At 39.3% G+C, this 128,668-nt stretch overlaps 2 protein-coding genes and 1 pseudogene across 4 annotated transcripts; 2 read left to right on the top strand and 1 right to left on the bottom strand.

The window, feature by feature from the left end:
* Positions 1-7,464: 7,464 nt before the first annotated feature.
* Stam (signal transducing adaptor molecule) lies at positions 7,465-71,338 on the bottom strand. Of its 2 annotated transcripts, XM_041630627.1 has the most exons (16): positions 71,109-71,338; positions 56,301-56,385; positions 44,256-44,331; positions 44,079-44,174; positions 42,014-42,160; positions 37,086-37,176; positions 36,530-36,722; positions 35,077-35,171; positions 32,301-32,389; positions 26,970-27,057; positions 26,499-26,553; positions 25,608-25,761; positions 22,213-22,388; positions 19,499-19,658; positions 15,373-15,437; positions 7,465-7,489 (listed from the first exon to the last, which is right to left on the bottom strand). In XM_041630627.1, exons 1-16 carry the CDS (start codon positions 71,146-71,148, stop codon positions 7,480-7,482), a joined length of 1,620 nt encoding a protein of 539 aa, XP_041486561.1. In that variant the 5' UTR covers positions 71,149-71,338; the 3' UTR covers positions 7,465-7,479. The 2 variants fall into 2 exon arrangements, with proteins under 2 accessions (XP_041486561.1, XP_041486560.1); XM_041630626.1 differs by lacking the exons at positions 7,465-7,489; positions 15,373-15,437 and having other exon boundaries at positions 18,342-19,658; positions 71,109-71,335.
* A 22,781-nt stretch (positions 71,339-94,119) lies between these two features.
* Hacd1 (3-hydroxyacyl-CoA dehydratase 1) lies at positions 94,120-118,047 on the top strand. Of its 2 annotated transcripts, none has more exons than XM_041630747.1 (7): positions 94,120-94,497; positions 105,898-106,015; positions 106,180-106,198; positions 106,275-106,363; positions 110,217-110,338; positions 115,126-115,304; positions 117,873-118,047. In XM_041630747.1, exons 1-7 carry the CDS (start codon positions 94,361-94,363, stop codon positions 117,953-117,955), a joined length of 747 nt encoding a protein of 248 aa, XP_041486681.1. In that variant the 5' UTR covers positions 94,120-94,360; the 3' UTR covers positions 117,956-118,047. The 2 variants fall into 2 exon arrangements, with proteins under 2 accessions (XP_041486681.1, XP_041486680.1); XM_041630746.1 differs by lacking the exon at positions 117,873-118,047 and adding an exon at positions 116,941-117,042 and having other exon boundaries at positions 94,219-94,497.
* Positions 111,561-111,632, top strand: LOC121432760 (annotated as a pseudogene).
* Positions 118,048-128,668: the final 10,621 nt, after the last annotated feature.

Here is a 128,668-nt window from a genome sequence, read left to right as displayed (position 1 = left end):
CTATAGCAGAAGACAACGTTGTCTTTGGGCCATGGGAAAGGAAAGGGAAGATAAAGGATGACTAAGATGAGGGAGAGATGTTGGTGACACTTCAGACAGAAAACCACCGAGGGAGCAGCAATGGTCAGCAAGAGCCGGCCGTGTAGAGCAGGGGTAGCAGAAGGTGACATTAGAATACTCCACTGAGTCCCGACAGAAATAGATATCCCGTAAGCGTAGAGCAGTGACATGGAACTTATTTTTAAAAAAATCCATGTTTTCTTTTTTAACTTCTCTCTCTCTCTCTCTCTCTCTCTCTCTCTCTCTCTCTCTCTCTGTGTGTGTGTGTGTGTGTGTGTGTGCTGGAACACAGGCAATACAGGCCATCTGATGAGGGTTCTGGGAGCTGAACTAGAGTTCTCTGTAAGAGCAGTATTCCTAACCACTGAGCCATATCTTCAGCTGTCATTCTTGCTCTCTGCCCACAGAGTGCCTAATACCATGGGAATAAGTGTTAACTATATTGGTATCCACTGAATATTTAATGCATGCAAATAAATCACTGCAGTCCCTGTGGGAGATGATACAAATGCGTAGTAAAACCTGGAAATCCTTCTAGAAGATGCTGAACAGATCAGGGATGGGAAGAGTCAGGGTGTCCAAGTCCTCCACCCTTCTCCAGTCCTATCTGCCTGAACAAAGGGCACTGAATCACGGAACATTCAGCAATCTACCGAAGACCTGAAGTCCGCTGGGCTCATCAGATTCTTTCCGTCAGGAAAGTGAACTAAGGAACATGGGGAGTGATCTAGCTTGTTTCTGTTGCTTTGATTAAACACTAACAAAACCAACTTGTGGGAAGGAGTCTCTCATCTTACAGCTTGCAATCCATCAGAGGGAAGTCAGGGAAAGGACTCCAGACCAGCAGCCTGGAAGAAGGACCTGGAGCAGGGGTCATGGAAGAGTGCCATTCATTGGCTTCAGCTCCAAGCTCATATTCAGCTACTCTTTCTTAGGGTTCTCAAGACCACTTGCCCCAGGGTACAGTGAACCAGACCTTTCCCTACCAATCATGAAAGAAAAAAATGCCCCAATGGACTTGTCTACCTGTGGAGAGTAAAGAAAGCCCTGAGCGTGTAAAGGCCTGAGTGAACACGTCATTGGCGTGGTCATGTCAAGGACCATAGCCTCGGGTCCATGCACAAATGCAAAGTCTTCCCCCACAGCATGAGGCTCAAAGGATGACTAAGCACATCTGGTCCAGGTGTGGAGGCTGACAGTGTGTGTAGAGAATGTCCACCACAGCTTTCTCTCCAGGACCCACCCTGGATGTTTACAACCTGAAGATTGCTCCCCTAAAGAGACTGCTCCTACCCTTATTCAGCTGGATGCCATAACCCTGTCTTCCTGCCCAACTGTATATATTAAACACGCTGTGTGGTTTTTCCTTCAGAGGTCCCAGCCTTCTGTGTCCTTGAGTCCACGTGTCTACCATTGTTTCTTTCTTTTGCTGTCCCAGTCACGTCAGTCCCTGGAAGCCAGGCAATGTCTCAGCCCCGAGAGGCAAACCAGATGAAAGTATTTTCAGAGTTGAGGTTCCCTTCTTCCCAGGTGACCCAGTTTGTCTAAAGTTGAAACTGAAAAAACCAAACCAAACCTGTTGTTGGAGTAGTGTGGCCTTGGTGGAGGAAATGTGTCACTGAGGGGGGACTTTAGAGTTTCAAATGACCAAGTCTTTGGGCTTTCTCGCTCTTTCTGCTTCCTCTGATCCAGATATAGAACTCATGGCTCCTTCTCCAGCATCATGTCTGCCTGAGCATCACAATGCTTCCAGCCATGACAATAATAGACTAAACCTCTAAAACCACAAGCCAGCCCCAATAAAATGTCTTTCTTTATAAGAGTTGCAGTGGTCATGGTGTCTCATCACAGCAATAGAAATCCTAACGAAGACAAATATCTCAATTAGGCTGAACGAGGTGGGAAGACTCGCCTGTTGTGTGTAGCTCCATCCAGGGTGCCGGACTAAACACAAAGGAGAAAGCCAGCTGACCACAATAATCTCTCTCTGCTTCCTGATTGTGAACGGACTGTGACAGCTGTCCCAAGCTCCTTCTGCCATGACTTCCCCTCTATGATGGACCATACCCTTAATCTGCGAGCCAAAATAAACCCTTTCTCCCTTAAGTTGCTTTGGCCAGTGTATTTTCTCACAGCAACAGAAAAATTAACTAAGACAGTAGCTATGTGATAAATGAATAAATAAGCAGAAGCCAGATGCAGAGGTGGCAGAAGACTCAGTAGGAGGATGATGTTAGTCCAGAGAGGGAAATGACCGAGACTAAGAAGAAGCAAGCACACCAGGAAACATCCACTCTAGGGATGCCTCAACTGTCCATACAAAAGGGAGCCATTGTTCTTTGCATGTATGTTCACATGCATGTGCATGCACACATTCACACAAACACACACACAAAACTTACTGTAAATATTAAGAAAAAGAAAAGGTTTAGTTACAAGGGTTAAATATATCCGGACGTGCAAAAGCTGACAACTCAGAAAGCATGACTGGGAAAAGTGTAGAGAGCAGAGGACGATCCTCAAAGCTGAGTATGGACCTCGTCCACTCTTCTTTGTACTCAAAGAAATATCTACTTATCGCTGGAGCATTTTTTCTACACGGGGAAATTAAAAAGCCTCCCCTTTGAAAACTGTTGTTAACTGTTCATGTTCTACTAACAGAGCTGAAGAGGAGAAGGGAGAAACAAGTTGCAGAGACTATGATTTACACTCTCAGTGAAATAACTTCATTTTTGCTTTAAAATATTGTAGTTACAGATAGTGACATACATTGCAAACTCAGAAGGACACACATCAAATTAGCAGTATTGTACCTGGGAAATGGGGAGAGCAGTGTAAGAAGAACTTTTTCTCAACTCATTTCATTAATATTGCCATCACTGAAATATTTCAAGAACCTAGGAGATTAGAAGATAATTTTAGACTAAGCAAATGTATTTTAAAGTCCTTGCAATTGGGGTGGAAGATGGCCCAACAGTTACTACACTTGCTCTTCGGATAATTCAGATTTGGTTCTCAGCACTCACGTGATGACTCATAGTTAACTCCAGTGTCAGGGGATCTGACCCCTCATCCGGCCCCCAGGGACATAGGGTCTGCCTGCGGTGCACATGCATCCGTGCAGCCAAACACTCACACCCATAAAATAAATAACAACTTTAAAATAACTGCAATTAAAAAAAGGTTGCCCTGTATTTTGTAACTCTTTAATTTGCCAGTTTACTTCCCTCGCTTTTCCTTGGGTAGAAGCCAAATAAACGAATTTCACTTCCACTTAACCTCTGAATGGAAGAACTAAGAAGAAGGAAACAGCCACGAAGCTAACATGAAGCAGGAGAAAGCCATGGAAAACCATTTCTTGGCTAGAACTGAGTTGCTGCCTCCTGTTTTGCAGACTAGTGGAGAAGCGTGGCCTCCATTCTTGGGCGCTCACCTTTCTCCTGGCCAGCCTTTCTCCGGTCACTTTCTCCAAGTGGGATGACACACTTCCCCCTTTGTGCCACACTCATGTCTATCTATATCCTGGCCTGCAGGCTGCAGCTCCACCAAGCACACACACTCCTTGAAAGCAGGAAACATCTGCCCTCATCTTTGTGTCATCATTTCTCAGCACAGAATCCAGCAGAGAACGGGCTGAGGCACAGGTTAATGGAAGGGATGAATGGAGACAGAAAGGGAAGCCCAGAGCAGCTGCAGAAGGCGCATCCTTCAGCCACAGCTAACTGCTCTTCTATCCTAGGGAATGATGCTCTTCCCTACACTGCCTTTCAGGAGAAACCGAGACAGCCATCTGCCCCCTGGTAATTCACTCATTCGACGCACATGATCAATATATTTGCTTGGTCATACTTACACCTACTCTGTCTCCTTCCTCTATCACATGGTTCTTTGGGGTCCTAGGGTCAGAGAGGGAAGACAAAGTCTAGGGGATTACACAAGTAATTTCATAACTAATATTAGGCAATGATTCTGGCCCTTTCCAGACAAAGGCACCACAGTATCTTTCCCAAATCTTCCCAGCTTGTGCACCCTCCCAACCATTGCACGGCGGATCTGAGCACTAACAACAGTGACTAGAAAAGAACTGCCCGGGGTTTGTCTCGTCCAAGGCACGACCTTTAGAGATGTCGGTCTTGGCTTCTCGTTGTCTCATTTGCCTGAATTGTAACTAATAGACTGCCAGGCAGGGAAGATAACATCTGAACGAGTGACAAAGCAACTAGCTCGCCTGGCAAAGGAAAAGAAAGCCATCATGCTAACACTAAGCTATGAAGAAGAAACAACGTCAGGACCAGACTTGGAGACAAAGACAAAGCAAGATGCAAGAGGGCTTCAAAAGTCACCTACCCTCCAGTGGGGAACGGAACTCCAGTCCTGCTGCCTTCCCCCCTAATTTCCCTGACCAATCTGTCATGCAACTGCACTTCCACAACCAGGAGGTGTGCAAGGGCCCTTTTCAAACACCCCGAATGCTGTACGTGAAAGAGTTCAACACTGAGTTGAGAGGCCTGGGCCTTGTCCTGCCCTTGCCTGGCTGGGTTTCAGAACTTCCTGATAGAAAACACATTTGGTTTCTGATGCTGGATGTGTGGTGGAGAAACCGACTCCTGTGGTTTGAGTTCACTTCCATGTAGGAGTGTTGAGGAAGGGCTTTTTATTTTAGTAAGCAGAAGATTCCATTCCATCCAGAGGAACACCTGTTGTCCACACTGCCAACTGTCATTTCCTTCCTGCAGGCAGGAAGTCAAAAATTGAAAGTCTCTAAAATTGTTAGCGAGAGCGTTTGTAATCTCAAGGTTCATTCATTGTTTTCAGCAGGCCCGTGAAACAAAATGTACAAACTGCCAAGAATGTTCTGGCACGTCTGCAGTTTGTTTCCTGTGCTGGCTGGTGCGCGGTGTCGAAGTGCATAGAGTCAGGGGCTGGTAACAGTGATACTGCTCTTGGGGTCAAGCTGGATCTGCAAAGAGACTGGGGTGGAGGTGGACCCATGTTCCTGGCCTGGTTTACAATTGGTAAAGCTTGCTGAGCCTCCTAAGCAGGTGGGACCGAATGAATCACTGGAAGTCATCTTGATAAGCTTATGACGCCTTGTCTGTGCCCCTCCACCGAGGTTACAATCGCATAGTATAACTGTACTAAATTCAATGCGTGATCATGCATGACTTCATCCCTCCAGGTATTAAATTATTTAAGCTACTGTGGAAGAACCAGAGCAATACAAATTCATTTAGGACACCCTTTTGAAACTTACTCTTCCTAAGGCCCTTGGTTTTTTTTGTTGTTGTTGTTGGGTTGTTTGTTTGTTTAATTGCAATACTGTTTGGCCAATAGCTTAAGCATATTTTTGGCTAACTCTTATATCTTTAATTAACCCATTTTTATTAATCTGTGTATCGCCATGTGACTATGGCTTACCAGCAAGATTCCAATGTGTCTGTCTTCTGCAGACAGTTATATGTCTTCTCCTTGACTCTGGCAGGACCTTGTCTTTTAAATAATCTCCTTTCACACTGGCCAGATTTCCAAGGGGAACTCTAAAACAATGCCTTCACATCCCACTACATAATCCACACCACTGCAGAGAAGGGTAGCCAGAGATCATGAAATATGGAAAGAAAGAGAGAAAGAAAGAAAGAAAGAAAGAAAGAAAGAGAAAGAAGTTACTCTGTACAATGACCCTTAAATTCTGCTTTTTAAGCTAGGAAAATGACCTAATTTGCCTTTTAGAACTTCAGTGTAATGAATTTACACAATCAAAACGTATCCAAATGTGCATGCATCCCTAATGAATTAACATAAATTCACTCCCAAACACATAAAGATGTTTGTGCCTAAATGTTCCAAATCCCCACTGCAGAGGACTTAATTGATTCAATTTTTGTTTAAGTTAAAAATCTTGAAAGCACTTGGCAGGATTGCCCACAGACTTCAAAGACATGCTGCTAATTTGACCAATGTAGTTGAAACAACTTCCTGGCAGTTTGCCTATAAAGCACTGCTCCTTAACACCACTAGGGGGCACTTATGTTGTATAATGCGCAATTTCTTGAGTTTAGTATAACTGCCCAGCACACTACAAAGACCCTTGAAAGGCCTGGGGCTTTACTTGCAAATGAAAGCTTTGTTCTTCAAATGGTGATGGATGATGAAGACACACAGTAGCCTGTAGTGATGAGGTTAGCAGGTCTGCTTTTCATCCCGCCTGGCTCCTGCATGGCTAGCTTTATACCCAAAATAACAACACACAAATTGTATTCTTTTAAACACTGCCTGGTCCATTATATCTAGCCTCTTCTTGGCTAACTCTCACATCTTGACTAAACCATTTCTAATAATCTGTGTAGCACCACCAAGTGGTGGCTTAGCGAGAAAGATTCAGCATGTCTGACCTGGCACCTGGCTCCATGGCATCTGACCCCATGGCGGCTACCTCACTGCCTTCTACCCAGCATCCTGTTCTATTTACTCCACCCACCTATGTTCTGACCTATCAGGCCAAGCAGTTTCTTTATTAATTAATGAATGAAAGCAACAGATTGACAGATGACCCTCCTCAATCAGTAGCCAGAACATTGGCATCTTCTTCTGGGCACAGAAAACTAGGAGGGCCAGGCAGCACATGCACATGCAATGGGCTGCAGAACAAGAGAGGGACCTGAGTTTAGAGATCCCAGTCCTTTTATGTCAGCAAACCTGCCTACCTCTGGCTCTTCGCAGAAACACTAACCACATCTTCCAAAACTGCAAGAGAGTTTGTTCTTTGTTGCTAAAGTAGTGCCTCTACCTGCAAGATATTCAGACACACAACCTCCTAACAAATTTTATCTTTCCATTTAGGTTTTGTCAACTTTTCCCATGAGTAGCCAATCCATGTAAAGCTCCTATAAAAGGGCCTTCCCTATAAAAGGCCCAGAGTTCCTTTCCCAGCATGAACTAACAAACAAAAAGCAAACAAATGCCCCAAACCAGAACATTAGTCACATGATTCTATTTTCTAGCAGCCATATCAGAAAACATTAAGAACACACAGCACCTATGCTAGTTTATGTGGTACAGTGACAACAGTGACATCGAGTCCTGTCAAACAGCAAGTGACCCATATTAATTTTTCAATTATAAATCCAAGTTAAGTCCTTTAGTCTACATTAATTTTCTAAACTTTCTAAATTCAAGTTAAGGTTTAAGTTCAGTTCCATAATAACTGGAAATCATTAAAAATGTTCAATGGTTGAACTGTGCACTGCAGCTTTGGATCCAAGCTCCCATAAGCAGGAATTACAGCTGTTTAGCATGGGGCAACATAGATGAGATGGAGAACAAGCTGTCCCTGATCACTCTTCAGGTAGATGTCCTGAACCCTCCTCTCCATGGGTCATCGACCTTGTCCAAATCCTTGCTGGCCCGCATAGGCCAGTTTTAAAGATTCCTGTGGGAGCAGGAGAGATAGTTCAATGATTAGGAGCACTTACTGCTCTTGCTACAGACCCAGGTTCAGCTCCCAACACCCGCACGGCCACTCATACCTGCCTATAACTCTAGTTGCAGGGAATTCAACACCCTCTCATAGTATTCATGAGTACTGGGCATGAAGGTGGTACACATACATGCAGGCAGGCCAACATTCATACACACTTTAAAAACACAACAAAGAAATCAATAAATAAAAGTATGATTCCTGCTGAGCTGGTTTAGAGATGATCCCCCTTGCCCTTGGGAACTGACCACCCCAGCCTGGATGCCCCAGAACTTGGTAACTTCTCATCCACTACTTCCCATCCCACCCATCTGCTATATCCTACAGATCAGGTCTGCACCTACTGTAGGGATTTCTACATAACATCTATCTTCCCACTTCAGATAATGTTGGTGTTGGTTGGAATGCCCAAGGCCTCAGTGGTTGGACGTAGGAAACATAGAATCATGGTGTTAGATGTGAGTTTTCAAGAGACCAGATCCCAGGGGCTGGAGGCATGGCTCTACAGGTAGAGCACCTGATTTACTTCCCATGCCAGGTCAAGGGGTGTGTACTCACTTTTAACTCCTTTTGTGTACTCAATGCTTCTGGTGTCCACAGACTCCTCTACTCTCTTATGTACAAATACCCAGACACGTAATAAATCTTAAACAAAAAAAAAAAACCCCACTAACCCTGTTTTTCAGAAAAAAAAAATACCTAGTTATAAAATTAACTTTCTGCAGGCCAAATATATCAGGCTGGACCTCTCAACTTTCAATGTGTTTCAAGTTGCCTTTCTTCTGTGGTGGCAATACTAGAGATGGGACCTAGGGCCTCAAACATGCCAGGCACATGTTCCTATCACTGGGCCCCACAGTGCCTGTGTTTTCACTATAGTTCATCTGTACTCGATAGCAGCTTGGCAAAGGGAAATTTTCGGTCCTAAGCTCAGGAGAGTGACATCACTTCAAGTCTGTGGACTAGCCCTAGTCAGGGACAGGCTCCCCGGACAAGAGCTTCTCTTGTCTTAGGCTGTGAGGGGTTTTTCTATCACTCTATTGAAAGACAACTCCATTTGCTTTCTCAAAGGCAGTATGAGAAAGAAGCAGAGCAAGAGATGTATTTTATCATCTTATTTTCTTCTTGGACTCTTCATGTCAATAATAGGCATGTTTCTCTAGCAAAATTTTCACTTTTGAGGGTATATCTATATTTCCTCCAAATCTGAGTTTAAAAAAGGGCAGAGGTTGGAGCTAGCTCACTATGGTGCTTCCAAGCCACATGCCAATTCCAAAAGTTATCCTGAGTAGCTCCATTATAAACATAAATGCACAGGTACACCAACTGTGTGCCAACTTGAGTCTTCTGGGCATAGAGCCAGGAATGGAAGAGTTGGACCAAATGGTATTGCTATTTTTAATTTATTGAGGAACTTCCATACTGATTTTCATAGTTCCTGGATCAATTTATGTCCCCCAAGAAATGTATAAAGGGTCCTTCTGCCACACACTATTAATACTTAATATTGTTTTTGTTTTGTTTTTCGATAGTCATTCTGACTGGGTCGAGACAGAACCAAGTCACTGTTCACAATAACCAAGTAAGCTATGGAATCAGCTCAAGTGTCCATAGGCCCAGTGGTCTGTCACATGAATGGACAAATACTATATAGAGAGGTCTGTTCAGCTACAGTTAAGAATATAAATATATTGTTTGCAGGAAAACAAGCTTCTGGAGAGTATGTTAAAGGAAAACAAGCTACACTCAGACAAACATCACAGTTTAGCATATGTGTGTAGAGACTGCCAAGGCTTCTTTGGTTCAACCGTGGTACTCCCAGGATGTCAAATAGGATTGGCTTCTCTGAGAAAGAAACTGAGATCATTCACAATCATCAAATGGATCAAGTAACAAGAAAGTGTGATCTGAAGCTGCATAAAACCAAAAACAAAACCCACCACTACCAACAACAACAACAAAACATAGGCAGACTGATCTCTGAGACTCAGAGGAGACAGCAGGCTAGCCTAGATTGTACTTAGTATTGGATATTAGAGACAGGGGCATCATGGAACTGCTGATCAGCACTAGGAGATGGACTGTTAGCAAGCCAGTTCGGACTAGAAATGTCTTTTCATAAAACACTTACGGCATATACATTCCCAACACTGTAGGTGGAGACTGCTTGTTCGTTTCTCGGCCACCCAGACCCAAATAATAACACAGGAACTATACTAATTACCACACTGCTTGGCTAATAGCTTAGGCATATTTCTAGCTAACGCTTAAATTAACCCATTTCTATTACTCTGTGTATTTCTATGAGGCTGTGGCCAACGGTTCTGCTGGTGTCTGGCATCTTTCTCCTTCTGCCAGCTACATGGCATCTCCCTAACTCTGCCTACTCTCTATATGTTTGGATTTCTCACCTGTCTTTATTCTACTAAGTCATTGGCTCAATTTCTTTAATGACCAATGGCAATAAAACATATTCATAGCATAAAAGGAGGGGAATCCCACATGGCAACACCATTGAAACAAGGCTACACTTTGCATAAAGCCTGGATTAAACAGTGCAAACTGCAGTCTGGGATCTTCATCTGTAAATTCAGCATCTCTATTTGGTAATTTGCCTCCCTGTTGTGAATAAATTCCTGACTAGAAATAACTTGTGGGAAACTGGGAAAGGTTTTATTATTTTGTTTCACAGTTTGAGAGGACATAGTCCCTCGTGGTGGGAAGAACTGCTGGTAGGTGGATGGAGAGGTGGTACAGGAGCACTAGGAAGCTGCTTATTACATGACACCATCAAGGAGTAGAGCTGTCCAGAACGAAGGGTAGAGTTATACCTGAGTGCCAACCCCCGGAACCTCACTTCCTCTAACTAGCCCTGATCTCTGAAAGTATGATAACTTCCCCAAATAGCCACTAGAGAGGGCCATTTATTCAAACATATGAACTTGCAATTTTTTCACACTTAAATCATACCAACATCATTCTTAATCATCCATAATTATATTAAAAATGAGCTCGGGAACACCAGGTTCAGGGCCTTTTGAAAGACTTGAGAGTGTACTACGTAACTGATTTGGGGCAGAATTCACTCAGTACTCACGTTCTACTAATATCAAAATGAGCTTTTGACATGATTAAACTGCCCAGTCTGCAGGCAGACATGCAATGATGAAACAAAATTCTTAGAGCAGTTAATGAATCTTGAAAATCCTGTGCTTATTCTAGTTAATCAAATAAGAACAAGCAGCTGCAAAATTAAAATAACAACTAACTATAAGGGTCATACTTGCTTAGGTAAGGAAAAAATTAAATCCTAAATTTTTCGACTTTCTTCTGTTCCACCCTTTTTTGAATGAGAGGGTAGTTAGTACTGGAGAGTATTATTTCAAGACTATACTTGGAGAAAACATAAAATAATTCTTAATTGTTCAGATGTTTTAATGGGAGCTTTTCTTATTAAGAGGAAAGAACATTTTGGATTCTAGATGTTATCTACAGTTCTTACCCATTACTTAAACAGATAAAGGATATCTTCCTAAAATAGAAAAAAAGTAGTATTGAGCCACTCCTTCTGGCCCAACATGACCTTTAGAGTCTTGATACTGTATTTTCATAAAAACAGAAGTTTGATCCAAGAAGCAGACATATGGTAGAAGAGTATGAACAAAATGCAAACTTGCATTTGCTTATGCATGACTTCACCCAGAAAAAAAAAGAAAAAGGTGCAATGTGGGAAACCATTAGCCATCATTGGAATACATAAAACACTCATGCAAACACGTTAAACCATAGGCAGCAACTTCAGGTCCAGGGGGGTTTAGTCACACTTACCCACAGCTGGGTTACTTCTCCCACAGCTCCACATAAGCACGGGCTGTCACCCTTGCTAGGCCCTCTCCCATGGACACACTTCTGCTTTTTGCTGAGGTGAGGTGCCAAATTTATTGTCATGCTCACATATTTCCATGTGAGTCATTTAACGTGTGTGACAGACACTGTGCTGGATTTACAAGTTCCCATATTTATTCACTGTTGAGGTTTCTGAAAGCTGTGTTTCTAGCCAAATTTCCCCATAAATCCGAAGGCATTTTTATTACATAATTTTTCCCAGCTCAGCCATTTTTAAGACACAATGTGCAAATTATAGCAGGACTTAATGTATCATCAGCAGGTCAACACAAGTTAAGAGTTAAAAGACAATCTACAGAATCTTGGCTGGAAGCATTTTGGAGAGCACTGTACATTTCTCAAGACAGCTCTTGGAATTCACAGAAAGAAACTAAGGAGTAATAAATAGCACTTGATTTGTAAGTCACAGGTAAGTAAAGGGAATACTTAGAAATAACACTTTAAGGAGACACCAAATACAATAGATTAAGTTATTCAGCTTTAATAGAGTGATGCTTGACATAGCGAAAGATGGGCATGAGTGCTTGCCATCATTTCATCCCCGAGGATGTCCACTTCTGACAGAACTCATCCCACATCTGAACACAGCTTCTTTCACTCATCAACCTCTCCCTGTCATCTTTGGTGGGGGGGGGGGGTCAAACAATTTTCTTAGCCATTTAAATAAAACAAACATTTAACATGAACTAAGTAATTTAAGATTTCCCACAGACAAAATCAAATTTCATTATTTTTTTAGAAACCTTTTTAAGATGGTATTTTTGTGTGTTCCAAATGTACAAATCAGGGTAGATTGATCGCTATAAACTCTGGATGAACATCTGAAACAAAATTTTCTCCCATTGTGTTAATAATTTTGAGAAAATAACATATGAAAGTCATGAATAATAATAAAACTCTGTACTTGTCCATTTTATCTATCCTCAGTACAGGAAAACTTGGAACTACTGCCTAGCAAGGTCTGTCCATTCCACAGTCCTCTGCCTCAAAAGTGAACTTGAGAATCCACAGGACTCCTCTCCACTAGAACTAACACTTGACGGCTACACAAACAAAAGGTGGCCTGACGTTCACTTTGATGTTAAAATACCTCACCAAGTTCTATTAGAGTATAAGTTGTTTGTAAAGAAAGAAAAAAACAGCAAAGGTAAAGTCTGCGTTTACTGTGGCACACGAGTATTCTGCCACTGAAGGAATAAACTCCGTGAGTATTTCATTCATACTAGGACCACTTCTGAAAGAATTTACAATGAGACAGAGAAAAAGAAAAAAGCAAAGAAAGGAAAAAGGGCTGGCTAGGCATGTTGGCACACCAGGGATAATGAGGCCGGAGTTCAAGGCCAGCCTGGGTTACAGACTCAAAAAAACAAAAACCAAACCAAACCAAGAAATCTAAAACTTCAATCATCTGCTTATCAATAGGAAATACATGTTTATCTGTACTTTGAAATCAGCCATTATATCTTTATTGGCCTCCATTATAACAAAAAATAACTGAAAAAATTTAAATATCAACAAGGTATCTAATCTCCTAAAGTCAAGGAGGTAAATTAAACACCAATATACTTTATCCTTGAAAATATTTTCATGTAGCTGCAAAAAAAAAAAAAAAAAAGACATGAACATAGGAAAACTACCAGGGGGGTAGTGGGCGTGGACAGGTAATAGAGAATGAGTATGAGCATAGTACAAACATACAAATATGAAAATGTCACAACAAAACCCTAGTATTTTCTAAAATTATTGTGTGAGACACAAGTACAATAAAAAGGTTCACTGAAACAATATAACAGCCAACATTTAATTTTGCATTGGTAACTTGGGACTTAATAGTATGTAGTCACATTTTTCTTGACTAGTTATTTAAGATGCTGATCTCGGGCTTCATCTGGAATGTTTTCAATGCATTCTTAACTAGCACCAAGGACAGAAACAATAATGTCCCAGTATTAAGAGTATCTGAGCTTGCTTGTCAACCAGAAGACCTGAAGGAAGTGAAGAACTGCACTACTTTCACTTTATCTGAGGACCAAGAATACCACACTGCACACTAGGACACAAGAATAAAATATCAACCTTATGCTACCTTTCTTCCGTGATTTAAGTATACAAATACTCTCTATGCCCCTACACTGCAATGATGATTATGACTACAGCCAGTGCAGAACCAATAAAACAGGGCTACTGTAAAAAGAAAGCCCTCTGTCAGAGAGCGTATGTTCTGGCAGGAGTCTCATGGAAAAAGGCTCACTGGCTTGCCTAGAGCATCAGTATCACCAAAGGCTGTTCAGAAAGCAAGTTTTCCACAGCTATGCTAGAATATGCAATCCCAGTGCTGCCGTACCTGGTACCACCACACATGCTCTGTCATCTACGTTAGCACAGGTTAACTGGCCTGAGTAGGTTACTCAGGACAGATAGCTGGATATTTCAGACAGACGTAGAAGACTGGAAGCAGAGACTACAATTGATTCTGTAGGTACACAAGCACTGTAAATTCCAAGTAGAAGGCAGGTCTTGGAGGAATCACATAGCTGTGCAAGGTCATTCTCTTGAGAAAAGCTGTAACTCTGTTAAAGTACAGTCCTCTGAATTTCTAGGGCAAAAACTGAAATTTCCACTTAATAGAGGAATGGACGTGTGTGCACATTTGTGATATATATGTAAATATATCTACTCTTATGTCTAATGCAAAGTACTATCACTACCATCAAGCACTTCCCTTCCAAGAGCTCTTTATGACACAGGAACCGTGACACACTTGCAGGGAGTTGATGCCACTATCTTACCTTGTGTCATCATGAATGGACTTGTTACCAGGAAGCCCCTTAAAAGTGAATTTATCTGTATCTTTGTTTACTTCTTCAGTTTTAGCAACCCCTTTGAATATGTATTCATTAGTTTTTCAGTAATTTTGGTTTAGACAAAAAGTAACCTATATGTTTTCTATTAATTTTCCACTTTAGATCTGCCCTACCTAGCAGATATTCTATACTATGAATTCAACCAAAAACCTTTTCAACTATCATATTTCTCTTTAAGATACACAATCATTTATAATGAATACATCCAAGAAACAGTAATTAGTTGTATTTTTTAATCCATCAACTGAACTAGGACTTAACCTCAAATCCTAACAATCTAATGGTACTCATTATTACATCTTGCACATGTCTGCAACTTCACTATGCTTTCCTCAACCTGACTCCAACTTGGTAAACAACTGGAGGAAATGAAAACTTCTGATTTTTAAAAAAAGGGAGAACTTCCTTGCCCTTTCAACATCCTGGTATTGGCATTAGGTTAAGGGGAAATCTTTTACAGGCAAACCAAATATATGTATTTGAAAATACAGTCCTTATATATATTATAGCACTTATGAAGTTACCCCAAAGCCATCCACTTGAGTCCACTGGGTGCGTGAATCACTGAGAAAAGCTCACTTTGGTGAGAATGGGGGAATCGAGCCATTGCTTCTAGTACAATATTTTTCAGTTCTGAATGCTACTGAAAACGAAAACAGAGCTGCTCTCTTTGGCCTCAGCGACCTAAGTTTAGTCAGTTATACACAGCAGAAACAGCACGGTTAACCACGGTTATTTATATGTGGTTTCTGAAATGAACATGAGAATTCATTCCTCTGCCTTCCTGCACATGTATGTGTGGTCTATGTGTAGTTTATGCACACGCAGGGAAGCCAGAGGACACCAGCCTACTGCTCTCTCCCACTCACTCACTGCCTTACTCCCTCAAGACCAGGTCTCACACTGAAACCAGAGCTAAGCTGACAACCAGAGAGGCCTAGTGACATTACTGAGGCCGGCCAACTCTCACAGTACTCAAATGCAAACACAACTACATCTAGTTCTTTATATGCATTCTGGGGATTTGACCTCAGGTCTTCAAACTTGTGTGGCAAATGTTCTTACCTGCTGAGACATCTCCCAGTCTGTAGCTTCATTACGTCATGTAGGTTGTGATTAATCAATACATCCTTTAGGAATAAGAGTAACTTTAATGAGAACGGATTTTCAGATTTGGGTGGTAGATAAGTGCACAAAAATATATTTGATATTAAAAGTATAAAACCCAATATGAAGCTCCAGTTTCCATTTGGAATACCTATTTTAACTATACAGAGCTAATTTGGCTGTGTGATCTTTTGGTATGGATAACCTTGGTGTTTTTATTTACAATGCTTTTATAATAAAGCATAAAAATTAAACAAAATAATAAAAATTTCCATTGGACATTTAAAAATTAAGTTAAAGGATATTACAAAGAAACAAAAAATCTAGAATGAGGATGATTCTATGACACACTGTGGATCTTAAAAGTCAACACGAGTACAGAAAGATGACAATGGGTATTATCCAGATTAATCCCCGTTAATTAATTAACAGAGTAAAGGGACATTTATATAGGTGACATATATTCCTGGAATGGATACTAGGCTGAAGAATGAAGCACATATATATATGACATGACATGGTCATGGAGAGTAACTATAGGAATATCTTAAGAATCACTGTCTGTTTTCCTGAACATGAGAGTGGTTTACATTATATGGGAGGCTGTCCTTATTCTTATAGGAAACATGAAGTAGTCATGCATACAGCTTCCATTTGTAGCATTTTTATGCATTCAATAAAGTAGGTGTGTGTACACACATGTACATCTACATACAAATACACATGTACATAAATACACACAAGGACATAGAGCAAATGGCAGCAATAGTAAATGTAGAAGAAGGATGTTTGGGTAGTCAACATTTTACTCTTTCCGTCTTTGGTGCAGAAGCCTCTCTGTAGGACTGAAACTTCTCTGTGCAGACAGCTGCTGGGTAAAGCACCACTCACAGCACCACCAATACAGTAGATATCAGAAAGATAACTGAAAACACCACTTTAGATAGTTTCTTCTAGATATTCTTCACAATAAGAGATACAGGCGGTTATTAACCCCCAGCAAACCAAAGAAACAAAAATTAAAAACCTAACAAAATCATTGGAAAACAACAAATGAATCAAAATTTCAAACTTAAGTTTTGTTATGTTAAAAGCTTTAACAGGTAGCTATTATTATTATAATTGGTAAGTAAAATGAGGTAACAGGCAAGAAAAACAAAACTGGTTTTAATGTATTTTGGGTGAAAAGTTGACCAATTATACCAATAAACCTCATATTAGAAAAAAAATTCTAAAATTTATTAGAGTTGCACAGTTTACTATGTAGGGCATTAATCTAACACAAACTTAAGCACTGGACAAATGATATTTTCAAATTTAATGAGGCAGATGTCACACAAGTAAGTCCTCTATATTAGAAATGAATGATGCTGATTTATTTAGCAAGTAATTAAAGCAAGGAGGAAAGAAAAAATATTTCAGAAGTAATTAATAAGGGCATCTCTGGGCACATATTAGAAAAATGTTCATCCCCAAGTAGGGGGTGACAGGTAACAGTGACAGAAGATAAAAGGTCAGGAATGTCTATAAAATCATCAGTGCATGGCACAAGGCACACTGACATGATCACATTCACTGCTGCACAGGGCAGGGCCTGCAGCAGCACAGGACAGGGCTACACTTTGCTCATTTAGCTGTCCCTTTCATAGAAACACTTCCCAAACTTAAAAAGAATAAACCAAAAAGTTTCTTCACAGACATTTACTCTACAGATACTCTGACTTAAAATTTTTCATTGACAGCTATCCATATTTTGATACCACTACAAACAGCTGTCAATGAAAATTTTGTTGTTGTTGTTGTTGTTTGGTTTTTCAGACAAGGTCTCATCATGTAGCCTGGGTGGCATGGAACTCACTTTTTCAACTAGGCTGGCCTCAAACTCACAGAGCGATCTACCTGTCTCTACCTCTGAGTGCTAGACTTCGTGTATAATTTATCACACACAGTAAAGATTATCTTGAAATGCAACTTGCATGGGATTTAAAAAACAAAACTATTTGTGATCCCAATTAGCCCATCTACCCTTGTCGTGCCACTTGAAGGTGAAAGGCCAGTGCTTCATTTTCACTGGAACTTTTCTACCAAGTATATGCACGCTTAGCCAAGTAAAGTCACTTAGACAAAGTCAATCACTCATTCAACTCTTTATACACTCTACTACATGATAAAAAATATATATGCACTGCAAAATTGGTAACTTTTTTCATTTTGCCACTAATGAACTTATAGAAGCATACTAAAAAATATTTTGTTGATGTTTTAACACAAAGATATCAAAAATTAAAGTGGGAATATAGCTGTAAATAGGAACTTATTAAAATGAAAATATACAATATGACTTAGAGGAAAGTATATCACTTAAACCATATTTAAATTAGAACAAAAGATTATAGTCTAACTGCTAGCAAGGTTTTATTTAAAAATATCTAAAATGTGACACGTAAATTAAAAACTTAACTTTACTATTTGATGATGACATACTTAAACTCAAGTAAAATTAAGGGTGAAAAAGAGCTTTAAATATGAACCTGTGAATTAATCACTCTTAAGATTATCTGCCAAAGATGGAAGTCATTTGTCAAAAAGGAAATAGACAAGTCTTGGAAATGAAAATGTAATTTGCATTCACAAGAGGCAAATTTAGTTCTATTAATTAAATATGGTACCAAAATTTTAGATTATTTAAGTACTGGTATAGTACAACCAGGGAAATTATAAATATTTATGACTAAAATATCAGTGGAAAACCTATTTGTATTGATTAAAATAATTCATTAAAATTACTCCTAAATAAGAAGCAAAAACAATGTCAATAGAACTACAAATGAGACAGAGACAGAAAGAGGGAAAAACTTAAAACTCCAGTTTGAAACTTAATAATAAATATATAAACTATTAAAAAAAAAAGTCAGGAATATAAATTACTTTCAAACACCTACTTATAGCCATTTTAATGAGAATTGAAAGATACAATGTGTCAAAGACATATCTTAAAAAACTCGTGGGGTAAGACAAGTGAATCAAATTTTGTTTTGATCTTACAAATTACAAGAGACTCTGAAAACGTAGTGTTAGTTCATTTTTTTCCCAGTTGAAAACTTTCTATGCATTGCTTCTATCTTTGGTGTCACTGCTACCAAAAAACCAGAATACCGCTTTAAAACCTAATCACCACATTCAACTAGGGAAAAGTAAAATCAATATTACTTCTTTAAAAATAATATATAAAGACTAATTTTTGTCTCATGGTCCACAATACCTGGAACACCATGCCAAAATACAAAAGTTTAAAGGGAACATTATTCTCCTCTAACTGCACCAAAAATGTGGCTACTGTATGCTGGTGTGATGACAGCCAGTAGTGGGCAGAAGCTACAGAAAGACATAACATACATAGGTTTTGCTCACAATTAGTAAAGAAAGGTTCAATTTAATGTGACACTACAACAGGACAACAATGCCTTCGGGTCAATGTGCTACAACTTGATTCTCTTGCAGCTTAAAGAGATAGTGTACTTAAATTTACAAAAAACATTAGCAAACATGGTAGTTGTTCATGATTAAAATAAAACAGCAATGTAAATTAACACAGTGTTAAATATATTCACATGATCACCATTGTAATTCAAATGGTCACTAATGAAGTTACATGTCAATATATGTACATAACATTTGCCAAGCAGTTTTTGAACTTTTGAGTGTTGCAGACCAGGTAATTTTACAAGACAATAATCTTGTAACGATTCTTCATATTATGAAAGGAAATAAATGTTGTAAGTAGTTTCATTCCTCTGGGGGAGGGGCGGACCTCTAAAAAGTCAGTGCAAATTGAAGATAGTTCTAACTTCTTGAGTATTTGAACTTGTTGACCAAGACAGATTCCTATGAGCTGAGGAAAAACAAATCTTAGGATGTTAATGAATCTCCTAACATTGTCAATGGCATTCAGCAGAAAACATGCCACCAAGAGGAACAAGTCCTATAGCAGAGCCTTCTGAGAATATGCTTGCTGTGGCTGAGGTGGCTGTTGGCTTCCTCCTCCTTGAGGCAGGGCTGATGATGTTAAAGTATAGTTTGGCACCTGGGATATGTTAGGTCCTGCGTTCTGGTATATGGTGACATCAGCAGGCACAGGTACAGCAGCAGGAATAGGTACAGGTACAGCAGCAGCAGCAGCAGCAGGACTATATACTGAAGCCTGACTGGGATACGAGTTTCCTTGAACAGAACTAACCATTGCACTGTGGAGGGAGGAAAACAATTAGCTAAACTAAATAATGAATTGTATACCCATTCAGATATAAACATGAAAACTATTAAACATCCACTTACATACATTTGATAATTTATTAAAGTGTCACACACTGTTATGTAAGCACTGGGATACTATGAAGGAAGAAAAGTTTCTATTAAAGAACTTGTATTTTGGTAGGAGAAAGAAAAGACAATAAATTTATAGTATGTCAATGGTTATAGTCACAGTGAAGAAACCAGAGCATGGTAAATAGTACCAGTGGTACCTGGGACAAATGATTCTTATTTATGTAGGGTGCAAGGGGGGAAGCCTTTCAGACTAAGGTGTCATTTAAGGAAAGATCTTAGGAAAGCACAGGAACCATTAGCAGCAGTCTAGAAAAGAACACATTAGGCTAAGGAAAAGAAGCCTTTGAGGTTCTAGAATGCGCTATGTTCAAGACATAGAAAGGAGGCCAATGCAACTGTAGCAGATGAGCAAACAGCACAGAGATTAAGTGGCAGGGGAGAGAAGGGGCTGCAGAAGATTCAGTGAGTACCTTAGAAGTCACAGAGCGAAGCTTGTGAGTGAAGGGAAACACACACTTGGTGTTTTTTGAGGAGAATGAGATATGACTTGTATTTTGACAGGCTCATGGGAGTGGGAACAGATGTGAGAATGGCAGGTGTCCAGAGTCACAGTGGAGACAGAAGAGAAGAGTCACACCCTACTCTGAAGAAAGTGCCATTGAAATCTGACAATGGACCAAGTAGTCTAGAATGTCTGGTTTTATAATTGATAAAAAATAATTGCAATGGCAACTTACTAAAAGGAGAAAACGACACCTTGGACTATAGCTGACTGGAACAAGAGAAGCATGGGCAAGAAGAAAGAATGGTTTGGACACCAAGATGTCTAAAAGACACAAGAAAACAGTCTGTAGTCCCAGGGGAGAGCAGGAGTCAAAACAGACACCAAGAGTCCTCATTCAGAGGACCTTTAGGAAATGGCTGAGCAGAACAGAGCAGTCCATATAATGGGCGGGCTCAAGACTTCTTGATATAAAGGTGCATTTGGCAAGGGCAAATGAGGAGCAGGAAGCAAAAAGGAAACCAAGTGACAATGGACTGAAACACATTAAAAATACGGAAGGGAATGTGTAAAGCAGCGTAGGAGACTTGCAAAATGATCACAGAATCTGGCAACATGGACATCAGCAGCATCTTGACAGAACAGTTTTAATGTTCCCTAAAAGTAGAACAGCCTAAGGGCACCCCCCCCCCAACAGCAATTACCAGCACATCTACCTGTGACCGTATCTGATGAGCATCTACATCCTTATGTGCCTGACCTTACATGCAGTGAAACATTAATGCTGCCGCTGAAGGAACGTATGTGCACTCTACAGGTGCTTTCTGTAGGGCATGCTCTTTAAATGTTTGCGCTTCTTGTTCTCTAGTTAGTTCTTAGCTTGGATTCATTTTCTCTACAACATTTTTGCCTTCCTTCATCGCTATCTGTTGCTCCTCGGTGTCATTAGATCCTGCTTGCACATCTGTCATTGTTTTGTGGATGACAGGATCAGAGAGAGATTACACTGGAAAAAATGATGAGGACTACAGAATGAATGGACCAGTCTTCATGGATGAGCAACTCATTTTTATGTAGTAATGGACAGACTGATTCATAATGAACAAAAAGCTGTGCAGCCATGATGATAAGGTAAGAAATTATTAGTATCCAAGGATAACATCAAGATATTAATGGATTTATTTTGGAGATTAGTAAATAGTTATATATTAATTGTCAAGATAAACAGAGGAGAAATAAGAAAACAGAGCTTGTATAAACTGCAGGGTTTAGCCTTGGCTATCAGGTAAACAGTGGAACTGTGAACTGAGAAGAGTATAATATAAAGGGAGAAAGCAAGTGTTTACAGGACATTTAGTACATTCCCAGAGCATATTAATGACATACTACACTGTGAGAAAGAATTTCAGTATGCAGGCAATGTGGCAATTTCTGGAGCCAGAATGCCTGGTTTTGGATCTTAGCTATGTGGAACCTTAGTCCACATCTCAGTTTCCCATTAACAAAATGGAGGGGCCAATGTATAGGTTATTTTAAGGAGTAAGTCAGTCAATAGTGTTAAATATAAAGCATGGAACTGGATCTTCACCATACCCTGAGTTCTAGGCTTCATTACCTTAACGTCACTTTAGCACCCTAAACATGAAAACCTGTTTTAAAGCTCACGACTCTGTGGAAGGGTGCTACAACAGTGAGGTGCATATAGAAGCATTTGCAGACACTACTGCTTTCTATAAAGTGTGCCTGTGCTACCTAGAAACACTGTGCTAGTGAACTCTTAAAATCTAGCTTTTCTTGCTGTAAGGAAAAGAATTAGGCTGGCTTCTTACAAAACCCACTGTACACTACAGACGGGGAAGTCTGAACAACAATGCCAGCCTCCAGTTTTTCTTATCTCAGTTGTGATTATAGACAATGGGAGCCAATTAAAGAATTTTAACATGAACCCCAATAACCAATAATCAAATTACTTTGGGTAAGAAGCATGGGTTTGCTGACTAGGAAGAGCAGAGTTTGCAGAGGGTGGAACTGCTCCCTGGCTGATGGAAGAGAGTTGCTCTGGGGGCAGACTGTAGCTCTGGAGATGGCTCATCTGTGCACTCCCCGTAACCAGGTAGGTACCACTTTGAGCAGGTCCCGGATATACCTACAAAAGGTAATAAGGAAACATTCCATTACACAATTTTAATGCCTATTCCAAACTTATTCAGCAGAGGCATTCAAATACAAAAATAGCAAACATTACTCCTTTAGAACTTCTTTTAAATGTTATTGTACCAGTTGGAATTTTATAAAAAACAGTTTTTGGTAGACTGATGATTTTTAATCTTATTAAAAGTATATGTATGTTTTCTGGAATGTGTGTGTATGTATGAGTAGGTGGGAGCATGAGGAGGCAGGCTGATGTCAGAAGCCTTCCTGAACATTTTCCACCTTCTAACAGCCAGGGTCTCTCATTTGAACACAAAGATCACCTAATTGGGTACTACAGCTAGACAGCTTGCTCTGTAGATCCCTTCTATATGTCCACATGCTGGGATTACAGGCGGGCTACTATGTCCAGTTGACATTTACAAGAGAGTTGGGAATCATCCAGTCTGGCAAACACTTTACCCACTGAACCAACTTCCTATTACAAATTTTTACTTTTAAGTATTACATGAACAGATTTTAATTTCACATAGAAGCAGTAAAGAAATACATCTTATACTAAAATAACCTCTATATTAAATTAGTGATATAGTTTCCATGTTGGTCTTTCAAAAGGTCTTTTTAATTTCTTTTCTGGTTTGTTTGTTTTTTTGTCTGTTTTTTGGAAGGTGGGAGTTGGGGGGAGTATGGAGGTGGGAGGATCTAGGGAAGAAAAAAACATGATCAGAACTGCATGAAAAAGTTTTAATATATGAGAATCACAACACTTTGGAAGTATACTTGAATCCATTGTTTTAGAACCCCAGACTGTATTTACAACTCACATTTTAGAAACTAATTTAATGAATAGAGAACATACTAACTTCTGAAGATATGGGTTAAGAAATGCTCTTATAAGGTCCAGAGAGTCTGGTGTAGTATTCAAATCTATAGGTTTAGAATGAAGCCACAAAGCAAAAATAAATGTCTGTGAGACAAATGGAGGGGCTGTGTCTAGACAAAAACAGGCAGCAGGCTAGGCTTGTTTGCCAATTCTTATATCTAAAAGCTGTTCTTTTTGTTGTTGTTGTATTTAAATGTAAAGAGACAGAAGTTCCATTTTTTTTTTTTTCCTGAAGAAGGTTGGTTGCAATCCTGACTGGCTTGGTACAGCCAATGTGGTACAGGCTGGCCTTAGACATGCAGCAACCTCCTGCCTCTGCCTCATCCTGTATGTTGGGATTATAGTTATGCACTGTCACATGCTCAGCCAACCTTTTTAGCAATTAGCTTACCAGTATGAGCCACCAAGGCTGATTGAAATCTTAAACTGTCCGTCTTCAAACATTCTTTTAGTTACTGTTAAAGTCTGTTTATATATTTGAAAAGACATTCTACTGTATACATTGTATAAAAATTCTCATGTGCTAAGAAATTAACACAATCACCATGAAACCAATCACCCTCTATTTCACTAAATGTAACAGATGCACATCAGAATCCCAAAGGTCTCCATTATAAGCACAGCTAAACAAGTTCTCACGGCTACATTTTATTATTCTTTGAAAATTCAATGTGAAACCAGTGACAGACACTATTGAACAGGTGCCACTCAAGCTCCTGATTCTCCACTTGAGGGTGGAGAATTCATCCTCCAGAAGATTGTAGTTTCTTGTTTCATGGGGTCATAAAAGAAAATCTGAGCTAAGTTTTGGCTGCTCTAAGTGGACAAAACAGACTAATTATACCTAAAACTTGATCAACTGATGGCCCAGGGGGCTCTTAAACAGTCTTGGGTGGAAAGAGGAAAAGGCGTTCCATGTTTAACACATGTAGGATAATGGAAGCAGGAGCAGTTTCCCCATGAAAGCCGCTCTGAGTGTACACATAAATATTCTATTTTGTAGGTGTTCAACAGTTTCTCATTTTTCTCACGCATTTAGGTCCTCCTTTTACAGGTAAGTAAACATTCACTTTTTGTTTAAAACAATTTTTTTAGTCACTGGAAATGGTACATTTTACTTTGGGGGCTTTTTATCACAGAGTACTAAAACATGACTGACATACAAAGGGCTGCATATATTTAGTGAATCCAACTTAATGAGCTAGAGATAAATATATAACACCCTTAAAAACGTAATTATAATCTATGTCATAAACATATCCATAACTCAAGGTTGACTCTCACCCTCTTCAATAAGCATACTTAACCAGGGCTGGAGAGATGGCTCAATGGTTAAGAGTATTGGCTGTTCTTTTAGAGAATCCAGGTTCAATTCCCAGCACCCACATGACAGCTCACAACGGTCTGTAATCCAACTCTAAGTGATTCAACACCTTCATACAAAATGTAAATGCAGGCAAAACACTAATGCACACAAAGTAAAAATAAATCTTAACCAAAAATAACACTTAACCTAAGTAGTTCAGTGTAAAAAACTGTAGACACTCAGAAGAATATTAGATTTTTTTAAAAAAAATTATAGAAGATCTGAAGGTTTATTTTATTTTTTTTCTGAAGGTTTATTTTTAATAATTTATTTATTTAATTTTATTTTATGTGCATTTGTGCTTTATCTGGATGTTGAATCTCCTGGAGTTGGTGTTACAGACAGTTGTGAGCTGCCATATGGGTGCTGGAAATTGAACTATCTTTTGGAAGAACAACGAGTGATCTTTAACCACTAAGCCTGAAACTTTATAATATGAACCTAAACTTTAAAGGCTTTGATACTACAGGTCTAGGATAGGATCAAAATACCTTTACTAAAAGAAAAAGCGTTGAGGGGAAACTACTTAGTGGGTAATTTTGCTACTTATACCTGTACAAGGAAAAATTAAAAATGCATATATATATATACTAGTATATTCAGTATTATATATTTGCAAATTTAAAAATTCTATTAACTTTTTTATTGTAAACATTATGCTGAAGAAATTACACATTTGAGGCTGGAGAGATGGCTCAGTGGCTCAGCGGTTAAAAGCACATCCTGCTTCTAGGGAACTCAAGTTCAGTTCCCAGCACCCACATTAGACAACTCAAAATCAGCTGTATATCCAGCTACAGGGTAAACAACACCCTTTTCTGGCAAACAAGGGGCCCAGAGCATACATGTGGTATACACACACAAACACACACACACAATCATGCATTTTACACAAACGGACATTCTAAACCATCTCAAGTATATTCAAGAATTTGAATAACACACCTGGGCTTTACAAAACATACCTGGGAACCAGAAACACCAGATGGCTGCATATAATACTGCTGATTCTGTAATTTTGCATACATAGAATACATTGGATCTTCATTCATTAATTTCGTATACAATGAGAGAGCTTCCATCACCTTCACATTTAGTTCTGAGAGTTCTGAATGTTTTCTGAAACATTACACAATAATTTGATTGCTAAATGACACAATGCTCTTAATAGTGACTCTAAATACCAACAGATGGGACAAAAAGACCCTTCTCCCTTGGCTCTTGGGCAACAGAAACATGTTTTTAGGTTAGATCTCATGCTGGACTGTCCCTGCAACTATTTAGATTCCTTCATTTATCAACAGATGTAGCCTGTGGGCTCTGGTAATGCCGGTTTAGTAAGCACAATGATATAAAAAAAAAAAAGGAAGATGGAGAAGCCTTGCTTTTCAAGAAAGGGCAAATGAGTCTAAATCCTCACATCAAGGTACGAACAGTGAATAAAGAATGGTTCTTTAAAGTACTGTCTCTGTGTGTGGTGTATATCACAGCTGTATGCACACACAGAAGCCTGAGACACATTGGGTTATCTTCTCTATGGCTCTCTACCTTTAGTTCTGAGTCAGGATCTCTTACTCAACTTGAAGCTCATCGATGCACCTGGGCTGGGCAGGGGTCCTCAGGGATCTGCCTATCTGCCTATCTTCCTTCCTCTCCCCACCCTCACTGCCCTGGCTGGATTTATAGGCATGCACCACCATGTCCTGCTTTTTTACATGGGCTTCAAGGACCAAACTGGGGTCCTTGTGGTTATGTGGCAGGCAGTTTACCATGTGAGCACCTTTATAAAATGGCAGTTTACTGAAATGGTTTCAGAGAGAAAGATACACAACTTAAATACAGTACAAGTTCTTTACCTATCAATATCTTCCAGTTTTTCATCAATGAGAGGTCCCATCTGGTGACACATCGCTAAGATGGCAATTTTTGGAGAAATAAGAAAAGACAAGAAAAGAAAGTAAACTTCTGAAAAATGCTCATTAAAGAAATGAAAAGTTTAATGTGAAGTAATAAAAATATTAATTATCTCTGGTCAATAGAACCCAAAATTCATTTTCTCAAAGTATAATGGTGACAGTTTAAAAATACTGATTTCAAGGGTTTTTTTTCTTCCTAAGACTTTAAAGTGCTGAATAAAATAATCTGAATAGCAAGGTTTGTGATTTCAACCCCTACTCAGGATTTAAACAGCACATGAAAGGTGAGACAGGTACAGGAAGAAGGTGTAATGCTTGTTTCTAAGATGACTCTCAAAAGCCATCCAGGAGCAATATTATAAGATCTCTGGGTATTCTTTGCTTGCAAGGTAGGTAGAAAATGAGGTTTACCTTCCAGATGAAGTAGCTCTGGTAAGTCTGGCTGATTATCACTGGGATCTGTACTTTGCAACATCTGTAACAACTGGTCCATTTTATCCTAAAGAAATTAAATAGCTATTGTCAAAAGCAACCAATCTCCATGAAACATTATGTTCTTACTTTGATAACTTAATCACAGATAGAAAATTTTTATTTTATTTTATTTTTTTTTCCAAGACAGGGTTTCTCTGGCTGTCCTGGAACTCACTTTGTAGACCAGGATGGCCTCAAACTCAGAGATCCACCTGCCTCTGCCTCCAGAGTGCTGGGATTAAAGGCATGCGCCACCACCACCCACCTTCAGATAGAAATTCTTACAGTTCATAGTTAGGAATGTTAATTTCCTTTTCTGTGTTTAGCATCTTATGTATTCCCTTTAGCACCCGCAAAACCAGACCCTTGTATGCTATTAGTAGGCACTTTTTAAAATGTTCAAATGAGAACAGGACCATCCATTTAAACTTACTGGATATAATTTTTCCAATCTCTTATACATATCATGTTAAAGAATTTCTCTTTGTTTTGGAGCAGCTGTGGCTTAGGAACACAACAGTTGGAGCACCCTCTCAAGACAGTCTGCTGTGACTAACACTCAGTCATTCCGTCTCGCCAGCAGGGAGTAGGACAGCTGCTCCACAGGCAGAGCCCAGGCCTTTCACAGCTGTTCCTCTAAGTGGAGCTCTAAAATTTAATCTGTTCTCTTCCTATCAACTTTCAGTTTGTCATAAAAGAAGAAAAGAAGCTTGTAGCTTATTCTTGTTTGTGTGTGGGAAAAGATGGATAATATCCCAAACCACTTACTTGGCTCTATTTCAGAATCCTTTAATACTTAGGACTAAAGAAACTAAAAAAAAGGCAGCTGCATAAATAGACCCATGCATTATACAAGAGACATTTTTTAAATTTACCAAATTCTATGGAAACTATTACAAACTCTTTTCACTCAAATTCTATATAGTGATGTTATTACACGTAGGTACACACAGCTAATAATTTAAAGACTACAAGTTCTAAGTAAAATTATTACTCAAGCACAGACTCTCGACTGTTTGAGAGATGAATGGTTAGACTGGAAGTAGAGGAAAGCTCCTGTTAAGTCAAGTGAATTCTGTATTTAAAATGGGTATCCTTTCAAGGTAAAAGACTCATGTTCATCTCCTATTAATACAATGTGGTTTCTATATGAGCCACAACTGAGTACTCAGACATTCTTTCTGTAATGCGATCTGGCCAAGCAGAATTTTCCTTGACCCAGTTGGACTCCTCAGTACTTAGCACTCATCCACACTCTTGTTTCTCTTAAAGAGAAAGTAGCAGCACCACCATTTAGACCAGGCTGGAGATGGGGCTCACTAGATTACTTGCCAGTCATGTACAAGACTGGCTTCTGGCCCCCCAGGATCATAAAGACAAACAATTGTTTTTAAAACAGTAATTCCAAATTGATCATTTTTCCTTAACTCACTACCTCCTACAAAATTTTATCTAATAATATCTAGAAAACTATATAAAACTTCTTTAAAATAAAAGTATGTACATAAACTGGCAATACTCTGTGAAATTCATCTATAAGCATTAATGATTTATACTAGTATATAATGGGCTAAAGTTCAAATTTAAAATAATCAAATGAGCCAGGATTCAAGGTCATTCATATATTTAGATTGTTACAGGTGAAAATAATGGGAAGAGTACCACTGAGTTATTGCTATCATTTCTGAGTGCTATAACAGGAATGCTAAGTAGTTTATTAAAAACTATTTTTAGGGGCTGAAGAGAAGATTCAACATTTGAAAACACTAGCTGCTCTTTCAGAGGACGCACATTTGATTCTCAGCACCCAAATGGCAGATTGCAACTAGCTATTATTCCAGTTCCAGGGAAACCCAATGCCTCCTTCTGGCCTCTGTGGGCACCAGACATCTAAGTGGTTGGTGCAAAGACATAAATCTGGGCAAAATACCCACACATGTGAAGTAAAATAAAATTTTAAAAATTGCATTTAATAATCTATTAGCTAGTAATTCACTGTGTTCTGCTCATCATTTTTGTTGTTGTTGGATAAATGTGTGAAACCATTTGAATCGTCATTACCACCACCAATATTTGGAAATGCTGCTAGAAATTAATGCACCACAGTAAGGCTCAACAAGGGCACAGGATGAGGCTTTCATCTGTATAGCGGAGAAAGAAACTTTAAAAGAAGAGAAAGAAAATGGAAAATGATGGCAGGAAGTGGTCTCAAGCACATCAACCTCTAATACAAGAAACTAACACAAGAAAATGAAGTTCTGAAGAGTGTTCTACACTGATCTATACCAGGAGCCAGATAGTAAACATGAGGACTCTACGATCTCTTCAGTAACTTTAGTACAAAGGCAGTAAGAAAATACACATGTAGGTATGTATGTAATACAACTACATAAGAATGTCATTATATTTCAAATTTGGCCTGCTGGGGACAGCATCTTGTATGGCTTACTAATTCCATCATTTAATACCATTTCCTAAGTTAATTCAATACAATGTTGATATTACTATTCAAAACAAGTAATACTATTAATAACTTGGAATATAAAAATATAACAGCACAGGCTGAAAAGATGGCTCAGTGACAGGGAACGGTTGCTTTTCCAGGGGACCAGAATTCAATTCCCAGCACTCACATGGCAGCTGACAACTATCTGTAACTCCTGTTCTAAGGAGACAGAAATTGTCTTCTGGTCTTCACAGGCCCATGGTGCTCAGATTTACATACAAGCAAAAAACATCCATACATATAAAAATGATAAATTTAAAAAATATACAGCTGCAAACATGATTCATGATAAAAATGTAGTAATAGCAAAGATTTCTATGCAGCTTAGGGAATTATGACATATTAATTGAATTCCGAAGACGCCAAGTTTGGGTTGGAGACACAGCCCAGTAGTAGAGGGCTGGCCTTACAAGCACAAAGTTCTAGGCTCAATTCCAGCACTATAAAACAAACACACACACCAACAAGTTAACCTAACTCCAAACACTACTGTTAGAGTTAAAACGAAGTGTATTTTCAAATACAACCACTGAAAATAATTAGTTTCAGATTAACAATGACATATGGACAGATTTAAAGTAAAATTAATATAAGCTTTTCCCAAAGACTCAAATGTGTTCAATTCAAAGAAGAAGCAAAACTTATTTCATTGATCTGGTTTATGTAGTACTAATTTAAAGGCAGCTTCATTTGAAAACCAGCAAGTTTGTTTTATTCTTTCAACAGACAATAAGTGTTCCATAGTCTGTAATGTACAAGCAATTTTAATGACTGTTTTTTGAGTATCTGAAAAAGCAGATATTCTCTTTCAAAAACAGACATCATATTCAGTAAAACATGTATTTGTCTTCTTAAGTAAAATGCTGACCAGAAGTGGTACACTAACCAGAGCAGGTGACCAAGATCAATTATATTTCAGAGCTGTAAAGAATGTTTGATTATTTCCATTTTTTATAAAAGTCTGAAAACTGAAGAAAATAATTTATAAATTTAGTAGTTGAACCTGACTTCAAACTCAGGAAATCTTGTTTCACAGGCATTTCCTTAAGGTAGGATTTTAATTTTATAGCATTTATTTATTATAATTTGATTTGAGTTAATTATGCGTATTGTTTAGTAACATTTCCTCAGATGTGGTTTACAACTCTTCAAACTTTGTAGATTTCCTCTTCTTTCTATCAAATGGTTGTTTTGAAATACAGAAATTCTAAACATTATTTTGAGTGAGGTAACCTAGACACAGAAAGACAATTATCTCATATACTCATTCATTGGTGGTTTTTAAACATAAAGCAAAGAAAACAAGCCTACAAACCACAATCCCAGAGAAACCAGACAACAATGAGGACATTAAGAGAGATTTACATAGATCTAATCTACACGGCAGGGGAAGTAGAAAGTAGAAAAAGACAAGGTCTCCTGAGTAAATAGGGATCTTGGGAGAGGGTTGAAGGGGGAGGGGAGAGGCAGGGAGAGGAGCAGAGAAAAATGTAGAGCTCAATAAAAAGGAAAAAAAAAGACATCTATCAAACAAAAATAGTATTGTAACTGTGGTATGCTTTTAACTTTCTCGTTAAAAATAACAAATGTAAACAAAGCTTGTACCTACATGATGACTCAGAACTATAATCCCAGCAACTGGGAGGCTGAGCCAGGAAGACTGCTTTGAGATCAAGGGTAGCCTGGACTACACAATGAGTTCCAGAGAAACCTGAATTACAGAGTTGTTCTATCTCAAAAAAAAAAAAAAGGAATTTAAATATATGTGTAGCTGCATGTTAAATTTTAAAATGTGTACCCAAAATACTTTAATTGTTAAAAGATCTGATTCTTTAAAGTAAGGTAATATAATTTAGTTTTCCCACATTTGGGTTTACTTGCTTCCTTGGAAATAATTCAAATAAACTCTGAAAACTCCCTTTACAAATGATCTAATAAAAGAAAATTGCCAACTTAAAAAAAAAAGATACAGAAATTCTAGTGTTTAGTATGATCCTATGTGCTTATTTTTGCTGCTATTGTCCATGTTTTGGGCATCATATCTAGAAAAACAAATCATCATCATCCAGGCTAAAATCAAGATCAACTTTCCCGTGCTTTCTTCTGGGACTTTTAATTTCAGATCTTACACTGAAGTTTTTTTATTCATTATAAGCTAAGTTTTTAATAAAGTATAAGGTAAAGCTTAGTTTCAATAAAATGATAATAAAAACATAAAATAAAAAAAGCAGGTATTCTCACAAAGCATCAACAAAACTGTAAATCTCCCTTCTGTTCAACAATTTCACAGTACCTATTAACATGAAAAACACATAGATCCTTCAGTTTCGAAGTTCCACTCCTGGATATCTAAGCTAAGAAAAGCAAATTAAATGTTAACAACAAAACAAAAATCACTATAATACTGTTTGTGATAGCAATTAAAATTGGAAACTGCCTACATTTCCAACAATCAAATACATCAATATAGATCCAATCTATAAAATACTAGACAGAAATCTGCATTCAACCTTACATTATTCCCTCTCTATAGCACCGAGATCAATTCAGAGTTTCACACAAGCTACATTAATGTTCAACTATTGAACTGTATCATCAACCCTTAGGAGGATAAATAACAAGATCTTAGGAAGGTAAAAATAGAACTAAAAAAGTTATAACAACATTATACACTTTGTCTCTACTATTAACATTTTCATAACAAGAAAACAATCCAGCTTCTATACAAAGAGTTCATCCCTGTTAACAGGAAAATCACTCACCTCATCGATAAAGGCCGGTTCTGGTTCTGGCTCTATTGTCTCTACCTGAACATCATCACTGAATTGTACTGTCTTCTTCTCTGTTTTGACTTGAAAAAAAAAAAAAAAAAGTTATATTCTCCTTAAAATAAATCTAAAAGTTTAAGTCCTAATAGAGAACATGGACTTTAGAGACTCAATATAAGGCAGAGTTGAACGGAAGCTGTCCTAGAACACGACAGAACACTACTTGATAAAATTGTCTAAATTTTCTATTTTTTTCTTGCAAAGATCTTTGTTTCCTATAAGCAATCTTACTAAAAATAAGTTATGCTTCTGAAATAAAAAATACCTACTTCAGGATTCAATAAATTTCTACAAAAATAAAGCTTAATACTGGCATAAATAAATTCTGTAATCTAAAACAATTCTTTTTTTTTAAAGATTTATTTTATTATGTATACAATGTTCCTTTTGCATGTACACCTCTATGCCAGAAGAGGGCACCAGACCTCATTACAGATGGTTATGGGCCATTCTGTGGTTGCTGGGAATTGAACTCAGGACCTCTGGAAGAACAGCTAGTGTTCTTAACCTCTAAGCCATCTCTCCAGCCCAACAATTCTTTTAAAATGACCTGACAATTCAAAAGAAAAATTTTTTTTGATAGCAACACCACATTACTAAAATAATGAACTGGAAAATCATGTATGTCCTGTGGCATATCACTAGGCTATCTGCCCAGAGAGTAAGCGGTCTCAGCAGGAATTTGCACAGGCCAGCACATAAGCCTGATATTCTACATTCACTGTACTCAAAAGAGAAACATGGTAAGATTCGGCAAACAACTGGCCTTAACAGATTTCTCTTCCTCACCAAAAAAATCTTCAACTTCAAATAACACCAAAAAGTATAGACAGTTCTAGAGAATGATTATCTTTTCTGGACTTTTGGTCCTTGCATCGATTAGGTCAATAAAACATGAAAATGTCAGTAATAAAAATGAAAAGGGAGATGTCACAGTAGGAGAAACTATGGACAGAAATAATTATTCATTACACGACTCAAAGTGCTTGATGGAGTATTAATTTGCTCTGATTAATTTGAATTTCCAAACCAATCCTATATGGTATACTTATTATAATAAAGTGGTTTAAAAAGATTAAAATCTCTTGCACAAAAGAAAACAATCAATTGGACAGGCTGGACTTGAATGTCAATTGGTCTTGTCTTTTAACTTCCTACTGTAATCTGGCTTGTTACTCGACTGTGAAAAGTTGTTGTTGTCATGTGTTACAGGCTTTGGTATTGCCTGTTTAATTGGAAATATAAGGAACATGCTCATTCCATTCAAGTCACCATAAAGCCACATTCTACACATCAAAAAAACAGAACACAAGTGGCTGACTCATTGTCCCATGAGGAAAGAGACATCTGTTATAGACATTCTGCTTGTTATTATGCACTATTATCAAGTAGAAAGCTGGGACAACTCTGCATTCATTGGCTCTTACCCAAAAGAAAACACATGACAGACTTCACAGAACTGATAATGCATAAGTTTGCAGTCCCTTTTCTCATAGGAACTGATACCAAATATATATGATATACAAAATATGAATATGCTATTTACATATACAATGGCATATTTTCAAAATAACTCTGTCTCCAAAATAAAATGAGAATCTATGTGACAGATAAAGTGAATTTGGCTTCTACTTCCTATAAAAGACTGATACTACAGGGATCCTAGCATGTTTTCTAAATCTAAGGTCTATTATTACATTACATAGATTCCTATCCTCCTGTTTCTCTTACATTGTCCAAAGTGAAACATGCAAGAATTAGAAAATTCACACTACAGTTGCATCGTTATATGAAAGATAAAGATGAAATAGCTACATAGCAAGCATGAGTGAGATCTAGGCTCTCATTCTGAACACACACACACACACACACACACACACACACACACACACCAAAACCCAACGAATACCTACAGCTGATCAGACTATTAAAAAAGAGAACATACCACGCAAGGCCATTCAAATAGGCTTACATGGGCTTTTTAATGCTTTTTTTTTTTAAGTTATATAGACATGCCTGTCTGTGTTTTAGATTATGTGCATGTAACTGCAGGTACTTGAGAAGGGCAGAAGCTTTGGAACCCCTGGAGCTCAAAGTTAAAGGTAGTTTTAAGTCACTCAGTGTGAGTTCTGGGAAATGAACTTGGATCCCCCCAGCCATCTCTCCAGTCCCCAAGTTTATGCATTTCTTGAGTTCCAATAATTATTTTAGCTCTAGCAAGTGTGTTAAAAGAATATCAAGATCTGACTCTACAAAAGTAAAAAGAAAAGTCAGTAGCTATGAGAGAAAACCATTTCATTAAAGATCTATAATTTCTGACTTGCTGTTAAAGACTTTTCTTCATTCCTAACACATATATCTGCCATGTAGTTTATGACAAATACATAGAACAAAAAAACTGGCAGAAATAGTGCTTTAATTCTTAGAATGTTTCTGATAAGGATTTTATCTTATTTATTTGCTCTTAGAGACAAGGTGTCATGTAGCTCAGGATGGCCTTTACTTCATTGTGTAGCAGTTACTCCTCCACATACTGGGACTGCAGGAGAACTGAGACTACAAGCATGCACCACCACCATACATAGCTTGGAATTTTATTATTTAAAACACTTAGAGGCAAGAATGTTTAAGAATTGCCTATAAAGCTTATTTTACTCAACTTTCATCAAGAAGACTAAGGATTACCATCAACAGACCAACAAGTACTTACTCATTTCTGGTTCAGCAGTGAGATCTGCAGTCACAAAATTAGAAGGGAAAAGCCCTATGCCTTGATGGGTTTCACCTTTCCACCAGTTGGGATCACTAAGACAAACAAAAAAAAGAATGCTTTACCAGGAGACCTATTTCTGTAAGACTTTACTGTTCATAGTATTTAACTTGCATTATCACCAGAATGGAATCCAACTCAATCATCAATCTAATAAAGGAAATAGCAGTCTATATTCACAAACAGGAAGCAAACAGTTTCAATGGCATCATCAATTAGTGTGAGGTTCTGATACAAAGAGAAAATGAATTCCACCAACAAAACAAAAGTTTTTGAAGCCACAGTTCTTTTCCTCAGAAGGTCAATAAATTCTCTGAGAAGCTAATAAAAACTATGAACTCTCCCCCTTTGGGTAAAAAAGATGTCATTAGGCTTAAGATCATCAGTGTCAGGTGGTGCCTTGGGCTTCAACATAAGAGCTCTTTCTAGTAAGATGTGGACGTGGACTCTTGGACCACATTTCCATCCCTACACCACTACTCTTCCGTGCATACACTAATAGGGACTGGTTTCTTCTTCCACCCTGACACATACGACAGATGATGCCACGTGCAGTACAAAACCTGAAACAGAACTGTCTCCAGTGCTCACTATACAGAAAGTCAGCAAGTATGTAATAAATCCTTTTCCCAAAAAATGAATGATGCAACTCCAGCTAAACAGCTCTAAATTTACCTTATTTTGGCTTCTTCATGAAAATATTAAAATATACGGAATGTCTGTCTTCCTAAAATTCACATGCTGAAATCAGAAGGGGTATCTTTGAAAAGTGATTAATTCTGTAACCTTATAAAAAAAGATTTCCAATTGTTTCTTTGCTTGTTCTGCCACATACGATACCAAAGTGAACACACAGCTATGTCTGAACCTGAAAGGGCCCAAACCATGTGCCAAATCTGACAGATCTTGGACTTTTCAATCTCAGAACTCTGTTGTTTAATGGTATTTGGCAACACTAAAGACTAAAGCAATAAAAACTTGAAAAACTTCTGCTGTGCAGCTCTTCCCCCATGACACCATAAGCATGAAACTATTATATTTACATGATCTATGGTTCTGTATGGATACTATCAATAGATCATGTACTTCCTTCAAATCAATCCACCATACTTTCTGAAACTTTAACCTTTTACAAGATTTAATAATTACTAAATGGAACAAAAAATAAACAGAAAATAACAGATTTCCCAAACAATTTAAGTAACATAAATGAGGCAAAAATTAGACTAAAAAAATGAATCAATATAGTAGTATGAGGCAAGCCTGCTAACCATCATCTAAAACATCTAGTCAATACTTTGTTTGGTAAATAATTATACTCAATAAAATATTATTAAAATAAAGGTTTATAGAATATATTTTCTCAAGTATTTAATGTATAAGTAACCATTACCTGTCATCAAGAACTGTAATAAGTTCTCCAGCTTTAAAAGTAAGTTCATTATCCTCAGCAGCTTCAAAGTCATATATAGCACGAACTTTTCTACCTTCATGTTGGTGGTTAGTTAAGAGATTAGATGTGCTTGGATACAAAGAGGAAAGGGTAGCTGATTGCTGTCTTTGCTCTTTGAGAGACAACTCAATTGCTGTAAAACAATGAGATTTTAAAGACCTCAAATATGAATACAGCCAATAAAACAGTGAAAGTATCATTTTTCAATAATGAACAGGAGACTAGTGCATATCCTCATACAATAACAAATCATTAGACACTATATACATTTACCCATCACTGAAAGAATAAAAATAACTTCAAAATTTTGACATTTTTTATTGAAAAATTGCAATTTAAATTATTCTGAGTAATAAAAAGACAAACTTCATTTAAAAAATAAAGCAGCTCTGCTTCATCTGAAGCCATTTCCTTAATCTATAAATTGCTAGGAAATTCTATTCAACCAGATACCTATCTTCTTCACTCCCTTCCAGGACTTACAAACTACACTCACCTTTTGCTAAATCTTCTTCTTCCTTTTTGTTAGCCACAGTGCCAGGGTCTTTGGCTACCAGAGCTGGGCTTGCTTTCGCTTGTTCGGCAGCCTAACATACATGTAAAAGTAAAGACAAGGAGTGAGAGTCATTCTCAATGAGTCTATGGATACCTAACCTAAAACCTTGTAAGACCCGCTTCATTAGTCTACTACAGACTTCTCAAGGAGACAGACAACCAGTCTGGAAGGCCTTCCACTTGAAAGAGGAATGAACATCAGAAATGGGAAAATGAAAAGCAACTGGACAGCTTGATAGACAATCTGCATTTTCTCAGATTAATATAAAGACGATAAACTAAAAAACAATGTGTGGGTCAGAAAAGAAATAAAAACAGTATTTTATAATTTTAGAAGAATTTCAGAACTAGAAGAGAGGTCAGTCAGGAAAGGAAAGTAAGGGAATATTTTAAAAACAAACACTCCGGAGAATTCTGTAATTGTACTTTACTGTTTCCTTTCAGGTGAAAAGGCAGAAAGTAATGTATAAATGAACTCATATTTATAAAAACAACTGAGAGTGTCCCCCTCCCCCGAAATAGGGTTTCTCTGTGTAGCCTTGGCTGTTCTGGAACAAACTGTAGAGCAGACTTGTTTGAACTCACAGAGATCCTCTTGCCTTTGCCTCCTAAATGCTGTGATTAAATGTGTGTGCAACCATGGCCCAGACAAATAAAATCTTAAAACGGCATTTTATAAGCAAGAATACAAGCAACTTCGATAGAGTGTCATGTTGACAATTATATCATAAACAAGGCAATGTTTAGATAGAAATATGCGCTAATTCACATGTCTGGAATTAGAAGCTTCTAAGCTTCATGGCCTTTTAGGCTATCCATTCACTCAATGCAGATCAGAATGTAGCCTATTTTGCAAGTTTCCAGAACTTAGTGGTTCCTGAGCAGACTACACACAGCAACTTCTACACCCATGGTTCATATTGGCTTCTATTTATAATGTTCCCCTTGGTTCACTGTGCTCCACCACTGTTTTTTGTCCCTACTAAGTTCCAACTCGATAGTAAGTAGCTAATGAATCACTTTCTCAAAGAAAAAAAATCCTAAACCCTTGGTTAAACATTCTTTGTGACCTCTGGTACTTAAACACGGTTTTGGAACAAGCTAATATAAAATGGGTGATACAAGCTGAATGCTGGGTGTGGTAGCACATGCTTTTAGTCCCAACACTCAGGAGGCAGAGGCAGGTGAGTCTCTGTGAGTTCAAGGCCAGCCTGATCTACAGAGCTAGTTCCAGGACAGTCAAGGTTACCCTGTAAAACCTTGCCTCGAAAAACAAACAAACAAACAAACAAATAAATAATCACAAGTTGAAGAATCAGGCAAATGTAAGATTGACATCTACCATACTTTCTAGTCACATGAGTTAGCTCTGCAATAAAGTAAGGATATAAGAATATCTGCTTCTCATGGGTGCATTACAACAAATTTAGAGGCCCAGGTTAGCATGTATAGCTTCTAAAATCAGTTGAGAGAAGGTTCAATCTGAGTTCAAAGCAGAAGTATGACATTTATATAGAGGGGTTCACCATAATGTATATAGAGGTGATTCATATGAAAACTACAAGAGATGTTGAGACAGGGAGTAAATGAAATAGCAAATGATATAGCACTAACTTGATTACAAATCAATAAAGAAATCATTGCAATTAATTAAGAAAAGTGGAATAAGAATTTTTCACATTATCACATGTACAGTACTCAGAACAATAGCTGACACACAGCAAGGGGCAGTAAATCTCAGTTTCTAGTGTAACTGAGTTTTCTGCCTCTTCCACCAGACTATAGTCCAGGGAATGTGTCTCACTCTTTCTTGTATAATACAAGGCAAACAGTCAACATAACAACAAAACATAGCTGTAGATTTGTCACACTGTATTGTACACTATCAGATGCCTAAGCAGTTTTTCCTAGTTCCATATATTCATTTAAACACAACTTTTGCCACTCTTAATTCTGACCCATATCACCTACGTAGAATCTTAGATTCTGTCGTGACTAGTATACATGTCTACAAGTTAGAAGTGTACTTGGTCCAACAGTCTTTATCATTTATATAATTTTCTTTTCATTATTTGCTGACTTAAAACACACAAGCTGCAATTTTATACTCTTCGATGAAACCATCTACCAACTCTGAGGGAAGTACAGAAAGAAGTCATATGAAGAACCACGTTTCTAAACTGTGTGCTCTGCAGCTATCAAGAGGGACATTAACCACCTGAGATACTCATCATTAACTAGCCAGCATGGCAGCAGTTCTAGTGCTCTACTACTATGTCAAGACCTAACAGGCCTGTGCAGCATGAGTCAGGTGTGAAATACGATTTCCACAACATGTTTACATCATTTTCTTCTGTCTTTGAATAAAAAAAACAAATAAATCTTTATATATTCAGAGGCTTTTATTAAGTCTGCTGATAAAAATCTAGCCTCATGAAACTGCAGCAAGACCTTTAGTAGCTAAGTAGCTTTAAAGTCTAGAGCAGACTCTGCACTTGGACCTGTATCATTTGCTTTTCATTAAAACGAGTTTTATAATTTCTAAGGACAAGCTTTTCAGAAACAATTTACTTTCTATGCAATTTTCTGTAGATGAAAGATAATTAGAATAAAAATGTTTTTGCATATATCTATATAAAAAGTTTTAAGTATCAAGTCTTCTATATCTGAAATAATGTGAACAAGAGAATAATGTAATTTCTATACCAATCATTAATAAATGCTCTTGAGAGCTGGGCGGTGGTGGCGCACGCCTTTAATCCCAGCACTTGGGAGGCAGAGGCAGGCGGATCTCTGTGAGTTCGAGACCAGCCTGGTCTACAAGGGCTAGTTCCAGGATAGGCTCCAAAACCAGAGAAACCTTGTCTCGAAAAACCAATAAATAAATAAATAAATAAATAAATAAATAAATAAATAAATGCTCTTGGCAGTGACCACTACACTTCTTGCTCCATGAAGCCTGATCTAAACAGAAGTGCATCTAGTAAATGCTATCAGAAAGCAGGCAAGAGCAGGTAGTGTAAAAAAAGACAATGAACTGAATTATCTAGTGGTGTCTTTCCTGCAGCCACTCTCAGAATCAGTTCTCTCATGTGTAAACAAAGGGATTACATAACAGGACCCCTGAAGCTGCTCCCGCAACTATCTAACATTCTAGACTAATGAACGAGGCTCCTCGTGAAATACATCACTACCGTTTCCTTCTTTTACAAGGAAAATTCCATCTATGGAATCAGAAGTGTTTGCATTTGCACTGAAGGCTGTGGTCTGGAGTAGTGCTTCTCATCTCCATGTGCACAATGAAAAGCACCCAGGGATCTTACTAAATGGATACAATGAGTCCACAGGTGTGGAGGGACACCTCAGAGGCTGGAGTCCTGATAATCTCCCAAGAGATCGTGATGATGATGGTCAATGAATCACATTTGGAACAACAAGCTCATGAGGAGGGATAGAAAATGCAATTTTACTAAGTTGTAGTGATATTTTATTTCTATTTTAATAAATAAAGTTTGCATGAAGATCAGAAAGTTAAAAAATAGCCACACTGGTCGGCCATGTATACCAGTCAGTGGTGGCACACACCTTTATTCCCAATAGTCACACTAGTTAGCTATAAAGCCAGGTGGGGGTGGTGTAATCACAGCACTAGAGAGGAATATAAGACAGGAGAAGAAAGGTCTCAGCTCAGTTTCATTCTGAAGATTCCTCGAGGTAGGATGGCCATTTCAGTCTGAGGTAGAGGTAAGAGCCAGTGGCTGGCTGCTTTGTTTCTCTGGTTGAACCCCAATATCTTTCTCTGGGTTTTTATTAATTGTATTACATTAAGTCAGCTCTCTATCTCTCCAGTGCATCTACTTTTTGATAGACATTGTTTCTACTGCCAAGGAATTCATAGTACCTTGGATTGTTTTGTACAAAAATCATTAATTTAAAAATTTCAAGATTATTAATAAAATCCAGCTATCAATTATGAATGAATATTAAGACATATCAACATAAACTTAATTTAAAAAACTAGTTTATTAAGCAAAAAGAAATTAATCCACTTGCTTCTTTTCTCTCCTGGATATTTTTCTTGGTCTTCACATCTAAAGAGCACTCAAATAAAATGAAAATGCCTTGTGAAGAAAATCTAGATAGCTCTAGACAAAAGTATACAATTGACTCCTGAATGTGGTCAACAGTCAGAAGGTAAGCTCTTCAAAGAAAGAATTGTTTGCTTTATGGCTTCACATAATTTGTCAGAATTTGTTCCAATCCATACAGCAGGAAAAGAGAATATACAAAATTACTATGCATACACCCTTAAGGACTGGCTACCTAGACTAGAAAAGACATATAAAAGATGTCCCTTGACTTTTTTACCGTATGACACAAATCAGAAATTCATTGCATTACACAGAAAGTTGTGTGTGCCAAAGGAAATCTACCCCTGCGCCAATGATATCTTTTACAGGGAAAGCAGGACTCAGGATCTACCTAGCTCTTGTCTCATTTGATTCTTGTCCCATTGGCCTCTCCTATCTCCTAATTTAAATAAAGGTATTAATAAATTCCTTAATAAAAAGATATTCTAATTTTTAAGCTATCATTCTTTGTAGATAACAGTATTAAGAGCATTTAACAAGACTGTCCATTGTTACCTAATCTAATTTGTTGTAGTAAAACTAAATAAAGAATTTAAATTACAAAACATTAAACCAACTCATTTTTGAAGGAGAGGCATTGGGAAAAAAGAGCCTAAAGCATACTAATATTCTACTATAAACCACTCTACAGCAGTCAACTTTAACTATAAATGAAAACTAGAGAAAAATTAAGACAAAGCTACTTTAGAAGAAAAAAATGAACAGCAGCACAAAATACCTGGGAGCCAATAGCTGGGAATGTAACACCTTGTTCCTTAAGGTTCTTAATCATTGCCGATATCAGACTAAGCTGTGGATCATTCTTAAATTCATCTGTCCATTCAACCATGAGAGCCTTTAATTTTTCACATACTTTAGGATGACCCTAAGGAACAGGAAAAAAAAAAAGAAGAAAAAATATAAAACTTCTAAAGTGTTACAGATCGATCTCTTTTAAAATCACAAATTGTCCTTCTATAAGAGATGCCCTTTTAAATATAAATATATACATTTCCTAAAGCAATAGACTACCCTTATGAAAATAAGAAAACAGTTAACATCTATAAATCAACAACATTACTTTCATACCATGAAAAACAATAAAAGATACCTACATCTCACTCCAAAACTGAAACACTGAATGTGTAATAAACTTACTTTGGAGTTGGAAGGGCACGTCTTTTCAGTGTAACTTACAACTTTGTATGCTTTATACACCAGCACAACAAAGAAAAATAACTTATTTTGAAACATTGCTATTTATATTTAAAAAAACTGCAAGGAGAGAATAAACTTTATTCCTTTCAGTTCTCCCATGACTCTTAGCTGAGGTCTGGGTGAAGCACACTACGTACTAATTATCTTAGGAGCTCCCTTTCTTCCAAAGTGCACCTCCCTTGAAGAAGAGCTAAACACATTTAAAGTTCTCTCTATATATGTTTCTGTCTTTCCAGACAGCTGTTTATAATGCTCTGTAATTTTTTCCTGCATCTTAATTAAAATTACAGAAAATATGATAGCAAACTATCTTCTTAAACAATCATTCCTTTTACTGGACATTCAGAACACTGAAAAGCGTGTTCATCCATTAGTTAAAAAACAACAATTGTGATTCACTACAACAGCAAAGGGAATCATGATTGAGACCTATAAAATTTTTATTTCCTTTCACATTTCTGTGCAAGTTTTTTTTTCCTACTAAAACTCAGAAGCATTCATACTTCACAATGGCCTGAAGAATTACCCTATAAACATTAAAGCCTTTTTCTCGACATACAATACCAAATAGTTTAAGCCAGAAATAATTACTTCTAGAATTATTTTTACTAGAAAGACTGTTACTTTTCTAATTTTAGACTCCTTGAATTATGCACTGAATTTTTTCTGATATGCAGTTTTATAGTTCACAGCTCTCTTGCTTTCTTTGTCCAGATAAAAACATACATATACCTATATGACCAGAACAGCTACATGTTTTCCTTTATAGACTTGAAAATAAGCCAGACTTGTTTAAATTCTTGGCTGAAATACTAAGGATCAAATATGTGGTTAAACACACAGAATCCACCCTGGCCTTGAGCAATTTCTTCAAGTCCATAGTGTGATCATCCTATAATTTTCTAACCAGGCACCTTCATTATAGACATATCTGAAGAGATTATCTCTTTTCTACCATGTCCATCACGAGGACTCTGCTGTTCTTAGTATCTAAGTTCCACTAACAAGTGCTATGTGCTGACACTCCTGGAATTGAGTGCTTCTTAGTTTGGAATCACAATGGGCCCAGTCTTGGCTTAGGGTCAATCCCTAGTAAGAACTTCTCTATCTACAGGTCTGGCCCAACAGAACAGTCATTTAATAGGAAAACCCTGTGATGGTCAGTCAGGTAGTGTCCCTGTTCACATAAGACGAACATTCAACAGGACTTTAAATTCTGGCAGTTTCTTCTGAAGGATTCTATATTTTGTGTAAAAAAAAAAAATGGTACCAAAAAAGTGCTTAAAGTAGATTGGTAGTATTTCATTAAATATATAGGAATGAATGTTTTCTTCTTAGATGAAAGGATAGGACACTGAATCTATTTTAATGTGGTTTGCAAAAGAACCAACACTAAAATTTATGTGGATTTGTAGTCTTTTCAAGGAAACAGACATACAGAAACACAGCTCTTATTTATAATCTAGAAACACATACACACATATACATAGACACACAAATTCTTTGGAATTTAAAATGGGAAGAACTTAACAATAAAATATACTAAAAAGAAGGCTTCCTTGATTTCTGGACATAACGTCCCTTACCTTATTTAATACGTTGCTTACTTCACTAGCAAAATCTCTTGAACATACTTCTAAGTGAAAAATTTTGCCACAGTTTGATACACATGCTCCTAGAAGCTATAAGCATAAAGTTAAAATTAAAAGGGTTCAATGATGAAAGACAATTAAGCAGTGCTTACTTAAAATGAACCGACTTACAGTTAGAGCTTGCATAGCAACATGGGGGTCTTTATGGTTCACTCTTCTCATAACAGAACGAAGACAGTCTTTAGGTCTAAAAAATGAGAAATTTAACAATTAATAATAAATCTAGCTCTCTCCACTTAAGTGTATAAAAGGGGAAATACTATAAAAGAGTTAGATTATTAATGACATCTGAAAACTATATTCTAGTTCCTTTAAAATTTCCAAGGTATCATCATGTTCTCTTGCTTAGTAGATACAGATGAGGCATTTCAAGCTAATTCTGCATTAAAAATTGTGGGTAACAATATTAATCTGAACAAACTGAACCTGATAGAAGAGAAAGTGGGAAGTAGTCTACAACACATGGGCACAGAAGAGTACTTCCTACGTATAACCCCAGTAGCACAGACAATGAGAGCAACATTGAATAAATGGGGCCTCCTAAAACTGAGAAGCTTCTGTAAAACAAAGGACACAGTCATTAAGACAAAAAGGCAACCTACTGATTGGGAGAAGATCTTCACCAACCCCGTAACAGGCAAAGGTCTGATCTCCAAAATATATAAAGAACTCAAGAAACTAGACTTTAAAATGCTAATTAACCCAATTAAAAAATGGGGCACTGAACTGAACAGAGAATTCTCAACAGAAGAAGTTCAAATGGGACACTTAAGGTCATGCTCAACCTCCTTAGCAATCAGGAAAATGCAACTCAAGACAACTTTGAGATACCATCTTACACCTGTCAGAATGGCTAAAATCAAAAACACCAATGATAGCCTATGCTGGAGAGGTTGTGGAGTAAGGGGAACACTCATCCATTGCTGGTGGGAATGCAAACTTGTGCAACTATTTTGGAAATCAGTGTGGAGGTTTCTCAGGAAACTGGGAATCAACCTACCTCAGGATCCAGCAAGTCCACTCTTGGGAATATACCCAAGAAATGCCCAATCATACCACAAAAGCATTTGTTCAACTATGCTCATAGCAGCACTATTTGTAATAGCCAGAACCTGGAAACAACCTAGGTGCCCCTCAATAGAAGAATGGATAAAGCAGGTGTGGCATATATATACTTTAGAGTTCTACTCAGCAGTAAAAAAACAATGATATCTTGAACTTTGCATGCAAATGGATGGAAATAGAAAACACTTTACTGAATTGAGATAACCCAGACCCAAAAAGATGAATATGGTATGTACTCACTCATAAGCAGATTCTAGCCATAAACAAAGGACATTGAGCTATAGTTTGTGATCCTAGAGAAGCTAAATAAGAAGGTGAACCCAAAGAAAAAAACATATATTTATCCTCCTGGATATTGGAAGTTGACAAGATCGTCGGGCAAAAGTTGGGAGCAGGGGGATGGGGGGGACTGGGGGGGAGGGGAGATGGGGAGAGAGAAGGGAGAAGGGGAGGATTGTGAAGAGCTTGGGGGAATGGGATAATTGAGATGGAGGAAGGGTGAATATGGGAGCAGGGAAGAAGTTATCCTAATCAAGGAAGCCATTTTAGAGTTGGCTACAGTCTTGCCTCTAGAGGGGTTCTCAGGTGTCCAAGGGGATTTCCCCAACTAGTTCTGTGGGCAGCAGAGGAGAGGGTGCCTGTACTGGCCTTATCCTATAGCCACACTGATGAATATCTTGCATATCACCATAGAACCTTCATCCGGCGATGGAGGGAGATAGACAGAGACCCACATCGGAGCACTGGACTGAGCTCCCAAGGTCCAAATGAGGAGCAGGATGGAGAACATGAGCAAGGAAGTCAGGGCCACGAGGGGTGCGTCCACCCACTGAGACAATGGGACTGATCTAATGGGAGCTCACCATGGCCAGCTGGACTGGGACTGATGGAGCATGTGATCAAACTGGACTCTCTGAATGTGGCTAACAATGAGGGCTGATTGAGAAGCCAAGGACAATGGCATTAAGTTTTGATTCTACTGCATGGACTGGCCTTTTGGGAGACTAGTCTGTTAGGATGCTCACCTTCTTAGACCTGGATAGGGGGGAGGACCTTGGACTTCCCACAGGGCAGGGAACCCTGACTGCTCTTAGGACTGGAGAGGGAGAGGGAGTGGGGGGAGTGGGAGGGAAATGGAAGGAGGTGGACATTTTTAATAATAAATAAAAATATGGGTAAAAATGGAAGGTTATAGAGGTATATTATTTGTAATTAAATAATTAAATAAATCTTGCCTGAAGACCAGAGACAAAGCTAAAGCCACTAGAGGTCAAGTAATGGTGACACACACCTTTAATCCCAGGATTTGGGAGACAGAGTCAGATGGATCTCTGTGAGATCAAGACTACCCTGGGCAACACAAGATCAATGCAGAAACAAACCAGATGGTGGAGGTTCACACCTTTAATCCCAGTCTTAGGGAGTCACGCCTTTAATCCTAGAACTAGAGGGAATATAAAATGAGAGGAGAGAGAGGTTTACTCTGCTTAGTTTGTGGTCGCCTAGCCTTGGTAGAGGTTAAGACTTCTCTAGTGGCTTGGCTGTTTTGCTTTTCGGATTTTCAGGCTGAACCCCAATTCTGTCTCTGGGTTTTCATTTTTTGCGCTACAGAAAGCTAAGACATTTCAAGTCATAACAAAATAAATTCAACTATATATATATATATATATATATATATATATATTCCTGTTATAAACAATTACAAAACTAGAAAATGCATATGAAATATGTACTGAGAGATACTGCCCCATAGTTTTGGTAGTGACAGCAGCTCCCTTTAGTCCTGGCCCAAGTGGACCCAGCTTGATCTGCTCCACACAACTGTGAGCAAAAGAAAGGTGATGATCAAAAAGCAGACAGGTCCCCGAGCTGCAATAGGACTTGGTGGAGTGATCTACTCAGATAAGGAGAACCATGACACAGGAAAGGATACTGCAGCCTAAGTCCCTTTTACTGTAGTGCAGGAGTGAGTAGTCACAGTCTGTCACAGGAGGAACAAATGCAAAAAGGGAGCTTGATAAGAGGTATAAGCCACGTATGAGAAGTGTGGCCTGGAGAGGAAGTTCAGTAGCTATGACATAAAAAAAAAAACACTGCATCTACTTCTACCTGGGCTAAGTGGCCAATCTTCTGCTCAACACCATCTAAAATGACTATGTCACAAACTCAGTGATCTACAAGTTAGAGAGTTCTACAGTGCTGGAAGCAGAGCTCAATGGGAAATTCAGATGTAGGCGTGGACTACTAACAGAATATAGACAGTAAAGGCTGTGCACAAGAGGCTTCAAACAAGAGCTACGGATTCTACAGGGAATTGAGTCAGGCCATTTTTGTTACATTCTGGCAAAGAACTTGCCTACACTTGTCCTGAGAATTTGTGAACTTCAAAGAAGTAGAGTATTTAATCTGCTTGAGGATATTTCAAACCAAGACACCATTTAGGCTGTAACATGATTACTGCTAGCTGCTTTTAGCTAACTGTACATAGAATCGCAGTGGAAAACACAACAGAAAGGACTGGAAAGTTTGCAGCTTACCCAGAAAGTAACTGTTGATAAAGTTGGGGCCAGGAAACTAGTTGCTGAAGAGATAAAAACTATTAAAAGTAAGTCAAATATTCTACATCAGTACAGTAGGAAAGATACTTAAAGCTGAAGGAGGACTCACACCATACCCTGCATTTGACTGTTTTAAGAAGAGAGCTCGCAGGGTGGTGGTGGTGCACACCTTTAATTCCAGCATGTGGGAGGCAGAGGAAGGTGGATCTCTGTGAGTTTGAGGCTAGCCTGGTCTATAGAGGGAGTTCCAGGACAGTCAGGGCTGTTAACACGGAGAAACCCTGTCTTGAAAAAAAAAAAAACAAAAAACAAGAAAGAGAGAGAGCTCTAGGGTATCCTACACAGAGAGCAGCCCAGGAAACCCCTCCACATTATCAAGGCCCTCTATGGTGTGACCAAAGGGACCCAAAGACTCTTCAAGCTGGGAGAAGCCCTTGGCTGGTTTTGCAGACACACAAAGTCAATTATATGATCACAAAAGCTTCCCTCCAGAGTTCAAAGAAATGCCTAGGAGGCCAGGGAAAAGGTCAAGATTCCTACAGTGGCCAAGACTGTAATTTGTGAATCTTTGACAGTGGGACATAAACGGTACAATACAATGTAGATCCTAGGAAGTCAGAGATGCCAGGAATGTGGAATGAATGTCAAGGTAAGCCACGGGTAATAAGGGGCGTCAACTCAAGAGAGAGAGGCTGTGAAAGCAACAATGCAAAGGCTGTAAGACTGGGCTTACCACTGAACAGGAAAAAAAATATTTGCCAGTTATACATCTGATACAGGATTAGTAACTATATTATACAAGAATTAGAAAAGCTAAACATCAAGACAACAAACAAGTCGATTAAAAATGGGGCATAAAACTAAACAGGGTTCTCAAGAGGAGAAATACATATGGCTACTAAACACTTCATATCCCTAGCAATAAAGGAAATGCAGATTATAACTACCTTAAAATTTCTCTTCACCCAGTCAGAATAGCCATCACCAAGAATAATGGCAACAAATGCTTGTGCAGCACAGAGTATCTTTTTACACTATTGGTAGAAATGTAAGCAGTGCAACACTTCGGGAAACAACCTGGAGGGGCCTCAAAAAACTTGAAATAAAATTAAAACAACTCATCCATGCCACTCTTGGGCATCCCAAAGTAATCTATGTCCTATGACTTGCTCATCCACATTCACCTCTATCCTGCAGTCAAGACAGAGAATGGCATCAGTTAAACGCCCATCTTGATGAATAGGAAAATGTGCTACATACACCCAATGAAATTCTATTCAGCTGAAAAGAAAACTTAAATTTTGAATTTTTCAGGTAAATGAATGAAACGAGTGGGCGGGAGTATTGAGTAAGGTAACCCAAACCCAGAAAGACAGATGCCACATATTCTCTTTCATAAAGGATCCTAGCTTCAAGTCTTGCTTTTTGTATTTAACTTGGAGTACTTGCAGAAGCCACGAAACTGAAAGAGGTCAGGGCCTTAGGAGGACTGCAGAACACAGGTAAAAATAAAGTACAAAAGGGGATTAGTGGAGGCAGGAAGGGTTAAAAGAGGAAGGGGAGGGGAAGAGGTGGAGAGAACATGGGGACAGAACAGATTAAAAAAATACAGGGGTATGAAAGGGCCATATTATAACCTACAATCTTCTGATCTAATTAAAAATAATAATAATAAAAATGTTTGAAGGATGATGCCCTGTATAGTAAGACAGAACCAAAATCCTAGTGCTAAGTGTAGGAAATCTCATATGAGACTCCAGAGGCCCCAAAACAATACAGTCTCCTGCCTTTCCACCTGGTTGCCCACCAAAACAAGATTTACTGTTTAAGACATTATACATTTTGGTTGCAAGATACAAAGAAATCAAGCTAAAACTGAGCTGGAAAACTCCATGATAGCTAGCTTTTAAACTGCAGGAGAAGACTACACAGGCTACTGGGGAAAGAAAAAACAAAAAGAAGGACCAACAATCCTACTCAATAGTGAACTCCACTTACCACAACACTAATCTCTCGGGTAATAATGGCACAACTGTCATGTGGAGTTAACCAACCACTTCTGATTGGATCTGAGGTCCACTCCACAGAAGAGAAAATCCATGCCTTGGGAAGTCATAGGTTCTATGAGGGAAATTACTACTGATGTTAATTTAAGCTAAATAGACATAATGTTAAACTGCCTTCTAAATATTTGTGTTCTTACCCTTAGAGGCTACTCTCAACCCTAATGAGGGAAGCCTATCTTTCCAGTAAACAGTGGTGAATGCGAGAGACTCAACATGCCAAGAGTAAGTAATGGATGAGAGTCTCAGACCTTAACAATTCATTTCTCATCCTCTATTCATGAATGAAATTATGATCTCCCAACAGATACAGTTACTTGCATTGGACCTGTATAAGACAAGCCTTCTTAACAGTCAATTGTGAGTGGAGGGGACAATAAGGGGACTATGCCCTTACTGCTGATCTATAGGCTACTGATAAGACTCTACGAGACAGAGTCACTGTCTAAGTTTTGTACCCACTGGTGAACCACTAGGCTAATGAATACTTTCAATGTCATGGACATCCAGAGAGCCTTGTACAAAACAGAACGGTCAAACAAAGGACAAAATGAGGTGTGGGGACGTGAAGGTGAGAGTAATCAGAATACATTATATACATGTAAGAAATTATCAAAGAACAAATTTAATGAATAAGCATGGGGCAAAGTTTTGCCTTTAAAGTAATCAAGCCAATTCTAAATTGTATATGGGGACGGGAGAGAAGAGTGAAAAACAGAACGAGGAATAAAATACAAGTGATATGAAGGGGGGTGGGAAGGAAGGCTTTAATTGGGGAGAGAAGAAAACAATGCAGGAAAGGGAAAAAGGATAAATTTGAAAACATCTTAAGGAAACATTTATATTTGTGCGTGTGTGTGTGTGTGTCTTAAAGTTATGAGACTTAAGCTAACAATGTGCCATGGACCATCTAATAAAACCCCACCACCCAGCATGAGAAACCTCCCTTTGAACTATTGGTAAGGGAAGTCCAAGAGATTCCTAAAACGATATAGGATACTGTGTAATACTGTAGTTGCCTTTGGTTGCCTCCCAGAGGCTGAAGGTAAGTCCCTATTATTACTGAAGATACCATGTTCTATGAACACAGGACCTGGAAGATTCAGCCTGGATCTAAATACCATTTTCATAGTGCCAGAAGTTTCTATGTAAACTGCCAAGAGAGGGAAGCAATCAATAGTCCTACCCAGCTGTGATTTCCATTAATCACAACAATAACCAAACATGGCAAGATATCCTAATGGTATAATAGTACCACTCATGAATGGAAACCAAAAGGTCTCTTAAATTGGATTTTAGGTCTCATTTAATAGGAAAGTGATGTTTATTATTGGAATCCCAGCTAACTACCTAGGGTCATGAGATGATGGTTCTTAGAGGAGACCCTACTATCACTGTTTTACTAGACCAGCATATTTCCTAATTGAATTCTACAGGCAACTAAAGAACATTAAATGCTAGAGAGGGGGAGAATTAGTCTTCCCCAGGGAAGAGTCCCTTAGCTGGTTATCCAAAAACAAGTGGTAAGATCTGAAATCATATACATACAAGCAACACTAAACAGTAAGCAGTTTTTATGTGCGTGCATGTAAAACAACAACAAAGAAAAATAGACCATGATTTGGGAACATGACAGGGTTTGGAAGAAAAAAAGGGAAAGGAGAAAATGATGTAATTATATTTTAATTAAGATTTTAAAAATTTAAAAATTAAGAAAAGAAAGCAAAGAAGACTAGTCTTATCAAGTATTAAAACACACCACAAAGCTTTACAATTAAATCCATAAGTAATACACACATAGCACACACAGTATCAATGAGACAAAAGAAAAAACTTAAAAATATACCTAAATACAGATTGAATGTACTTTAGGAAGGTAGTATTTCAAATCAGAAGGATATAAAATAGGATTATTCAGTAATGGTACTGTTGTGCTTGGAAACTACATGCACTGTGGACGCTGAATGGAGAAAGGTAAAGTTGGAACAATTCCTCATAGTGCTTCATAAATATTGCAATAAATGAGCAAAGGCCTCAATGTACAAGAAGAAATAATGCAGTGACGAGAGACGGTGTGGGGACTTCTTACCAAGTTAAATACAGCTTATATTTAGGAACACATTCAAGTTCCTAGGCATTTACTCAATATATTAATAAACTTGCAAAAATTTACATTTTTATTTCTCACAAAATATCAGCTAAAATGGCTATTATTTTACCTTTTAATTCTGTTTCAAAAATGTTAAGATTGACTTAACAGATTAAGTATATCCTTAGCCAACTAAAGAATGGCATCATGTTTTCCAGTTTCTTTATAGCTAAAGGGAAATAATAAACAAAACAGCACCAATTAATCCAGAATCAATTATACAACTTCAACTAATGTGAATAATCAATATTGTGTTCTCCAATTTTTATGCCCACTTGACACAAGCTAGAGTCACTGGAGAAGAAGGAACCTCAGTGCAATGTCACCACCAGACTAGTCTCTGAGAAAGCCTGTGGTGCATTTTCTTCTTTGTAAAGCTCTAATTTTAGTATATGTGCTGTCAACGCAAGCACACATTTTCTTTATTGATGATTAATATGGGAAGGCCCAGATTACTGTCAGTGGGGTCACCACTGGGCACGTGGTCCTGCATACTGAAAGAAAGAAAGCCAGTAAGCAGCACTCTTCCATGACATCTGCCTCACTTCTTGCCTTTAGGTTCCATCCCTGTTTGAATTCCTGCCCTGACTTCCTTCAGTGGCAGACTGTGATGTGGAAGTGATAATAAAATAAACCCATTCCCACCAGAGCTGCTTTTGGTCACTGTGTTTTATCAGAACAACAGAAACCACAATTAAGACAAATTCCTACCTCCACATCTATTACATGAACAATTAATAAAACTAACACACAAAAGAAACTACTTAAGAAGACATTTTAAAGAAAACTGATGTCATTCTGTAATTTCGTTTGACTTCTAAACAAACAAAGGCTGTTTAGTTCATCATATGACCTAGCTGGCATTCTTCACCACTGACTCATAGACTAGGACTGCACACTAAAAAACATGTGAGTATCTTGAGAAATTTGAAGTATCTTTCAAAACATCAGATTTTATGTTTAATACAATCAAATAGTTTGGTCTTATCTTTATAAAAGCCATATAACCTATCTAAAAAGTAGGGAGAACATGAGTAGTTTTTCAAGGCAGATACAATTACTAAAGATTATTCATCAGTGATTGAACTTTGTTAAATACTGTTTATAACCAAAATTGGTGTTAAATTAGAAAATGTTTTTATTTAATCCAATACTAATAAGCATTAGAAAAACACGTTTCTAAGAGTGACTGGCTATATTAAGGTATTGTGTACTAATTACAAAGCAGCATTTACAAAACAGTGTATACAATGTGCTTATTATATATGAGCAGAGAACATACAATCATATTTGTGTAAAGATACAATGAAAAATATAGATTAAAATCTTTTTACCTACAGAAGCTGAGTATAAGAAATGGGGATGGGAGTAAGATTGATCATTTTTCCTCTTGTAGACAGGTATGCTGGTATGTGCTTACAACCCCAGGACTTGAGATTGAGAAGGCAGGAAGATGAAGAGCACAAGGCCATACTGTATTTGAACTCACTGCTCTCCTGAAAAAACTTAATGGGAGAGAGGGCTAGCTCGGCAGCTACGAGCACCTGCTATGAAAGACACTGTGGCATAGAATACGACAGTGATAGAGCAGGACACCTGACATCTTTCTCTGGCTCTGCATGTGAGCAGGCATACACCTCACACAAGCATAAGCAACACACAAGTCAAACTCTCATTTTAAAAAGAAGCTTAACATTTTTCTATTACAGACTTGATCTGGGAACCTATTATGTTCCTATAATGCTAATCCTTTGGTCTTGTAGACAAACGGCATCTCTGGCTCACAGTAATTCTAGAGGCACACAAAAATGTTAAAAATCTTAAGGATTTTAAAAAAAGAATCTTTATATTAAAATGGCTAAACATATATGGAAATTTCTTCATAACAATTCAGTGATAAAATGCTGCATTTATATATTTTTTAATAACGAAAGTATCCCATAAAAGCAAAACTGCCTTAGGGCCAGGGAAGTCTGAATGGCACTCTATGCTTTTCATTTTCTGTAATGAAAATATTGAGATGCTACAATAAAGCAGAAACACATGTATATACATAAACAAAAAACATATATACATACATTCATTCACTCATTCACTTATCATTGTGTAAGTCAAGCAGACCCAGAATTCTTTATGTAGCACAATCTATCTATGAATGCCCATCAATCTTCCTGCCTCTGCCTACTGAGTACTGGGATTACAGGGATGGGCCATCAACTCTGGTTCCCCAAAAAGTCTTACTTGAGCCAGGGAAGATATTACACATGACTTTTAAACTCAATAATACCAAAACAGTTCCTCCATTACTATTTAGATTTCCAAACCATTAGCAAAGGCTCTAACAAGATGTCTCATGAATGTAAGCAAATAAATGCTTAGAAAATGATGGTTTATAGTGGTTCTCCACCTGTGAGTCATGATCCCTTTGGGGGTCATATATCAGATATTCTGAATATCAGATATTTACATTATGATTCTTAATGGCAGTTGTGAAGTAGCAATGAAAATAATTTGATGGTTGGGGTCACCACAACATGAAGAACTATTAAATAGGTGCAGCATTAGGAAGATTGAAAACCACTGGCTTAGAAGAACTAGAGACCAGCAATTCTTTGGGGAGCGGAGAAGAAGGAAAAAAAGAAGGGAAAGAAGGGAAGGGAGGAGGAGAAAAACCACAAATGAACAAGAGCAGATGAATAAGAAAACCATTCCTGATTAAGATGGAATTATCTCCTAAATAAATTCCTAGATTTAGTATAACGAATTCAAATTCCCAAACAATAACTCAAATGTTAAGGATACACTGGGGGGAAAAACATGTGGATTTTTTTTTTTTAATAGCATGAACCTAAACGTACTGGTGCTGAGTAAGACAAAATGCAGACAAAAACATTCTTATGGCTAAAAAAATTAGTAAATTTCAGATATATAAGAAAAAAGGTATAATGACTACAACTGGTACAATGTTAACACAATGAAAAAAATGACATAATTTCTCCATCATTAGACACCACATAAAACTTCATGTTGATTTTCAACCAGAAAAATAGGAAACATTTCTAGTAATGAAAGAGAATGTGTGTTTGTGGTTTTAGACACTTGGCCAAATTTTTTTTTTGTTTTTTTTTTTTTAAAAAGTACTTACAGAAAAAAGAACACTAAAGTAAAGAAAAAAATGAAAAACAGTGAGAAGCAAAAACAGACTTCATAACTGCAACAGTAGATAAAGCTGTACTTTTAAAATACACCGGACCAATCTTGTTTGGTACCCAGTCCTAAGTGGACAAACACCAGATAGAACTTTAATCAAGGGTGTACACTTAACCAAGTGCCAAGCACTTTGATAGAGCATCAACAGAACCAGAATCTGAACCCAGAGTCCTTTCAGAGTCCACGCTTTCAACCAATGAGTTACCTGTTTCTTTCCTCTATACAGAAAAAAAAGCAAACAATTCGATCTACAAATGCACTAAACAAATTTACTACATACATTACTAAAATATACAAATAAGATTAGTTTTTGTACAGAAAAAAAAGCAAACAATTCGATCTACAAATGCACTAAACAAATTTACTACATACATTACTAAAATATACAAATAAGATTAGTTTTTGTCACTTTGTTTTGTTCTTTGCTGGGGGCTGAATGCAGGGATTAAAAGTGTGCACCACCACCGTCCAGCAGAAAAGTCTTAATACAATAAATATAAAAATAAAGATGAAAGAGGTAGAGGGCTAGGAAGACAGCTCAATGGGTAAAAGTGCTGTCATGCAAACCTAAGGAACTAAGTTCAGTCCCAGAAACCCATGTAAAGGTGGATGGAAAGAACTCATTCCTCAAAGTTGTCTAGTTGTGACATACATGTTGCTTTTCTCATGGCCAAGACTATATCCAGACCAGAAGCAACTTAAGGGCTTATTTTGGCTACAGTTTGAGAAGGGTATTGTTCACTTTGGTGTGGAAGACAAAATGAAAGGAACAAGAGGCAGCTGATCATATCTGACTTCAGGAAGCAGAGAGGGCACAGGATGTAGGGCCACGATAATCCCTGAAGGCACATTCCCAGTGACTCATTCCTCCAACAGGGTTCCACCTCCAAAGGTTCTACAAGAGTCCCAAACAGCACCACCTACTGGAGACCAAATTTCAAACATAGGAGACTAAGGGGTAATTTCGCATTCTAACCACAATAAGGTAAACTAATGGGACAAGTCTTCAAATATTTTTAAACGAATTCATAATTGTGATATGCTTTGCTCTTCTAATTTGTCTTAATTATTAGAAGGATGAACAAAAACTCTTGAATATTTGAACACTCACCCAGTGCGAGATTGGCCAACCTTATCACAAATATCCAAGATGAGGCCCCAGTCCTCAGCAGTATTCATCTCACTAGTTGCTTTCTCTGTAGATTATAAAAGAATTACAGAAACATTAAAATAAAATTGTTATAACATATTATCACATTCAAATCACGAAACTTAATCAAGTCTCAACAACAAACCCAAACAGTTGCCAGCACTATGATTAATCAGACTCTGATGTCCAGCTTTCAAAGGGGCAAGTTCAATCTATCACAATCTTCCCTATTCACACTTCATTTGCTTTTGGCATCATATGGAAGCCATTGATTTTTCTCCATTCCAGTCTATCCCTACCTGCAAACAGACAAAGTAAACAAAGACATTTTCAGAAAAGTTTTAGCTTTACTTGGCAATGAAAGGGACAGGGACTAAGCACTCATCTCTATGAAAATATTTCATGTAATTAAGTTATTTAGCTACATTTGTTGATTTGGCTTTGTCAGCATGGAGAGGAAAGAAGGTCCCCCCCCCCCAAAAAATCAAGTTTTCACTATTTTTTCCTATAAGATAGCTCAGTGAGTAAAGCACTTGCCACACTTGAGGTTGACGTCTGGATTCTACATTGGAAAGAGAGAACTGACTCTTGAAATTTGCCCTGTGGGTCCCCCCCCCCAAAAAAAATCAAGTTTTTACTATTTTTTCCTATAAGATAGCTCAGTGAGTAAAGCACTTGCCACAATTGAGTTTGACATCTGGATTCTACACTGGAAAGAGAGAAGTGACTCTTGAAATTTGCCCTGTGCACACATGTAAATGCATACACACACGCAGTAAAAATAAATTTAAAACTTGGTATATTAAAGACATTAATAGAGGCAGGGAGATTAATTTTTAAAAACAAGGGCAATATAAACACAGCAAGCTTTTGGCAGCAAATATATTCTAGCAATATAGATATACAGGGTAACCTATGGAGAAGACATAAAAAAGGAGAATCAAAATAGGAATAATAAAGCCTTAAGAACAAGGCTGGTTTATACTACTGCATTACAAGGAAGTTCAAAAACTGGCAACATCAAGAAACTCTAGAAATGAAAGTGAGCAAAGAAGATTTAAAAGGAATGAATGCCAGCAATAGGGACACACACCTTTAATCCCAACACTTAGCAGGCAGATGTAGATAATTTCTACATTCAAAGTCAGCCTGATCTACACAGGAGGTACCAGGCCAGTCAGATAGGTAAGACCCTGTCTCAAGAGAAAAAAAATAAAGCTTTAAGAGGAATGAATAGAACTGGGATAGGTATGCAAAATGAGAAAAGATCATTTAAAAAGAGGAATGAATAGCAGCCTTTTGAAATGGAGGCTGGTCACTAACTGCCTTCCTTACTCAAGGTTCCTAGCAATTATATCTCCTCAATGGAACAAAGAAAGAATGTTTGCTTTCTGGAGATAAACAAGGCTTTTCTGGACTAGTAAACATGAGAATATAGAGATGGCATAAAAATAAAGTAAGTATTAATTCTTGGTTCAGCATGTAAGGAGAAACGACATCATCCCTCCAACCCAACAAACAAAAAGCTGAATACATTGAAAACCTAACTCTTTTTAGATCCTTCAGCGAAGGGAATCTACCACCAAATGCTGACCCAAAAACTACACAGAGAAGCAAAAGGAAAGAATTCCAACCTAGCACAGACATCTCCATAAGAACCAATGACAAGCTGGAGGACCCAAACCTAAGTGACAGACTGGAAGAATTCAGTGAGGACAAGTTCCCAAGTTTAAACTCCAGGGGTGAAATCACAAGGATCCACCCAAAAAATAAGCTTTTACTGCAAGAATTACACTAGGTGCAAAGTGAATGTACAAAAGAAATGGTAGGAGGAAAAATGAAACAATTTTCAAAGACCCTAGAGAACTCAGTTCTTATTACAGCCTCTTCTTTGAATAATTAAGGTCTACATTTTATCAACTAACCAAATTAGTTTAACCAGAGATAAACTCACTTGAGGTAGGAAACATCCCAACTCTACCTTCCTCAAGCTTTTCGCCTGAAGGAAGAGGAGCACCCAACTACAGTTCACCCCAGTCACACTGCCTTACACGATGGGAAAACACTAGGAAGCATGTGTGAAGTTCATGGTCCAGAGGCACAGGCTCATCAATTTAATCACCATGCTGCCACGCCTCTCTGATACATTGCTCAGGTCTATGGAATGCTCACTAAAGATATAGCATGGGTTCCTATTCTCCAGTAAACAATGTTGGAATATTAGCAAAAGTTTACAAATCAAACTAAAAGACAAAAGCAATCTGAAAAACAAAGCAAGCTTCTGACTGATAGATGACAGAATACTGGAGTTAAGAATTTTGAAACTATGATTAATATGCAAGAACTGTCTACAAGAACAACAGACAGTGCAAGCAGATAAAAATTCTAAGGAAGAATAAAAACGGATATTAAACATCAAAATCATAGACAAGAGGTTAATGAAATTTCTCAGTCTGTAAAGCTGTTTGACATGTATTCATGAGAACTTGAGTTTGATCACCAGTATATACACTTTAATAATAGCATCCAGGCAGTGGTAGCGTACACCTTTAATCCCAGCACTCAGGAGACAAAGCAGGTGGCTTTCTGTAAGTTTAGGGCCAGCCTCGTCTACAGAGCTAGTTCCAGGACAGCCAGGGCTGTTAAACAGAGAAACATTGCCTAGAAAAACCAAAATAATAATAATTGTAAAAATCATAATCATATTATCAGAAGAAGAGAAAGAAGCAAGAGCAACAAAAGCAGAAGTAGCTAGGCATAGCGGAACATATTTATGTCCCAATACTGAGGAAACAGAGGTAAATGGGTCTCTAGGGCCCACTGGCCATTCACCCTAACATCAATGAACTACTTTTTGCAATAATAGAAAACACACTTTTCTCTAGCCCATGTGCAAATTCACCAATAAAGACTGCATCCAAACCATAATATACATTAAGACAAGTACTATAAATACAAACCATATAGTGTTTGCTTTCAGGCCACTAAAGAATTAATGTAGTAAGCAATAACTAAAAAATCCTTAAATGCATGGAGACAATACACTTATTTTTATAATCTGCTTATGTGTTTATGTGCACACATACGTGTATGAGAAATCAGAGGACAATTTGCAGAGTCAGTTCTATATGTATGTAGATACTTGAGATCAAACTCAAGTCATGCAAACACCATTACCACTAAGCTATCTCATCTCACTGGCCCTAGTTTGTTTTGTTTTTTTTTTCTTTCCTTTTTTTATGTCTTGTTGCTGTTGTTGTTTGTTCTTGTTTTAGGGTTTTTATTTTCAGATAGGATCTCATGTAGCCCAAGCTGCCTTGGGCTCACAATGTAGTGAGAATGACCCTGAGCTTCTGATCTGCTTTTCTCTACTTCTCAGTGCTGGGGTTACCAGTGCATCACCACACCTGGTTCATGAGGTTCTAGGAATGAAAATCCAGGGCTTTATATATGCTAGACTAGCACTTTACCAACTTAGCTACCTCTTAGCCCGATGTACTTTTTTTTTAAATTTATTCATTTATTAAAGATTTCTGTTTCTTCCCCGCCACCGCCTCCCATTTCCCTTCCCCTCCTGCGATTAAGTCCCCCTCCCTCCTCAGCCCAAAGAGCAATCAGGGTTCCATGCCCTGTGGGAAGTCCAAGGACCACCCACCTCCATCCAGGTCTAGTAAGGTGAGCATCCAAACTGTCTAGGCTCCCACAAAGCCAGTACGTGCAGTAGGATCAAAAACCTACTGCAATTGTTCTTGAGTTCTCAGTAGTCCTCATTGTCTGCTATGTTCAGCGAGTCCAGTTTTATCCCAGGCTTTTTCAGGCCTGGGTCTGAAAAAGCCCGATGTACTTTTAAACAACATGAATAAAATAGTTTAAAGACTCTGTAATGGTATGAATAAGAATGCACCCATAAGCTCATACATTTAAATGCTTAGTCATCTGGGAGTGACACTACTTGAAAGGATTAGAAGGATTAGGGGGTGTAGCCTTGGAGAAGGAATTGTCACTGGGGGTGGACTTTGAGGCTTCAAAAGCCTAGACTCCCTGCTTGTGGATCAGGACTCAGCTCTCAGCTACTTCTCCAGCACCATGCCTGCTTGCTGCCATGATGGAAATGAACTAACCCTCTGAAGTTGTAAGCAAGCCCCCAATTAAATGTTTTTTTTATAAGAGTTGCCTTGGTACGGTGTCTCACAGCAATAGAACAATGACTAAGCCTCCAAACAAATGAAATATAAAGCAAGCTGACAAAACTGGAAACAGAAAAGCAAGTTTTACAAAAATCAGTACGACTGCTGAAGATCAGCAAAATCAACATGCATCTAGGGAAGTTAACTGGAAAAAAAACAAGGTACTAGTACTAGTAATCAGAGAGAGAATTTCATGAATATTACAAAATAAATTTTACAAACTCTATGCCCACTAATTTGATCACTTGGATGAAGCAAGCCAACTTGTTTCAAGGTATATGCCTAGGTAAGAAAACAGATAATCCAAACAGGCTATCTATTAAGGAAATCAAATTAAGAAAGTTAATAATCTTTCAAACCACAAAGTATCAGGCCCAATTGAATTTATAAGCGAATTCTGCAAAACATTTAAGGAAAAATATTAAAGCAATTCTCCACAATCATTTGCAAAAGACAGAAGCAGGGAGAATGCCTCCTAACTTACCAACATTTCCAGTGTTACTATTAATACTCAAGTCAGGCAACACTGTTAACTTAAAAACTATGAATAAATCCTTTCCATAATTATAAATGCAAAAAATCCCAGCAAAATGTGAAGAAACTGAATTCAACGTTTAGAAAATGTATATGCTTTGACCGAGAGAGATCTGTACTAATTGTGTAAGGCTGATTAAACATCAAGACCTTCTGAGACAGGCTTACAAGACTTCTTTGTGTGCTCTGCTCTGCTCAATTATTAAAGACGGACACTAAAAACAAAACGCAGAGGGTTGAGGAAAGTCTCTAGTAACACACCACCAGAAAACCCTTGATGAAGGTCAAGATCAAAGAAATCGAATTATGTTTTCGGCACTTCCAATGTGTGTTCAATTTTTTTTCTCCAAGTATTAATCAGGGGCACTCGGCTAAGGATTAACAGCTGGAATAATCTTCTAACATGAAAGATTAAGGAAAACACAAACGACTTGGAAAAAGAAAACAGAACAAAGCAATTTAGGTTAAAAAGAAGATATGTACAATGGTCAAGGCTGCACAGAAGCACAAAGCAGTTAGGCTTGTCTAGGTCACAGTGATAAAGTAATGTAATATCATTATGACCTTCAATACAAGTTTAATTTTTTTAGCCTGAGACTAATCAACCCATACCAATATTCTTATCTGTAGTAGCTTGTCATAATCATGTTAACAATGAAACCCCTGCTTCCTTCTCCTCAGTGTCCTGCTAATTCAAGAAAATTCTCTATTTGACATACTACTGAGAGCTACAGGTGTTGGAAAGTTTAATAGCGTAAAATACTTTGCAGGCTTACAAAATGATCGATATCATAGCTGTCAGGAACATAGCATAGCTTACCAAGTTAGTCTCTAGCACTGGACAACTAGAATAAACACCTAGCAAGAAAGGCATTAACACACAGGTACTAGTACATACAGGACTTATGCCTCACTGCCTATACAATCAGGCTTTGGTTGTTACAACAAAATATCTCAGACTGGTTGCTCTAGCAGACCCAACAGTACATCCTTTAATAAAGACCTCACAGTAGATTTTAACACAACAGTCACACAATCACATAAAACAGGAGGCCATGGGATTTTAGAGAACAGGCTCACTTTAAAAACTATAAAAACAGCAGCTTGTTCTTATAGAAACTAGTCCAGGTTCCATACGAACGACAATGGTCTCTTCCAATGGTTTGGTACTTCCAATAACCTAACTATTTCCTACTAAGTTCCACCTTTTAAGGATCCCATCACCTCTCAACATTGCCACAGTGGGCACCAAGCTTCCAGCTCATGAACCTGAGGGGCATATTCAAGCTACAATACAATACAATGTACAGTCTTTTAATAAGTAAAATAGCAAAAGCAACTTATTAATTCCTATGTAAGAATACACAATTTTCAAAGCATTTTAATTTCACTGTTAGGCTCAGAAAGTAGTATCTCAAAGTAACGGCCTCATATGAAGCTTTTTTTCCTCTTGCCTTCCTGTTCTGTCCTGTCCTACATTCTCCCATAACCAAAGACATAAAACTAGAATTATTCTTTGCAAGGGTGTGTTACAGTAACTAAAAGCCATTCTTTCCACAATCAGCAGTAAAAACTAGGATTGCTCTAATCTTCCTCTGTCTAGGAGCTGGCCACTAAGAAAAAAAAATTAAGACCCTCATTCCAGAGGTGTCCTGCTTACACTCAGGAGAAACAACTGCTATAGCACAGAGGAGAATCATCTCAACCGTTGGGACTTGGTAGGTCTTTCTACTTAGGCCATTACCAATAGCTCATAGCCTTTCTTTTCAATAACTTTTTTACATAGCTCTGCAAACATCAAATTTAAGCATAAAATAAACAGAACATCCCAGATGTCTGAGACTTAAATTAGACAGCTCCCATGTTAAAAAAAAAAAAACTATGCTCATATCAATTTGTTATGTGTATCTCTGGATAATCTGTCTTAATTGAGTTCCTTTTTAAGACAGGGTCTTGCTACATAGTCTAAGCAACCCTTAAATTCACTGTAGAGCCCAGGCTGGCCCTGAATGCATAATTCTCCTTTCTCAGCCATCTGAATGATAAGAAGACCAATAAACACCAGCATGTCCAGTTTAATCTGTCTTGATACAAGAATATAGACCATGGTACGGTCTCAGAAACAGGATCACCTATCTCACCTACATTGATAAGTTGATTTTATAGAAGACTATAAAATTTCAGTACATATTCAAGAAAAAAAAAGGAATTTCAATCCCATTCCAGGTCATATTTGAAGTGCCTTACAACTACAATGACAAACAAAATTAACAGATACACACCTAACATGTGATAGGAAAGGTGTCACAGAAATTATAAAGACCAAAACAATTTGAAAGTGGTGATGAAGAAAGAAAAAAAATGAAAAAGGTTGGATATATTTAGAAACTAAAAAGAAATAGACCTCCTTTCTTTCTACTTAAGTGATAAAGCATAAAGTAATACAAACATGAAAGCAGAATAATGAATCCAGACTGGCTGTTATACAGACCACTTTGGAAAAAGCTGAAATAATAAGACATAGTTACACTACAATGTAACACATTAGAAATATTTGTATTGATTCAAAAAACACCGAACAAGCAAAAATATAGTCAAATATGAGTTGCTAGAATAAGAATCCTTTCCTACCAATATAAAAAGAGCTTATAAGAAAGAAAATGTGAAGAAGCTGATGCGACTGTAATAACTATGCTGGCTGTTTAGAACACAACTATAAACTACTTTTTGGTTTTGTTCTAACCAGGTCAGAACTGTTTCAAATCTACCTGCAATTATTCAAGCATCCAAAATATACTCTAGATTTTTTTTAAATAATCAGCTCTATTTTAAATGTTAAAAAAAAAAAAAACCATGCTCTCAGCCTAAGTATCAAACAAATGTTAAGAAAGCCCCACAGATAAAAGTTGAGTATCTAAAGCCCTGTAGGATGGGTCCTCACTGTTTTGCATCCCAAAAAGACTCAGTCAGCCTGAACAGCTATCTCCCAATCTAGTATTTACTTCATCTTTGGGAAGGAGAACCTGTTGTTACTTTGATTTGGTAGTACATTTTAATATTTAATTCATCTTGGACTGGTAGCCAAGCAGGCTATTTTTCAAAGAGATGCCTATATGTAATTAAAATATTTAAATCTTAAAACCTAATTAAAAATACATCTAAGTGATCAAAATGAAACCTATTTTTTAAAGTTATTAGCTAACTAAAATAGACCTATTTTTGATAAACTATAAATTATTTATCACAATTATGACCTCATATTTCCTAAATTAATGATATTTCCAAGAATATATGGCATCTTAGTTTCATTTCTATTGTTGCGATAAAACAGCATGACCCAAAAAAACTAGGGGAGGAAAAGGTTTATTTGGCTTAGATATCCCAGTTAAGTTCACACACACACACACCCCAAAAAAATTTGCAACCAGCATATATGGTGCATGTCTTTCATTCCAACGCTCAGGAGACAGAATTAGGTGGATCTCTGAGTTTGAAGCCAGCCTGGTTTCCAGAACAAGTTCCAGGACAACCAAGGTTACACAGAGAAATCTTGTCTCAAAACAAAACAAACAAAAAACCAACAATGCAATTTACAACTCTGAACTGATCACATCATTTCTGATGCTGCCTTAAGATCAACCAAATAGTGGCACAATTCTTCTCAACACTTAAAATAACTATTTCCCAAATCAGAAGAATATAACCCAGGCTGTGGTGGCCTTTAATCCAAGCCCTCAGAAGGCAGAGGCAGGCGGATCTCTACAAATTCAAGGTCAGCCTGGTCTACAAAGTGAGTTCCAGGACAGTCAGAACTATTACATAGAGAAACCCTGTCTTAAAACACACACACACACACAAACACACACACACGCGCACGCACGCACATAAGCACGCACACATCACCACCACCTCCAACAACAACAAAAGCTAAAAAACCAAAAGACCTACCAATAGCAACTCAACATGGTTTTATAAACAGCAAATGAAGTAAAAAACTATTAATTTCTAAGATAAAACCAGAGCATGGGGGGTGGGGGTGGACATCTCTGATGGAGGAAGGTCATTGGTTAAATAAAGAAACTGCCTTGGTGTAGGGTTAAGACAGCCCCTTTAGGGGGCGGGGTTTGCCTCGGGCGAATGCCTGCCAATAAATGGGCGCAAGGAGAGGCGGCTCGGCCCTTTTTTCCTCCCTACCTCCTGTACTACGCTGGAACTTCGGTTCTGTAAGTTTATCATTAAAGTGGTAAATATTCTTTGATATCTGCATTGCATTTATTTTGCGTGGATACACCTTGGCCCTGATAGGTTAAAATTTAGATAGGCGGAGTAAACAGAACAGAATGCTGGGAGGAAGAGGAAGTGAGCTCAGACGCCATGCAGCTCTCTCCAGGGCAGACACAATGCAGCCAGCCACCAGGTCAGACATGCTGAATCTTTCCTGGTAAGCTCACCTCGTGGTGCTACATAGACTATTAGAAATGGGTTAAGAGGCTGAAACTAATGGGCCAGGCAGTGTTTAAAAGAATATAATTTGTGTGTTGTTATTTCGGGTAAAGCTAGTCGGTGGCGGGAGACGCGGTGGCAGGAATGCAGCCCACCGCTGCGCTCCTATTACAACACATCTCTCTCCCTCCCTCCCATGCATGCACACCCACATGCACCAGACATATTTCTAAAGAATTCAATGCTTATTATCTCATTTTATCATTAGATTATTTCTACAGTTGTGGTGGTTTGAATGGAGATGGGCCCTCATAGGCTCATAGAGAGCGGCACTATTAGGAGATGTGGCCTTGTTGGAAGAAGTATGTCATTGGGGGTGGGCTCTGCCTGCTGATCCAAATGTAGAACTCTGGACTCCTTCTCCAGCACCATGTCTGCCTGAATGCTGCCATGCTTCCTGTCATGATGATAATGAACTAAACCTCTGAACTGTAAGCCATTTCCAATTAAATGCCTTCTTTTAAGGGTTGCTGTGATCATGGTGTCTCTTTGCAGCAACAGAACACCGACTAAGACAACAGTCATAAAAAGGAGGTAAGGATTTTCTAACAGTACTCAAAAGGATAACACATGAAAACCTAAACTGCATTTTAAATCTTCTTAACAGTTACGGAGATTTTCTAAAACGACTGTTGAAAATTTGAGAAAGCAAAGAAATAAGACAGGATAATTTCCTCTAACAACCATTCTTAGGAATGGAGAGAATTATAATCATAGAAGTCAAAATGTCACATAGGTTACTGGCCTGTGTAACAATGTAAACAACTGATGTCCAGTCATAAAAAAAACAAAGGGAAAAATGTTAATTGAAAAAAAGCTTCATTATAGTTTTGAACATACTGAATTTGAGGTATATGAAGCATATTCAACACCAATCAAGAATCAGACTATCAAGTGTTTTCACAAATAACCCTGACAGCAATCCTATGAGTGAGATATTTTCATAACTACTTACAATACTGAAAAGTAAATTCAAAGGAGCTTGATTTGGTCCAATACAAAATTCTCCCATTCACCAATAGTAATTTAGCAAACTGTCTACTATCATAACTATGACTTTACATTTCATAAGCTAAATGTGCAATATTTTCGCAAAAGCCAAGATCTCTGCACTTTACGACAGTAGTTCTCAACCCGTGGGTCACGACCTTGTTGCTAAACCTCTCTCCAAAAAATATTACATTATGATTCATTAACATGTTCACAACATATTACATTATGATCAAAACAGTAGTAAAATTATAGTGATGAAATAGTAATATGAGCAATTTTATGCCTGGGGCCACTACAACATGAGAAACTAACTGTGTTAAAAGGTCATGTTAGGAAGGTTGAGAACCACTGGTTTAGGACAAAAATTAATCTGTGACTCATGATGCTGACTGGATTAAGCGAAATGCTAAAAAAAAGTAAGCATAGCTGATTAACAATATGCAGAATATGGACTGGTCAAAAAGAGTTTGATTAAAAATGATTTTTTAAAAAATATAATTAACTCATTTATTTTTATTTAGACAAGGTCTTGTTATATACCTTCAGCTGGCCTGGAACTCACTAAGTAGATCAGGCTGTCCTCTAACCAAAAGAGATCCACCTGCGTCTGCCTCCTGAGAGCTGGAATTAAAGGAGTGGGCCACCGACTACTAAATTATCATAAAAATCAAAAGCAGCATTTAGCAGAGACAAAGGAATGATTCAAAGACATTTCTTACAGCACTAGGCTTACTGTTGCACACCTGTCACCTCAGGACTTAGGAGGCAGAGGTAGGAGCATCTCAAGTTCTAGGCAAACCTGGGATACAGTGAGACCCCCATCTCAAGATAACAAGACCAGGAACTGCAAGGTATAGGTAAGAAGAACCGCGCTTTTCTGATACTTGCAAGGCCTTGGTTAGATCTCTAGCACTGAAGGGAGGGAAGAGGTCAGCACTTTTGTATTTTAATAGTCAAGACAAATGGAGCATTATAAACCAATCAAGGAAAGAAAAGAACAACACGGAAAAATAAGCTCAGTTTTCTAATAGACTGATTTTTAAGTGGTAATGGAATACCAAACTAACAATCTAGAAAATTATCAGTAATTCATTACTAGATAAATTGTGTGTTTAGTATGTTCCAGGAATTGCCCCAAAGGTACTAGGAACAAGAATGAAAAGTTCTCATCTTTAAGAAGTTTATTCCACACAAGACTATCAATTGATGAACTTATCAAGAAAATGAACAAACAGCAGGGAGTAGAAAATGACAGATTCTTTAAGAGAAGACAATGAGGAAAGCCCCTCTCGGAACATGAATTTTGAATAGAGCCCCAAAATGATGTGATGGACATCACAACTTTAAATAACATAAGCAAAGAAAATGACCTATGAAGCTACAGAGGAAGGAATGCTTAGAATGCTCAGATCCAAGAAGCCTGACATGACAGTCAGTCCAAGGATCACAATCATCTCTCCCTCTATGTGGATAAATAGAAAATTAACAGAGATTTCTGAACAGGTGGGTGACCTTATCCAGTACTTTTCAAAGACTGACGACTTTTATAAATGAGACCTTATTGGAGGAACAAAAGAGTAACGAGAAATCCTACCCCAGAGCCCCAGCCACAGTCTCTGTCTATGGCGGCTGAGATGGTTGAGTATGGCAATACTGAGGTAACAAGATTCTGGATAGACGTTAAGTAGAACCAAAAGACCTTACTGACAGAATGGAGTGGGAAAGAATCAAGGATGACTCTGAGACATCAGAACTGACTAACAGCAAATATCAATGAATCAATCCACTGAGATGGGCTAGGATGCCAGAATGAGAAGCTAGAGGGAAACAGGTTTCTGACATGCTTGTTTTCAGACTCCTATCAAAATCCACTGGAAATAGCGAGTAAATGGATACCCAAATCTCCAATACATAGCAAGACTATTTAAACTTGTGAGTCACTGGACTACATGAAGTGTTTAAAGCTAAAAGAGTAACTTTTTTTTTGTTTTAAAATCTCACTTCACAAATTACAAAAAAACAGAGACTTTCCTATGTGCTTTTAAAACACTGACTTAGTTCTACCAACCCTATAAGCTAAGAAACATTATAATTCTTATACTCCTTATTTAAACGCAAGGAAACAAAGGTACAGAATATCTAACCAACTACCTCAAAGCCACATACTGCTGCTAAACAGCTAGCCTGAAACTTGAATTGAAGCAAATCACTCCAAATTCTACTTAACACTAAGCCTCCTAAGGCTCTAAGAGAACAAAGTGTCAATGGAGCAGAGGTTTTATACTGAGTCCAGGTTGCTTAACATTAGATATGGGGGGAAAATACACACACGCGCGCGCGCGCGCACACACACACACACACACACAAAGACTAAAAAGCTAAGCAGAAAACTAGAAAAAGTTTGGTGATCCAGAAACCTATGGATAAAGCACAGAAGAAAAATTTAAGACTTTAATTTAAAAAAAAGATGAAGAATTTGACTTTTGGAATTGGTAAATACAAGTCAGCAGGGAACTTGATGGTATAAATTATCTTTATAATTCAAACTGAATTTTTTAAACATCCATGTCTAGCAGGTTTAACACAGTTTCAACTCAACAAGCATTTATTCAAAGCTGATTATGTAGCAGCCATCAAACAAGGAGCAAAATAAAGAACACAATGGCCTAATGCTTAATTTAGGAAAGACAAAAAGGTTGAAAATTGTAGGAGTTTGGGAAAGGTGAACATCACAGTAGTTCTGAAACACAAAGTAAACACCCCAAGAGACATTAAAAGCCAACACTCTTCACTGTATAGAACGTAAGCCCACTTAAGAATTTTATCTGTTTCAAAATGTCAGTAATTTTGCTATGAGAAACTCCATGTTGCAAGACTCAGATAACTTAGGTAGAACAAGTCATATTCTAAGCTGGCTTTAAAGCACGAGACATATATGCAGAAAGACAGATTAAATAATAGAAACAAAAGCATAAAGGCAAGAAAGGGCTTGTCTTTGAAACGGGTGGCATGTGAAGCAAGAAGAGGTTTAGCATTAAGAAATCTATCCGAATCCAGTGCAAATATAGTTTCGAAAAAATGAGAAGAAACACATATTAGGCCCTGGGTTCCATTCCTAACACCATGAAAACAAACAAGCCAGGAGAATATAAATGTGACTGATTAGCAGGAAGCAAGATGCCATTACAACTAGGTCCATTACGCTAGGCATGGTGGCGCAGACCTCCCAGTCCCTGGAAGAAACCTGTCTCGAAAAACAAAAAACCAAATAAATACTAGATATGTAAGTGCTGGGAACAGAAGCACCAAGTATGTTTCATTATAAGCATTTGTCCCGGACACTGATGTAGTACGTTGTAAGCAGGCCAACGAGCAGCCATGCGATGGTCTTCATAGTTCAGTGTCTTAAGTCAGTGAACACTGTGTTCTGTAAGAACGGGTGCTAAGCACTTAGCAAACACAATTTTCCAATTCATTACTTATTTAGCATTATTGATGATTTCTAACGTTCCATCCACTTCTCAGATTCGGGACATTCATTTAAATCACTATGGACCAAGCAGGAAGTGGCAGTAATATGATTTCCAGTGAGATGCTATAAAGAGTTCAAAGTGCAAAATTTAAAATTCACCTCTCAAAAAACATAATTCATAAAGCAACTCTCACACACAAGTTATCCTTACATTCTTTTACTATAGTGATGGCTAAACTAGTCTTGTGGGACTGACGATGGTGTTGGATTTGTCTTCTACACTGTTGCCAGTGTAGCTCTACGTGAATTCAAGTCACCCCAAAATTCTCTTTCAAGAAATTCAAATTCCATTATGACCTTCAGGCCAGAAAGAGGCAGTCTGCTAAACTGATATGATAAATACCTAATACCAATAATTCAGAAAACAAAAAAATTCAACATTTCGGACCCTTCCTAGATGCAAAATCGTCTTCCACATTTCCCCACGGCAGAGGCCCAGTCTGAGGAAGGCATCCCAAAGGCGTTTCAGTTGTTGCCAAGTGGTCCATCTTTGTCTCAATATTTCAATCTACCCATATCCAGGCCTCTCTCCTCCAGGGACCGTTATAAGAGCGATTAAAAGAATAATAAAAATAAATAAATAAATAAATAACCCTAAGTAACCTGACCTGAAGCATTTTGCCAGTTCCCGGAGCTTTCCATTGGGACAGGCAAATACTTTGGCGATAGGGCTTCTAAGCAATCTGCTCAAGCAAAGATACGCCCCAGCCCTTCGCTCTTCTCCAGAAGCCGAGTCCCAGCGGCAGATGGCTTCATCGGCTGCTCCTCCCGACGCAATCCTCTACCCCAAATCCCTTAAACAATTCCTTCGAAGCCCCCCGAGTCCCGTGCCGAGGCCCACTAGGGAGGTTCTCTGCCCCATTTCTTTCCAAGAGGATGAGCCAAGTCCTCAACCCTCTCCAGGCTCCGGAGAGAAGAACGTGGGCTCCTCGGCCTTGCAGCCCTTGAGGAACGCGGGGGGTGGGCGGCGTGGGCTCGCAGCCTGGCGGGGAACGGACGGACGACGGGGAAAACACTTACCAACATCCTGGTCGAAGGGATTGGTGGCAAAGAGAGGCATGTCCGCTGCGTGCCGAGGTGTCCCCAGGGACTGCCCCTCGACACCGCGGCCGTCAGCGCACGACGGAGAAAAGAGGCCGCTCAGGTACAAACACAGCCACGGGGACGGGCGGTCCAGGGTCCTCCTCGGCCCCTCCTCTCTCCCACCCCAGCAACAGAGGCGGCGGCGGCAACGGCGGAGAAGCCGCGCAGGCCCCCGCGCGGGGCGTGTCGGGAATCCAGGCGACCTGAGCGCTGCCTGCTCCAGCTGGGACAAGAACCCTGCCTTTTCCCCGAGACCCACGCGAGGAGCCTTTTCTATTGCTTCCTCTGCTGACCTCCCACAGGTTCGTGGGATTAGCGGCTATCTTGTGGGCTTTTCCATTGCTCGGGTGTCTCGGGAGGACGAGGTCCTTCAGGCGCGCCGAGGCCGACTAAGCACCTCTGGAGTGTATCAGAGACTAAGAAAAGAGGGTTCGCTTTGGGTCTAGCGCAGCACTTAGTTTAACTCCGTGAGTTCATTTTGGTGGGTTGTTGTCGAATAGTAATCCCTCTGTAAGGTCAGACGGTCCTTCGGGCTATCCGAGTAAAATGTTCGGCGTTAGGGGACTAGGAAGTTGCTAGGATGGAGTCATGTGAGCTGGTGGAACTGGCTGGAATCCCGTGGAGGGGAGTGTCAAGGCGCGCAGCCTCGGGAGAGGCTGAGGCAACTCACGCTGGCTCCTTCTCCAGCCTGACATCAGAGGGAAAGCTCCTGGGTGTCGGCACCATCTGACTAAACGTGCTGTCACTGGCCGCTGCAGTGACTGGAAGATTAGTCCTTCGCAGCCCGAGATGACCACACACACCCAACAGCAGGAAAAACAAAACGAAAAATGGAACCAGACGTTGGTTCTTGGCAACTTGAAATATTGATTTGGTGCTCTAGTTCGTACATGTGTATCACACACACACACACACACACACACACACACACACTACCCTCTAAATCATGTGGAAATATTAAGGATCATCTCTTGGAAATATTGCATAAAATTAGAGAGCTCGTCTTGCACATACAGGGAAATTATGTAAAGTATCTCCAAATAAGAACATATAAATGTGGCTTATAAACAGTTACATGTCAACAACAGGATTGGCATGACAATACAAGAAAAAATGCTTGCTTACAAAACTCAATTTAAAATGAAGTCCAATTTTGAAAAGAGACGAACAAATTAAAGTAGTGGTTAGTGTTTCAGTCCTTTAAAGAGAAACGAATCCCCCAAGCTGTGGTGGTGCACTCCACTAAAGAGGCAGAGGCAGAAGATCTCTGAGTTTGAGGTATTGAGCATGTTCCAGGACAGTCACAGCTACACACAGAAACCCTGTCCCAAACAAACCAAAGATAAAAGAATCCAAGGAGTGAGGATTGTAAAGTTGCTGGGTGAGATACAAATTAACAGTATTCCTAAGAGAAACAACGGGAGGTATATAAGGAGTTTTGGAAAATATGCTTTGGTCCCAACAATTCTGATGTTTAGAACTTAAAGACATTCTTTAAAAAAAACATGAACCAAGATATTAATGACAGCATTGTTTATAATACCAAAGCACTAATAACCACTAAAATGTCTGACATTGAAGAGATTGAACAAAGTCATCTCTTAGGTCTGTTTCTTGATTTATAAGAAACTATCGAGGATTGAAAAAATTAATGAAAGTAAATCCGCTCTAATATTGTCTGGCATATGGTAAGCACTCTAGGGCAATAAATAGTTAGGATTGTATTGCTCAAATAAGTCAGAGTGTCCATGATACAAAAACTATTTAGCCATTGAAAGTAACACTAAAGATCTGTACTTACATAGACAGACATCTGAGTACATAAAATTGTAAAAGATTGTAAAGAATGGCTCAGGATGTGACTCATTGATGCAGCTTGTCTAGAATGCAGGAGATCCTGAGTTCAGTCCTTAGCGCTGAAAAAAGTCTACAAATACATGTGAAAGAAATTCTGGCAATTTTTAACAGCCTGAACGAAAATATGAATGACATGGTTATTTCTGGACAATACCTCCCTGGATTTTTGTTGTTGTTTATGAATTTTATTTATTTTTTCTTTCAAAGAGGATGGGCAGGTGTTAAAATACAATATAATGAATTTCATGTGTTAAAGCCACCATTCTTTTAACATTTTGAAAGGCATATTATCAGATGGTTGTGTGTCATTATGACAAGTGAAAAGTCTTTCTACTATTGTATAGGAAGCAGAGCATTGGCTGTTAGTAGACCTGCTCTTGTCACTGGGCTGACAGAATTAGGTGTCAGCTTATCCACTAACAATGACGGGACTACGCCTTAGGTACCTTATCAGAACTGCTCTGTTTCAGAGCCAGATGGTTATGAAAATATATTTGGGCATGCCTTATGCTCCAGAAATGAAACTGAATTGTTGTGTTGCTAACGAAAAGCTACTACTCAAGCTTTAAGCATCAATATGTGAGTATTGGGAATAACATATGTTAGTATTGATAACATTAACCATGTGTTCTGACCTAAAAGAGTGATGTTAGCTATTAGGGATCTTTATGATGTAAAAATATGTTACAAAGTAGAGGTTTTAAAAATAAGAGTGTTATATGTACAAGAAAAGCCAGTTATAAAAGGTGGTGTGAGTTTGTGTTTTGAGGTTAACTTTTCGTATTATCCAAAATATTGAAATTGCTAGTTTTATTTTTAATACCCAAAAAAGATATTTTAAAGACTTGGTTGCACATTTCTGTGATGTGTTTAATAAATTCCATGGTTAATTTTGAAATGTTTTATTCCTTTATTCTGTTGGACTTTTAAAACTATTCTATATTAAAAATAAAGATACCTGTGTGTAAAATGAAGCTGCTCTCGGAAAAATTTCTGTTGTTATATTATTCTGGTTAATACACTAACCCAGCGATCTGTAAACCGCCCTCTCTACAGCCAGGGTGGTTTTACTAATATATGAATGTGATGTCATTCCCTTACAATTCTTATATGATTCCTCAGTCAGTCAGTCATTTGATAAGTATTAATTTCTTATAGATTTGAGGTATCTACATGCTAGAAATATAGGATACACATCAAGAAGAGAGTAAGTTCTTAAATAATTAAGTTATTGCCTGATTATGGGTGTGTAAAGAGTCCTCTCCCTTCAAAATTAATCCACACTTTTAAAGTAGAGCAAATATAGATGTATTAAGAAACAGAGAGAAAGAGTGTTTAAGAGTGGGAGGAGCTCCAAGGGAGGAATAGCTAATCTTGATTAAGCCCTTAATGAACAACTGGTCCTGATCACCCTGTGTCTTCATGGACATTAGTGTTTTCCAGACTACCACAGCTGTCCAGATGTCCCATACCTTCCATAACCCGAAGCAAACAACTTTCACCCTCTTTTTCTCTTTAGAAATCTCTGGACCCTCTCTGGATCTTCATTTAGATCTCACTGACAAAGGCCTTTCCTAACTCAACACCTCACCAGTTAATACTACATAATATATTTTTGTTGATTAATTGGTTGAGTGGTCACTTCTATCACAGCACTCAGTGGTGTAATGTTTGTTCCAGGTATTGATTGTTTCACAACGCTGTCTAACTGTGGCCTCTTAGAATAAAAACAATGATTTCTTTTGCTTACAAATCAGCACTTTGGTCAGACTTCAGCAGGGACAGTTTACCTCTCCTCCATACAGCACCCACAGGAGGAGTGCGAATGCCTGGGATGGCTACAGCACATTTTCAGGATCTAGAGGACTTGCTCAGTGTGTATCTGGCAATAGATGCTGGAAGTTGGCTGAGTCATTTGGGGCTGTCAGCCACACCAACTGCACAGAACTTGCTATGTGTCTGCTTGGCTTCTCCCAGCATATTGGATGGACATAAGTCAGAATATTCCAGGAGCCAGGAGGAGGAAGCCACCAATTCCTTAAGATGTGGACCAGGAAATGGGGATAGCATCACTTCAGTTATGCCCCACTGAAGTCACAGTGTCTACATTCAAGAACTGAGAACAAAACTCGCCTTTTGATAAAATGGCTTTTAGGGAATTGTGGGAGGGGGCATGTTTAAAAGCTACCACAATATTGTGACCTCTATGTAAGCATTATATTTTGAATTATTTATCTATATGTATGGGCTCATTATAATTAGTTGTTCCACAGATATTTATTAAATAGAATAAATGCAATCTTCAATGATAAAATGTCATGTTACTATTACTGGCCATAAGGAGGTATCTTATGAAATCTGGACTTACTTTATTGTAAGAAAAAGAAAGCTGGGGAAAATACATGTGTTATGGATTAGATATGAAATGTGTCTTGAAGGCTCATGTATTCACACTGGTGATGCTATTGAAGATGATCAGATCATGAGGATGCTAACCTCATCAATGGATAATGTTCATAGCTGAATGGAAAATGCAATCTAATTGGAGGAACTATATCTTCAAACCTATAACACCAGTTCAGAAGAGGCAGGGATAGGCAGTACCTGGAGCTCACTGACTTCCAGATTCGTTAAGAGACCCTGCATCAAAAAATAAGGTGAAATAAGAACAAGGAAGACAACTGACATCAATATCAAGCCTCCACATGTGTTTGCACACATATATAAACACACACATGCATGCACATACACAGGGATTAGCACAGGAGCTGATGTGATCAAATTACAGTGTCTTCTGTGTATAAAGTGTTACTGTTTTATACTACAACTAAAATAATTTTTAAATTAAAACATTGATATCTTCAGCAACAGGGACTTATCTTCACCCTCTGAGAGGCAACCAAGGGCAACAGCAATCACCCATATTGTTTTGGGAATCTCTTGGGATTCTTTTAACCAGCTTGAAAGGGGTTTCTCATACCTGGCACTAGGATTTTGTTAGATAGCCTATGGCTTTTTAGGGGGAGCAATATCACTCCACATGAGTATATATATATATATATATATATATATATATATATATAATATTTATTGTGTTATTGATATTTATACTAATTATATATTATAAACTATTACATAAATATACTAATATATATATGGGGTGGCACATGCTTTTAATCTCAGTACTTGAAGACAGAGGCAGGGGATATCTGAGTTTGAGTTTGGAGTTTGAGACCAGCCTGGTCTACAGAGTGAGTTTCTGGAGAGCCAGGGATACATAGAGAAACCCTGTCTCAAAAAAATAAAAATAAAAATAGATATTCATATATATATGTGTGTGTGTGTGTGTGTACTGTATGTAATTTTAGGTAAATATAAAATAATGACTCACCATTACAAACATAATGTTTATCCCTCTCTTACCTTCTGTGTTGTCCTACCTTCACCCAATTGAAGCCCCCCCCCACCGTTTTCCCATTTCCTCCTTTGTATCATCTATAGCCTGCTATGCCTCTCTTTTCCTTTAAACATAATATTTTTGTTGATTATTTGGGAATTTCACAAAGTGCACCCTGATGAGATTAAAGGCATGCGCCACCACTGCCTGGCCCCATCACAATTTTTAAGAGCTCTCTTCAGTGGCTTCCTGTCAAGCTCTTTTTTTTTTTTTTTTTTTTTTTTGGTGGCGTGTGTGGGCAGTTGTCACAGAAGCCTTCAGCGTCTTTCATTCTCAACTGTGAGTCGACAGTCAACAATACCACTGCAAAAGAAGCTTCTTTGCCCTTCTCAATCAGCGGCAGCGTGGCTCTGGGACTTCCATATGGTTCTGGCAACAGCCCAGACCATGGACATCCACACGTCAGCAACTCAGCCCACAGATATTAACACAGTCCTTGGCCACAGTGCAGATCCTCTCTCTAAAACTCCTTTCTCCACCCTGTGGTTCTTTTTTATTTTCCTGGTTTCTGCGGTTACTTTAGGTTATATACTCACATCTGAAGATTTAGAGCTAGGAAATCACAGATGAGCAAGAATATGTGTGTGTCATTTTCAAGGTTTATGCTAGCTCATTCAATATTTTTTCTGGTTCCATTCATTTACCTGAAAATATCATTATTTTTAAAAATAATTAATTAATTAATAATAAATAATTAATAGTACAATCAGATAAAACAAAACCCAACACATTGGAATAGTACAAAACAACGACAAGGAAAAGAGTCCAAGAAAATGCAGACGAAAAGTAGATGCAGAAACCTACTACTCTCATTTACACACTCAGGAATCCCATAAAACACAAAACTGGAAGCCATACTATATACACTATACAAAGGACCTATAGGAGAGATGAGGAGGAGAGAGAGAAATGAGTATATCAAATCAAATGAAAAAAGAAAATTAAAAATGGTGCAGAACTTGTGGGAGTGGCCAACCAACAGCTAGTCCAACTTGAGACCTATGCCACTAGATCGACCCTATACCTGACACTGCCTAGAGGGGCCAAGAACCAGGACAGAATCAAACATATTGGGGGTGGGGTCAATGAAATGATTCCTAAGGATACTCTGCTGTACTTGTAGACTGGAGCCTACCATAATCATCAGAGAGGCCTCATCCAGCAATTGATGGGAGCAGATACAGAACCCACAGCCAAACATGAGGCAGAACTTGGGGAATCCTATGAAGAGGGGAAGAAGGACTATGAGAGCCAGAGGGGTCAAGGACACTACAAGAAAACCCACATAACCAACTAACTAGGGCTCATAGGGGCTCACAGAGACTGAGCTGGCAACCAGGGGACCTGCATGAGTCTGATCTAGGCCCTCTGCATATATATTACAGTTGTGTATCTTGGCATTTTTGTGGGACACTTAACAGCAGGAGCAGGGGCTGTCTCTGACTCTTTTGCCTGATTTTGGGGCCCTCTTCTGAATTTTCTTGTAGATCCTTAATATAAGGGGATATGACTAGTCTTATTGCAACATGATATGCCATATCTGATATCCCTGTGAGGCCTGCTCTTTTCTGAAGGGAAACACAGTTGAAGTGGATCTGGGGGAAAGGGCAGGTGTAAGGAACTGGGAAGAGAGGACAGAGAGGAGACTGTATTGGGATGTAACATATGAGAGAAGAATAAAAGTAAAATAAAAATAAAGTCCTGGCACAACATTATGAGACAAGGACCCTCCAACGATGCAGTTGAGTTTGTTTTCTTCTGTAGGGTTCCCTGAGGACTGAGGGGAGGAATTTGATGGAGACACCTCACTTAGGGCTGAGTGTTCCAAGGTCTCTTATTCACTCTCTGTGTAATGTCTGACTGTGGATTTCTGTATTTGTTCCCACCTGCTGCTGTTGGTAGCTCCTCTGATGACAGATCAACAAGGTACTGATCTGCTTTCCTGGCTGGAGTGAGTCCCTAATCCTCTTGATTAAAGTTGAACAAATTCAACTTGTAGACAGATGGCTTATGTTTTTGCCTATAAGTATTTTTAACAATAAAATTCCAAGCTGCACATGGTATACATGCTTATGAATCCAAAACTCCTCCAGTCAGTATGTGGACGGCTGAGCTACAAAGAGGAGCTTCTGCTGTCTTAGGTTTCCATACTACTCCCCAAGTGGCCCTTAACTTTATTTGTCTCTCCCCAGATCTCCTTGTTCCCCTCTTCCCTCCTTACCCCCACTTGGTCTTCCCTTTCCAGCCCCCTTAGCCTCATCTGTTTATAGCTACCTTTTCTATTTCTCTTTCCTAGGGATCTATCTGTTCCTCCCTTTCCCAGCCCCTTTCTCTGTACATAATCTCTGTGGTTCTATAGATTGTAGTTTGGTTATCATTGACTTAACAGCTAATATCTACATGTAAATGAATACATACTATATTTGTCTTTCTTATTCTGGATTATCTCAGGATTAGTTTTTCTCATTCTATCCATTTACCTTTGATCTTCATGATTTCATTTTTAATGGTTATATAATACTCTATTGTGCAAATATGCTACATGTTCTTTATACATTCATCATTACTTGTTTTTATTTAAAGCTGAATAGCATTCCATTGTGTATATGTTCCACATTTTCATTATGTAATCACCAGTTCTTCATGTTGTTTCCATTTACTAGCTATTGTAAATAGAGAGGCAAAGAACACATCTGTGGAGTCAGATGTCCAGTCCTTTGGACATATGTCAAGGGATGGTCTCATAAGGTCATGTGGCAGATTTATTTTTAGCTTTTTGAGAATTCTCCATGCTGATTTTCAGAGTGGCTGCACCATTGTATAATCCCACAACACTGAATAAGCATTTCCCTTTCCCCACATTCTCACTAGCACCTGTTGTCAGTAGTTTTCTTGATATTAGCCATCATAACTGGAGAAATAAGGAATCTCCAAGTTATACTTCATATACAGGACTAAAGAAATAAATACTAGTTTTCATGCTATGCAAGCTGCCAAGGGAAGAAAGCAATCAACAGTTCTACCACACTGTGACACTTATGGACTACAAGTGATCCCTAAAGGTGCAATAGTGATGCTCATAGCTTGGTGGTAATAAACAGCTGTTTAATGGGACTTACAGCTCTCACTCAATGGAGGAAAATTGTACTTACTATTGTAACCTACTGTGGTAGTTTGAATGTAACTGTTCCCCACAAGCTCATAGGCAGTGTCACTATTAGGAGGTGTGGTTTTGTTGGAGTAGGTATTGCCTTGTTGGAGGAAGTGTGTCACTGTGGAGGTGGTCTTTGATGTCTCATATATGCTCAAGATATCTCCTAGTGTCTTTGAATACTTCCTGTTGCCTGTGAGTCTTAAATGCAAAAACTCTCAGCACTTTCTCTAGCACCAAGTCTGTCTGCATGCTGCCATGCTTCCTGCCATGAATAATGAACTAAACATCTGAAGTGTAAGCAAGTCACCACAGTGCAATGTTGTTCTTTATAAGAAGAGTTGCTGTGGTCATGGTGTCTCTTCACAACAATAGAAATTCTAGTTAAGATAGAAGTTGGTACCAGAGACTGGGGTATTGCTTGAAAGGGCTGCCCAAGCTTTTTGTTTAGAGAAATTTGGACTTGGGAGTTGGGTTTAAGAAAGCAGTAGATAGGATGCTTTAAGTGCTGCTTAATGGGCCACACCAGTAGGAGCAGGGAAGACAGTGGTGCTAAGAGTGATTTGAACTGTGGCAGGCTCAAGAGGTTTCAGAGAAGAATTTTAGTATGTTGCCTAGAAATCATTCTTGTGGTATTTTTTAAAGGATGTGGTTGTTTTTCACCCTTGTACAAAAAGTTTGCCTGAGGCTGAAGTGAAGAGTTTGGGATTAATGCCCTTGGCAGAGGAAATCTCAGAACAGCATAGTATAGATTTTGCTGTGTGGTTATTATTGTTGATGTTAATGAAGACATACAATAAAAGGAGCAAGCTGGAAAGGGAAATATATGAGGGGGAAAAAGCAGCAGAAAGTGTAATGGAGCTAAATTATGTGTTCAAGACGATAAACAGATTAAGAGATGGAATAAAGGGAGTGGTGATGTTAGGGCAAGGCCCCACCCATCTTAATTTCCAACTTGTAAAAAGGAACTAAAGAAAAACTTTGGATGTGGTAGTGCATGCCTTTAATCCCAGCACTAAAAAACAGAAGCTGGTGAATCTTTAAATTTGAGACCAGCCTGGTCGACAGACCAATTCTAGGACAATCAAGCTTCACTGTCAAACTTAGGCAGTGAAGGAAATCATGGGAAACTGGAAATGGGATTTAATTGAATGAGGGGGCCATGTTCCAGCCCCAGCATGCAGCGTTACTTGGCAGGTCTGGCCACATGGTTCTAGTTTTAGAGTCAAGGACAGAAGAAAGGATTATGGAACTAAGTAACACCATTAAGGCCAAGCATGTGTCAGAGGTGTTCCTGAATGGAGGCCTAGTGAGGCCATTGTGTGAGCTGTGAAGTTGAAGTTTGGATTGCCATGAAAACCCCCAAGATGTTGGAAACACCAGCGTCATGAGATACCTACCAGGTAAAGCAGCTATCAGGAAGTCAAACCAGCCCAAGAGAAAGAAGTGTGTCACAGTCAACAAAGCTGAACAAAGTTGTGTAGGCAGAGACTGCTCTTTTGTTTCTCAACTGCCCAGATGTGAATAATCACAGAGAAACTATATTAATTACAACACTGTTTGGTCAATAGCTTATACATATTTCTAGCTAACTCTTACATCTTAAATTAATCCATTCCTGTTAATCTGTGTATTGCCACAAGGCTGAGACCTACCGGTAAGGTTTTGGCTGGTGGCTAGCATTTCTCTCCTTTGGCAGCTACTTGGCATCTCCCTGACTTTGCCTATTATCTTTTTATATCTCTGTTCAGATTTCCTGACTAGCTTTACTCTACTATGCCATTGGCTGAACAGTTTCTTTAATAATCAATGGTAATAAAACATATTTATAGCATACAGAGGGGAAATCTCACATCAGAGTTGGAGATCTGAAGATCGGTTTGATATCAAACATGGAGATGGAGAGTTTGGAGTCAGCCCAGCTGGTTTTTGGTCTTGATTTGGTCCAGTATTTGCTCACTATGCTCCCTTCACTGCATTTTGGAATAATAATGTATATCTGGTGCCATCATATGTTGGGAATGTGTGATCTGCTTTTCAATTTTGATTTTAATGAGCATTAGAGTTAGAAGATTCCATGAATCTCAGAAGGGACTTTGGACTTTAAAACATTGTTGAGACTGTGATAGACTATGGGGACTTTTGAAGTTGAACTAAACACATTTTGTATTATGCTACTGATGAAAGCTTAAGGGGACCAGGGAGTGAAATGTGGCAGTTTGAATGTAGTTGGCCCCTAAGCTCTTAGAGAGCGGCACTATTACAGGGTGTGAATGTGGCAGTTTGAATGTAGTTGGCCCCTAAGCACTATTACAGGGTATGGCTTTGTAGGAGTAGGTATTGCCTTGTTGGAGGAAGTGTACCTCATACATGCTCAAGTTACCTCCTACTGTTGCAGGAAGTATGTCACTGTGGAGATAGGCTTTGAGATCTCATTTATGCTCAAGATACTGCCCAGTGTCTCAGTTCACTTCCTGTTGCTTGTGAGTCAAAATGTAGAACTCTCAGCTACTTCTCCAATACCATGTCTGCCTGCATGCTGCCATGTACTGCCATGAAGATAATGAACTAAAGCTCTGAACTGTAAGCTACTCAGTTAAATGTTTTGCCTTACAAAAGTTGCTGTGGTCGTGGTGTTTCCTCACAGCAATAAACCCTTACTAAGACACAGAATCTACTGCTACTGCTGTCATAAATTACCTAATTCCTAAATGCATTCCTAACGTTCATCTTTATGCCCAGAAGTAAATGTTAGTCTCACCCAGCACCAAAGAAGGCTCTACCTTGAAGCAGATGGAGTCCAGAAAGTCACAATTGGGCAAAATACAGAGAACAACCAACTGTGGGCTTCTCAGGCTCAATTGACCCATCTACAACACAACTCTTATCCCCAAGACCTAGGGGTCATGATGAAAGAGGGAGCAGAAAGATCTTAAGAGCCAGAAAATCAGGAAGCCTTTTCCAAGACTGTGTTTTCTAACTATGATAGGAAAGCTACACTCATAAAATCTCAACAATGGCAATACCAACTATAATGCCTAATACCAGTGAAATTTCACGGGATGCTACCCACAGATGAAGAGCTATAGGGAATTAACATCTGGGGAGAAAGGAGAAGTAAGTCATCCCCGAGGATGATCTCCAATACCAGTGGCAAGCACCGAAACATATGCATACAAGCAACACGAAACCAACTCTGTAGGTCGTATTTTTATATATATATATATATATATATATATATATATATATATATATATGTATATATATATATATGTAACAAAAGAGGTCACAAATTTGAGAGGAAGCAGGGCAGGGGGGCATGGAAGGGTTAGAAGGAAGGTGAGTAAAGGGAGAATTGATGTAGTTATATTTTGTTTATTTTTTTTTTAGTTGTTGAAAAAGAAAAAAAAATTCCGCCTCCTCTCTGTTTCCCATTTCCCTTCCCCTCCTCCCACACATCGTCCCCTCCTCCCCCTCCCCTCCCCCTCCCCCCCACTCCATCCTCCTCCCTCTTGATAATTAAGAGCAGTCCAGATTCCCTGCCCTGCGGGAAGTCCAAGGTCCTCCCACTTCTATCCAGGTCCAGGAAGGTGAGCATCCAAACAGGCTAGGCTCCCACAAAGCCAATTCATGTATTAGGATTGAAACATTGTGCCATTGGCTTGGGGGAATGAGAGGGTTGGGATAAAGGAAGGGTGGATACGGGAGCAGAGAAATAAATATCCTAATTAAGGGAGGGGTTGGCAAGAGACTTGACTCTAGAGGGGCTCGCAGGTGTCCAGGGAGATGTCCCCAGCTAGTACCTTGGGCAACTGAGGAGAGGGTATCTGAAACGACCCTATCCTATAGTCATACTGGTGAATATCTTGCATATCACCTTAGAACCTTCATCTGGCGATGGATCAAGATAGAGACAGAGACCCAAACTGGAACACCGGACTGAGCTCTTAAGATCCAAATGAGGAGCAGAAGGAGGGAGAACTTGAGCAAGGAAGTCAGGATCACGAGGGACAGTGGAACAGATCTATTGGGAGCTCACCAAGGCTAGCGGGACTGGGACTGAATAAGCATGGGATGGAACCGGACTTTCTGAACATGTAGTTATATTTTGATTCAGAATAAAATAAGTTTAAAAAAGAAACAGTAAATTGGATGAGTTGATCTGGAAGACTGATATAATCAAAGCACATATGAAATCCTTGAAGATTTAACAAAAATATTAAAAGCTAAGAAAGGAAAACATTGAAATAAACTACTACTTTTGCCAGCATTCACCTGTGAGACACTCTGTATACACTGCATATTTAACACTGCTGTGTGGTTTTCTGTGTCAAGAAAAACGTTAATAATTACTGGAGGGAAAGTACCCTGCTAAACATGATTCAAAACTATCATTTGAGACCATACTCTCATCCCTAGATTGCTTTCTCTTTCCTAACAGATACTTTTGAATAGCTGCTGCTTCTGACATGGTCTTTTTGGAGAAGGTGAGGAATGTTTAACTAATGTATGTAATGTCCAAGTTTGAAAATAATCTCTTCATAGCCAAAGATAGTTTTATAATACATACAAACTTCCCCAGTTTATAGAAGTTCAGCTTGGGACTTTCCCTTTTTCCATAACACATCTAACACCTATAACTGCCATGGGCTGGTTGGTGGATGACCAGCATCTACCAAACAGTCTGGGTTTAGGTGATCCACTGCTTGGGTCTGCAGCTGATACACCATGAAGGACCTTGGTAAAGAAGACCTCACCAAGGAATCTGCTTCTCCAAAGCAAATTGCCACACAAAGACTTTTTTTAAAAAAAAAAAATTAAGTTCAGTTTTGAAGGGAATTCAATGTTTAACACTAAAACATGCAGACACTTGCTTCTTTACAAGAAGAAAAGCATCTACATTCTAAAATTCCCTGAACTTATTTTCTACTTATTTGAACATTACTCCTAAAGGAAGATTTAAAATATCCCTTCTGCCTGAGCCAGCGACCTCCAAAGGAGCAGGTACTAGAGAGTGACCTCTGTGGAACTAGGTCTGAGCCAGCGACCTTCGCAGGAGCAGATACAAGGGAGCTACTGCAGAGGGAGTAGGCCCAAGCTGGTGACCTCCCCTGGAGCAGGCCCGAGTCAGCAACCTCTGCAGCCATAGGAGAGAGCAACCTCCACAGGAGCAGGTCTGAGCCAGCTCCCTCACAGAACCAGACCTGAGCCAGCGACTTCTGCTGGAGCAGGCCTGAGTCAGCAACCTCTGCAGGAGCCAGTACAAGGGAGTAACCTCTAATGGAGCATGCCTGAGCCAGTGCCCTCTGCGGGACCAGGCCCAGTCAGTGACCTCCACAGGAGCAGGTACAAGGGAGTGACTGCTGAGGGTGCCAGCCTTAAGCTAGGGACCTCCACAAGAACAAGCCCTAGCCAGCATCTTCCACTAGAGCAGACCTGAACCAGTGACCACCACGGGAACAGCCCAAGCAAGCAATCTCCATGGGAACAGGCCCAAACGACCACCTGGATTGCAGAGCAACCCCAGGGTACACCGAATGATTTCCTGGAACACTGAGGGACCTCTGGAGTGACTAGAACTGGGGCCCCAACTGTACCATGAGGAGCAACCATCTCAGCCTTAGATCTACTGGCACTTGGAAGACTGATCACCAGATCACAGCCCCAGCTACACCAATCAGAGGAAAAGATGGGTAGACAAGATAAGAACACACTCAACACCACAAAAAGCAACATGGCACCAGGAAAAACTAGTGGCTCTACAATAGCAAGACTTGAACACCCCAACATAGATGAAGCAGAAGAAAATGACCTAAAAATAACTTTAGGAGAATGTTTGAGGCCCTTAAAGAGGAAATAAAAAATTCTTTCAAAGAAATGGATGAAAAGACAAACAAAAATAGGAAGAAATCAACAAATCCCTTAAAGAAAACCAAGAAAAAGCAATCAAACAGATGAAAGAAACAATTCAAGACTTGAAAACCGAAATAGAGACAATAAAGAAAACAGAAACAGAGGGAATTCTGGAATGAAAAATATTGAAAAATGATCAAGAACCACAAATGCAAGTATAAACAACAGAATACAAGAGATGGAAGAGAGAATCTCAAGCGTTGAAGATACACTAGAGAAAACAGACTCATTACAGTCAAAGAAAACATTAAATCTAACAGAAGCTTAACACAAGATATCCAGGAACTATGGGACACCATGAAAAGACCAAGCCTAAGAATAATAGGGATAGAAGAAGAAGTCCAAGTAAAAAAGCACAGAAAATATATTCAACAAAATCATAAAAGAAAACTTTCCCAACCTAAAGAAAGATATGCATATGGAGATACAAAGAGCTTACAGAACACCAATTAGACTGAACCAAGGGGGAAAAAAGTCCCCTCTCCACATAATGATCAAAACACTAAACATACAGAATAAAGAAAGAAAATTAAGAGCTGTTTAATATTACGACTTCTTAATGAAAACAATGAAAGACAGAAGGTACTGGTCAAGTGTTATGCAGACATTAAGAGACGACGGATGCCACCCCAGACTACTATACCAAGTAAAACATTCAATCACTATAGACGGACAAAACAAGCTATTCCATGATAGAACCATATTTAACCGATACCTAGCCACAAACTCAGCCCTACACAAAGTACTAGTAGGAAAACTCCAACCCAAGAAAGTTGGCTACATCCACAAAAACACAGACAATAGATGATCTCACAGCAGCAAATCCCAAAGAAGGGTAAAACACACACAATAACATCACCAACAACAAAATTAAAATAATAGGGACTAGTAATCACTGGTCATTAATATCCCTCAGTATTAACGGACTCAACTCACCTATAAAAAGACACATGCTAACAACTTGGATACAAAAACAGAATTCATCCTTCCACTGTAAGAAACACACCTCAACCTCAAAGACAAACATTACCTCAGAGTAAAGGGTTGGGGAAATTTTTCTAGTCAAATGGACCTAAGCAACAAGCTGGCGTAGCTATCCTAATATCTAACAAAATAGACTTCAAACTAAAATCAATCAAAAGAGACAAAGAGGACATTTCATAATTGTCACAGGAAAAAATCTATCAAGAGAAAATCTCAATACTGAACATCTATGCCCCAAATACAAGGGCACCCTCATATATCAAAGAAACACTACTGAAGCTTAAATTGCACACTAAATCCCACACACTAATAGTGGGAAACATCAATACCCCACTCTCACCACTGGACAGGTGTGCCAGAAAGAAACATAACAGAGAAATAAGGGAACTAACAGATGTTATGACTCAAATGGACTTAACAGACACCTATCAAAATATGAAATATAAAAGATATACCATGTTCTTAGCACCTCATGGAACCTTTTCAAAAATTGACCACATACTAGGTAACAAAGCAAACCTCAACAGATACAAAAAGAATTGGAATAACCCCATGTATCCAATTGGATCACCATGGCTTAAAATTAGAATTCAACAGCAACACTAATTTCAGAAAGCCTACAAACACATGGAAATTAAACAATGCTCCCCTGAATCACCAACAGGTAAAGAAAGAGTTAAAGACTTCCTAAAGTTCAATGAAAAGGACTACACAACAGTGTTAAGAGGAAAGCTCATAGCACCAAATGCCTACATAAAGAAGCCGGAAAAATACCACACTATGTAGTTAACAAAACACCTGAAAACTCAAGAACAAAAAAAAGCCAACTCACCCAGGAGAACTAGAGGGCAAGAAATAATCAAATTGAGAGATAATATCAACAAAATAGATACAAAGAAAGCAATACAAAGAATCAATGAGACCAAGAGTTGGTTCTTTGAGAAAATCAACAAAATAGACAAACCTTTATCCAAATTAACCAAAATGCAGAAAAAGAATATCCAAATTGACAAAATCAGAAATGAAAAGGGGGACATAACAACAGACATGGAGGAAACCCCAGAGAATCATCAAAATGCTGTGCTCCACAAAATTTAAAAAAACTGAAAGGAAATGGGAAATTTTCTGGATAAATATCACTTACCAAAATTAAATCAAGACCAGAAAGCAAATTAAACTTATTAAACCTGTAACTGCTAAAAAAAAAAAAAAAATAGAAACAGCCATTAAAAGTCTCCCAACCTAAAAAAGCCCAGGACCAGATGGTTTCAGGGCAGAATTCTACATGATTTTCAGAGAAGAACTAATACCAATATTCCTCAAATTGTTCCACACAATAGAAACAGAGGGAACATTGCCAAACTCTTTTTATGAGGCTACAATTACCCTGATACCCATACCACATAAAGACATTACTAAGAAAGAGAATTATAGACCAACCTCACTCATGAACATTGATGCAAAAATACTAAATAAAATACTGGCAAACAGAATCCAAGAACACATCAGAAAAATCATCCACCATGACCAAGTAGGTTTCATCGCAGCGATGCAGGAATGGCTCAACACATACAATCTGTCAATGTAATTCACCATTTCTAAATCAAACTGAAAAAAATGCCCGCATGACCATTTCATTAGATGCTGAAAAAGCCTTCAACAAAATACAACATCCCTTCATGATAAAGGTCTTGGAGATAGCAGGGATATAAGGAACAAACCTAAATATAATAAAGGAAATATACAGCAAACTAACAGCCAACATAAAACTAAATGGAGAGAAACTCAAAGCGATCTCACTGAAGTTAGGATCAAGGCAAGGTTGTCCACTCTTTTCATATCTATTAAATATAGTACTTGAGGTTCTAGCTAGAGCAATAAGACAACAAAAGGAGATCAAGGAGATACAATTGGAATATAAGAAATCAACTCTCACTATTTGCTGATGATATGATAGTTTACATAAGTGATCCCAAAAATTCTACCAAGGAACTTCTACAACTCATAAACACCTTCAGTAATTTAGCAGGATACAAGATAAGCTTAAAAATATCAGTATCCCTCCTTTACACAGATAATAAATGGCTGAGAAAGAAATCAGAGAAATATTACCCTTCATGATAGCCAGAAATAACAAAATATATTGGAGTAACTCTAACCAAACAAGCAGAAGACCTGTATGACAAGATCTTTAAATCTTTGAAGAAAAAATTGAAGAAGACACCAGAAAATGGAAAGATCCCCCATGCTCTTAGGTAGGTAGAATAAACAGAGTAAAAATGGCAATCTTACCAAAAGCAATCTACAGATTCAATGCAATGCTCATCAAAATCCCAGCAAAATTCTTCACAGACCTTGAAAGAAAAATACTCAACTTTATATGGAAAACCAAAAAAAAAAAAAACCATCCAGGATAAACAAAACAATCCTGTACAATAAAGAAACTTCTGGAGGCATCACAATCCCTGACTTCAACCTCTACTACAAAGTTACAGTACTGAAAACAGCCTGGTATTGGCATAAAAACAGACAGGAGGACCAATGGAACCAAATAGAAGACCCAGATATCAATCCTCACACCTACAAACACCTGATTTTTATCAAAGAAGCAAAAAATATATATACAATGGAAAAAAGAAAGCATATTCAACAAATGGTCTGGCATAACTGGATATTAACATGTAGAAAAATGAAAACAGATCCATATCTATCGACATACACAAAACTCAAGTCCAAATGGATCAAAGACTTCAACACAAAGCCAACCACACTGAATCTCATTGAGGAGAAAATGGGAAGTACACTTGAACGCATTGGCACAAGAGACCACTTCCTAAATATAACCTCAATAGAACAGATGCTGAGAGAAACAATTAATAAATGGGACCTCCTGAAACTGAAAAGCTTCTGTAAAGCAAAGGATGTGATCAACAAGACAAAATGGCAGCCTACAGAATGGGAAAAGATCTTCACTAACCCTGCATGAGACAGAGGTCTGTTCTCCAAAATATACAAAGAACTCAAGAAATTGGTCATCAAAAGAACAAATAATCCAAAAAAAATTGGGATATAGACTTAAGCAGAAAACTCTCAAAAGATGAATCTAAAATGGCTGAAAGATACTTAAAGAAATGCTCAACATCCTTAGTCATCAGAAAAATGCAAATCAAAACAACTCTGAGATTCCATCTGACATCTGTAAGAATGGCCAAGATCAAAAACACTGATGACAACTTATGATAGAAAAAATGTGGGGTAAAGGGAACACTCCTGCATTGCTTCTGGGAGTGCAAACTGGTACAACCGCTTTGGAAATTACTATGGCAATTTCTCAGAAAATTAGGAAACAAACTACCTCAAGGTCCAGTCATACCACTTTGGGTATATACCCAAAGGATGCTCATGGGTATATACCATGAGGACATGTGTTCAACTATATTCATAGCAACATTATTTGTCATAGCCAGAACCTGGAAACAACCTAGTTGCCCCTGGACTGAAGAATGGATAAGGAACATGTGGTACATTTACCCAATGGAGTACTACACAGCAGAAAAAAATAGTGACATCTTGAATTTTGCAGGTAAATGGATGGAGCTAGGAAGCATCATATTGAGGGAGGTAACCCAGACCCAGGAAGACAAATATAATATTTACTCACTCATAAGTGGCTTTAAGACATAAAGCACAGAAAAACCAGTCTACAATTCACAATCCCAGAGAACCTAGACAATAAAAAGAACCCTAAGAAAGACATACAAGGATCTAATCTACATGGGAAGTAGAAAAAGACACGATATCCTGAGTAAATAGGGAGTGTGGGGATCATGAGAAAGGGTAGAAGGAAAGGGGGGAGAACAGGAGGAGAGCAGAGAAAAATATATAGCTCAATAAAAACAATTAAAAAAAATGGGCTTGGGAGAAAATGTGACTCACTGGACCACATTAAAGCCTTTACAGGAGTCAAAAAATAAAATAAAACTATAAATTAAAATACAAAGTAGAGATAAAAACAAATAAAAATAAAATACTTCTGAGGTTATATTCAAAGACTATCACAGCATGTGAATATTTTAACGGTCGATTTTGTTATGCATGAAATAAGTATTTAGATCAAAGTTATAACAAAATACCTATAGAGCACACTGTTTTTACCTAGAAAGTCTTGGTTTCCAGCTCTCAGGCTATCAATCTCTATGACTGATTCCATTCTGAAGGAGATTCTAGATTCTTTCTAGGACTTAAGGGGTCTTATTCTTGTCATCCATAAGAGATAAAGAGGTTATGAAATCACCTCCCTGGTGGGGGGGTTGTTATGCAGCTATCACATTTTATTACTCCAAGATAGAGAATAAACCTTATTACTTATAAGGCTATTTTTCCTTATCCCCGCTAAAATTCTGCTTCGTGAGGTTATATGCTCATTTTTTCACTCATTGGTATAATCTATTTACAAATAGTACACAACAAATTATTTATTTTCAAAGGGACAGTTTAATAAATCTGCTGATGTTATTTATTCCTAAGAATTTAATGTTTTTTCAAAAATGTTACATTTTGAGTTTTGTAAGAAACATCAGTCTTGTGAAAACGAAGTACAATCTTATGTCAAGTTCCATGTTTCACACTGATCTCAGCCAAAGGGTTAAGAAGTGACTCAAATTCAGGGCTTTAAAGAGGTATTTGGAAGGGAGATTATTAACCCCAATACAAAACCTATCTCTGCCATAATATTGGGTTTCATGTCATGACTAATTTGTAAATGTACATTTAAAATATTATGCAAGTTATTTTAAGATCAACTCCAAGTAATAATTCATACCTAAATGAACCCATTCTTCATTAGTGTGAAAACTGAAATCACAATCAACAGGGTGTCTGTTTACTGTTAGTCCCTCCTGCCCAAAGACACCATTAGCTTCAAGCAATGCTGTCACTGCTTTTCCTTTCTAGTTTCCTAAAAAAGGAATCATATATATTATGTATCATAAAGTGTGTGAAATTCATTTGTGCTGAACGGTCAGCTGCTTATCTCTTTCTACTGCTGAGTAATATCCTATTAAACCAAACACTACCATTTGTCTATTCATTCATGTGTTAGCAGACATGAGGGTTATTTTTAGTTAGGGGCTACTATGACTAAAGCTGTTATGAATATCTGTGTCTAATTCTTTGTGGGGCATATGTTTTTATTTGCCTTGGTTAAACACAAAGGAGGAAATTGCTGGGCCATCTGACAACCAAGGGTGTTGATCTTTTAAATACCTTGATAAATTGCTTTCCAAAGCAGTGTTCCCTTTAGCCTTGTGGAGAAGGCCAATCGCCAAATGCTGCACACCCTAGCCAGTGCTTTGCAATATTAACCACTACAGTGCTGTTGCTCTCTCTGTGGGTTTGGTTTCATTCAAATTTCTCATATAACTAATGAGGCAAAGCCGCTCTGATGTTCCACTATTTCCACATTCCCCTTGTGGTCTACATTGTTTGCTAAAAATTCAGACTCTTGTTGAATTAAAAATTACTTTATTTTACTCATTTGTATGTGTGTGTGTGTGTGTGTGTGTGTGTTTGTGTGTGTGTATGCCATATGTATGTGTATCCAAGGAGTCCAGAAAGGGGGTTTGGATTCCCAGGAGCTGGAGTTACAGGGCTGTAGACCACCTGACCTGAATGCTAGGAACCAAACTCAGGTCCTCTGGAAAAACAGCAATCACTTTGAACTGCTGAGCCACCTCATTGGCTTATTGAATTATGAATTATTGAATTATGAAGTCATCATATAACCTGGCTATAATCCCTTGCTAGATGAATGTATTGTGAATATTTTTCATTTTTAAAATTGTTTTTGGACTAGATTTTTACATTTTTGTGTTCAATTCCTTTCTCTTTAGAGTCTTATTCTCTCTGTGTGTGTCTACTCTCCCCTGCTTTCTTAGCCACATACTATAAAGGGAAAGGGGGCTACCAGAAGCATGGTTCTTGAGAGCAAGAGAAGAAAGGGAGAAAAATCAAGAGAGTTAAGTGTGGAGAGCTGTGGGGTATTTCTTCCCGACGGGACAGGAGTTTGTTAGCCTCACAGCCGGCTTTCCTGGAATTTGTTTGTTTGTTTGTTTGTTTGTTTTTGGTAGTCACACCTAAGAAGTCTTAGCTGTTCCTAAGTTCACAGACTCTGTTGTTTTTTTGCTTTTGTTTTCCAGAAGTTGTATAGTGCTTGCTTCTGTGTTTAATCCTATGACTTTGAAGCCAACACGTCTCTGTGGTGTAAGATTCATGTTTATGTGGTCGTCCAGTTAGTTGTTCCACTTATTGAAGACTACAATTCCCGAATGAATTATCTCAGCCTTTGGTGTATCTGGACTCTGCAGTCACACTGGTTCACACCTCCCTTTTGTTTACTATGAAGTGATGAAGACTGTAGTTTCATGGTGAGGTTTAAAATAGACAATGTACATACATGTATACTTTCATGGATTTTTAGAGTTTAGCTTGTCAAATAAAATCCACCGGCATTTGGAGAGAACTGATATTCTGACACATTGAGAGCTCGAGGCCTATCTTGCGGCAGAGATTTACTGTTCAGTGCGCAGGCCTGGTAACTTAGGCCTATGACACTTTCCCGTTGGAAGGTTTTACCTGACCCCCCCCCCCCCCCATCCCCATTTCCCAAATGGGGCGGGTAATGCTCCTGGCCATGATGAACTCTCCCAGACCTATTCCAAGCCCAAGATGATGTGCACATGGAGAAAAGCTCATGGGTTGGCCTGTAGAGTCATTGGTCCCCTCTGCCGGTGTCTAGACTCCTGTGCAGGAACTGCTTGCCCTTTGCAAAATTTCTTTCTCTGGATTATAAGCAAGGTCACCAGAAAAAAATACTAATACACATGCATATTTGAGGTGACAAACTGTGGCATGTCAGTACCTGCTTTTGATGGATATTTTATCTAACGCTACATCTCTCTGAGGCATGTCATTTTATTTTCAATTGAGAAAACTTAGGCATATAAGCTACCAATTCAGACAGGTGGAGGCAGGAATTTGGGGGTTGAATTTCCATAAGGTGACTCCGGAGCCTGCTTTCTTACCCACGTGCTCTGAAAGGAAGGGAGCGTGGTTTTTGAACGACAGAAAAATGAGAGGTCACATGTGGAGAGCAGTGGGACATTTCTTCCCAAGAGGGTAGGGAACTTGCTAAGTCTGTGTCTGGGTTTCCTGTATGAACCCTAACATCTATCCTGGCTTCGCTATGTCCTTTCCTCCAGCTTCTCTTTGCAACTTTTGAGCAGACTCCCTATAACCCTGCACACCCGTCTGGCCTAGCAGTTAACACGGGGCAAGGCGAGGCAGGTGCTGCTTCTCCCGGAGCACCGAAGACTGAGACTGGTGGGGAGACCCTGCTCCCGGAGCAGAAGCCCCGCACCCGACGTGCGCTCGCTCTGTCTGGACAAGGCATACCAGTTGAGCACCCACTGCCAGGACGCGCGTCGCTTGCGTCTCTCTAGGAAGAGGTCACAGCCAGCGCGGACAGCTCTTCTGCGGGGAGCGCGCTGCGCAGCACCGCCTCGAAGCTGTGACCCCGGCTGGTCCACCCCGGGGCCCGGGCCCCGAGTGCGCGCTCCCGAGAGGTGGCGCCGGGGCGGGGCGCGCGGCCGGGGGCGCGCTCCTCCCCCTCGCGGGCGGCCGGGCTGGCGGCGCCGACCCCCCGCGCGTCGCACATGGAGCGCTGGGCCGAGGCGGCGGCGGCAACGGGCAGCGGCGCTTCAGTGGCTCGCACAGCCGGCACCTCCCGCTCCTGTGTGCTGCTCCTCCAGGCCAGCGTGCACGGTCACCATGGCGTCCAGTGAGGAGGACGGCACCAACGGCGCCTCCGAGGCCGGCGACGAGAAGGAAGCCACCCGCAAGCGGAGACGCCTAGGCTTCCTGGCCACCGCCTGGCTCACCTTCTACAATATCGCCATGACCGCCGGGTACGTGCGCGCGAAGGTCCCTCCACGCTCCGCGCGCAGTTGTGCCATCGCTCGGCGATCCGGGCTCGGGGACGCGGGGAGCGCGCGCTCGCGGGGCTGCCGGGGGTCGAGCCGCGGCGAGGGTGCGCGCATGGGGTGGAACGGGAGCGCGCGGGGGAAAAGCACTGAGGGGTCGAGGCGGGGGCGCGGAGCGGGGGCTTATGGAGCGACAGCGTGCGTGTTGGGCGGTTGGGGGGGTCGCGGTGCAGAGGGCGCACATGGAGCGAGAGCACAGGTGCACGACCCGGAACATTCTGGGCGCGCGTCCGGGGCGCTTAGAGCGAGAGCGCGCGTGCCGGGCCCCTGGGGGTCTCGGAGCGGCGGGGGCGTGCGGGGCGGTGGGGGAGGGGCGCGGCAGGGTTGAATGGAGCGGGGCGGGGCGGCCGACCGCGGCTCGCTGGGCATTGCCTAATACGGTGCACAGCGTGGCACGGCGGCGCGGGGCGCGGGCCGGAGGTTAAGTATAGACCCAGGCAGGAATGCGGGGCTGACCCACGGGGGAGGCGACTTTGGCCAGACCGCCCCTGTCTCCTCCCGCTGCTGTTGAAGAAAAGCTGGGATCTGTTCACCGCTGCCGGGAGCTGTCCGCGGCCAGTGCACACTGGACCCCGGGCGTGTGGTTCCTGGTGCTGCAGTCGCGGGGCAGTGTATTCACCTACTATTTCTCTTTAAGCATGGTACTTAGGAATGCTTACTTGGGACTTTGTTAGAACACCTAACCTGATTGGGACAGGGCAGGTGTCCAGCATCGTTAAGGCTTTATCCTTTCCACAAATTCTCGTCCTTTTTAAAATTACCCAGGCTTAGTGTGACTAGGAAGTTAGGATTTATACAAAATCAGTCTTCAAAAAGATGTCAGATGACTTCTGGATCTACCGTGACTCAAACCATTATGAAAATGCCCTCTGGTATCTTGCCTTTAGAAAGAGCTACTTTCTCAAAATCCTCCGAAGTTTTAACTACATGAATGCGAGGAAACTTTTGGTATTTTAAACCGTCTCTGAGGTTTATAGAAAAAAGTGTGTTTGAATTGACCTCTTGGTCAATTGAAGAAAAATGAGATTGTCCTATTTAACAACTGTTCCTGCTAATTATGTATTATATATTTATGATAATAAACGGCAAATATAGTTCATAAATATGGATTTATTGGGGGTTACTGTGTGCCAGGGACTGTGCTGTTTCTTTTGGCTATATAATCTCATTTTTGTTCTCTGAAGTCCTGTGAGGGGTACAGAACAATATTTTATAGCACGGCAAGGAGAGACCTTGAGTCACTGTCTGGAGATCACAATCAGAAAGTGTCAAGCATGCATTTTCACTGAGATTGATTCCAGCACTGCGCAGCTTCATCTTCCTGCTGCCCTGGATTCCATCACATTTGATAGTTCAGAAAACTAAGAGGCTTGAAACACCCGGCAGACAGTTCAGTGCCCACCATGCTCTGCTGCCTTAAAATGCAGCAGCGGATAGAGAGACTCACTTCTCCTCTGAGACAGTCTCATCCAGTTAGTGAATGTTTTGGGGATACCTACCCCATGTTAACTGATTGGCTGCCCCTTCCCTGTCCAGTCCTCTCTCCATTTTTAAGGCCTTGTTACTGTTTGTAAAGTGAAAACTCACCTCATTTTCCAGTTTAAAATCCCGAATAAAAAGTTTTAAATGGCCACAGTGACCCTAGCCTGTCTTCAAGAACCCAGGGCTGCCGCCATTGAGGGCCATTTTCAACATACTCCCCAATTTATCTTCCCAGTTTTCTTGCATTTGAAATCTCCAACTCGCCACTTTTCAGTGTTCATTTTACAACTCTCCATCTTTGCATAGGTTGTTCACTCTCCCAGGGATTTAATGTCATCCTTGTTCTGGTGACTGAGTCAGTTTGCTTGAACTTCTATGGTTCCCCTTGCCTCATGGGAGACAAACTAAGATAATTCATGCTTTGTGTTCTCACGCACTCCTTTTCTGCCTTTCCAGCAAGCTGGTGCTTATTCTAAATGTGTCTGTCTGCTTGTATGGAGAGGGTCCAGTGTTCTTTTCATCAAGGCAGAGTAATCCATGTAATTCTATAAGTCTCCTATAGATAGCCTTTCATTTTTCCTTACTCTCGTTTGAGTGTCTGACTTCCTTGAAGTCTATGCTAAATCTCTATCCTCAGGGGACTTGACTTGGCCACCTTCATGGACATCTTAGCACACCTTGACTGCTTGGTGTTTCTCTGTCCCACTTACTTACCATGTATTTTATTAAATCTTCATTGCACACTCCAGGAAGTAATAAATACCTATTGAATGAGTCGATGCGTGTCTTTTAAAGCTTTGGTGATGAATGCCTACTGTGTAAGCTCCTATTTTCATTTAATATTTAATTAAGTCATCCGGATTTTCATAGTTATACTTTTCATTATTACATAAGACCGTATTGAAGTAATGTATAATCACAGATCAAGTCAGGCCCTAGGACATTAAAGTCCTCCTACTCTGACCCTACGGAATTAGTGGCATTAGGCAAATTGAGAGTTGGGGGCTCCTTTGAAGGATGGAAGGATTTTTATGGTACGTATATGGTTTACTCATAATAGGTCTTGACTAGAGTTGTGAGCACCTGTGCTTTGCTTTTCAACAAACACTTTGGAGCCTGTAGATGCTAGTGCATTGTCTTAGGTCCAGTGGGGAATATAAAGCAAATCTTCCAGACTCATCCTGGCGGAAGCACAGCCTGGGCATTTACACACAGATGATAACTGCACTAGAGACAGACTAGGATAAGTGTATGCAAAACAGGTGCCAGAGGACCAAGGAGGAGGGAGAGACTGAGAGAGACCATTGCGAAGGAGAGGAAAGCCTTTGAGTGGGCCTTTGAAGGGTGAGTAAGACTTACCGGATGTGGATGAGGACACGGCCATGTGTTAGGATGGAGATGTGAGTTGGGGGACTTCGGTTAAGGAACAACAGTGGGCCTGAAGGACAGACAGACAGGCAGCTTGGCCCATCCACTGCAAGGCCTCAGGTGCCTTGCTGATGTGTGCTTTTTATTTTGTAAACACGACAAAATGGTTCATTAAAGGTTCTGTGTGTTGTTCTGTAGGAGAGTAAAGTTGGGTAAGTTATTTGACCTCTGACCCTTAGTTTTCTAATCTGTAAAACTGGAACAACACTGTTTGTAAAACTATCATTTTACTAGTTTATGGCAAGGGGTAAAGAGGTAATAGATCTGAAGTTCTTAGCAGAAGTGTTTTTTTTTTTATTGAGAAAAAAAAATTTCCGCCTCCTCCCAGCCTCCCACTCCTCTCCCGTCCCCCCACTCCTCTCCCCCTCCCTCTCAAGTCTGAAGAGCAGTCAGGGTTCCCTGCCCTGTGGAAAGTCCAAAGTCCTCCCCCCTCCGTCCTGGTCTAGGAAGGTGAACATCCAAACTGGCTAGGCTCCCACAAAGCCAGAACATGTAGTAGGATCAAAACCCAGTGCCATTGTCCTTGGCTTCTCAGCAGCCCCCATTGTCCGCCATATTCAGAGAGTCCGGTTTTATCCCCCTTAGCAGAAGTGTTTGATAGACAGTGGACACTTCAGGATACTAATTTCAATCCCTAGTGGTTAATGTGGAATTACAAGAGAAACTATGTGAGATTTTTTTCACTGTTATATTGAATATGCTTTGACAGAACAATAATTCCAATTTCATTTACAAAAATGTTAAGTAATAGCCCTATCTTTTAGATAACATTTAATTGCTAAGGATGGTAGATGGAGTGAATGGATATACCACAGTTTGATAGCTAAGGACGGTAGATGGAGTGAATGGATATACCACAGTTTGATAGCTAAGGACGGTAGATGGAGTGAATGGATATACCATAGTTTAGTAGCTAAGGACGGTAGATGGAGTGAATGGATATACCATAGTTTAGTAGCTAAGGACGGTAGATGGAGTGAATGGATATACCACAGTTGGTTTATCCATATTGTTGGTAGGTATTTCCAGTTTGGGGCTATTATAAATAAAGCTGTGAACAATGAGGTACAGGTCGGTGTGTGGATTTTTGCTTTCATTTTTTTTTGAATAAAAAAACCTACAAGTGCAGTGGATCCATCATAGAGTAGTCACATGTTCCCCATCCGTCTCTACTTAAGAAAATGCTCTCCAGGCTTGCCTGATCTTATGGGAGCATTTTCTCAATTGAGGTTCCCACCTCTTAAACGACTCAAGCCTGTGCCACCTAAAACGAGCCACCACACCCCGTAAGTATATTCTGCATATTCTCACTGTGAATTTATTTTCGTTTTTATGACCAGGATACTGGATATGTTTTCATGGCTTACACCCTGGCAAGCTTGTATGTCTTCTTGGGTTTAATGTCTGTTCACATCTTTTGCCAATTATTTTCCTTTGATGAGTTGTTTGGTTTCCTAATATTAACTTTTAAGAATTCTTTAAGTAGCCCTTTGCCAGGTATGTGATCTGCAAATAGCTTCTCCTGCTTGCAACTGTCTTTCATCTTCTAACAGTGCCTCTCAAAGAGCAGCTGGTCCTAAGTCGAGTTTCCCTGAACCTTTCGGTTTAACTCTGTCGGCAAGAGTGCTTAGGTGCAGTCCGTGAGACTAAGTGTTGGCTGCAAAAGGAAGTATTAATTAGTCTAGGAAATGCAATCAAGAGCTGTTAATGGATTGAATATGAAAGCACAGCTGTGTGAGAATTGGAGGCTATCTCTCCTGCAGGCCTAATTGTTAACTTTGTACAAAAAGGAAATTTCAAATTAGCCTGTCATTTTTCAACAATGGTTGAAATGGTGGATCTGGGCAGTGAGCATCCACAGCTACTAATGTCACAAAGAAAGGACAGCCAGAAATGGTTTGCTCCCGACAACTTGTTAAGTACCCTTGCCAGAGTCTGATGGAGCCCCTCGAACTAACTGCCAATTTTCAGGACTGTAGGATGCAGAACATAGTAAATGACCCCAGGTATCCAATTAGCAAGATCTAGACAGTGGGACACTCTGCAGGCCCAGCCACCTGGTGTTCAACTTGAAAGAGGGGGCTGAAGGGAAGGAGACGGGAAGAATACCTGTAGATTTGAGAGTAACGACACACCAAATAATTAGTATATGAATTCTGTTTCAATCATGATTTAAAAAAATGAGATAGTTTAGGAAACTTTTACCTTAGCTCAATGTTTTCTTTTTAATTAAAATAACATTTAACAGTCTCTCTCTCTCTCTCTCTCTCTCTCTCTTTTTCTCTCTCTCTCTCTGCGTGTGTGTGTGTGTGTGTGTGTGTGTGTGCGCGCGCGTGTGTGCGCATGTGTGCTCATGTGGTCAGAGGACAATGTTCAGGAGTCCATTCTCAGGGATCAAACTCAGGTCACCAGGTTTAGTGGTAGATACCTTTTTAGCCATCTTTCTAGCCCCTCAATGTTTTGTGACAACCAGAAACTATTATTTTTATGTAGGGAACTGGGATTCTAGTTTTGCTTATAAAGAAAATGATTTTAGAGACATGCAATAAAACGTTGTGGACCATTTTAGAGAGTATCATGGATCTAATTCAAGCTACTCAGAGGGACATCAGGAGTAGAGGCTTGGGTGAAACAAGATTGACCACTGTGGTAATCCTTGAGGCTGGGCAGTAGGCACTTGGTGATATCATTTATCATTCTCTGTAGCTTTCTGTTAGCTTGAAGCTGCTTATATTGAAATTGTAATGGAAGTCTTCCAAAGGAGATATGAATGTAGATACCCAAGTGTTTCAAACAGGTGTTGCGTCTAAGAAATCTAGAAGAAAAGGAAATGCTAGAAAATAGCTAGAAGAAATCAGTAAGCCTTTCAAGGACATTGTAGCCAGAGTGGCATAAAAGACGCTTTCATTGTGTAGGGTCTGGCTTACGCGTCTTGTTACAGCGCTGTCCTTTTATCTCTACTTCCTATTTTGGTGCTCAGGGCAAAAGAAATCATGTTCTGTTTATCTTTACTCCCAAACATCTGGCTTAGCACCTACCTATCTTAATAATTCTTGCTGAAAAATGAATTAATGAATGAATGAGTGAAATCAAACAAGCAAAAAATTCTTTGAAACAATTTTTGTTTTTGTTTTTTATTTCCCCCAAAGAGAATCTGGTGGTTTTGTTTGTTTGCTTGAGACAGTCTCACTATGTAACCCTGACTGGCCTGAATTTTGCTACATAGACCAAACTGGCCTTGAACTTGAAACTGTCCTCTTCCCTCCGCCTCTGGAGTGCTAGCCGTATAGGCGTGCAACATTATACTTGGCTTGGAGAATCTGGGTTGCCAAGGGCTGATTGTATCTGTTTGAGTTCATGTGATCAATATCCCTGGCACAAATAAAAACAAGACAGAACAGAACACCCCAAAACTAATTCCTAATGAGAGAAATTCTAGTTGCTTATGGATTTTCTTTTCTTTTTTCTTTTTCTTTTTTTAATTACTAAACTGACACCCGAAGTTGACCTTTAGAAAGACTTTGGACATTCTTTGTGAAGGTATCCTTGGGAAACGAGCTCTGATTAGTTTATTAAGGTCTTGGTCATGTTTACTGAAAAGCGGATGGGGTCAGAATAAATGCCCCGGTGGTCCTTTCCATGGCCAGTACCTTCATTTGTTTTGCACTCTGGAGTGTGTAGCTGGTACAATACTGCCACCTATAGGATCGAGTATCAGACTTTAAATACCACATAAATGCTGGTTTTTGTTTAAATGTTTTGTTTGTTTTCTTTTTTTGAGTTTGGTTTATTATCAGGTTAAAAATGTCAACATTTGTAATCAATTCCAGTTTTCCACTTCAAGGTTGAATTTTGCTTGGCATTTTATAGGGGAAGAGCAAGAAAGAGGTAGGTAGTAGCAGCTTTGGAAATAGGGAACCTTATGCCACAGTGGAGTCTTTGCTTCCATAAGTCTTTACACAGGACCTGATCAGTCAGTGGGCTGAGTCTGAATTGCTTTTGTGTATACAAGAGACTCTTACATTGTGTAAAATTAATGATAGAGCACAGAAGTGAGTCTCAAGGTGCGAGGAACCGTCGGGAACCACAGGAAGCAAAGCCAAAGTGTTGACGTTTCAATAACTGGAGGATTGTACTGTGAACACATTAAAATCCCAGGTCAGCTATACAATGACATGCAGTGTCACCTGTAGACAGAGATTAGGGAAAAATCAGTGCATTCATAGTCTCAACAGGAATATATGATTATGATTTTTAATTTTGCTTTACAGAGATAGACATAACTATATTGAAATTAGATATGGTTAGATCGTAAGTCATTAAATAATGATTTTCATTTGTATTACATGATAAATTTACAACATGAGGATTATTTATTTCAAAGGGCATATACTGGTTTTGAACCACCAAGACCAATATAGTGTACAATAACAGATGCTTTAGTGTTAGGAGTGTCACATCAACACCAACGGCATAAAATGCGATATTTTCAATTTTGAACTATAAGCAACTTTGAAGGAGGGTTATTAGAGTGTGGAAGGGAGGTAACTTTAAAAAATTCAAAATATTTTTTTTTCAGGAATCTAGTAAAACAAATGATTTTCAGAGGCATTTTTGCTAGATAGTCTTTTTTTCCATTTTAGATAATGTGTACAGACAAACTAAGCCTGTGTTTTGAAGTTTATCCAGGTGGACATAATCTGACCATAACTATTAAAGTTTCTCTTTGATAGTACTGTTTCAGTCACAAAAGGCTTCTAGAATTTTTCTTCTCTTTTTAAATGGCAGTAGGCAGATAGTAATGATACTAATTAGTATTCCAGGATGACCTGCGAGCCCTTTGCTCACTGACTAGACCGCATAGCTGGACGCGTCTCAATGCTTTCTAACTTGAAATACAAGGGTTTGGTGTGATCAGAACTGTGTTAGCTCATGGTCTTAAGAGTTGTGTGTGCCTCTCAGTGATTAACTCCCAACTGCATGTAGATTTTCCATTTTCAGTTAGATATGTATTAATGATTACTCTCCATTTCATGGGGCTCTGATATGTCCCATACTTCAGAACATCCCATTTTCTACCCTTTCCCTCCACTGGAAACTGGTACCATGCAGAGCTCAAACCCAAAGATATTTTCTTAAGAAATAAAAGACTGAGGAGAAAATTCCCCTGTGATTCATGGGTGACATGTCTGTTAATCATAGGAAGGGACTGTAATTATAAATAGATTATAAGTAGATTTTCCTATTAGATCATAAACTCTGAAGCTAACAGTCTATATGACTCAGTGGTTAAGAGCACTGTCTGCCCTTCCAGAGATCCTGAGTTCATCCCATCAAACTACATGGTGGCTCACAAAAATACATGCCTAAAATGTGCCATACACTTAATGCTTTGGTGACTTTTGTTGACTTAGTAACTGCCTCTCAAATTTAAATTCTATAGGTGTCTAAGTTGTCTCTGCCTCCAAAAGACAGGTGTGTGGAAAATGTGGATGAATATGTTTTCACTAACCTCTTGGTTTTATAAAGCCATGGAGACTTAGAATGGAGATGAATAAAGTCTTTACAGTTTGAACTGGGAAGGTACCTGAAACACAAAACCACCATCAAACCACGGTTTTAGGATCAGCTCAGTGCTGATTCCAGAAATAGCCCTGCAGAAGACAGGATCATGAGCAGACTCGAGTAAAGCTGTGATGTGGTAGGACAGAGGTTGGGGAGTTCAGAGGATCCCTTCCAGTCCTGCCCATTATCTCACTCCAAGTTCAGCAGCTTTTTCTTTTTGAAGTTCCGAGGACTGAATCTCGGGTTTCATACATCTACCACTGAGCTATGTCCTCAGTACTAAGAAGCTTAAGTAAATTAACATCTTGACTCTGGGAGAGTGGCCTGAGACATTTTTGAAATCAAAATATTTGAGCATAGTATCTTTCTATGACTTTTACGATGGAAGGTAAACATGAATTGCTCTGTGATCATAGTGATTGGAGCTGGTCTGTGACATCGCGGTGGTTCAGGAGCAGGCTGGGCTTCGTGGGGGCTTTAGGTCTCAGCTGACTGAGCTGAGTGTCCCTCTGTGTCTGCTTCCTCAGGAGGAAAAGAGAATAATCCTCCAGAAGCACCCAACATGGGTTATGTGGTCACAGCTGAAACATAGGTCTGAAGATCCACTCACTGTCTCTGCTGTAATCATTGATATTTCTGCATCTCACAAGTCTGATGGTTCTCGCCATTTCCTCAGCCTGTGTCCTTTTGTTCAGTGCGCTCTATGATGAGCAGGGGAAGGGAGAGTGATCCTGTGTGTGTCACTCTGTCCTTCCGTTCTGTCAAGCTGCACTTAGTCTCTACTGTCTTTGTAGGAACCCATTTAAGCCATTTAGTCAAAAAGTTAAACTGTAATAATCGTATAGTTCAGAAATCTGCTGCACCATACGCTTTGATACCTCCCTATCTTAAAGCCTGGCATAGTGACTCATGTCCATGGATGGAGTATTCCAGGCTTTGAAAAGCTTTGGTAAGGCAACTTTCTTAAACGTCAGCACACTCTAGGAGTGGAGAGGGAAACCAGGAAGAAGTTAGCTCTTGCCAGGGACTACAGGAAGAGTGAGCTGCGTGTACTGGAAAGCTGCTGTCCACAGTGTCGCTGTTAGGTGTTAGTTCATGGAGGAGAGTGCGTATTTAATATGCATCTTTAAACTGACAAGGGCCAATGTATGTTCTTTTCTTTTCTCTTTTAAAAATATCAACTTTTGGCTGGGTGTGGTGGCATGTATCCTTAATCATTGCATATGGACGACACAGGTAGACAAAGCTCTTGAGTTTGAGTCCGGCCTAGTCTGCGTCTTGAGGTCTAGGATAGGCGGCCTACATGTTAAGACCCTGTTCCCAGCAACAGCAACTCTTTGGAAGCAAGCTTACACTTGGTCTGAATGGATCTCTTCTGTATCATACCATTCATTCTGTGCAGTGAAAACTAACAAATGTTTCTGATGAACGATCTCCATGTGTGCCTATGTAAATTATAGACTATATTTTTATATGAATACAGCTTTGGACAGATCTTTATTTTGAGACTTTTATTGGTTACTTTATTTACTGTCAACTTCCCCCTGGACAGAGGGACAGTCCACTGAGGAACTGACCGGCTCAGATTAGCCTGTGGGCTTGTCTGTGGGCATTGTCATACTTGATGATTGATGGGGGAGGGCTTAGCCCACTGTGGGTGGTACTGTCCTTAGGCCAGTGGGTCTGTGCTCTATAAAGAAAAAAACCTAGCTGAGCATGAGCAAGGAAGCAAGCCAGTGAGCCATTTCTCCATGGGTTTTTGGTTCAGTTCCTGCCCAGATTTTCCCTCCATGACCCGGAAATATAAGCTAAATCAAACCCTCTTCTCCCCAAGTTACTTTTGATCAGAATGTTTTATCACAGAAATAGGAAGAATCTGGGGCCAAAGCAGTGTATGATTAAAAAGGCTTTGATAATCTCATTTCAGTACCTGGCTACTTCCATTAGTCTATCAGTTTAATTGTTGAAAGCAAAAAATCCTAGCCATTGTTCTGTGAGTAGTTGGCAAGTTGTATATTCTATAGAATACTATTTGTTATTTCCCCCTCTGGGCTGCTTTTTTTTTTTAAAGTATAATGACTAAGAATGAAAAAACACCAATATTATTGTACAGTTTTTGGCATTTCTTTTCAAGAGGGTTAGTGAGTTTTTACAGTTGGGGTGTTTCCAATTGTGTGTTTACTCATGATATGGACCATCTTAAACTCTGAAACATACATAGTCCTATGACATTAAGTGCATTCACAGTTTGTGAAGCTGTCATCACCGTTCATATCCCTAACTCCATCCCACAAAACACTCTGTACCCATTAAACACTAACTCCCAATCACCCGTTCCTCCCAGCTCCTGGCAACTGCCAGTCTTTCCATGTCGAGGACTCTGATAACTCTTGGTGCCTTGTGCAGATGAAGTCCAGTGTTTGCTCTTTTGTGATTGCCTCATTTCTCTCAGTACAACGTCTTCGGGGTCCCTCTATGTCATCACATGTATTGAAGTCCTTCTTTTTAAAGACGAAATAATATTCTGGGCCTAAAGGAAAGCTTCACATGGATAGGGATCTAAAATATTAATATTGATATGTGTCAGAAAGCAAAATGAGTGGGGGGGAAAAGGTGGGCTTGAATTTCGATATCATTGTAGATTGACTTAGTGTTGTAGAGGAATGGCTTTGAAACATAAGCGAAGTATTGATAGACCACACAAAGTAACTGTTCACTCACTGATTGATAACTCGGTTGCTTCCCCCTTTTAGCTATTGCTAATAGTAAATAATGTTGCTATAATTGCATGCACATTATCAAAAATATTAGTTTTAATAGAACTTTGTAAAATACTTTTATTTCCTCTAGGTGGTTGGTTCTAGCTATTGCTATGGTACGCTTTTATATGGAAAAAGGAACACACAGAGGTTTATATAAAAGCATTCAGAAGACACTTAAATTTTTCCAAACGTTTGCTTTGCTCGAGGTAAGTTTTTCAATATGTTGTTTGTCTGCTATGGTGTTTATTCAGATGAACAATGCAACTTCTAACTTGCTAATTACATAACACCTGTGGGCTTGCTTACTCCCACTGCTGGCGGGTGTTTACTGTTTATCTTATTGACTTGTGATTTCTCAATTTCCCTACAGGTAGTCCACTGTCTGATTGGTGAGTTTTTGTTTTAATTTTATACTATTGTGATAAGCTGCCTTTGAGGCAATCATTAACTTGATTTCTCTTCTAGGAATCGTACCCACTTCTGTGCTTGTGACAGGGGTCCAAGTGAGTTCAAGAATCTTCATGGTATGGCTCGTTACTCACAGTGTAAAACCCGTAAGTGATGCAGACATGTTGTCTACTTGAGCGACAGGGGAACTTTTCGTTCTTAGAAACCCAAAGTATTGATACTGCCATGTTTTGGGGGGGCAGAATGATTGGGCACAGAGGAGGTGGGCTTTAAATATCACTCTCCACTGACGTAGAACAAGCAGTTCTATCATCTTCTGTTCATAGCATCACTTCTTCCTGTGTTTTTGGATGTGAAGGTGAACACTCATTTCCATCCAACTGAATTATTTGCTTATCTATGACATTTCTTCTTAATCAAGTCATTATTATTATTTTTTTATTTTTGAAGTTGTCAGTATAGAACTTCAGTATAAACGACTCATTTGTTTAGCACAAGGCATTATAGGAATAGGCAAAAGTAAATGTGGTTCCTCACACCTGAACAAGCATAAAAGTCCTGAATTAAAGTTGTAATTTTTAAATCCAAAGATACAAAATCTCAGACAGAAAGGCTAAATTTAAGGGAGCTGTTGTACATGGTGACTACAGATGCTGACAATGTCTACTTGGAAATTGTTGACAGGGGACTTTAAGTGTTTACCCAAATAAAGAAGAGCTATGCCAAGGTAAAGTGCAAGTTAATTAGCTTCATTTAGCCATTCTGAAATGCATACATATTTCAGAGCAGCGCATTATGTACCATAAATATGTGCAGTTTTAATTTGCCAATTAAAATAAAATTTGAAAGTTAAAGTTGAGGATCTCAGAGAAAAAAGACACATTATTTATGGAGGCATGACAGGAGACAGACCTAATTACTGAATCTAATTAGTGCTCTCAACCATGTAGACAAAACAAACACTGTGCAAGTCTCTCTGAGGATGTTGGGCCTTTTAAGCCCATGTCAGAAACATTTCTCAGCTCAACCCTCCTGACCTTCTTGACAGCGTCCATATCTCCTGTCCACTTGAGGACAGATCTCTGGCCCCCTTTCCATCCTGCAGATTCCTTTCTTGTCTCCTCTGTGCTTTGGGACTGACACCTAACCTTCTCCCCGTTTCCTCTGAGCCCCACTGGCCTCCTGTCTGGGTGGGGACAGATCGCTGACCTTGTGCCCTCTCAGTACTCTGCACTTCAGCCCTCTTGACTGGGATCGTTCATTCAGCTGACTTGAGCCACCTGTCCCTAACCAGGACTGCAGTACACACAGACCAAGGTTTCGCTAACTTTAAACACAGGGCTACCACGTTGACAGAGCAGCAGAAAGATGATCCCAGTAAGGAAATGTGTATAATAATTGAGCCAGAACTCCAGGGAATCTGAAGAAGGGAGAAGAAAGACAGAGTTGGGTAGGCAGCACTGCCTAGAGGGGCATTATTAAAGAGAAGCTAGAAATGGGGAGCTCCGAAGGAGAAAAGGAACCTCCTGGTCCTCTCATTTCCCCCAGGGACTCTATGACTTGATTTTACTATTTGATTTTATCCAACTGTAGCTTCCAATTGACATTTCTCAACAACTCTGTATCAACGACCAACATTTATTGAACATATTCTGCACATCTGGAAGTGCTAATTCCTGGACTTCCAAAAATAAATAAGGCAACTACAGCTGTCACTGAGCTGGATGTTGGGACACAGTGATCATGCAGGAGGTAGCAGCTGCACAGCTACTCTGTGCCTGATACTGTGCTGAGGATGTGGCTGTCAGTGGTGCCAGCCAGCATGGGAGCCTGTGACAGAGATATAAACTAAATACAGTTATGCAAATGCTGACTTAATTGCATTTACATGTTTTGAGATGTATAATGTAATGCACAGCATGCATTACATTATACACCTAAAGTTTAGTCTCTTCTAGGAAGTGATCGAAGGCTTCCATAGACAATTTATGTAAGTAAGCTGAGCACTGACTGGTGTGTAAGAGTTGGTTCAGACTGATGAGTGTTAAATCCCAAAAGTAACGTCAGAATGGGAAGGTGAACAAGGAGCTGAGCAGACACAAGACAGTGACTGCGTCACTGGGACATTATGCTTGAACTTCACAGCGAAGAGACATTTTTGCTCATGGTTTTAGAGGTTTCAGCATATAGTCCTTGGCTCCATTGATTATGGGCCCTGAGGAGGGAGAGCCTCTTGGCAGCAGGAACATGGTACAAGTCACTCAGCTCATAGTAGACAGGAAGCAGAGAGAGTAAGGGGCCAGGAATCAAGTGTTTTGTAGATGGAGAGTGCTCATTCGTTTCTAGAGTGCTCAGATACAAATAATCACACAGAAACTATATTAATTACAACACTGTTCAGCCAATGACTCAGACATATTTCTAGATAACTCTTATATCTTGAATTAACCCATTTCTATTAATCTATGTATCACCATGAGGCTGTGGCTTACTGGTAAGGATCGGTGTCTGTTTCCTTTGGCAGCTATATGACATCTCTCTGACTCCGCTCCCCCCCTCCCCCTTTCCGCCTGGCTTTACTTTGCTAAGCCATTGGCTGAAACAGCTTTATTGATCAACCAATAAAAGCAACACATATACATGAGGACATCCCACATCAGTAACCTTAAGAGGTCCAGCCCCAGAGACCTGTGTCCTCCAGATGGGTCCCACCTGCTAGTTTCCATTGCCACAGAAGTAGTTTCTCCACTGGGCATGTTCAACAAATGAACCTATGCGGGACATTTCAAATTTAACCTATAACAGAAAAATCTGCAGGAACTGTGATCTTCCAGCTGGGTCATAAGAGATGAGAAAGGTTTTGTATAGGAAATAATAATTCTAACTAGAGGGATCAGCATGCATAAAGACACGGAACCTCCAAGACGCAGTCTGGAAACATATAAAGTAGAGCATCATCAGCACAGTGAGAAACCGAGAGCGCTGAGTAGCTGCAGAACACAGGCTGGAAGAACTTTTATGTCGTGTTCAGGTGTTAGAATGTATCTTGTTAGCCTGTTAAATAATGAAAGATCAAGGTTAAGTTTCAAATCATATGACTTATCTGATTTAATTTTTAGTATTTGTTTTACTTTTAAGAAAACTTTCATCTGAGAGGAAAATAAAGGAAGGAGAAGTCACTAAGGAAATGGTTGTGATAGTCAGCCGAGACATTATAAGGTCCCAAGTGAAATATGAATGTCCAGGACAAAGATGAATAGCCAGATTAGAGAGCTGGTATCTGTCTTAGTCATTGTTCTGTTGCTGTAAAGGGATACCATAGCAAGACAACTCTTACAGAAGAAAGCATTCAATAAAACTATAAGCTTGCTTACAGTTTCAGAGGGTTGGTCCATTATCATCATGGTGGGAAGCAGACAGGCATGGCTGGAGCTGAGAGCTTTACATCCTGATTCCTAGGCAGCAGAGAGAAGACAGACAGACATTGGGCCTGGCATGGACTTTTGAAACTTCAAAGCCTACCCCCCAGTGGCACACCTCTTCTAACAAGATCACAACTACTCCAACAAGGGCATACTTTGTACTTCTTCCCAAACAATCCCACCATTTGGGGTCCAAGCTTTAAATATATGAGCCTATGGGGGCCATTCTCACTCAGACCCCCATGGTATCACAGTAGCATTTGTCTGATTTAATGACTAATAGGAAGTTGGAAGGGTCAGTTGTTGCCATTCAGCTTTCAAGGCTACGATGTTGTCCTGGGATGTTACACTTACTGACTGAGCTGAGGAATGAGGGAGGAAAAATATCACTAAGTCATCAGTCTCCCCAACATAGGACACAGTTAAGGCTCACATTTGGAAACAATTACTTAGTGATGACCGCATTGTGTCCTGTGTTCCATTGTAATAAAAGACAGCAAATAATAGAAAGAAAATGCTAATCTCACTGAACAGAAGCCCCAGGTCCAACAGCGCTGTGGCTTTCTCTAACCCGCAGATCCAGAACGAGGAGAGCGTGGTGCTTTTTCTGGTCTCCTGGACTGTGACTGAGATCACTCGCTATTCCTTCTACACTTTCAGTCTTCTCGACCACTTGCCGCACTTCATTAAATGGGCCAGGTGGCAGCGTCTTGCCTTGAGTTCCCCACGCCCCATGCATGCTGCCTTGGTGTTGCTGAGCTAACCCTGGAGAGTTACCGTTTGCGTCACAGCTCCATGATGCCAGAATGCTGCCGTAATGGTCATAGGCAAATAACACCATAATACATTTTATGTAAAAACACCTCCCAACTAATCATATCCTTAAGTAATCTCAGTTGGTTATTTATTGTTTTGGAAAGTATCATATCTATTTTGCGAATCATATTAAATAAAATTTACTCAAAATGTAGCTGATTGCTCTAAAGTATTATCATGTGAAGATGTTTTTTTTTTATTTGTAAATATATACATACTTGTGCATCTGTGTGAGTGCAGGTGCCCTCAGAGGCCAGACGTGTCCCCTGGAGCTGTAGTTACAGGTGTTTGTGAGCCCCCTGATGTAGGTGCTAGGAACCAAACTCTGGTCCTCCTCAAAGGAAGCAAGCACCCTCACTGTTGAAGCAGCCCCTCCTTTGCGCATTTTTCAATCAGTGTGAGTGAGGGTCAGTCTAACACTTCATCTCCAGTACCTGGAACTGCCACACAGTGTTCCACGGTGACTGAACAGTGGGACATCTCTACTGATAGGCTTCAGATCCTTCCCAGCTCTGATAAGTAATGCCACAAGATATTAGAGACAATACCATATCTCTTATTTCGGTTTTTAAAAAAAAGCTGATATTTAAAAAAATAAAAATAAAAAGCTGATATTTAAGTCCAGGTGGTGGCACATGCTCTTTATCCTAGTACTTGGGAAGTGGAGGCAGGTGGGTTTCTGTGAGTTCAAAGCCATTATGGTCAAACTAGGGAGTCCCCAGCCTGCCAGCACTACCTGTCTTAAAAACAAAGCAACCTCTGACATTTATGTTAATGCATGCTTAGGTAGCTAGCTGCTTCCATACTTGCTCTAGATCCCCGTGTATTATAGCCTAACATTTTCTTAGATACTTACCTTTTTAAAAAACAACTCATGTATTGGGGCTGGAGAGATGATTCAGTGCTTAAGAGCATTGACTGCTCTACCAGAGAACCCAGGTTCAATTCCTGACACCCATTGGCAACTCATAACTGTCTGTAACTCTGAGATCTTAACACCCTTATACAGACATTTATGCATACAGACAAAACACCAATGCACATTAAAAAAATAAATAAAACTCATGTGATAGTCATACTTAATGATAATAAATTAGAATATATAAAGACTATACTTTCAGGGATCATTTCTATAGTACATTTCTAGAATATATAAATAAATGCCAAAGAAGGAAATAAAATTAAAAAAAAATTTCATAATCCCATCACACAGGAGTGCCATGGTTGATTGTTTTTTTGAGACTCTTAGACTTTTAAAATATTCTTCCGGCTCCTTTCATTTGTGTCTTCTCCTTTTACATACAATAAAATGCTCTAAAATTCTATCTTTATTCATCATTTGTTTTAAGAAGGTTCCAGCATTATGCGTTAGGTTCATTTTATTCTTGTTCTACGTGAAAATATATTCCCATGTAAAGATTAGGCCTTTGAAGAGGTTTGCAGCTTTGCGTGCAGTTGGGCCTAATCTTAGAGTGCATGTCAGTACCATTTCCATGGTAGTCTTCGGAACCCCTGGCTCTTCTAAACCTACTAACTCAGCACACTGTCTCTGTTCATGAGTTGTGTTTGTAGAGTTTGCTCGAAGAAGGTAAGTGCACACTGCATGTTTGCATAGGTAAGGACTGTTAGTGTTTAGTGTCTTAGGTCTCTTGTTTGGATTGTATTTGCATGTTATGAATTTCTAGAAAAGTACAGAACTCTTCTAATTCATGTTTCAACTTGCTGTGTTGGAAACATCTGTCATTTCATTACTGTTAAGGGTTTAGTATCTGGGCATGGCAGTGTATACCTATAGACCCTGCTCTTGCGAAGAAGAGCAGGAAGATTGGAAGTTCAGGGCCAGCCTCTACTACATAGTGAGTTCAAAGCTGAGACTGCACTATGGAGGACCATTTAAAACAATAGCAACAACAAAAGGTTTTACATGAAATCGTTTAACATTGAAATATGTGTCCTCATGTATGTACCAATTAATTATAATCATCAATGATATTTGTTAAGACAGAGTGTCACTGTGACTCCCTGGCTGATTTAGAGTTTACTGTGTAGACCAGGCTAGCCTTGAATTTATAGAGATCTGCCTGCCTTTGCCTCCTGAATTGCTGGGATTAAAGGTATGTGCTACCACACCAACCAATAATCATCGATAGTTATGTTTCATGTCTAAACACTCTTGAAAATTACAACTATCTAAATATATTTTGCAACTTTATTAGACAGCCTAAAATAATATTCAATTTCAGTTCAAATATGGAAGCTTTGATCCTCAAATAAAACTTCACTTTAGAAATGACTTTCTATTTATAGTTTGACCTACTATCGTGATTGACTACCTTGATTCTATTTATGAGTTGAAAGTGTTCCTGAATAATGTTGTGTTGTGTTATGATTTCATACTGATTTCTATTTTAATTTCTGACGTACATTTTCTCTAATGGGAACTTTGGGGATAGCAAGGCATCACAGTTAGTGCAAGTAAGGTAAAATAAATTACAGTTTATTCCCATTTCGTGAATTTTCACTGACCTTAAAGGGTTTCAACTATTTTTAAATTTTATTTGTTTAATTTAAGAGTGATGGCCAGGTGGTAGTGATGCACACCTTTAATCCCAGCACTTAGGAGGAAGAGGAGGAGGCAGGCGGATCTCTGAGTTTGAGGCCAGCCTGGTCTACAGTGCAGAGTTCCAGGACAATCCAGGCTCCACAGAGAAACCCTGTCTTTAAAAAAAAAAGACAAGCTGGGCGGTGGTGGCACACGCCTTTAATCCCAGCACTCGGGAGGAGGCAGGCGGATGTCTGTGAGTTCGAGGTCAGCCTGGTCTACAAGAGCTAGTTCCAGGACAGGAACCAAAAAGCTATGGAGAAACCCTGTCTCGAAAATCCAATAAATAAATAAATAAACAAACAAACAATCAAATAAAAAACCCGAAACCAACCAAACAAACAAACAAAAAGGAGTGATAATTAACAAAAAAAATGTAATTACATTTTATTGAGTGTAGGTGTGTTTGGGTGCTTGCGCGTTCCAGATGCTCCTATGAAGGTCAGAAGACAACTTGCAATGAGTTAGCATTCTTCTTCCACTGTGTGGCTCCTGGGGATTGAACTCAGGTTGTCACAGTAGGCTTTGCAGCAAGTACCTTTACCCACCGAACCATCTTACTAGCCTGGAGAATAGTATTAAAAAAAAAAAAAGGTCACTGGAGAGTTTCATGAGGTTTAGAAAATAAATTAGATTAGATATTTTGTTTGAAAAGGGATTATAAATGTTTGGTTATAAGATTTTAAAAGTGAGAAAGTATTGATTTAAATAATAAACAAAAATTATACAAGACTGGAAAGAACATGAGAATATAACCCAGCAAGGGCAGAATAAGTAGCAACAGCAGAGGGCTCTCTTCCCTTCTTTACTCTATAGCTCTATCACAGCTCTTCATATGTCTATAGTACATGGGAATCAGGTGATCGATCTGTCTATCTATCCATCATCTATGCATCTATCTATCTTCTATATATCCATCTTTCCATCTATCCATGCATTTATCTGTTTGTCTATGTATCTGTCTGTCTGTCTATCTATCCATGCATTTATCTGTCTATCTCTTTCTAACATCTGTCTACCATTTATTATCTATCTATCTATCTGTCTATCATCTGTCTATGCATCTCTATGTCTATCATCTCTCTTTCAACTATCATCTATTTATCTATGTATCTATTATCTTTATCTCCTCCTTCTCTGTCTCACTGTCTGTTTCTCAACACACTGCCCACACCCCTCCTGAAATACACACACCCAGGTTGTGCTTCCCAGGCTGGCCTTGAACTCAATGTGTAGCAAGAGTCTCTGCTCTTTCTGTCTCTATTTCCAAAGCACTAGTATTGCAAGTGTGCTTTATCATGTCTGGCTTTTATAGTGCTGGGAATCAAACTCAGAGCCTCATGCATGCTTGGTAAATACTCGACCAACTAAGTTATATTATTCTTCTTTATAGTTTTTTTTTAAATGTCAATTGGGGGAGTAAATAAAATGCAGTTGATTTTTCTGTAAAAAAGGTGATTGAAGTCACATTGTTAGTTTCCTTCAGTAGTAAGTACGTTTAATCAGTAATCACAATTTTCCAAATAAACTATCAAACTAGGTCATAACTGGTCCTTTTTAGGTTCAGCATTCATCAGTAAATGACCAGCTATTGGGGAAAAAAGGAGCAGTTATAACTATATACCCCAAAGAAGCATTTTTAAAAAAAACATTTAAATGAAACAAAAGTCTGTGTAGTTAGGTATGATCACCCCATCTGTGATGTCAATCACTTGGAGATTGAAGCAGGAGATCACTTGAGGCCAGTGGGAGTTCCAAGACCAACCTGGCCAGCACAACACTCTCACATCTCAAAACAAACCAACAAAATATGCATATATACTTTAAATTATAAAAATACTTTAATGCTATATAGAGTAAACTGACTTATTGAATTGCTGTGTTGGGATATAGAGTGGGAGTTACTATTAGGAAAAGAGTGATAGCAAGCATATGAAAGTCAACAGCCTGTGTGCGGTATTGTAAATTCATACAGAGAGATTTCTAAGTTTGAGTACTTTGAAAGAGACGTGCTATAAAATACAGGAAGTGGCCTAGAAAAACAATCATCTGTCTTTTCTTTCTCCAGATATAATTTTTTTATCATCTTATATCCTGTTGGAGTTGCTGGGGAACTTCTCACAATATATGCCGCCTTGCCTTACGTGAAGAAGTCAGGAATGTTTTCAGTGAGGCTTCCTAACAAATACAATGTCTCTTTTGACTACTACTACTTTCTTCTCATAACCATGGCCTCATATATACCGTGTAAGTATAGGCTTATTAGTACTTCGATTTAACTTATGATATGCGAGTGTTTGGAATACCATGTTAAGCTAATTTAAAAAGCAAGGGGAAGTGGGAATAGTTGCTCACAAATGCATTGACACGTCTATCTTTAGAATAACTCAGGGGAAGTGAGTCAGAGTTTTTTCTTTCTTTGTTTGTTTTTTTAGCTAATTATGTGGAAAGGTAAGTTAATTAATATTCAAGTGATCGCTTTCTCAGAAGCATTTAAATATGCCTGGTACAGCTAACAGAAAAACTAAATCACTCCAAGAGCATGCATCCTAGAACTGTTGACAGCGTTTAGATTTCTGTGAATGCATCATAAGCCTTCCGTCAAGAAAACTTGAGATCATTTTTATCCATTTGGCTACCTGGAGATTTATTACAAGTGCTTTTTTTTTGGTTCTTGTTTGTGTTGTTCCCGTGTACTTGACGGGAAGAAAGCTGCTTTTCCTAAAATGTTTTGAATAGTTCAGCCTCTCACCATCTTACCACAGCTTCAACGAGTCGATGAGACTCCGTTCTCTTCTTTTAGGTACTAATAGTGATTCATTCTTAAGTCAATTTTTTATTTAATCAGTAGCAGCAAATAAAAGAGGAAAAGAAGACTCATTCATCCTCTCAGTGAAACTGAGGTGGGTGCCAGTGGGAAGTGAAGTGAGAATTTACGGACTCTGAGCTCTACTTGGGCTGGCTGTGAAGCCGTTTATCTCATGGGGATGTGCAAATGGTTTGGCCAGCCCATGCATGAGACTCCAACTTTGGTGCTTTTCTGAAACCCAAATAGACAGGAGTTCAGAGGATGCCTCCTCCTTGTCTTTTCCTTGTGCCTTATTTACCACCTAGCCAGTACTGGTAAGCTAACGAAGACCATCAGCCACTGCTTGCCACACCCCTGGCTTTGTAAGAGTCTCAGTGGGGACAATGTGCTGCCAGCAGAATCAGCGGTCATGTGGGATATTTGTGGCCACAGGGGCAACCTCTCCTGGGGCCACCTCTCTTGTGACCTCTAAGGATAATGCATAGAAACCAAGATCCTTAGAGAAGGTGATTTGAAGCGTCAAACCTCTAACTTCTGAATGCCTGCTTTTCAGGTGTCCTGGGAGACGTAAGTCTGACCTCTGCCTGTAGCAGCTTCCTAGCTCATTCACTGTACCTGAGGTCACTGAGGTCCCACTTGCTCAAGATCAGTCTGTCAGACACTTACTGATATTACTAGAGATATCAACTGATTTTACTTTGCTAATTAAAAATAGCATTTGGGTATTTATTTTAGTACTGAGAATGTGTTTCTCACTTACCAATGAGAACATTCCAGATGGGAGAGTTTCCGTGAACAATTTAAGAAATACCCAGGATACTGTGCCTTTTATTAAACTACTCAGGATTTTATAGAAGAATTCATCATAATTGCTCAGTTTGCTTTAAATATACATCACCTGAATGTTTAGGCCTCTGGATATACTATGACTGCATTTATCAAGATGGGAAATAGTTCATAAATAAAAATCAAACCCATTTCACATTCTTACAGTATTTGACCTTTTTTCTTTCTTTCTTTCTTCCTTCCTTCCTTCCTTCCTTCCTTCCTTCCTTCCTTTTCTTCCCCCCAAAGTTTCCTGAAGAAGATACTGAAAGTTTTGTGATCGGTTTCCTTGGCTTGATCATTCTGGGTTATTTTTACATTTACATTTGGACTTTATAGCTGGTGTATATTTGTTCAGCCACCATGCTTTATGTTCTGATTGAAAGTCTTGATTCGGCTGGGTGTGGTGGTGCACACCTTTAATCCCGGCACTTAGAAGGGAGAGGCAGGCTGATCTCTGTGAGTTCAAGACCAGCCTGCTCTACAGAGTGAGTTCAAGGAAGTCAGGGCTACACAATAAAACCATCTTGAAAAAGCAAAAAAATCTTGATTCATACTGGCTCAAGATTTTCTTCAAATTTGCTGCACAGATGATCATGTACCCAACTGGTATGATCTGTGCACACGTCTGTGTGTGTGTGCATGACAGAAGCCCCTAGGGCCAGCTGTGGAGTGTCTGATCAGGAACCTGTTATGAGTCTTCCTTAGACACCACATCTGGGACCACAGCCCAGGGCCAGTCTCTTCCCTAAATCAAAGGTTAACCGTGTCACTAATGTATGTTGTCCTGAGAGTGTGGGTTTGGATGAAGGTGAGATGCATGTTGGGACATTCACATGCGTGTGCGTATAGGCCCTCCTGGAGCCAGATACAGAGAAAAGCAGAGTGTGGGGCCTGCTGTCCTTGGCTCTGATATAGTTGAGTGTTACTGATTTCTAAAAATAAACATGATCATTTAAGTTCTTATGGAAAATATATTTATCAAGGAATGTGAACTTGCTAGGACAGAAAGTCCTCCAGCAGTTTATGTATTACATAGCATGTGACCTTTATTTTTGTCCTTAGCACCGGGGTGGTTGTATGTGTTGTTGTCCTAAAGTGCTGAGCTCTCACAGTCTACAGGTTTCACGCATAGTTTAAAGCACTACCTTATCCCTCTCTGTTTTCTTTCTCCAATGAAGTGTTTCCGCAACTCTATTTTCATATGTTACGTCAAAGAAGAAAGGTGCTTCATGGCGAGGTGACTGTAGCAAAGGACGATTAAATGAGCCCTGCAAACAAGGTGCTTCTTCCAGAAAAGCCGGATTACTTGAGTCCAAGTTTTAATAACAAGAATAAACAACTTCGTGAATATCACGGATCGCATTGTTTCTTGAAATATAAGGAAAAATATGGTGTTTGCCAGTCTTTGTCTTTGTACTGTGCTGTGTCTAGTTTTGATAGCAACGGCAAATTGAAATTGGTGGTTGAGGAGTGAGGGCGAATCATTTAGAAAACAATTGAATATATTACCTGAGGAAAAGAACTTTTTGTTACCTTACTACTTTATTTTACAATGTATACGCAAGGCTTCTAAAATCAATAGGTAGAAATTGGTTTCATTAACATGATACCTACCAATGACATTTATATTTCACTTATAAATGAAAGCCAACATAAAATTGTAACAAGTGATTAATAATTTATTAGAACCCTCAATTCATGGTTCAAATTGTAGGTCAACATTTTGGATTGATAGCAATATCTGCAAGTGTGGACATGATTTTCTATGGTAAGTTTTTGATGTAAAATAGAAACATAAAAATAATCTGAGTAAATGCCACAGATGGAAAACATTTCTTTGCCCCTAGGGGAGCGTTATGGCTGCTGGAGACACAGCCAAGGCTCTTGTGCACACCAGGCGAGTGCTTTGTCACCCAATGGCATCCTCCGCTCCAGGCAAACATTCTTGGAAGATTTTCCTGGACCGCTGGCATCATTTACTGAGCAAACTAATCTTTATTTGCGTTAGTCACTCAAGGACGGCTTTCTCAATTGTCAGGGTTTGAAGAGGTTGGAAAACCACACATGTTTATTTTGCCTACTGTTTAACAGGCGTTTATGATCATATTAATTGTTTCCGGGGTTTTAGTTGAAAAAGCTTCTCTGATCCATAGAATTATCTTATAAAACCATGGTATGATGAACTTCTGTGTTACCTTATAACTAAGCATTTCTTGCTATCGTCTGAAACATTCATTTTCTCTTGAATTACACTGAGGAGGAAAAGTCTCATGATAAAACCCCCGACACCATGTTTAACAGAAAGATGTGTGGAACATATTTTACTTCTGCTTTAATTAAATAGGGTCCTGAAAGATTTCCCTCCTGTGGTAAAATGTATTGGTTGACGTTAGAGCTGCTGCAGATGTGATAGGAAGAGGCACTTTGCCCACGGTAGCTGCACAGATGTGTTGTGGCTGCACGTGTTCTGTGTTGTGTGTACTTTGCTGTCAACATCTAGCCCACTCCGCCCAGAGTGGCTTGTCTGCGTGGAACCAGCCAGCGCCCACAGGAAGTTCACACAGTGCTTTGGCCTTCAGAACAGGTTTTCAGGTTTGTTGTCAATGACTTGATTCTTTTCAAAGGTGCTATTTTTGTTGGATTGCACTTTATGTTTCCTCTGCTGCTGACTTTGAAAGAGCTGTGAACTAGGTCACGAATTCTTCTCCCCATTCTGCTCTGACACTGCCCGGTCAGTTTTCAGCTTGAGTTTTATGATGAAGAAACTTTTGGGAACTTCCCCACTTTGTGTGAGACACTCACATTTATTAAATGCCTGTCTTATGAAAATGTTTTCAATTATATTCCTAAAGTGTACATTCATTTAATCTGCACTCCCGCCAAGAAGCTGTAATACTTCCCCATTTCCAGTTATAGACTATCCTGATGTAGGAATTATAACCAACTTTAATAAAACATGAATTCTTAAATTATTTGGTGACTTAGATTAATATACTTAAAATGTGTAAGCTTTAGATTTAGTTTGTTATCCCCTAGAGTCAAGCAATTTTAAACTGACACTCTGTGCATTAAGCGCTAGGTCGTGTTTTGATTTTAGGAGGAAAAAAACCTATTTGAAATTCACTGTGCTGTGACTGGATCTGCGAATTTCTCCTGAAATCACCCTAACCTGCGAACCAGGGCTTGAATCAAATAGAATTTGAATTCTATAAGCATTTGAAAAATATACACTGAGAACTTTTGATACTAGCAACATTTGATTACATTTGGTGACAGTCACTAAAATTCTGATGTAAGTTTCATAGCTCGATTAATTATATAATATGAAAACTGAAAGATTTCCAATGTGTTAATGCTGATTTAGTATCAGTAAAGAGCCCTGATAGTTGCAACTTACAAAAATGGCAAAATAAATATGATCACATCTTCACTGAAAGCCTTCGTCGCCTGAGATCTGTTCGCTTTCAGAGGTGTTTTTGCATATTGAGATTTCTGTGTGTCTGTTTATCATGCTGCTACCTCATGGTTTGAGCAACCTTCCAGAAACGGTTTCAGGGGACAGTTTTGCAGCTCTGGTTCTTCCTGCCATATATGGGTTTCAGGGAAAGAACTCTTCTTTCTTTCTCTCTTTCTTTCTTCCTTTCTTTTTTTTTTTTTTTTGTTTTTCAAGACATGGTATTCTTGGCTGTCCTGCCTCTCAAATGCTGAGATTAAAGGCATGCACTACCACTGCCTGAGTACAGATCCTTAATTATAGATTATTATTAATAATGGCCAAATATTATTTTGAGCCCCTTACTTGCTCAGTACTGTGGGGAGCAACTAGCTCTCTTGTTTTTCCCTGTCCTGCACAGAAGCTCCTTGGTAGAATTATTAGGTCACATTGTAGAATATTATATACTTGTACTTTAACAAATATAGTATGTTGTGAGGATGATGGTGTGGCAAGGTTTGGTTCTGTGTGTCTAGCCACCATGCTGTATTTGAGCTACTTTAGAACAAACTGAAAAGCAGTTGGAAGGCTGAAGAAATAAACCATTAAGGGACCGTGGAAGGAAAGGACACATGAAAAGAACAGTTTAAGTGTTTTCAGGCTAGTACCTGGGCTGTTGAGATATTATCCTGACTTGCCCTTGCAGGTCTGGATTATACATAGAACTGATGAATGAAGCAGATGGCGGCAGTGAAGCTCAGTGGGTTAGCATGCCACCATGGGTCAGCATGCCACCATGGGCTAGCACTGTAGAAGGAGCTGTAGGCCTGCTTTCCTGCCGCCTGGCTCCTGGCTGTCTTGCTAGCTTATGCCCCAAAATAATTACACGAAAACTGTATTCTTTTAAACACTGCTTGGCCCATTAGCTCCAGCCTCCTACTGGCCAACTCTCACATCCTTATCAACCCACCTCCATTAATGTGTGTAGCACCACGAGGTGGTGACCCACCAGGAAGATTCTAGCGTACATCCATCTTGGGGTGGAGCTTCATCGTGTTTGCCCTGGAGAGGAGCGGCATGGCATCTGCCTCACTTCCTCTTCCTCCCAGCATTCTGTTCTGTTTACTCCACCCACCTATGTTCAAACCTATCAGGCCAAGCAGTTTCTTTATTAATTAACCAATGAAATCAACAGATTGATATATGACACTCTCACATCATAGCATGCCGCCATGGGTCAGCATGCCACCATGGGCTAGCATGCCGCCAGCGCAAGCCTGAACATTTGAGCTGGATCCCTGGAAACATAAACATCTTGAGGGAGTGGCATGCATCTGTCACTACAGCATTCCCTGTGGCTAGATGGAAAACAGGAATGGGACATCCAGCTGCCAGCTCCAGGCCACGAACCTGGAGCACACGGCATGGTAGAAACGAGATAGACTCTGAGTCAGAGTTGTCCTCTGACCTTCACACATCTGCAATAGCATACAGATGCCCCCCCCCCAAATAAAGTATACAAATGAAAGTATTTCTCCCCCCCACAACACAATGAAGGAGGGAGGAAGGCATGTCATAGATGGAAAATTAGTTTTGTTCATGTTTTGGTATGATTGTATAAAATACAAAGACAAAATGGTTCCTTCAGAAATGAAGCTTAAATATCCTAAAGGTTTTAGATGTTCAATATTCTCGTGTCAGCTTATAGACTATTTTGTTTTAAAATCATTTCAAACTTACAGGCAGGCTGCAAGGGTAGCATAGTGAGTCCTTTAAAGTCTTCACGGAATTCTCCATCGGTGGCTCCTTTTCACTTACCACAGTGTTCTCTGTATTTTATAGTAAGTTGAAAACGTCAGTGACTAATTTCCTTATTGTATATTTTCTAGGAACGCTTCTTACATTTTCCCAGTCTAGTGGTCACAGTTAGGCAACCAATGTCGATGTCATATGTTTGTGCAATCTTCCACTGTTTCTGGTCTTGGTGTGCAGGCACGTGTGTACATTTAGCTCAATTTCTGAGGCAGGTTCAAGGACTGCATGTAGTTGTCACCTCTTTTAGTCTACAGAAATTCCTCACTTTGTCCTCAGCTTTCATGACTTAGAGTGTGTGTGTGCGAGTGTGGAAAGAGAGACAGACAGAGAGAGAGAGAGAGAGAGAGAGAGAGAGAGAGAGAGAGAGACAGAGAGAGAGAGAGACAGAGAGAGAGAGAGAGAGAGAGAGAGAGGCACATATGCCACAGTATGCGTATGGAGGTCAGAGGACAATTTTGCAGACCCGATTCCTCCCGTCCCTATGTGGGTTCCAGGGACAAAACTCATATTGTTAGCCCTGCATGGAAAATATCTTTATTTCTGGAGACATGTCACTGGCTTCTCATGACTTAGATGTTTTTCAGTAGTGTAGGACAGTTATTTGTAGAAAGTCCTTCATTTTGGGGGTTGCACAGTGTTTCTCCTTGATTAGTTTATGTGACTTTTGGTAGGAACATTTCCTTTCCTCTTTTCAGTGTTCTTAGCTTTGATGTGTTAAGGTTTTTGTTCCAGAGTGTTCCAGAGTATTTCCTATAATGATTTTAATGAGAGAAAGTCATTGTCTTGTTTTTGAGAGAGGGTGGCCCAGGCTGACCTCAAACTTTCAGCAATCCTCCTGCTTCAGCTCCCAAGGGCTGGGATTACAGTGTGTGCCTCCACACCCAGTTCTGTAGAAAAATCTTTTGTTCTGATTCTTGTGAATTTGTGGAAGGAGGCATTGAATCTTTTTTTTTAACCAGATTTATGTGCCAGGGGTGCAGTGCATGAGCATTAATGTCTAAGTGATGAAAAAGCACCCAATTCTTTACATATATGCAATTTCCTGGCAAATTTTAATGCAATATTTTTATTGACTTTTATGCCACTAGATTATACTCTGTAAAATTCCATAATTAATGCATTTTGATTTTGCTTGAGTGTTCTTGATTACACTACACTCTTTTACATCACTGCACAGTCTGCATTATCAGCACTGCGCTAATGTTTTGTGTAATTTAAGGTTGAGATGACTGTAAAATATGTTTTCTTTTATCTTTTATTATGGTGTCCTCTCTCCTCATTTTCAAATGTGGTTTGTAAAGGTTAAATTTTTTTTTTGGTTTTTCTTTTTTTTTTTAATTTATTTATTTATTAAGGATTTCTGCCTCCTCCCCACCACCGCCTCCCATTTCCCTCCCCCTCCCCCAATCAAGTCCCCCTCCCTCATCTGCTCGAAGAGCAATCAGGGTTCCCTGATCTGTGGGAAGTCCAAGGACCACCCACCTCCATCCAGGTCTAGTAAGGTGAGCATCCAAACTGCCTTCAAGACGGGGTTTCTTTGTAGCTTTAGAGTCTGTCCTGGAACTAGCTCTTGTAGACCAGGCTAGCCTCGAACTCACAAAGATTCACCTGCCTCTGCCTCCCAAGTGCTGGGATTAAAGGCGTGCACCACCACCAAAGGTTAAATTTTTAAAATGTTCTCAAAGCCTCTTTGTGGTTTAACTTCGAGGACAGTGGCAGTAGCACTGGTTCCAGCCCATACTTTGTAAGTTAAGGATTAGCTTGAGCACCTTGGAGTCCTTCCCTTGGAGAAAGCATCGGTGACTATGAGGCCAGAAATGTGTGCTCTTACCAGGTGTTAGGTGAGGCTTATGGTGCAGGCCGTGAAATCATTCCACCAGCCCTTATGAAACACCACAGAGGCCTGGCCTATGATGTAACAGCCATTTAGGGGGTAGGAGACAGAAGAACACTGAGTTCAAAGCCTGCCTGGACAATAGAGAGTTCAAGGCCAGCTTAGGTAACTGTGAGATTCTGTTTCAAAAAAAGAAAGGACTAGGGTTGTAATGTAGTGATAGAATGCTTGCCCAGCACATACAGGCACACACATTTACACACCATAATAAGTGAAAACAAGAATGTAAAGGAAGAAGTGTGGCAATGGAAAATCATCAGGGCAGGGTCAGGGAAAGATGATTTACAAATGCTGTAGTTTATGGACCCAACAGAGTGAAAGATCAGCATTTTTATAGTCATTCCTCATTGTTTCTTGTCAAAATGAACGTCATTGTTTTAAGTTTAGAATTTTCACACCACGAAGCAGTAAGACATTTTGTGTATGGTTTTAAAGACAAACAACAATAGTGAAATCAAGTCCCTTTTTTGTATTGTATTGAATGGTATGAAATAACAAGCATCAATTAAAAGACTCTTTACATAGTGGTACTGTTAACTACAGAGAACCAGAACTGAATAGGACCAGAGTAAAGTAGACCTGTGCCTTCACTAATGTGCTCAGAATTTTTTTCTGTTGAGCCAAACTTTAACTGAACTTTACTGAAACACAACAGAAACCAATCTTAAGAATTAAAGAAACCAATAGATTAATTTACAATAAGTGAGCTGAAAAGTGAAACAAAACAACAACAACAACAACAACAACAACTCCCCCAAAACAAAACTCAACCTAAACAGTTTTCAGCTTGGAGAATTTGGTTTTGGAGGGACACCAGATATCAACTTTATACAAAATTGCAACTTTATTTGAAACTTGTCTACATAACATTGTCCCTAAAGCCTGGGATCCTGTTTGTTTTTCTGACATTAACATACGCCAGACGTTTTACAAAGTAGTTACATAGCATTAAGACGTATTGCTCTTTTAATGTGTGTGTTTGCCTCATGTATGCATGTGCACCTCATGTGGCCTGGTATCTAAGGACCCAGAAAAGGGTATCTGATTCCCCTGGAACTGGAGATGTGGATGACTGTGAGGCACAGTGTGGGTTCTGGAAGCCAAACCTAGGTCCTCTGAAAGAGCAGTAAATATTTAACCCCTGAGCTGTTTTTCTCCCTTGCCTCTGCAACCTACTTCTAATCTTAAAGTGAAGGAAATGGACTCTTTTAAAGTTACAAATATTTAGGGATGAAATGCATGTTTTGGCTGGGATTATAGCTCAGTAGTAAAATACATGCTTAGTGTGTACAAGGGCCTAGGTTCAACATGTAGAGCCACCTGAACCACTCCCCAAATAAATAGATTTACTTTTTGTTCTTGTCGTTTTGTTTTTCAAGACAGGTTTTCTCTGTGTATCTCTGTCCCAGAACCACTCTGTAGACCATGCTGGCCTCGAACTCACAGAGATCTGCCTGCCTCTGCCTCCCGAGTGCTGGGATTAACAGCACCACCAGGCTTAGATGTACGTCTTAAATATTAACAAAATTTAAAAGTTGCAGAGAGCATCTTAGGATGTTATTGGATTCTTGTGACATGCTTTTACAAACTCATCAGCGACATGTAGTAGAGATGTGGTGGTGTGTGATGGGGCTTGGATATGAAACCTGAGCAGGCAGCTGTGTGACGAGGGCTTCCTAGCCATCCCATCCTCCGGCCACAGCAGTGTTGCCCGGAAAATCAGAGGGAACTTCGACCCACTGGCAGGAACCCCATGGACGATTATCCTATGAACCCTTTTAGAAAATTCTGTGCTGTCAGTACGGTGCTCGTATTGTTAATAATTCGTATGTGAGTCATTAATTTAAGATTAAAATGATTTTAAAGGTTTCTCAAATGAGGAGTTCCTTAATCAGAACCTGCTAAAATAATTTTGGTCAGAACGCTTCATTAATCTGTCATTGCCAGCAATAAAATGATTTTCTTAAAAAAAGAAAAAAAACAACATTTCAGCTCATTGTCTACCATCCCCATTAAAGAATAAATGCAAATCTCTTTAATTCCAAGTGCTATGCACAATGTAGTTCATAAAACATCTCCCATTATTTCCAACCTGAAAAGCTGGTTAAGTAGATTGGTTCGAAATGACTGAAGCCGAATGGCCCAGAGGTTGTGGTTGGATGCATAGTTTGCTGGCTGTAATGAGATCATGGAGCTTTATTGGCTGTTTAGAAAGGACAGAATTAAAGCAATGAAGGACACAGGAAAGCAAGTCTGAGTTCCTCTTCAGCTCTTCCCTTCGTGTCAGCACTCGATGTGTTGATGGCAGTTCCATGTCTTCTTAGTTTCTTATAAAACAATGATACTTTTATTTTTAAATACCATGAATTCCTTGAGAATTTCATGTACTATATTTTGATTGTATTCACCTATCCTATCACCCTCACTTCTTACTCTGTGTCCTGAGGACTACTGAGAACTCAAGAACAATGGCAATGGATTTTTGATCCTACTGCACGTACTGGCTTTGTGGGAGCCTAGGCTGTTTGGGTGTTCACCTTACTAGACCTGGAAGGAGGTGGGAGGTCCTTGGACTCTCCACAGGGCAGGGAACCCGGTCTGCTCTTCGGGCTGATGAGGGAGGGGGAGTTGGTTAGGGGAGGGGGAGGGATATGGGAGGCGGTGGCAGGGAAGAGACAGAAATCTTAAATAAATAAATAATAAAAAAATAAATAACCCATTGAGTCTAAGAATCTTTAATAACCCAAGTTGTGCTTCCTGCACACTCCTTCCTGTGGGGCCACCCACAGAAGTGCATTGGAGTGTGCTTGACCTATTGGGGACCTCACTTTCCCTCCTTGAGAAGCCATCAACTGCTTCTTTAATAATCCAAGTTGTGCTTCCTGCACACTCCTTCCTGTGCGGCCACCCACAGAAGTGCATTGGAGTGTGCTTGACCTATTGGCGACCTCACTTTCCCTCCTTGAGAAGCCATCAACTGCCCATAGCTTCTCACCTAGAGTTGGGGGCTTGCGAACCCCTTCTCCTTCTGTGCTAGAATGTTGATGACGTGACCACGTTTGGGTTGTATGCAGGCAACCACAGCAGCTGTGAGCTTCTGAAAGCCGCAGTCCTTGTCCGGAAAACGCCGCTTTGCTCTGGTTCTTCCTGACCTCGGGTGCTTTCAGTCTTTCTGTCCCCTGTTCTGCTCTGGTCCCTGAGCCTTCTCAGGGAGGGTGTGCTATAGATGCTCCATTTGTGGCTGGAAATTCTAGTGACACTTATTCCCTGCACTTTGACCACTTGTGAATTCCTGCATAAACTGTCATCCACTGGCCAGAGTGTTTTCTACTAAGGTCTGAGAGCTGCACCAATTTATGAGTAGAGGGGACACATATTTAGAAGGCAGTTTGATACTATGTTCCAGTAGCATATTGATAGCAATAGGTTCAATTTTGGGGCCTATGAGCTTCAACAGTCGTAAGTTATTGGTCAGATGAATAGTAACCAATGTGTTTCTTTCTATGTAGCAGGCCTTAAATCAAATCATAAAGTGCTTGGTTACCCCCAAAGCATTCATGCCATCATTGTACCCATTGACAGATATTGGCATGCAAGCCATTATTGTAGTTTACAGGAGTCTTAGCTGGGTAAGACTGTTGGTGACATTTCCCCCAGCAGCCAATGTAGCACTTTCCAGGAATATAAAGCTAGCTAGCATAACAGAACTTTCCTGCTTAGTACCAGCTTGGTTTCTGTATGTTCTATGACCATTGTGCATGGTGCCTTCAGCAACAGGCTCTTACCATCAAATCAGGAGGGTGACCAAGAACAATGGCAATGGTCTGTATTGTATTGGGGGGGGTCTCCATTGTATCCTGGACCAACAATTTGACTAGACAGTGTTGATTCTTTGACTTTTTCTAATATGATAAATGCATACTTTATAATTTTACTATTTTGTTCACTCAGTGTTTTAGAAATAAGTGCATATGTAGGGTGATAAATAGATGCTGTTTCCTGTAGATATATTTGCCATTGCTGGACATTTCTATTTATGATTTATTACATATAGCTGCACAAAGTAACAACATATAGTGAAATAGGGGCGTTAATAGTATGTGTTATTCACCCATTCATTGAAAATGATTATGTACTAGGCCAGATATTGTTTATCTCACTAAAAAAAGGGTATACCCTAATTTAATTAAAGATATTCTGTCTGTGTGTTTACCTGCATTTATGTATGTATAGCTCTTAACAATGGAGCCATCTCTCCATTTTTAGTAGACCCTATTGTGGATATTGTTTTTTCAAGATAGGGTTTCTGTGTGTTGCCCTGGCCATCCTGGAATCACTTTGAAGAACTCAAGAGTTCTCTTTGCCTCCCAAGTTCTGGGACTAGTGGAGTGTGCCACCCCACCCAGCAAATAGACCCTGATTTTTAAAAGCATTTTTGCAATGAAAATCAGTCGAATGTTAGAGATTGGGTCCAGGTGGGTTGTACCTTTGCATGGTCATGCACACCCAAGACAGAATAGAATATTATTTGGTGGAAGGGAGCACATTTAATTTAATGCTGCTAATTGCACTCCAGAAATATCTGTACAGCCTTATTGCCAACATTAAGGCACAGGGTCAGCCTCATGTCCATGTCCTAACAGGTATAAATCTTCACACTACACCCGACTGTATTACCTGATTACTAAATCCACACAGAGTTCCACGTCCATTAGTTATTTGTGTTTTTCCTGGGTTTGCCTTTCCATATTGCTGGCCTTCTAGTCTCTTGCAGGCATGCTCTTTTATTAAAATTATTTTATAAGTTCATATGTAATATATGTGAGTGTATT

The sequence above is a fragment of the Microtus oregoni genome, unplaced genomic scaffold, assembly GCF_018167655.1.
Source record: "Microtus oregoni isolate MIOR12 unplaced genomic scaffold, Mior012 000035F_ref0000213, whole genome shotgun sequence".
Classification (NCBI taxonomy): domain Eukaryota; kingdom Metazoa; phylum Chordata; class Mammalia; order Rodentia; family Cricetidae; genus Microtus; species Microtus oregoni.
This window is presented reverse-complemented; position numbering and strand designations above follow the sequence as displayed.

What these genes read in the sequence shown, in the direction of transcription:
- Stam (XM_041630626.1), bottom strand. Translation starts at nt 71,148, where the DNA reads ATGCCTCTCTTTGCCACCAATCCCTTCGACCAGGATGTTG. An exon ending in TCCCAGCTATTGGCTCCCAG is followed by an intron (nt 37,177 to 42,013) that starts GTATTTTGTGCT and finishes CATGTATGTTAG; the next exon opens with GCTGCCGAACAAGCGAAAGC. An exon ending in ATTACAGTTCTTGATGACAG is followed by an intron (nt 35,172 to 36,529) that starts GTAATGGTTACT and finishes TGTTTGTCTTAG; the next exon opens with TGATCCCAACTGGTGGAAAG.
- Hacd1 (XM_041630747.1), top strand. Translation starts at nt 94,361, where the DNA reads ATGGCGTCCAGTGAGGAGGACGGCACCAACGGCGCCTCCGAGGCCGGC. An exon ending in CACTTCATTAAATGGGCCAG is followed by an intron (nt 110,339 to 115,125) that starts GTGGCAGCGTCT and finishes TTCTTTCTCCAG; the next exon opens with ATATAATTTTTTTATCATCT. An exon ending in CATGGCCTCATATATACCGT is followed by an intron (nt 115,305 to 117,872) that starts GTAAGTATAGGC and finishes TCTCCAATGAAG; the next exon opens with TGTTTCCGCAACTCTATTTT.